Source organism: Cydia strobilella, chromosome Z (assembly GCF_947568885.1).
Source record: "Cydia strobilella chromosome Z, ilCydStro3.1, whole genome shotgun sequence".
In the NCBI taxonomy this organism is placed as follows: Eukaryota; Metazoa; Arthropoda; class Insecta; order Lepidoptera; family Tortricidae; genus Cydia; species Cydia strobilella.
The window spans coordinates 51,379,222-51,480,788 of NC_086068.1; the positions used below are offsets into that span (position 1 = coordinate 51,379,222).

Consider the following 101,567-nt stretch of genomic DNA (forward strand, 5'->3'; position numbering starts at 1 on the left):
CCTTCTAGAAGGCCGACCGGAGGGCCGCAGAGGGAAAGGAAAGCCCAAGCTCAGATGGTTGGACGGCGTATACCAGGACATCAGGACCTTAGGAGTGAAAAGTTGGAGAAGGAAAGCCACAAACAGATCGGACTGGAGAGATTTGCTTGACCAGGCTAAGGCCCACCCGCGGTTGTAGTGCCTCAGATGATGATTTTCACTACACACGCGAAAAGGCTCGTGGAATAATGATGATGATTGACAAAACTATCCTATATAATACCCTCCTCCTCCTCTCCTATATCCGGGCCGTAATCTTGATACCAATTTTCGTGTCTGTGTGTGTTATGGTACTTATGGTTATATACAGGTAGCAAAAAAATAAGTGCATTCCCGTTGCCAGGGAGGTTTTGGGATTATACTGAGCTACTTTTACTATGAGAGGAATCGCGAAAAAAAAATGTACCCTGCCAAAATGTATGAAACAGCCAAATTTTTTTTTCGCGATTTCGGGGTTGGTCCCATCCAATCCATTAGTACAAAGAGAATTAAAAGTCAAGAGTGCTCACTCCATACATCGGTTTTGTTACCAAAATACTTTATTTTCGTACTCAGAGTACCGCTACTTGGCGCTAGATTTAGACTACGAGAATAATAGTCGTTTTGGTAACAAAACTGATGTATGGTGTGAGCACTCTGTCTTCTTAATTATCTTTGGTACAAAGCACGTTCGCTGCAGCACCAGGGCGCGTGCATGAACTATAGGGGGCAGCAGAGGAGGAGTCAGACTTTTGACGCGAAGCGTAAATGTACAGTTCATGCTTCCGATGTAGCCCACAAGATGGCAGAACCTACTATGCACCAGAAAACGTACGAGAACGGTAGATGGCAGCACTTGTTTTCGCAATGTACATGTTTATGTTTCCGATTCAGGCCACAAAATGGCAGACCCTCCAACACGCACGGTCCCTATTACAGACAGACAGTCTTTGACAAAATATAGTTTGTAAGTATAATAAAGGCCCCTCCAGACTATGTGCATGAATCGCGGCGCGTCTTCGCGGAGAGAACATGTCGCGACGTTGACGTATGACCACACTCGCAACCTTCACGGCGATTTCGCAGTTTGGTTCTCGCCAAGATGGCGGAAAAGCATCAGCTGATCGAGTATGGATGGTATAGAAAGGATCGCAATCTCTTATGGCAGAATTGTTATAAAAGTGACCGCGTTAAGCTTTAAATAATAGTTCCCAATCTCTCCGGTGGCGCTAGTTAGGCTCTGGGACATGAGTATAACATGAACCATATAAGGCAACAAATAACCCGACCAAATTACGTAAGTTGTTTTTGGTAGTATTTCTGTGTATGGTGGTGCCGCCTAATTACTGTTTTTTGATGGACACTTTTCATACATAGAGATTTGGCTCCTTTATACAGTCTCCATGTGATCGAGCTTAACTGCTAGTTATCTATGGCTTCATACGTGATTTAGCGATTTTTCCATTTTGTTTTGTTGTAAAACCGTAAAGTGCCCTCCACACTCATGCGCGAAACCGCGAGTGTGGCGCCGATTTCGCAGATTGTTTACCCCTTCGCGCCTTGTTCTCCGTTTTTTGTCGGTTTTCGGCCCTCGTCAAAGGAGGCGCGAAGCGCGAACTTGCAAGATTAACTATTTTAGCGCATCAGTGAAAAGATAAATATTAATGATATTATAATTAGGTATAGATTAAGCAGCTATATTTTACGCTTTTACAACAAAACAAAATGGAAAAACAGCTTATGATGCCGTAGATAACTAAAACGTAACACACCATCGCACCGCACCAAGGTCATCGTGCGACGCAACCATAAGTAAAGGCCGCTCCAGACTACGCGGCGTGAAGCCGCGAACGTGAGTGTGGAGTCGATTTCGCTGATTAGCGAACTAGACTCCACACTCGCGTTCGCGGCTTCGCGCAATGATTCGCGCATGAGTGTGGAGGGCCCTTAAGAGCGAATCAAACCAAATTGACAGTAAATAAGAACAAAAAAAACTATACTCATACTTTTCTTTTGGGTGCTAGTACTAGTGTAAAACAAAGATATGTATGATTCTCTCTGTCTATGTTTGAAATGAGACAGTCCTGACAAACTATAAAAATTGTTTACATCAAGGGCCTGACTATGGATTTCCATAGGCCTGACACTCTTTGATAGAGAGATAGTCTTATTGCGATTCCTATAAGAGGAAAGAGTAAATAGTGCCATGCTTTGTCCTTATCACCGACCGGGTGGCATCATATGTAGGAGGCGATGGCGAAATACCGAAATGTATAAGAGTGAAAGAGAAAAAATCCTATGCTGCCCAAATTTTATATGAATATTTTTTCTCTTACCCCCGGTCGTTCGGTGGCGCGTCTATAACTACTTGTAGGTATATACTATGTCTATGTTTGTATGATAGTATGAGACAGTCCTTTGACAAACTATATGTACCAATACGGGTAGATATGCAGATTTAGAATGACGCTTAGGTACATTGTTGATCAATGGGTAGATAGGACGAACGGTCTGGCCTAGTGGGTAGGTGGGCAGTGACCCTGCCTGTGGAGCCGATGGTCCTGGATTCGAATCCCGGTAAGGGCATTTATTTGTGTGATGAACACAGATATTTGTTCCTGAGTCTTGGGTGTTTTCTATGTATTTGTATATTATATATACATATATCGTTGTCTAAGTACCCATAACACAAGCCTTCTTGGGCTTACTGTGGGACTTAGTCAATCTGTGTAAGAATGTCCTATAATATTTATTTATTTTTATACATTGCAAAGGCAGAAATGCTTAGTATTTATCTAGGTAATTTACCTAGGTATATATATGGTATAATTTAAAATAATATTGCATTAAATAACAGTACAGTAGAATCTGCTAATAGTGACTATACGTTACGTTATACTAAACTAAGCGGATATTGTACAATGTCAATCAACTTCTTGTTTTGGTTACGTGTCCATACAACTCGATTACCACCGGGTTGTTTTATTTTCAGCAGTTGAGTAATTTAATTAAGGCGCATGTTGAAATTAAGCCAAATTAGTTCAGGCTTCCCTGCGAATATTTTTGATTTGCATCAACTGCAATAAATTTTAACGAAATCATTATACAACGGTACAGCCTCGTCCTAGTCGTCCTTAAAGGGGCCCACCGATTACCAGTCCGCCGGACGATATCGACAGTTGTTCGGACATGTCAAATTTTTGTTCTAACTGACAGGCTGATATCGTCCGGCGGACTGATAATTAAAATTAAGAATCACCCCTTACCCCGGGCCCCTTAATAATTTAAAATCACACCAAATATTCATATCATACATTTTCCGAGACAAAGTGGATACCATTGTACCTTAACCTTTCGTATGCTGCTGTCAAAAATTTGCCATTTATGTAGCGATACATGTTTGATACGAGGGCTGATCCGAAAGTTGTTAGCTGCTCCGGCTGTACTCATGCGATCACAATATTATTTATACCATTGTGAGGGATCTTTCAGTACCTACTTATTGAAGTGGTGTGAATACATTTTTAGAAAACGATTAGTTTATTTTTTATTTTGTTTTACTTCGACGCGTCAATCATGAAAACATAGAGTAACTTATACTAGAGCGGTACTGTCATAGTAAATTTTGTAACCCCAGTAAATTCACTGCCATCTGTCGACACACTTTAAAACTAAAAATGAAGATTTATAAAAATACGATAGAATGTATTTAAATATAGATAAATGATTTTTTTTATTTGCATTAATTATTTTTATGATTTTGACCCATGTTGACTGATATGCGTTAAAATTGTTAAATAACAAACGAAACCGTCAACGCCATCTATACGACTGTAGGCCAAAACTAGTAGCGCCCTCTGAACGAGAATCAAATTTTCTTGATTTTTCGAGGCACGTTTTTTCCTTAGACTGTATCCATCTATTACGGAGTTATATCTATCTTTGATGAAAATCAGTAATTGAGAGTCCGTGCTGTCATTTTATAAACAGTATTGTAAAAAAAAAACAATTTTTTAGGCGCTCTTAATTACGAATCGCGACCGTTTTAATTGAGTAAACATTATTATAAGGCACTGGAGGCCTTGGTCATTTTTTCTTAGTATATGACATTTATTTCAGTTTATAATTTATATAGTAGTGTTTCTACTTAAAATAAAAACAAATTAAAGTATTTTCTGTAAATAATTTAATTTGTTCTAATACTTCTAACATTGATTGGCAGCGCCATCTCTCTCGCTAGCTCGAAATCACATGGATGATTCAGTTAGAAGGTCGAACCATACTGTTCACCTTAGGGATGGCCAGGGGGCGCCTTAGCCTTCAGTAACAAGTGCATATACTTGGAAAATTTCGACCAAATTTCGACCTATGCCGCTGTGGCCCAGTGGCCGAATGGCACAGGCACCTGCCGCGATAGCAGAGGACGCTGGTTCGGTTCCAGCCTGGGGCACTGGAGGCCTTGGTCATTTTTTCTTAGTACATGACATTCATTTTAGTTTAACATTATTATGATTTAATAGGTGTCAACAATGAGTCATTTCATTAAAAGTAAAAAATTCTGATATTTTAAAATATATATATATATACGATGTTACTTGAGCTACTGAAAACCTGAGACCCCAAGAGTTTTTTTTTATTATTTTGAACTCATCTTGAGTATTTATTCTTTAATCCGATAAATATTAAAAAAAAAATTAGTTGATTAGTTTTCTTAACAATTCTATTCGACTGGTAATTCTACACAAGATGCTTCGTCGTTTTAGTGACATCAAACAATTGCTAGTTACCATCGAAAACACTGTTAACTGACCATTTGCATACCTTACTGCAACGAGATAAGGTTAACCAATGGCCAGTTAAGGGTGTTGCTCATTGACAAATAACGTGTCAAACGCTAGTTATTGATATTGTTGCATTACAAACCTGTAAAACGGGCATGTAAAAATAATAACAAATAATAAAAAAATTACCCCCATTAAAACATAGCGCGATCGATTCTGAACGAACTGTTTTTAGGTTTTCAGTGGGTCATTAAACACCACACACATATAACATTATTTATCGAATCATACATTAGAAATAGCAGAAGGAACAGAATAGTTAGTCCCGCATACAAAACAGTTAAAAATTTAAGTATTAAAAAAAAACGCATTAATTAAACAAAACCAAAGCCATAATTAGCATTGAAATGTCCCTAATGGCATAAATAATATTGTGATCGCATGAGTAGAGCTGGAGCAGCTAACAACTTTCGGATCCGCCCTCGTATAGAGGTGTGCACTGATCAGTGCCTAATAGGGTTTGCACGACGAATCTGAAATGTTTAGGAAGATCCGCGGATCCGGATAATTTCATACATTTCGGATCCGGATTACAAACTCTAGTGCCTAAGCATACTAAAGGTTAAATGCGTTGTTGTTAATACCGAATACCGAGCACAAAAGCGCCTTTTAAAACCTCTTAGAGAGCACTATGGCACTATTATATAAAATTTATAGCTAAAATGCATTTTGCACCTCGAAATAAATGACATTGTCACTAATAATTTAAAAAATAATATATGCTATATTCTACCACAATGATCGCAAAACTTCTATTTGACAATTAAGGAGCCCACTGACTATCAGTCCGCCGGACGATATCGGCCTGTCAGTTGTTGGGAACTGTCAAATTTTTGTTCTAACTGACAGGCCCATATCGTCCGGCGGACTGATAGTCAGTGGGCCCCTTTATCCTACAATTATGAGTGGATCATAATATAATGTATGCGGAGTGAAATCTGGACAAAATTCAATGTCGTATTTAATAAAAACAACATGGTTATTTTTCATAAATTTTCATGTCTTTTAATAATGTATTTAACAACGTCAAATGAAAGATAAAGTTTACTCAAATGAGAGATTTAGAACGGAAGTTGTAGTACAGGGTGGGCCAGTGATAAATGCATTTAAATTTTTTTATTTTATTTTATAATATTTGTAAAAATGCATTTTTCATTGGCCCACCCTGTATTTTAAAGCTATCGGTGTCGAAAACGAAAATGTTGGCATTTTTGCAAGTTAAATTTTTTTCTTCCTTAGGAAAACTTTTTTAGGAAACTGTATGCCGACATATTTCACATTCTCTCTGTGTTCTCAAAATAATAGTAACCTTGCCATAAATTTACATTTTCAGTGGCATATGATTAGTCCCACAGACCTAAAATTTATGCTTATGTCATCCTAGTTCTGTGATTAGTCCCCCATAAGTCCCATTACGCGAAAAACGGCTGTTTTTGTTGTACATTTTTGTCGGTATGACGTACCCAAATTTTCAGTTATTTCTTTTTTTGTTTTCGGAGACGGTGACCTTAACTTTTCTTGAATGTTTGCCGATGCCCATATCTTCAAGATATTTTTAAACAGTTTTACTGCAACATTTGAATAATCTCATGACCTCTCTGTAAGATTATGTGACTCAGCGGGCCGTCATTTTCTTCAATCGATCTCTCCCAGGAAACTGGCTAATGCTGGAATGTTTACCTGAACCAGGCTTTCTAGCAGTAGCTTTTTTTTAAAGAAAAAGGATGTAAAAATATTATAAACATAACTTCACTTCTAACCCCCTTCCACAAAATGTTCCACTATCTTCGCTTTCGGCCATATAGTACAGCGGCCCGATGGCCTAAAACACCATTCGATGTGACTGTTCAGTATAGTAGTGGTCTCGTAGTGTTCGGTAGAGTCTTCTTCTTCTTCTTTTAAAATTATGGCTTCAGCCCAGTGGGACTATTTCGCCAGTATCAAGGTATTGAGAGGTTTACAAACGACAAAAATTGTACGGTTGTACAAGACAGTGTACGGTGATTTGTTAGCTCTTGTAAATCGATAGCTAGTCTTTACAAGAAGCACGTGGACTACCGGCCGTTGACTCCAAGATGATGGTTAAACGCGCTTCAAAATTAATTCTCCATTTACTGCACACTACCACATTAGTTTACTGTATAATAAGCTATCGATATTACACTTTAAACAATATTAATAAGCAAAAAACAAAGTAATTAATCACGATGCTAACTATCAAGATGGCGCTCGAACCGGAAGTCTCAGGTAGAGTCTACTAAGTACGAAATAAGAACTTGTCACTTTCTGTGGGGGGATAACTGTGACGTCACAAAATCGGCATACCATAAATGAATTCAGCACCCCCGATTTATACGAAAACGTTACCAAACCCGGCCTAGCAGCTTCTCTGATGTAGATAAAAATGAGAGCCCTAAATATACCTTCAAGAGCGGATATCTCAAAAACTATACAAGATATCGAAAATCTTGACTTAATAAACCTTATAACAAATTAAATCACTTTTCATTTTGTATAAGTGGCCATGTCGTTCTAGGGAATGCAAAAACCGGGCAAAATTCAAAACCGGTTATTAACCGAAAAACATGACACAAAACCGGTTAACCGGTTAAAAATCGGTTTTACGAAAAACATTGTAAAAAATTATTGCTGAAAATTTTTTCAGCGCTTTAGGGTTCTAACTAGATGTTCTGCTTTACTTTATGGCTCCTCTACACTATCGGCGACGATAGACGATAACTGGCGGACACGATAGTGTAGAGGTGGCATTAAATATTCAATTGCGATATGTGCATGAAAATAAATGCTGTTTGTTTCATCACGGATATTACGTTTACTTTATGGCCCTCGGAATGAGAGATGCTGGATACTCGAATACACCTTCGTTATGGCGTATTAAAGGTTCTCTTAAAAATCGACGCATAGATCGTGTGCGCGTCAGATGTTATTCAAGGTCAAATGTCATACAAATCGGTTTTTCGCGGATATATAAATTTCTATAGCTCCCATGTTATTTACATGTAGGAAAGAGTTGTAGAGCATAAAATTTGCGTCAATTAGGTACCAAAGATGTTTTCATGCTATTAGCCGTTTTCAAAATATACGACATAGAAGGCGCAGCGGCCAGCCAAACGCACTATGACGCAAGGTTAGCTGGTAATCTCTGTGAATACTACATTCTATAAAGTTTTTAAATCGTTAAAATGACACTTGTTGGTCATACATAGATTTTAAATCAAAAGTTACCCCTCCTGTGGACATTAGTTACCAGCTTGTGTGCATATATGTAATGATTTTATGACCCCCTTTACACAGGTTTAATCAGGAAATTAAGCTTTATAGCCTATAACTTTAGGTATTTCTACAGGAAAGAGGTACATTTTAAGTGATAATAATACAAAAAAAATGCTTTCACAAGCTTTTATTTAACTCCCGATGTTCGTATCTAACTATAAAACTTGACTACAAAATTAGCCCGTTGATGGGAACCTTAGATGGCCATAGGAACTCAGTGTACGATCGATTTCAATAATAACCTGTAAGTACGCCTTACGTATACTTACCTGGACACAAGCGGTTACTTATTTTCTACAGGACAGACAACTTTTAAAAGCTGTATATGATCAATAAAAGATGATTAAATAACTTTATAGAAGGTATTATTAGGTATTATTCGCCGATTGACCTTGCCTCATAGTACCTACGTATGTCTGATCACTACGCTTTCTGTGCCCTATATCTTGAAAACGTCTCATCTCATGAAGAAATATTTGGTACCTAACTTGTCGTACATTTTATGCTCTACAATAACAACTCTTTCCTACATGTAAATAACATCGGAGCTATAGAAATTTTGATATCAGCGAAAAACCGATTTGTATGACATTTGAAGTTGAATAACTTCTGACGCCTTTAATACGTCATAACGAAGGTGTATACGAGTTTCCAGCTTATTATCTCTCATTCCGAGGTTGACCCCTTTTTTAGGCTTAAGATGACTGGCCCATTACAAGTATTCTAACTACTGTCAGGATTACACACAGGACACTTATAAAAAATAAGAAGGATATGGCATTAACAACTTCCAAAAAAAAGTTAAAGTATGGTTTTCACATTGAAATATAATAAATAATACATAACGATTACATTACATTTAAAATAATTTGACTTTAAATCATAGACCTAGCATTACATAGACCAGCTATACGCGTGCGCCCGTAAGGGATAGACATAGATGACGTCATAAACGTGCGGATACCATATTGGTAAAAATTACCCCAATATTTGATATCACGTTGGGGCGATTACCCTGGAGGCAAAGTTAGCTTGTTTGACGGTATTAAAAAATTGTTAAACAAAATGTCAATGGGTCGCTCTTTTTAGGCGTATAAACAATGAAATACCTCTTATAATTCGCGCAGGTGGTACAAAACTAAACATGTTTAGTAAATAAAATGTATTATGGGTTTTAATTTAAAGAAATCACAAATCGCAATCACACCAATTAATGTACACCACATTTAATCTTCACAACATTTGTTTATTTATTTTTTGGAATTAGAAGTACGAAAAAACTTCGAGGTCAAAATTACCCATAAAATTATGATATTTTCATCTGGTATCCCTAACATGATTGTTATGCAGCTAAATTAAGAAGAAGTTTAAAAATGGCTGAACTCCGACTCCTACCTACCTACGTAATTTGGGCGGATAATTTTACAAATAATGTTTTGTTAATTTGCGTAAATAATTGTGATATTTTTATTGAAATAGTTTGATTCTACATTGCTTTGAGTGTAACGTAATTTTACGATGTTATTCTCACATATTGCGTTAAGAGGAAGGTGTAAAATACCGTACTTACGTGTGAAAGGTTATGATCTTATATTTTTGCTCAGAGCGCCTATTACAGCCGATTACAGAACAATTCACCAGTATTTTATCAAAGTTCAAGCATTCAAGACGCTAACCATCACTATATTTCATAAGAGAAAGTACAATTTCATACAAAACAACAACAATTAAACAAGCAACGAACAAACATGACATGTCACGTACTTATTTGTTTGCCACAACCTCGGTTGTGGCAGCGGTGGAAAAGTGAAACTATGACAAGGACAAACAATAACAGCGCTTTCTCTGCTACTCCTACTGAAAGATACATAAGTCTATCCCGTTCGGTCATTTTCCCCCACTCCTCATGACCGATCCAGTTATACTAGATTCATGCTTTAAATAAACGAAAAACCGATAAATGGAACCTTCAAACCCCACTCTCCCCCCCCCAGCACCAAGGTTACGGCCGGGGACTTTTGATATGTTCACCTGCTAACTAGCCCAAACAAGGCTACTTAGTCAAAAATTGTGTTCCTAGCATTTCCCTCTATACCTTCTTATTGCTTAGCCTAATAACCATGACAATATTATGTTCACCTATCCAAATATAAATACCGTATTGTTACTATTATACTATTATATTACTTTGACAATTTTACCAATGCTTTACTAATTTATCTTTACATGGTTTTACCATTATTATCATTATTGTGGTTAAATTCGTACCATAGCTTTCAATTTTTAATTTTTATTATTGTTATTTTGTTTTTGACGAAAATTTTATTTTACCTAAAAATACTAATGAAATTTAGAGGCCGTAGTCGATTTTGGAGCAAAAAATTTAAATTGATAGATTTAGTCGTTGAAATTATACACGTTTTGTTACGTAATATCTAAATAACAAGTATTGGTTTCTATTAGCACGTCTTCTCATCTTGCCTTTTAATAATGAGGTCGCAAGCGTGCGTCTCCGGTAATATATGAACAGAAGGCGCAGTTTTTAAAAATTCATCAAAAATTTATGGTGGTAAATTATACAAATTCACGTATAAGAATAGTTTCAACAAATGTTGTAGATTGTTTAAGTACCAAAATTACGTTGAAATAAAGTCGATTTTCAGAGAAATTGTCACTTGTTTTGAAGTAATTTCTGGAGAAAATTGATTTCGTCTAACTTTCATTTACACTACTTCAAAGTCATAATAATAAAAATGTAGTCTGATAAAAGTCAAGTACAGGATATGTGTAATACAAATTTACCATGTTTAGCCGTCCAAACTTTACGAAATTTACAAATAAGAGCGACAAAATCAGTGCTTTACGCGCGTATACCTAAACGCCCATCAGAAAAGCAAACATTACTAATTTAGTGAGTCTGTTTTCAACAAATTGATCTGATAAAAGGTAAGATAAGAAGATGCGCTAATAGAAACCAGTACTTGTTATTTCAATTGGGTAACAAAAGGTGTACAATTTCACCGACTAAATCTATCAATTTTACATTTTTGCGACTAAAATCGACACCGGCCTCTTAATGAATTATGTACCAATTGGAAGAAAGAATGAATGAAAGCCAAAGATATCTAGATAAAGAATATTTTAAAACCCTACTTTGCTAAGCCCTAACCGGGTCCTAGCAGTTATGTATGTACCTACCTATTTAGCATTAAGTTGCATGTGTATTTGTGTAAATTGTATCTACTTGGTTGCAAATAAAGACTGAAATTGAAATTAGGTAGTTGAATTAGGCTAAGAGCTAGACTCAAATTAGTCCCATTTGTGCAAAAGGAGGGATTTTTACTATAGAGCGAATGTATGAGAATTGTAAGGGGGAAATTCAAAGAGCTAGTGGGGGTAACGGCACCACTTTTCAGCCCGGCAACATCGGGTTTCTAGGAGCGTAGGAACCCCTCATAGGTACTCCCTGCTATATCTATTATCATATTTCTATGAGTTTAATTGCGGCCTAAAGCGAATTGTTTAAATAAAAGCGTAATTATGGAACGTGTATGGACGTATCTTTACTTTTTAAGTTATTACAGCATTGTATGAACATGTTATTTGCTTCAAAGTACTAGGTAAGTAGTTGTCCCTACGCGCAATTTGCTTTAAGTCGGTTGTTATATTAATTTATTATGCAACATGTAAATAATTTGGATCAGTGTTCGCGCTTGTCGTCGTGGCTAGAATTTAGCGCGCATTCGTGCCTTACATTGGCGATAAATTACATCGTATTAGCTTTACTCGTGTGGTGTAGTTTGCCATTAGGATCATACCAGGATTGAATCCTCAGTCACGTGTTCCCCAACGTGCTAGTTATTCCCGTACCAGCCGATGATCAGAGCTGCACCACGGAGGTGACAATTTAAACAACAAATTACAATATGGAATGTATATTTTAGTTCATATCTACAATTGATATGAGTAAACGACAAACTAAATTGCTTATCAATATACAGTGCGTTTTGGGTTGGTATTTATATCATGTTTACTTCTGATACCTTATTTATTTATGAGTAGGTACGCAGAATATTTAATAAGGATATTATTTAGTACAAAAAGTCTAATGGAGAGTCTATCTACAAACATAAAAAGGCATGTCTCAATGTTAAATAAATATATTTCACAAATCAAATGTATGACATTTGATCTGATTTCAAACAATGACAGACTGATAAAAATCTACCAACACTAGGAAATATTTTGTTGAATACCGAATATGTAACAGAAAATGTAATTTACTAATAAATACACAAATTAAACTAAATTTATTCATTACATGTTGATTGAAAGCAATAGAGTTTAGGTATTTAATTAAAGCGGCAACCACTTCATGCAAAGTGGCACAACACCAACACGTTCATGTCAACACATGCAATGAATAAACACGTACAAGATAACACATTGCATAATTCCATTGACTGCTTACATCATTACTTTGATTTCATTCAAATACTACTATATTAGTATCAACTACAAATCTTTAATTATGGAAGTGTCCCGAGCCTCCAGTTCTGGTTTGAAATGAAGAACCGTTTTTTGGGTATCCCGAATTTTAAAGATTGTGTACTGTGTAGGCCACAAGGTTCGTTCTCGGATAACACGGTCTTTTCCCAGCCCAGCACTACTAGTCACTTTATCGCACTAAATTACTTCGCAAAAATTATGCCGCTTATACCTCTAATTTGGTCCGTTACGTGGCTACCCGTCTATTGGTTACATATCAGAATACCGAAAATTGATTTACCTAATGTCGAATGTCCTATGCTTGATTCACCTTTTTTTAAATATCTAATGGTCAATTAACCTAAGCCCATAACACCTAATGAACGAAATACCTAATGCACCTTTCACCTAAAATCGTTTTACCTAAGGTCTGATTACCTATAGTCGGTTTACCTAAAATTGACACACCTAATGCTCGAAATACCTAAAAATCGATTTACCTAATACACGAAATACCTAATATTGATATCCCTAATGCACGAATTACCTAAAGCTGGTATAGCTATTGCTCGAACCACCTAAAGCTGTTATACTTACCTAACGAACCAAACACCTAGTCGATATACCTAATGCAGGGAATACCTAAAGTCGATATACCTAATGAACGATATCCCTAAAGTTGATTTAGCTATTGAACGAAATACCTAAAGTTAATATACCTAAGTGTTGAAACTCTAGGTCCATGGGGTCCCAGCGCGCATGTTTTTTGCAGAAATCGCGAAGCGTCTGGTTGACGTTACTGGTGACCGAATAGCTGGAGGCTTTCTCGCACAACGTATCAGCATCGCGATACGAGGAATTGCCGCCAGCATCCTTGGTACCAGTGTTGGCTGAAACGTTAATGCCGTTAATAAACTTTAAATTGAACCGTAAACTGTAACCGACCAATTTATACTGGTTAATGGTTAATCGCAATTAACGTTGGGCCAACACTGCTTCATACAATGTCTCAAGGGCCGATTTTAGATTTAAGCTAGTTATTAATTTACTTTACTATTTGTATTGATTATACCTTTGTATATTTAATTATGTAAATGAATGGCTTTTTAACCTAAAAAAAATATATACCTAACGCACGTAACACACAAAGTTGACATACCTAATGAACGAAATACATAATCATAATGATTTATTTATAAAACCAACTTACACGTCAATAATTAATAAGTGATACTGATATAGTTATTACAATCAGTTCTGATTTATAATAGTTAACTTAATGATTAAATAATAATTGTTAATATTTTAATAACAAAACTTCCGTGAGACATAGACATATTAAATATACTAATAACGGCCGTGTAATAATGCCGTAAACGAGGGTAGTTTCTCGCCCCCCCTGCCGCCACCGGCGCCCGCGCCGAGTCATCGGGCGCGGAGGGCTGCGGCCCGCAGTCTGCGCCGGTCCGTCACCGTCGACGCAAGCTCCTGATGACGCTCCTCGGTACGGAGTGAAACATGTCGAGCGTTTTCGACTTAAAACACGTGAGTGACCCGTTATTAATATATTTAATTGTTAATATTATAATGTATACTACAAATGGTGGAACATTAACATATAATAACAGTAAGCATTATGCCTTACACGCAATGAATTCGTCGTTCGTTCGTCATACCTAGTCCCCTTCGGCCGTTTTGGCAACCAAGTCTCGCAACCAGTTGCAAAAAGGAATTAATCATCTTGTTACCCAACTAATTGCCAAAAAAGAAAATCTATTCCCGTTTGACATTCAGTTGCCAATGAAGAATAGGTCCCACACACTTAGAACGTAATGTGACTAGTTTGTATATAAAAAAAATATAAAATATATATTGTCAGTCCACTTCATTTTTGCAACTTACCTAGCCTAGACGGAGCCCCGTTTCGCGAACCTAACCTACCTACCTACCTACGCTTTTTTCCACAGTGTAATATTTTCACGAATGTCACACTAAATCAATAGGTAGGTATGTTAGGTTCGTTAGGTAGCTTCAGATTCCCGAAGGGCAAACCGCCCAGAAATAGGAGCCCCGCGAAGCGGGGCACCGTCTAGTTAACTTCCGAAGGATTTTTTTTTTTAAAGAAACAGTACTGGTTGCGAAACTCTACTGTCATCTACGCTAGTTTTGGTTCAGGAATAATTTTCTTTTTGGGCAACTAGTTGCGTAACAGGATTATTACTTCTTTTTCAACAACTGGTTGAGAAACTTGGTTGCCAAAACGGCCGGAGGGCTAAAGCCGTTGTAAAAAATAATTTATTGCAGACAAAGTTGATCCATATAACATTTATAATAAATAAACTAATTAGGTACAGGTACTTCATGATAAATTTAAATAAAATTAAAAATGATTAAAATCTAGATAAAACATAACTGAAACCACTATTGGTCGTTAACGTTTAGCTTTAGGTATTTCGTTCAATAGGTAAATAAAGTTTAGCGATATCGTCCATTAGGTGTATCGACTTTCGGTATTTACATGCATTAGGTACATCGATTTTAGGTATTCCGTGGTTTAGGTATATCGACTTGAGGTATTTCGTTCGTTAGGTATAACAGCTTTAGGTATTTTATCCATTAGGTAAATCAACTTTAGGTATATCTATCATACATTAGGTATATCGGCTTTAGGTGTATCGTCCATTAGGTATATCAGCTTAAGGTGTTTCATGCATTACGTATAATAGCTTTAGGTGAAACGTGCGTTACGTAGAACGAGCATTAGGTATATCGTGCATTGGGTGTTTATTACATTAGGTTAAATGAAATTAGGTATTATGAACTTAGGTCATTTAATGTTTAGGTAAAAAGATCGTTAGGTATTTTAAAAATAGGTGAATCGAGCATAGGTGATTCGACATTAGGTAAATCAATGAGGGCTAACGCGTATGAATTCGCCGCTAGGGGCGCTAATGTAGATGGTGGTCGCAAAGTTCGAAATGTCAAATGTCACTTCATTGACTGACAGCTGTTCTTTAGTCTTTTGGACCACCATCAACAGAGGCGCCAACTGGTGAGCAAAAAAACGATAGCCCTCATTATCGGTATTCTGATATGTAGCCCGTCTATTCGATTCTGGCATTTAGTATTTATGTATGATATACATTTGCTATCGTACTTTATTTTTTAAAATAAATAAATAAAAATATCCATTACCACTGTTAATTTGATTACGTCAATCTATGACCGGGCGGCAACAGTAGGTATTATATACTATATACAAATAAATATTTCCTGGCGGCAACAGTAGGTATTATATTCTATATACAAATAAATATTTCCTATACACATTTATCTCATGAGACATCATACATTATAAGGTATGCAAGCGGCAAACATTAAGCTAAGGGTTACTTCAGGTAGAGTAAATGTTGTGGTCCTAAGAATGAAGGAGAAAGACGATGAAAAAGAAGTGACTAGTGGTCCGAGTGGTGCAGTGGACGGATAGCGAGCTGCTCCTCACACTGCCTCAACTCAACATCAGCAAATGTGGTGGAGATACATCTGTATCGCGCGCATCAGACATCTTCACTTCATAAACAGACTTCCGGGAAGACAACTGCTTTTCATTTCAACCCTTAACCCGAACCCCATAACAATTGGCTTATAAATGTAAAGAGTTTATTTTAAGACCTTACAATTAACTTATATATTACACATAATTTTAAAATGCAACCTCCTAAGAGAGGCCCTTAACTCGCGAAAACGAAATCTAAATTGATGGTACAACAGTTTAATTTAATATAAGTATCCTATTCACAGCTCTTATACACATGTTAGTCAATGGTTTCACGCACAAATCACTATTTCACTCGGAGTCACATTTCACCGCACACACTGATTATGATTAAAAATTGTCAGTACGGGCGTTGCGCAGTCGACGGTACGATTCTATAAATCAAAATCGTTTTAGAAGTACGGGTAATATTGTCAGCATATAAAATTGAATTGACTGACAGGGGTTGGCAATTGATTGGTTTTAGCGTCCCTATACGTAATTAATTATATTTACAAAGTTATGTATAGCGATCAAAATGTCAGCAACCACCATAGCAAGAAGAATAGTTTTAGAGTAGGTACGGTACTGGTTCGTACATGAACGGTGTCGGTACAGTCGATGTCAAAGATATGTTTACATTGTTCGCCTTATTACAAAGGATCAAGGTGCAAATGTGTAAACATATCTTTGCCCTCGACTGTACACGTAACGATTTTGCTTTGTAGAACTAGGGTCATCTAACTATTATTACAAAGATTCTTCAAATGCAGCCATTAGGTCGCTCTGCATGTTCATGTCTATTTGACCAGCCATCTGGAACAACAATTTTTTTTACATTTTCCGATAATAAAAGTAAATAGAATATATCAAAACCACAATACCATACATATAATATTTTTTCCACTTATAAATTTATTCTAAGCATAATAGCATCGTTCGCAGACGTTTTTGCTTGTTAATTAATTTACAATGGGTAGCACATCGTAATTGGTGAATTTCCAATATGACTTGGAACTCCGGTGGCCGTTTAAGAAGTGTAACGCTCTTACGGTAGATGTCGCTAGGGTCCCCTAGACCCATACTGTGGAAAGATTTGCTGACTATGGATGAGGTCTTGGTGGCTCGGTTGGCAGAGCGCTGGAGTATCGATCCAGAGGCCGTGAGTTCAAGTCTCACCCAAGGCAGTAATTTTTTCACTTTTCAATTTATTCTAAGTGTAATTACCTCATATCCTTTGTAAATATCAAGTGTAAACAAACCTGACAAACATGAATCGACTGAACCTTTTAGGAAACTTATCTTGTTTGTTATATTATTTTAGACTGCCACCATATTTTTAATATTATTTATTTATTAGAATAAACTTATATTCTGATATTGAAGTAATAACTGGCATTATTGACTTGTCCAGCATGAATATTAATTTCTAAATCTAAAACAACAAGATAGTTTAATAACAATAAGTATACAATAACAATTAAATATATCTTCAATAGACTATCTAATAATTAATAGTTATTTGTTTTACAAGGGGGGTTGTTGTTGGTGCATTCCACGAAGACTGTTCCGTTACGTAAGTAGCTCTTTCATTATATTTTTGCGAATTTCTTTATTTCAGTAATGCACAATCATAGCCAGATGAATAGCCTTAAAGTATTTATAAACAGTTTTCATAGACAGATACACACTTTAACTGTGTCGTAAAGTGTGGAAATGGTACCGATTTTTATGTTAAATAATAACCCTTCTTTATAATTTATAATATACAATGACAAATGCTGGTTTTAAATTAAAATTGTCCTCTTATTATTGAAACTGACACATGCATAATGTTTTATGTGAACATTTAAATATATTATTTCGAAAAATCTAGTCGCACTCGAAAAGTGTCCCTTACGAAATGCGGAGATACAGTCTGTTCTGTTCTATACACGGTGGCTAAAAAATAAATGCATTCCCGTTGCCAGAGAGGTTTTGGGATTATACTGAGCAACTTTTAGTATGGGAAAAACCCCGAAATCGGTAAAAATATTTGGCTGTTTCATACATTTTGGCTGGTCCATTTTCCATGAAAGGGTCCATTTTCCATGAAAGGGTACATTTTTTTCGCGATTTCGTGGTTGGTCCCATAGTAAATAAAAGTTGCTCAGTATAATCCCAAAACCTTCCAAACAAAATTTCCAAAACGCCATTCTTCATTGAAGCCTTGGGAAAAAGTGGATGCGATTGTTGGTATTTCAAAATTTCATGTATTACACTGAGGGCAATCACACGTGCTAGATACGTATGTATCAATATACCGACCAAAATATGAAAGATTTGTTATTTAAAACCGTACGAGTCGCTTACAAAATATAGGTGTCCTTTACAAAATGCGATGCATATAATTTTTTTTGTAACTATTGGAGTTAAGAAGCTGATTTTTGTTTTCAATAAAAGATTAAGCATTGTTTTTGTGTTTTATTATAAAAATATACACCATTATTTAATAAAATAATCCTGTTAATTACCAACCAGACTAAACAAGGATTTATTTTGGATCTTGAATTTATGATGGACACTTTGACAAATTAATGATTCAGAGGCTATTGCCTTTACTAGGGAAGTGGGAAGTAGTATAAATTCAATATACGCGGTATAATCCGTTTTCATAGTTTTAATTCATGAGTAACTATCGCGGTAATCGAAGACAATATTATTATATAGAGGATATTCACAGTCACTTGGTATGTTGGAATAATTCATTCAGTCATTTTCAATTTAGAGCAGTTCAAAGTCAACTATGGATTGTGAAATTGTTGCACGTTTTCTAATAATTTGTTAGACCAAGTAGTGAAAATGTTACAGTATTATATATATTTGTGATCTACTCACAAAGCCCTTTCTTTTGGTACCCTACATACATTTGTTTAAAAGAAAAAAGTAAAAAACTTTGTTCTAACAACAGGTTGCGTCAATATGTAAAGCTGGGTCCACACTTGTATCATTTTGCCGTAACGTATCTCCGCCGCGTAGCTCCAACGCGTATCATGATCGTTAGTGTGGACGCCAAAAGATCGCGATCATGCAACGCGTCGTATCTGATCGCGTGCATTCGCGATCGGATTCGCGTATCAAGATCGGTAAGTATGGACGTGTTTTGACACTGTATCGGCAAAATGATACAAGTATGGACCCAGCTTTACGAGTTTAGTGACAGGCTGTGGTGCATGAGTCATGTCATGAGTATATACTGACCGCTTCTCGACGACGTCTCTCCTGTTCGCGCTGGCGGAGGCGCTCGCGCTCGGAGGCGGCAGGCTTGTCGCCCGCGGAGGCGGCGGCGCCGCCGGCGGCCGCGGCGGGCGGCGACGCGCGCGCCACCGGCGACACGCTCGGCGACGCCACGTCACCCGTCTCTGTTTTGCGGACTCCGCCAAGTGCCCTGGAGACATTTACGTAGTTAAACTTAGAACATAACATTCTTAGGTTAAAGGGATATAATGAACAACAAACCATTATAGGTGTCACGGCGAACGAAAAGTCTAATGCCCAACTATTTGTAGCTAATATTATAAGTTATAACCGCATTAACAGGAACTCTGTTTTTATGTATATCTAAAAGTAAACGTTTTTTTAATATTTTGAAAATGTATGTTGCTTGGAATTTAACAAGCTAGAAACTCTGCGGTTAAGTGACATAACTGTAGCTAAGAACTATCTTTTTAGCCCTTATCCAAAATTAAATTATTGGTGTTGGTGTAATGTTAAGAAACCCTTTGTTTTATCCCTTTTTGTAAAATACTGTGCCCTTTTCTTTAAGAAATAAATATATCTAACCTAATCTAAATGGTTTCACATTAAAAAACGCATTTAGCCGATTTTAAAGACCGATGTGATTTCATAGGTGCTCCGTAAACAAAGTTTTGTACGGTGCACTAAAAATGACCTAAATGATTGTTTATTAAAAAATAAAGATACAAATAGCTGGCGATTTTTGAATATTGCCCAGTTACCTCATCTTGTCGTCATCGGGATGTCTCCGTTCCGTTTCCTGGCGCTGTCTCTCTCGCTCCGCCTGCTCCTTTCTCCGAAGCTCCTGCTGCTCAATCAGAGCCCTCTGCCGATTAATTTTCTCCCTGGCTTGCTTCTTAAATTCCTATCGATGAAAACCAATTATGTAGATTTCTATATTAACTCAGATTATTAACATTCCAAGCCATTTAGGCCTCGTCAGCACTCGTAGGTGTTTTGTAGTACGGCGGTTTTTGGTCTAGAAGTCTTTTGGAAATCGATTTTCGCTCACGTCGTCGCAGACATGGACATACTTGGTATCATTGTATTCAGTGTGATGTCCTTAACACAAATATATGAGATGACAAGCGCGAAAGTGGTGGGGGTAGTTAGTTGCTGTGACGTCAAAAAGTCGGCAGTACATTTTTTTTTAACTTTTTTTTAATCATACCATGTGGGGTATCAAATGAAAGGGCTTTGTGAGTAAATCACAAATATATAACATACTGTAACATTTTCACTATTTCGTCAAACAAATTATTAGAAAACGATCAAAAATTTCACAATCCACAGTTGACTTTGAACTGTTCTAAATTGAAAATGACTGAATGGATCATTCCAAAATACATACAAAGTGACTGTGAATATATTCTATATAATGTTTTTTTAAATAATTAACCAGATATAACCAAAAATAAGAAAAGTACATCAAGTTGAAAAAAAGTATAATTTTCTGTTACATTAAAGTGCAACTATTATTAAAACAAACAAAAAACCAGACTGTTTACATATATTTTTGAAATGGCTTTCATTTGGTACCCATATTGCTATAGTAAAAAAAAAATCCCCCCCCTTTTTAGGGTTCCGTAGCCAAATCGCAAAAAACGGAACCCTTATGGATTCGTCATGTCTGTCTGTCTGTCTGCCCGTCCGTATGTCACAGCCACTTTTTCCGAAACTATAAGAACTATACCGTTAAAACTTGGTAAGTAGATGTATTCTGTGATCCGCATTAAGATTTTCACTCAAAAATAGGAAAAAAAATATTTTCGGGGTTCCCCATACTTAGAACTGAAAGTCAAAAAATTTATTTTTATCAAACACATACGTGTGGGGAATCTATGGATAGGTCTTCAAAAATGATATTGAGGTTTCTAATATCATTTTTTTCTAAACTGAATAGTTTGCGCGAGAGACACTTCCAAAGTGGTAAAATTATTATTTTTTTCAACTTGATGTAGTTTTCTTATTTTTGGTTATATCTGGTTAATTATTTTTTAACGTTATATAGAGGAGTTTGACAGTCACTTGATACTTATTTTGGAATGATCCATTCAGTCATTTTCAATTTAGAGCAGTTCAAAGTCAACTTTGCATTGTGAAACTTTTGAACGTTTTATAATAATTTGTTAGACGAAGTAGTGACAATGTGACAGTATGTTATATATTTGTGATCTACTCGCAAAGCCCTTCCATTTGATACCCCACATGGTATGATAAAAAAAAAAGTTAAAAACTGTACTGCCGACTTTTTGACGTCACAGCAACTACCCCCACCACTTTCGCGCTTGTCATCTGATATATTTGTGTTCAGGACATCACACTGAATGAACTGATACCAAATATGTCCATGTCTGCGACGACATGAGCGAAAAGTAACCTAAAGCCTGTTCCGCCAAGCCACTATTGTTCAAGACACCTAAGTGCCGGCGTGACCTTACGCTACATAAGCCAACACTTACTTGGAAAGTATCCATTACGGGCTTCTGCTTTATTTGGTTGTTAGAGCTCACATTAGGAACGCTCTGCGGGCTTCCAGCTTGAGCCAAGGAAGACCACGAGCTCGCATTCTTCAGGTTTTGCTCCTGTTTTAACTTAAAAGCTTGAGCAAAGTTGTTTTTAGATTCCTCCATTTTCTTATCCATTTCATATTTGTTTCTATCCATGTTATTAGGGACCATGGGTGAGACCCCGATGAGATCCTCGATGGGTTTGGGCGTGAGCAGTGGCTTCACATCCTCCTTCTTGACGGGCGCGGCGAGCGGCGCGCCGGGCGCCGCGTGGTGCGTCTGCGCAATCACCGACAGCGGTGCGGCCGGCGCCGGGTCGAAGATGGACGGCACCGGCGGCACCCCCGTCATCCCGCCCATGCCCGTGTTCATGTCGGCCCGGAGCATCTCGCGCTCTTGTTGCATGCACTTATCGATGAAGCCGTTGTGCGGTGGATACATTTCCGACTTGATCTGGTCGGGAACGTGCGACATTTCGGCGAGTCCACCGAGGTGCGCCATTAAATTTTGGTGCGTTGAATCGCCCAACATCTGCGGTTTGGGCATGGCGAAGTTCTCAAGACGCATGGATGTTTCGGAAGCGCTGACACTGACGTCCATGGGAACTTCAGCCTTGAGGGTACGCTCGAGATTGGCTAGGGTGCGCTCTATTGGATCAATGTAGTGCGAGGAGTCCGCTTTATCGAGTCCGTTGCGGGACTCTGCTTTGACGGGCGTTTTCTGGTCGACGGCATCGCGCGCGGGCGCCGCGTGTGACGAGTGCGATGTGTGCAACGTGTGCGACGAGTGCGACGAGTGTGGCGCATGTGACGAGTGGGAGGAGTGAGAGGAGTCAGGGGCGGCGGGCGGCGCGGCGGCGGACGGGACGGCGCGCGCGCTCGGCGCCACGGGCGGTTCCTTTGCTTCCGCGACGGGGGCCAGCTTCACCTCCGCGGGAGGCTTCACTTCCACGAGGGGCTTGACCTCGGGGTCGCCCGCGCCCGCGCCTGCCGCCGCCCCGGGCAAACAACTACCGGCCGTCGGCGCTGGTGGAACGATTTTCTGCGGATTTCCAAGCTGACTATAACAAAGTATACTATGATTTTATATAACAAGTAGCGAAACGGACATATAACAGTGACCTTGGTGTTTGTCAAGCCAAGAATAAAAAGGATAATTACGATATTACTGCTGACAAACACCAAGATTCATTGCAGTTTCTGTCACAAGAAACCCAAATAACATGTGGTTACATAATGTATTCCTTATTAGGTATTACGATCGAATACGAATTTTGTTTTAAGGAAGAATAAAGAGTAGGTAGTTGTACAACACAGTCACTGCCACCAGTTTATACCAACTACCTCTGACACATAGCGGAGACGTAGAAACAAGCAAAGTGGTCAGGTACTATTAGTGCAATGCAAAGTATTGGCCAAGAAGCTATACTCAATTCAACATAAATAGGAATAGATCAGTTTCTTTTTACGAATTGCCAAAACGATTAGCCACGATGGAATCTGTATAGTGACGCCAGGGCAAGAAGTTACCTACAGTCATGGCGTTATTCATAAACGAAATTACAAACCTGAATTAGCCATGATAGTGCGGCTTCTTAGCCTCAATTAATATGGTCCCATCCGGCAGAAAGCATGAAATAGCTTTTAGGTTTATAAGAATAAATAGAAGTAGAAACACGCTGAGGAGCTTTTACTGCCCTCACCCCCCCCCCCCCACCACTTTTATATCCCTATTTTTAATTCCTTTAAATTTTCATGAAAGCTGTAAAAGCTACAATAAAAATATCTGGGACAAGTATATTCTCCATAAAATTCTCTACAATATTGTCTTTGGAAGTATATTATTAAGACTTATTTAGTTTTCAAATTATGCTTAATTTCTCCTTATAATATTTTCGTCCGACGACAAACAGATAATGAAAATATATGTAACTTTTGGCCTTTACAATCACAGTGTGGCAATTTGCACTTAATAAAAAGTGAACAATTTAGCCCATATATTCCATATTCTTAAAAGTATCACTTCAAAGTAGTTCATACATTTTTTTGTGAAAAAATAATAATTTGTATCGCATGGCGGTGACGATTTTCATATAATGGCCAGTCAAATATTAAAAATGTTAAAAAAAAACGTTGAATTTGGGTCTTTAAAAGAATGAATACAATTTATACAATGTTTTAATGCTTGGTTCATGCGTTCTTGCCCTTTTTTTGATACAAAATTGTCGTGTTATTTTTTCATACAAACATTCAAAATCGCAAATATTAAAAAGACAAATAATTTTATTAGAAAACTAGAAGTCACAATATACTTCCAAAGACAATATTGTAGATAATTTTATGGAGAATATACTTCTAGACGTTTTTATTATTGTAGCTTTCAATTTCCATAAAAATTAATAAGAACAAAAACGGGGATATAAAAGTGTGGGGGGGGGAAGGAAACAATAACTTCTCGGCGTTTCTACTTCTGTACGTGACGCCCATCCGTCGTGACCGCTACTCACTCAGGCACTGTTAGTGCTTGAAAATGGAGACCTAGAGAGACCTCTCCGAAACATATCGCGCGAGTGACTAAAACACGTGAGTGAAACCGCTATGTTAGTTAACTTTCTACTTCTATTTATTCTTATAAACCTAAAAGCTATATGCATGCCACTGTTCGTGCTTTCTGCCGGATGGGACCATACCATAAGTCCTTACTAAACCGAGCTAAGGAGCCGCACACCGTTTGTCTATATCTGCCATTTTGACTCATGTATTTGTAAGAAAAATATAATTTAGATAATTAAACTAATTCAGGCTCGTAAAGTTTTATGAATAAAGGGATAAGTCTTTATAGTTCTTTCCGATTTATTTAATAGAAATTGTGTCGAAAAATAACTGCAGCCTACTTTTTTCTAGTAATTTTCTGCTGTCTTCTCTGTTTATTTCTTGATAGTATGAAATAATTTATTTTAAACATCCCTACAGAGTCTACATCCCTATTAGGTATGTATATATTGGATGGACTGAAAGTGGTTAAAGCAATTATCATAAAAACTCCATTTTCAACACAGTATTTTTATTGTGTCTGTGTCTTTCTCTCTCTCTCTCTCTCTCTCTCTGTGTGTGTGTGTGTGTGTGTTTTTCCATTGACTCTATTTAGGCAATATTTTTTCAAGTATATAAATAACTAAAATAATTTTAACGCATCTTAGGTTGTCGCCACAGCACAGGAAGCTAATAGTACTCCGACGACGCGTAGATCTAGCAACAAGATACAATCTCCGCTATGTCCCAACTCTCAACTAGTTGGTTCTTAAATGTACTGCCTCTCTATCTCCAGTCGCCGCCATACGCTACGCTACGTACAATCGCCATCAGATATATCGGAGCGGCCAAGGTGCTCACAAACACCTCGGCCGTTCTGATCGGCCGGCCTTCTCGGGCGACTGTACAGCGTCATTGTAGAGGATTGTATGCAGCCTCCGGCGTCAGAGAAGTTGTTACTATCTAAGAAAAATAAACATCTGAATGTTTTCTCTTTTTTAGACACACGTACTGCTCTCTTAGTGAAGGGCTACAAATGCTACAACTCATACTCGTATATGCAGTGGGTATGTACCCGTTAACCACAAGGAATTTTGTACATTCACCCGCCTGTTGCCATCTCTATCGCACGCGCATAATTAGATTGCTGTCCCTCTCGCACAGTGACATTGACAACCGACATCATGGGCGGAACACCAATACAGTGTGTAAATCCAAAACGGGCAATTAATTAAACCAGATATAGAATTTATCCCTCTAATCATTAATTAAGAAGTATTTTTAATTTACCGAGCAGCCATGTTGCAAACATTAAAACCCACTTGCACCATTCCACTATCCCGTTAACGGTATAACCGCTTAACCCCGGGTTAGTGCGATGGTGCAAGTGGGCCTAAGAGACATAAGATGGCATGCCATAACGTTGCCATGCCTGCCAACAAGCGTTGACAGTTACTTTAAAAAGCTCGTATCCTGTAACTTGTGTGTTGTATTTTGCGGGCCGAATTATTTTGTATGGCTATAATTTTCATTGTATTGTGTAATTGTAATTGTATTGTATTATGTAAATACAAACGTCCTGAGGCGCGCAAATGTCGGAGGCATTGAGGTGTATCTGATGTGGCGGCAGCTGCGGTGGTGTGGGCACGCGTCTCGGATGTCAGAAGACAGAGTGGCGAAGCGCATCTTCTTTTCAGAACTCCAGAATGGTAAGCGTAAAAGTGGTGGCCAGCACTTACGATACAAGGATGTTCTGAAAAGACATATGAAGAGATGCAAACTACAGCCCTCGGTCTGGTAGCGGAAGGCAGCGCAGCGGCCCGAGTGGCGGCGCCTCATTCACGATCGAGTCACCGATTTCGAGACTGAACGCCGCAGTGAGCTCGACAGGAAACGAGATGAGCTTAAGGCTCGGCCGCCAACCTCGATTCCCTACAACTATGTAGGTGGTGCGCTGACGTGCCCAAAATGCGCTCGAGTATTTAGCAAGAAGATAGGGTACGTGAGCCACCTAAGGGCGAACCAGAGCACCATTAAAAATTGCCTACTACAGAGCACACAGTCGCTGTGGCCGAAATCGGTCAGGAGAGCATCATCATCATCATCATGTATTACTAAGCATAATCTATCTCAATATACTTCTTAGGTCCTATTCTAACCACCGTTTAAATATTCGCCCGAATTGGATTTACACACTGCATAATCTGTGTACATAATTACGCGGGTGCGATAGAAATAGGAACATGCGGGTCAGTGTATAGTCGACGTCGTAGATATGTTTACACTTTTGCGCCTTACTCCTTTGTAATAAGGCGATAAATGTAAACATATCTTCCACGTCGAATGACCGAATTTCCTTGTGCTCAGCGTCCTTTCTTTATATGATCGCCCAAGAATAGATATTCATTATTCATGCAGTATATGTGGCGGCCGGGCTTTTAGTGAAAATAAAGAAACGAAATCAATATGGCCCTCCAGGAACATTTACCTACACAACACCATTGCAAACGCACGGCATCGGAGCATAGTTAGTCTGATTCTCATTTTCATGGAATTAATGTAAACAAAGGTGTGGCCGCTAAATAAAAACTATTGCAGCGCTCGAGATATTTAAAGTTTCCACAGTTTCTACTTATATAAGTATTTATAAGAAACCTACTCAGGGCCGTAATTCCAAGGGCAAGGTAGGTTGTGACACGTGTTAATCTAGACTATTTGATGAATAAAAAAATACTTTTATACCAAAATATAAATTAATATTTTTAATCTAATAAGTAGGGAATTAAACGCAACCTGTTAGTAAAACGCAACGGATTTTGATGCGATTTTTTTAAATAGATAGAGTGATTCAAGAGGACGGTTTATACGTATAATTTGTGAAGGTTTTGTGTAAATTAGTTGAACTACTCGTGCGAAGCCGGGGCGGGTCGCTAGTTAGGTATAATGAACTCAACTTATAACATGTTAATGTCGTTTTGAACAGTGGCAGTCCAAGAACTAAGACAAATTTCCCTATTTCAACAAACTCAAACAAATTTAATTATTCATTAAGTATCTACTCGTACTAATTATTCAACTTGAGATAAACACTAAGGTTATATTTAACAAGGACAACCTATAGTAGATTGTTAACCAAGGGATGAAAGGCACTCATCTCTGCCGAGGTAGTTTGTCGCTCGAATGCAGTGAGAGCGCCAATAGTTCGAGGCTGAAATGATGCCTCTCACCCGAGTTGGACACTACTTTTCATTTCGAATACGAGGAAAGTAAAATGCATGTTTTAAAAAAAATATAAATATGTATAAATTTTTATAGTATTTCTTTCAATAAAAAATTTTGGCAAAACTCGTTATTATTTATGGAATGGAGAGCTAAATATCAGAGCGAAAATTGTATAAAAATCCCTTTAAACCCAAATTTCAATCGATTATCGTAAAAAATTCAAAAAATCGTACTTTGAACATATAATGCTCTAGTGCAGAAACGTATCATTCTCTGCACACCTTTTAGAACACCGTCTATCAGAGCATGAGAAATGAAATAGCTATTTATGCAACAAGTGCGGAAAGTGTATGATTTCCGACGAGTGGAATTTTATTCACGAGCGAGAGTACTAGGAATACGAGTCGGAAATCATCTTTACGCACGTGTATCATACAATGTTTTACTATGCATTGTGCGAGTAAATAAAAAAACATATGGCAAATAAGTTTAATTATTAAAAGGAGTGTTTTAAATCGACACGAGTTGCGAATTACCTATTCGCACGTGTATCGTACAACGTTTAACAGTACATATGGCCCTTTAAACTTTCGACATATGCACGAAGTGCTCTTTTCCGCACTAGTGCGAGAAAGTAGCACCATATGCGCTGTAAAAAAAAAAAATTGAAAACAAAAAGCACTAGTGCGGAAAAGTAGTAGTTTCCGCATGATATGGCTCCGTAGGAAACGCACTTTTCGAGCACATGCATTGTAAAGTTCTTTCAACTTTAGGGGAGATGTGTATAAAACGATCGCTAGGGGTATAATAATTCCTAGTGTCTTGAGTGTACTAATGCTATCTATCTAAATATGCAATAAACGTCTGCCCTGCGAGTCCCGCGACCCAGCCAGTTACCATTTAAATTGTCATGGTGGTAAGTAAATGAAGGGAAAATGATTAAAAAATGTGTGGTAAGCCTATTTTCTGAATACCATTACTTTTTGCAAGATACGTTTCATTTGACATTGCGTTTAATTGTCGGATTTCATTGATGTTAAGCTATATTTTTTTCATTTCTCATGCTCTGAAAGAGGGTCATTGTTGTTCTAAAAGGTGTGTAGAAAATGATACGTGTCTGCACTAGAGCATTTTACGTTCGAAGTACGATTTTTTTTAATTTTATTACGATAAGCAATTGAAATTTGAGTTTAAATGGGTTTGTTATACAATTTTCATTCTGATATTTGACTCTTCATTCCATAAATAACGATACTATTGTCTTAATTGTTAATTGAAAGTACCCTCTTGAAATACTATAAAAATGTATAGGTACTTAGTCATATTTTAAAAAAACACATGCATTTTACTTTCCTCGTATTCGAAATGAAAAGTAGAGTGTTTAACTCGGGGGAAGGCATCATTTATACCTCGGCAGAAATGAGTGCCTTTCGTCCCTTGGTTAACAATCTACTAAACGATGTATAAACCGACACATGTAATTGGAACGTAAAATTTTGATCGATGTTTTCAAATTCAGTGTTTGAGGTGAAACTATCCCTAATTATGATGTGGAATCCCTAATACTACTTATTAGTCCTAAACATTGTTTAGAATAATGATCGAAAATCCTAATTTTCTTCACGATAACATTGGTTTTCATAAAAAAACTTTTGTTCTGAACTATTTTACCATAACTTCTTTGTCCTAATGTGCCCTAATGCATAATGTATCTAATATGCTGTGTGTGTGCCCTAATGTTCAATAGCAATAATGATTATTTGCCATGTATTAATTTTATTGTCCTAAAACATATTAGACCTAAGTATTTATTTTTGCCATAACAACCAACTAGTCTAAATTTGTGTGTCAAATTAGAATAAAAATCGTTATGCCTAGTGGTATTACAGATTTGAAAAATTAAGACGAATTTCGACGTCCCTCCCTCATTTCCAAAAACGAATAGTTGCTAGAAGAGTAGGTTAGGTTAGAACTGCGACCCCCACGAAAACGAATTGTTGCCAGAAGCGTAGATTGGGTTAGGTTAGAACTGTGACCCCCACGAAAACGAATTGTTGCCAGAAGCGTAGATTGGGTTAGATTAGAATTAGAACTGCGATCCCCACGAAAACGAGTTGTTACTAGATGAGTAGGTTAGGTTAGGTTACATGTTACAACTGCGATCTCCACGAAAACGAATTGTTGCCAGAAGAGTAGGCTAGATTAAAACTGATTAGGATAATCAAAATTAGGGAAACAAATTCTTAGGAGAAACAATACTAGGGAATAAAATATTAGTCCAAACCAGTTTAGGTGCAATAACGAGTAGGAAAAATTTATAAGGCATTTAATAAGTAATAAAAAATTGTTATTTGTTTTACAAGGGGGCAAAGTTGCTGTATAACCGCTCGTGCTAATATTGATAGTATTGATACCCGAGCAAGCGAAAGATTTCAAAATTCGAATCTTGAGAGTTGCGAGGGTTTCAAGGCACGAGAGTTAAACAAATTTTGCCACCGAGTGAAACAGAAAATTTTTCACTACACCAACAATACCAACTGTAAAACATCAAACAAAATTAAACTAAATCAAATCCAAATGAACGTTATTAAATATTTATAACCACTATTTAAAAGTCATCCAAGTCAGCCAACATGAGCAAACAGCTCAAAATTTGCATCAGACTACTTTGCCTCACATGTGGCCAAAATGCAACTTTCTTATCAGTTTTTGAAGTACAAAAACTGACCGCCTTTCGGAGCTGGTGTGGTGAAAAATCTATTTTGGAACACAATATTAGTACATATATTCAATATGTCAATACAAATTAGGAAATACGAGTAACTTGTTAGGGCAAAAAATGCATCCTTTCCAAGTTAGGGCAACTACAATTAAGGTGTATGAGCCAAAAATAGGAGATAAACCAATAGGAATACCGATATAAATCCGCTTCGGGAACCGTAAAAATTTTAGGTCGCAGACGAACAGTCTTTAGTCCAGAACAGGAACGGGAACTTGTTGATAATGTAATAAATATGGAGTCTAGGATGTACGGTACGGGTTTACTACGCGATATATCCTATCCTTGGCGTACCAATTGGCAGAAAAAATATATAGCATCCGTTTTCTGAAAACAAAGAAAAAACTAAAATGATCCCTGGTAAAAATAGTTTTATTCTAGTGAGAGAACCACAACACTAATGAGGTAATGACGTAATGCTTCGTTGGCATTAGACGACGACGAGGTCGTTGAAGATATAGGTTAGTGTAATAATGTTAAGGGTTGAGTTGGGAATATCGTTGCGAGAATACACTGGCTACACGTGTCGCGCGATGTTGCCGGACATGTCGATCGACGTTTGTTTATCGCTGGCTTTAAGGTATAAGTTGGAATCGAACCCGACCGCAGACGACAACTGCAGACGTGTCGCGGCTACACGACTGGTTTCTATGTATTTCTATGAAATACCATTCACAGTCAGCGACACGAAGTGAGCGACCTGTCGCCGAACTTACACTTGTCGCCTCTAACGCGTCTAACGCGTGGACTGCACGTGGACTGGCATTAATGCAACACGTCGTCTGCAGTTGTCGTCTGCGGTCGGGTTCAAACTTGTACCTTCGATTTTAATAGAATTATAAATAAATAAATGTTGAACATCACAGCGAAATTATAACTACCTACACGTTATACTCTTTGCGGGCCCGTACTGAGAGCTCCTGTTGACTGAGAGCATGCATGTGAACATTCCCGAAAATCCCAGTGCCCACGGGATCCTACGGTGCCCATACCTTGAGATCCCCTGGCATGTCACTTTGACAGTGTCGTATGTTTGTTTACATTAATTCCGGGAGATTTAGAATCAGACTATAGTTCAGTTACAATTAAGGAAATTGAAACAAGTTTTCGATTAATATATATAATACTTCCTACTAGGGTTAAAACGCAAAACATAATATTTTACTAACCGGGTTTTTTTTTTCATATTCCAGAAAGTATAAGCAAATCTTTGCAATGCTGGTTTTTGGATTCATAATTATAACTAGAAAAAAAGTTGTATGAAATCGTCAGTTACTTATTTATCTACAATTATTTACATTCGTCGCAAAGTTTGTGTGCAAAATACGCGAAATGCGGGGCATTTCTCCATAAAAACGGAAATATATTGTGCACAAATGGTGAACGATTCCTAACATCACGCTCAATGTTGGCGAATTCTGCAGTAGTTGAAATCGGATTCGTGCATAGGCTATTCGAAAGTATAGTGAGGATTCACCTTTTTCGATGCACCAAGAAGGAATTAGGTCTATGGATCTAAAATTGGACCGTAAGAGTCCTCAAGTGTTCCGCTGAAAAAAAAAACTCGTCTGTTAGGGATGTGGCCAAAAAATTACGAACATCGGCTAGCAATGTCCAACGTGCTAAGGTAAGAATTAGTTTAAAAACCTTTAAAAAGCAGACGAAATCAAGATGGAGCCCTAAACAGGCCGCATGCGTGAAACCACTTACTTACTTACTCAGTTGGCTCAGCGACTCAAAATGAGACTTGGCCTCCAACACAAGTCAGCGCCACTTTTCTCGATCCTGTGCGCCCTCTCGCCAACAAAAGTTAAGGTTAAGGTTTTAAGGTTATACAAGTACTTATAGTTTGAATACCGTCCAACTTGTAAAAAAACACAATGAATTTTAAAAAGTACACCTAGTTGTATCATGTCACACAGGTTTGAAAACTATTAATTTGTTTGTCTGAAAACATATAATGACTCAAATATTTGGCCAGATTTAGCATTTGTACTCCAAGACCTCGTTATCTTATTATAGAGACAACGGAGTTGAATATGACAAAATCCGTTTACATTCTTGTTTTTCTTTAGATTTTTGGTAATATTTAGTTATAAATGTGCTCAATATAAATTAACTGTAAGACATGCGAGCTACAATTTGTATTAATAATACTTGTGTTTTGGAAAAAAATCCATGTCAAATTCTTGGAGAATATTTTTTTTACTTGGCAAAATGCGTCAATAATGTTGAGGTAATGTCAGTGATCAACAACCTTTTTACTACTAGATACGTAGTTTTACCAGTATACTTGATACGTAGTTTTAGCAGCTATTCAAGAAAGTGTCGTCAGTAGAAAAGCTAACGAAGTTAAAATTTCAGCCCTTCGACCATACAAGATTTATTATATCGACTAAAAACTACATCTACATCTGGAAATTAGGTTTGGATAAATGTGTCTACAAATTAGGAACGTATTTACCCAAATTATACGATTTTCTACTTGATGTTGTTAATTATTTTTTTTGGCCCTTTGTATTGACTATACCTGTAATAACTGATGAAAATACTGTATTATGAACACGTTTCATGAGGTTTAAAAAGTCTTATCGTAATTGGTTATAAATTATTTTAAAAAGACGCAATTTGCCCAACTGGGCCAAAGGCGTCTAAATTTCCAACATCACTATATATTTTTATTATAGTGCAACGAAAAAGTTAGTTCACGAATTATCTGGGCAAAGAGTTGTAGAAAGCACACAGAAAAATAATATTTCAATACACTTATTAAAAATATTAAAAAAACAGTAACGCATTTGACCCGGTTGACCTTACCTTAATTTAGAAGCTTTTATTTAATTTGCCCTGTTAGTATGTATGTTAATTTGTTAGTGTGGGTGTGGCCCGGAAGACCTGCTACATCTTACAACCCATGCAGCTGCATGGCTGAAGACACTGAATGTTGACATCTGATTTTATTATTATTTTATTGTTATTTTAATTGTTTGCCTATATATTATGTACCTGCGCCATACGACTAAATAAATAATAAGTGTGGGTCAAATCTTCGAAGCTAAATTTTGACCCAGTTCCCGATTTTCGATAGAGCTGAAATTTTGCATACATATGTATATCGGATGACAATGCAATATTATGATGACTTGGAGCTAATCTGATGATGGAGACAGGAGGTAGACCATTGGAAGTCTGTGACAAAACAACGCAAATTAATTGTGTTTGGGATTGTTAGAATTGTCTCGATGAGTATTAGTTGCATGTGGAATGAAATATTTGCTTAAATGCTTAAATGAAAAACTTATTTTAGGTCTAGAACAATGCAACGAAAGGAAACAAACCCTTAGGTTAAGGCCATTGACGCGACTTTTAAGCTTTATTAGGTACCCATATTATATATGTGTAGAAATTATATTAGCTATTTCGAGAAAAATACTTTTGAACCGTAGTAATTTTCTAGCTGTTATATGAATTTGAACCATGTACTTTACTCGTAGATATGGCGTTGAAATAGTACATTACTACAGAGGCCGGGATGGAAGGGGTTGCCGGCCGATAGTTATGAGGCCGACAACCCCTTTTCACGCCGATGTATGTATAGTGCTTTTCTCAAACGTTTCTTCAATCATACTATCTTTGTCTTACACTAGTACTAACACCCAAAAGAAAAGGATGTATAATTTTTTTTTTTGTTCTTATTTACTGAAACGATTTGCTTGACCAACTATATATATCAATCAAATATCGTTTATTGTTTTTTTTTATAGGCGTATTGGCAGAATGTTATAAACGAACCAAAAAGCAAATATTGCTTATAGTTTTTTTTATGGCTGAATGCCATGATGCTGTGTCACAATTATATGTGAAATAGAAATTAAAAAAGAGCCACTTCCCGACCTAGGCCTGCAACTTTGTATGAAATTTCATTACAGGCCCCTCGTCTAGCCGCGCCGAATAAGTGATACTTCCCAGCCTATTATAAAGAACGTAATATCAATATTACATAGCCTGTTTGAGAAATTGCGATTTAAACGGCATAATTTCTTGTCACTCAGAACGGAAGCCGTCTGTTCCGTAACCAACCGCACTGCATAAAGAGAATATTGTTTACCACATTAGCGAAAAGCTCGAAAAGTCACCCCAGTTTACTTTTACTATAGGTACCAATATGTTTCAATTTCCTTAAGAATCTTCATTTTTATCTTCACTTGTATTATAAACCGGCGCGTTATGCTCTGCGTCCACATCGAACTTTAAGAGCCGCCACAAAACTACTACCTCATCCACCTCACCCAGTAGCTGCCGTTATTTAGCTCAGTGCGGACGTATCGTTCAATACGAGTCTGAGACTCGCTCTTAGGTCAACATGATACTCACCGCAGGTAGCGCAGGATGAGGTTGCTTCTTCATCTTCTTCTTGGGCAGTTTCGTGCCGGCACCTGAAATGTATGGCAAACAATTCGGCCTAATCAACACATGTTCAGCAAAAACTATTCTATGACATCGCTAAGCTGACAAACAGATCCTATAGTTCAAACAAGTTTCTTATGATTTATGAATATGAACATCCACTTTTTTATCTAAAGGCGGAAACTTAAATTCTTGATGGCCTGTTTAGATGGTTACCAAGCCCCGACAAGCTCACCTATATCTACTTACTCCAATCCAACGCATAGCCGGGTCCTGTAGGCTTAGCAACGGCATGGGCAACTTTGTATGGAATCTGGACCATAAAACCAACAGAGTTGAGAGTTAGGTCATTAGATAGGTATTTTTATGTACAGACCACTTGAAGGAACCAGTATAGGCGCGCTTTCCGATATTATGCTCAGTTTATAGACGTCTCGCTCGTATTACGCTGAATAGCTCCATAGCTCGATCCGCCCGCGCTTTGTTGCAAAAATATTAGGATTACTTATTGCAGAAACAAATTTTGGCGAAAGAAAGTGGGTGCGTAAGCGTTAATCGGCAATTGATAAGCAGGCAGACAGAGTTCAATAAATATAGCGCTAGTGCTGGCGAATCGAGTTTCGCGCATCACTGTCCAGCCAGTGTAGTATGAACCGGAGATCTAAGAACAGAGTACCTATAATCGGGAAAGGCGACCATATCGGTCAGTCCAAGCGGTTAACCATACCTACGCTGCGCTCGCCAAGCGGATGGAACGAAAGCCTTGCATATTGCATAACGTTCACCTATAACATGAATATTTCAGTTGAACAATGGAATTCAACTTGGTGTCCCATCCCAATATTTCTCAGCTCTGTTGGTTTTTGGACCATTTTTACGCATGGTCCTTTAGCCATGTAAGCCTTGAAGCTTAAAATCTTTAAAAAACGGTATCCCACGTTTTAGTGAGTCGGTATTTTGTCTAAGTCTTCTAGAAATCGATTTTAGCTCATGTCATCTCGGATATGGGTATATTTGGTATCAATGCATTCAGTATTTAGTATTTATTTCAGTATTTATTTGATTGAAATAAACAATTTATTATTTATATTATTTATTATAGTATGATATCCTGAACACAAATATATGAGATGACATGCGCGAAAATAGTGGGGGTAGTATCTGTGACGTCATAAAGTCGGCGGTACAAACAAAATTTGTTTTTTCATTTAAATATACCATGTAGGGTGTCAAATGAAAGGGCTTTGTGAGTAGATTTCAAATATATAAATACTATAACATTTTCACTACTTGGTCTAACAAATTAGAAGAAAACGTCCAAAACTTTCACAATGCAGTTGATTTTGAACAGCTCTAGATTGAAAACTACCAAATGGATTATTCCAAAATACATACCAAGTGACTGTGAATATCCTCAATATAATGTTCAAAAATAATTAACCAGAAATATTATAAAATAAGAGAAGTACATCAATTTGAATAATAGTATAATTTTCTGTTATAGGAAACTACTAAAACACTTTTTTTTTCACTGAAAACATACCATGTGAGGTATTCAATGAAATAGCTTTGTAAGTACATTACAAATATATAACATACTATACATTTCCACTAGGTACTTGTGCGTTAAACGAAATTGATGTTTTCTAAAAAAAATATAAAAACAAGTATTTGTTATCTACTGACAAAGCCCTTTCTTTTCATACCCCACATGGTAAGTTTTCAGTAAAAAAAATACTGAGAATATAGCTTCACAGGTGCCTCGGTCTGGCCGGAAGCCAAACTGGGTTTCTGGAAGCAGCTTTTCGGATACATCCATAAGGCGGTTTAGCAAAACTCTGGCAAAGACTTTACCGGGGACCGATAACAGCGATATACCACGGTAAGAATTGTAATCAGAACGGTCGCCCTTGTTCTTGTATAACGCCCTGATGCGCGAGACTTTGTAGTCATGAGGGACTTGCTCCTCCTTGAGGGACCTCTAGTATGCGTTTGCTAAACGGCTAACATGTACATCGATTTGCGGTTTTTTTATGCGAACGGTTTACACTATGGAGGATGTTGAAAGTTTTCTTGCCATTTGGAAAATATTAAATTTCAGTGATCTTTTCTATTCACCGGTGTAACGTCGCATGGCGCAAAACCAGAATTATTTATATTGGAATATATAACTTAATAATAAGACTTTTAACTGCGGTTAGAAAGCTGTCGTCATCTTGCTTGAAAATAAAATTACAGTCGTTTGAAATTTACAGTTTTCTTTCGGCACAGGCCTTAGTAGTCTACTGTAACAGAGAATTATACTGTTATTTAACTTCATGTACTTTTCTTATTTTTGTTTTTGGATATATCTGGTTAATTATTTTTAGACATTAAATAGAGGATAATTACAGTAATAATCCATTCAGTCATTTTCAATTTAGAGCAGTTCAATCAAAGTCAACTCTAGATTGTGAAATTATTGAACGTTTTCTAATAATTTGTTAGACCAAATAGTGAAAATGTTATAGTATGTTATATATTCGAGATCTATTCACCAAGCCGTTTCATTTCCACATGGTATGTTTAAAAGAAATAAAAAAACGTTGAACTGCCGACTTTATGACGTCACAGTTCCTACCCTCGACATTTTCGCGCTTTTCATGTCTAAATTTGTGTTCAGGGCATCATACTGAATGCATTGATACCATATTTACCTATATCCAAGATGACATGAACGGAAAGTAACCTAAACCCTGATTTCCCAACCTACTATTTACGAGTAGGAGTAGAGAAGCCAGCTGCAGATCGCCTTCTGATGTTACTTTCTTCAAAAAACTATGTTACATGTGTCTGCATCTGCATGTGTAAGTATAACGCACAAATTATATACGCCTAAACACATGTGTTGAAGGTACAAGCTAATTAATTGCTTTGTCTTTCAATTAGTTTTAGCTAATTAATTTTTTTAGTAACATGTATTCTGGTAAATACTTGACAATGTCGGGTAATGCCGAAGATCGCCTAACATTTCATAATTAAAGTCGATTTAGGGAATTGCCCGGCATTCATAAGTATTTGGAATTATCCGAATACACCTAATAAGTACCTACTGTATTCTAAACGCGTAAAACAGTCCAAAAAGTTGGAGGCAAACTTTTTACCACCCGGTTAACGTACAATCGGTAATACATTACTTACATTACCTGCAATGCTATTTACAATGATAATGATATCCAACGATTATATAAATTATTAATTGAAAAACATGTAACTCATGTAAGCAAATGGAGAAATTATTAGTATTGTCTCAGACCGAACGTTATCTGAACGTTATGCAAAATTTACACTTTCACATTAAAACAATGTAATTAATTTAAGCAAAGAGGATATAATAAGATAGAGCGGTATTGTCATAGTAAATTTTGTAACCCCAGTAAATTCACTGCCATCTATCGACACACCCTAACCCTTAAATGCATGATTTTTTCTTTTTGCCTGAAATTAATATATGTCTTACATAATTGTTTACTGATTCTATGAAAAATAAAAATTAAAATTAAAACATCGATTTTCACTGCTTAACCAGTATTAGAAGTTACATAGGGTAAATAATAATTTATGTAAATTTATACAATTATTGGTAAAAGATATATCAAAAATCTTACTACCATTAGAAATTTATACTATTTGTAATATACCTATAATAAAGATTTTAAATATAAATAATTACAAATCCCGAAAAAACCGCCTAAATTACATATTAAAAATCATTAAATTTTCCCAATTTTCCGCCATTTCGTGTTAAAAGAAATGTAATTTTTTTAAACTTAAATACTGCGCAAATTTGAATAAAACAACGGAAAGCGTATTAATTTACAATCAAAATAATTATACAGGACCAAATAGATTTTACCTAATTATGCATAAAATTATATGTTTTTTGTTGTGTACATACATACATCACTATGCATTCAAGGGTTAAAACTAAAAATGAAGATTTATAAAAATACGATAAAATGTATTTAAATATGGATAAATGATTTTTTTATTTGCATTAATTATTTTTATGATTTTGACCCATGTTCTTTCACTGATATGCGTTAAAATTGTTAAATAACAAACGAAACCGTCAACGCCATCTATACGACAGTAGGCCAAAGCTAGTAGCGCCCTCTGATCAGAATAGAATCAAATTTTCTTGATTTTCGAGGCACGTTTTTCCTTAGACTGTATCCATCTATTACGGAGTTATATCTATCTTCGATCTAAGTCAACGGAATTCAATAAACAATCTGTAGAGTAACTATGTATTGTAAACAGTAGAGATAACTGACCCCCCAGCATAGAAACTTGATTTCATGCTACAAGGAGGGCCATTACATTCCATAACATGGAAGGAGCCCCCGGTTGTATATTTTCGAATGGTGGTTTATATGCAATGAGACTAGTTGTAAGCCCTTCGACCCTAATGATGTAATGATACATTTCGGCCCAGCCGGTCGACGAAAAGCGTACTTACAAGAAGTTATCAATACTATTAAGTTCATCTGCTAAAACACCTTGTATTCAATTCCTGCCAAATGAAACCATATGTTAATACCGAGGTATTCGCATCATACATTATACCATTGACTTATATATTAGGTACTTCGTAAAGACGGGCCTTACGGGCACTACGAAGTGGGCCAGTTCGTTGGTGCGCAAATGGCGTTGGTGCGCATGTTGGCTCGGCACTATATGAACGGGCCTTTATTTGTTTTTGAAATCTTTAAATTATACCTACCGTACCGTTACGTCATGTCCTCGCGACGTTATGGACCAATTTAATAAAATACCCGAGGAGACGTCGTCACATATACTCGATATGCCGACACCCTTTAAAATGTTTTATTTCTAATTGGTTTAACTTCAGATCTCAGGATAGTATAAAAATAAAATGCATCATTAATTACTTAAAAGATTTACTTATATTTTAGTTATATATATTGAAATATATACAATGTTATTCCACTCATTCTTAGTGTCTAGTAAATTTTAGGGTCATTTCGATGGATAAATAAAAACCTTATATCAAATTTAACACAGTGGTCCAGTAAGCACACTGCCGAGTTTCTACATCAATGTTACATCTACGTACTGCGTTCCAGTAACTAATTGTACCACTTACTGAAAACCATATCACTGTCTTAACACAATGCTGGCCCTCTCGACTCGAGAACCTATTGCCGTCAACATTTATAAATGTAGCACACTTTACACTCATCATCATTTAATGGCAAATACTAAACCATACAATGCGCTAGAATTTGTTCAGGCCCTCCCACTGCCGATTCGGCAAGGAAGGAACTTTCAAAGAAAAATATCACTATCATCTAACTTACAGTACGATCTCATAGCAATCAGCTAATTGTACTTGCCCCTAAAAATTCTTACAAAAATGCACAGAGCATTTACAGATTTTACATTTAACAACTCATCGGGAATGTAAAAGAATCTGCCGTGTTTCGATAAGCGATTACTTAATAATTTTTTTTAGCTTAAATCCAATACAGTCGAACAATTTAACTATTTTGATATAAAAATACAAAAGCGAGGCAAGTAACCAAGGCGCTCGCGATGCGAGAAAACCATATCGTGAGCAATACAACTGGATGGATACACAGTAGTGTACAAGCAGCACACATGATTCAATGTCTGAATAATTAGCAACCTAAATTGGACTAGTTTGGCATTGATCATATCCAAAAATGTGCGCAAACCACTCATCCAATTTACGTCATAGCATTTTGGTGTCCCATGACAAAGTGCGCCCGCGATCATACGCGGCCGCCTTGGTTCCTTCGACCCCTAGCAGACGAGAAACAACATTGTAAACACACATCAATACACCAGATACCAGCAGAATAATTGTTCTGTTTCTTATTTCATCATGTTTCCATTTTATCTACAATAATTTAAAAAATCAACTTTTAGGCCATATATATATAAACAATCTTTCTGTTACAACATAAATAATCCATAATTACATAGTTCCAGTGTTATTTCGAATACTGCTTGACAATCTAAAAGACAAATTTAAAGTAACTCAGAATTATTAACTTTAACATTATGCTATAGGTACCTAAATAGTATGTTTCGTATGTTATCGACTGTATTTTCAATAACTCTACTACACATATATTATACTGTAATCACAACTACGAAATAAAACTAGTTCCAAGTCATACTAAAATAATCTGTATCAAAGTTTTATGCTTCGTCGCTGTACCAAAGTTATGGAAAGTAAATACAATAAATAACAAACTAAGTGTGTCTTATTCACAACAATGCATATTTAGAGTTCAGTTAGTCCAGCCGTCTGAAGAAATATACATATTTTATTTATTTTATCAAGTCTGTTTGTAACATTTTATTAATTTATTATAGTCGACATGTAATCAATACTTAAATAATCATACGGCTAAATCTATAATATCCAATAGTTAACATGTATGCAAACAATTTGTGAAGGAAAGAGGCCAGCTTTCGGTGCTAGTCGTTACACTTTGAAGATAGTCAACGAAGCTCACTCGCCAATTCAGAATGTATAAGAGAGCAAGCATCAAATGTATGTATCAAGCACTAAACCAATAAAACATACCTTTTCAGTGATAATTTTTTTAACTAGAACATGTCACAAAGTTGGATCCTCGTCGTCCATAAACATAAATTGAACAAGGCAGGGCAAGGCAAGGCAAGTGATGGCAGGGTGTGTTTGTACTGTTTGTCTGTTTGCTTGCTAGCTGCTTGGTATCCGTCCTTACACAATTGTTTGCATTAGCTACGTAGCTGCGGGATGGCCGCCGCCCGCGCGCCGCGCGCCGCGCGCCGCGTCGGGTCGCTCCTCTTCGCTCGCGGGCTCGCGCTCGCTCGCGCGTGTGTGGACGTACCCGCGCGCTATCAACTAGATCACTATTCCCTCCAACGACTATTATTGCTTAAGTATCCCTCCTAAGAGCGCGTAGCTATTCATTTAGATTTCACACTCGAAAGCAATTAGTACCATGAGATCTGAAGTTTCCAATAAGAATTTATAATAACGATAAATCGATATTTTAAGGATGCAAATGAAAGAACGCCGCATTTGAGGACATGACATAGTTAAAAATATTAAGTGAAAAGGTATTTCCTATTGGTTTATAAAAGCCAACCAAAGAAAAATCGTTTCTTACCGGCACGTGACAAGGTACGAGCGAACACCAAAGCTGGCTTCTCCTCCTCATAACAACTGTTTTGTTCTTTTACAGGGCAGACTTCGGATTGATTGTTCACATTGAATCAAAACTTTAGGTGGTATCCCCTCTACATTATCACAGTAAACAAAGTTATTTACGACACTCTCAGTACTCACACTCTCTCTTTTCCCACAAATTTACGACAGATTTATTAAAGGGCAATCGATCCGATAGATCCACGACAAATATTGCCATAAACCTAACCACATTACTCGTATAATAAACTTTGGCGATATGACTTATTCGCCTCGCCTTGCAGTAAGTAGCCCATGGAATATCATTTGTTCAAATGTATTTTGGCCGCTCATGCTCCATTAGGGTTCGAGTACATTTGTTCACACATTTTAACCAAATGGCATGCATCCCAAAAGTCAGTTGCAAGCCATTATGAAAATTCAACATCAGACGCATAATCAGACAAATTGACCTCATTCATTCAAATCAGTCATTCGATCAGTCGGCGCATAATTAATCTTTCAACTGAATCATACACACACAATTTGATAAAAAATATACCCTCCTTTCTTCGTCAGTCGGGTAAAAAATTTACGATTGCCACAAAAAGGTAAACAATAGTAAATTACGAGATAATCTTACTGTGAAATCTTAAATAAATAAAACTTTTATAAAATGTAAAGGACTTTCTTAAAGAGTGAAATAATAAAGCGCCCTAAAGACTAGTACACCTGGGGCCCGTTTATCAAAAGCTTGTAGCTTGTAATAAGTAAGTGGAATAAGTCCTTTTCTAACAAAAGCTGTCAAAAAGGGACTTCCACTTGTATTACAAGCAACAAGCTTTTGATAAACGGGCCCCCGGCTGCACGTGCACGACCTCCTGTCAGACGATGTAAGGCACCCGTCTCTTTCTATACGACATCGGATATTGGTGCCGCACCCGCGCCGCGGCGGCGGGGCGACCGGTGCGCGCCATTCTATACTAGTCCTTGTTTATATATTATATTTGAATATAATCAATTAATCAATGACAAGTGTGTAATGTATCTCATTTAGACTATGGGCGACACAGTTGTCTCCATGACATTCATTCTGTCACTGACATCAATACAGACTAGAAAACATATTGATTAATAACTGCCACATCTCTCATTAAAAAAATCTATTTTGGATAGACTACAACAGTCGTTCGCACTACTGAATACTGGCATAGGTAAAAACCATGTCACCGAAATGTTTTGTAAACAAAATTTAATGTTAGGCATTCAAAGATGTCGAGCATCACGAAGAATTCTTACGTATTGAAATATCTTTCTTAATTAAATGCAAGTATCATTACAATCTAACAATAAAACTGTAATTTGTAATTTACATTACGCGGTACGAAATAGTACCACTCTATTGCATTGATAAAATTATATGAGTTTTATCATAGACGACGACCGTCATGAACGTCGACGTCGGACAGTGAATTAATAATTAATCGAATGCCGCGACGATGTGACACGCGCCGACGACCACGCTCCGCGCTTCTTACGTAAACGTACTGTACATAACAAGTGCGCAGCTGTGTTGCGTGTGCCGTGTGCCCCTGCCGAGTGCCGCCGCCATCGCCACCACGCCGCAGAGGGGCGCGGCGACTGCTTCAATCGGCGCGTGTCGCATGCGTTTACTTTTATAATCGACGCCGTGCACTGCGGTTATTCCTTTGACCCAATACATCCCAGTTCCATTAACAAAATTTGCGTTATTATTCAAAACAAGATTATAAGGAATTTTTAAAATAAATAGTAGTATTTTGTGCAACAGGTACATAATAAGGTTCTCAAAATTCAAGGGCCGTAGTTACAAAATGAAACGAAGTTGAATTTTGTAATGACAGGCCCTACTAGAATTTTAAGACCTAATTATGTACTGTTGCACACAATATTTTTTTCACCTTAGCAGCTCGAACAAGGGTACTTTGCTACTTAAAAACAGTGAGCAAAATCGCATTTTGCTCACTGAGTGAGACAAAATGACGTTCAAGTTACCTTTATATTCAAATGTCATTTCAACACGGGGCCTAATACAAGTTCGAAATGCTTGAATTCTATTCTCTATCCCTTTCACGTCGTTAGCAAAAAGAAAGAGACAAAAAATTTAAACAACATTCAACGGTATATTGACGGTTTATAATAGACCCCCGAAAAACGTCAGAACGAATCGTTCCAAAACACGTACGAGTCGTACGAGTATGAATTCTTAATAATTATTTTTTGTGTTTGGTGCGGTAATTAAACTTGTTTATTTGAATATCTTAAGAAAACACGAGTAAAGTGATGAAGAAGGATTAAATTTTTTAGGTTGTCTAATATGTTCTCACTGCTGAGGTGAAAAGTTGTATGTACTACAAGAGATCAAAGTTATTTACATATCGTGCGTTTTTGAGTCCTTTACTACGCTCAAGACTCTTAAATTTGATTCAATCGCTACACTTGTGAATCTATTATAGAATCTTTCGCTTGCATGGGACTCAAAATAAGCACTCTAAGAAATATCAAACTTTGCACTCTTGTTGTACAAATAACTAATGAATATCCCTAAGAACACTGCCGTTAGGATCCTAAAGAACACTGCACCGGGGCCCCGCGCGCGGCCCTTCTTATGAAGCTGATTTCGATCTTACTGGCAATCATTTAATCTACAAATTATAAGTGCTGGAGTACAAAAAAAATGATATCGGATGAACAATCGGATTAAAGGGCCAAGATGATGTCGCCATGATTATATATAAAAAGTTAAGAGTATGTATGTAAATACTACACCCTGCAAAGCACATGAATTAACCAAATAACTTGCGCAATTTGACGAGATCCTCCACGAACGTTTCGTATACTGTTTGATGAGTTAGTAAGTTGGAGCGTCTACCTCTAGAACTGGTATACCGGGTCAACGGGGATGTGTAGGCGCGGCGCCGCCACGAAATCTAACCTGCTTCGCTGTCGCTGGTGTCGGAGGAGCTGGTGTCGGTGCTGGACGACGAGTTGGACGAGTCGGACGAGCTGGACGAGGAGGACATGCCGCCGCCGCCTCCGGCCAGTGCTTCCTTTGAGCCTTCTGGACACCAAACAGACAAATGTACACATTAACATAATCAAGACATAATTTGGGATAAATTAACTTTCGATACAAATTTAAATAATATTCAAAAGTTTATTAATATTTGTTCCTAAAGTTTCCACTTCTTATTATAAAGCTAAAGTGGTGACAATCCAGTACCAGCAGTGTTGGCAGGGGTGCATTATGTTGTCTGAAATTTTATTTTGGGTGCACATCGATCTAGTAGTGAACCTTAATGTTTAAGACAAAAAGCCAAAAGGACGAAATCTGTTCTGTGTGGTGTGCGTTTTTTTTAAAGAAGATGACCATTAATAATCATCAAGCATGACACAATGTTCTATAGCTAATTAGAACTACTACCTTTTTTCACTTGTTGCTTCTTAGTAGTTCCTAATTGTCCAGACACATCTTGCAGTCGTTTTTCTAACTCCTGTTTCTTTTCCGCCATTTGTTCATCTTTAGATTTACCGGAGACTTTACGATCTGAAAAAGATGCTCTTTATTTTATCCTCATAGTTATATGAACGACTTACAAAAAGTTTGTTACTATATACTAAATCATGGTACCAACAATCTTACATTTTAAATTACATGAAGATAACTATGCGTTAATAGTAGCCAATGTTATGTGGAGCTGTGCAGTCAGCATCAAATAGATAGTGACGCCAAAGTGGCCAAATATATCGAAATATGTACTTCCTGATTTCTATAGTAACAAGGTGTGATCCGATATATTTGGCCACTTTGACCGTCTTTATATATTTGATGCTGACTGTACAGTGTACCTTGTCATAACATTTGTCTCGCAAGTGCGACAGCACGGGAGTACCCAGTATCTCCACAGACAATATCGTAAATACATTTGGATTCTAATTTGTCTATTCTGTTCCCGAATGTTAAGGACAAAGATGTAATCAAACGCAAAAATATGTGCACAGACCAAAACTAAGTCGAGAGCGGTTACAGCTGCCACAAATATGTGCATAGACCAAAACTAACTCGAGAGCGATTTCTGCTGCCACGAATCAAAAACCAGGATTTATGTTCCTAAGTTTCGGGAGCAGGCGTGACAATTTTTTGCATTCTGTGACTGTATGACAGATATATGCATTTTTCAAGTGCAGGACAAATGGGTGCAACCTCCTATTGTGAGATAGGATATTAAAAAGTTTAGAGGAATTAATAATAAATAAATACCATGCGGTAAGATCCATTGCTAATAAAAACTGTATATGTTACACAAAATAAAACACGTTTATACTAATATGTTATTTTTTCAAATTCTATTGCTACTTTGACCAATTGTAATAATGTAATCAAACTATACTATTTTATTAGCAAGAGATGTTAAATAAAGTTACTAAAAAACGCTATAAACGTGGTTAGCAATCACCAGTAATTAAAAATTAATGAATTATAAACTACAACTAAAATAAAAAGGATTAAATAAAAAAAGTCACACCAACATTATTTTCCTATAGAAACAACTAGATATAAAAATGTAGAAGTTGAAAAATAATAAAAACAACATTTAGACAGAAAACACTGAAATACAACAACAGTAATACGACATGGAATGGTTTCAAGTATATTAATTGACATAGGTAAACAATGTCGGCTTGACTCACAATGCGGCTTACGTGTCTTTTTTCGAAGACAAGAGGCTACATAATTTTCGAGCTCTCGGAGCGTAGATGGCTTGAGGGTCTCGAAATCTATCTCGATCTCGTCTGGGTTAGAGTCACGTAACGACGGCTCCCGGCTCTGTATTATATGCACCACTTTGCCCAGTTTATCGCCTGTGAAAACGTAATACCTATATCAATAATACCGTAATACCTATATAACTTTTGTTTCGGGAGCTTTTAAAAACGGTGAGTGTGATGTGGCGTAAACAAAGAGCAGTAACACTTATTTCCATTACACAAAAATGTCTAGAAATATATGTGATGGATGGTATAGATGGAGGAGGATGTGATCGTATAAATAGGTACGCGTGTTACCGGGCAGCTTGTTGATATCCAGCGACAGCTGCCGCTTCTCGTCGTATGACATGGGCTTGGCGACGTCCTCGTCGTCGGTGTCGGCGTGCGGCGGCGCGTGCGCCGCGGGCGCCGTGCTGGGCGCCGAGTTCTTCTTCTTGCCCGGCGCGGACGCCCGAGAGCCGCCCTTGCCGCCGCCACCTCCGCGCTTGCTACCGCCTTTGCCGCGTGCGCTCCCTGTGCCTGTTACACCAACTGCTTTCCTATACACTGTTTTCTAGGGCAACTACTGATGGCATATTGTTACTTAGCATTTTAAAATGTTCCAAGAATATAATTTTGTATTTACACAGGCATAGTCGTAAGACATGTATTACAAATAATGTTTTACCTATATTCTCTGCAATATTGTTAGCCTTGGCGCCATAGCCCGCTACTGCATTCGCCTTCGGCATTGCACTGTTGACCATTTGCTTCTTTGATGATTTATCTTTAACCTTCTTTTTCGCTTTTTTCTTGGTATTGGACTCTTCCACTAACTTTCTCATTTTCTCCTGCAATGCAAGTAACTCTTTCTCTAGGAGCTTTACTTTATTATTTCTTTCTTCTTCAGAGTCATCTGAATCGGAGTCTGATTCTGAACCCGACTCGGAACTGGATGCAGAACTTCCTTTATCCATGTGAGGAACTCCCACATGTATGGGCTCATCGGGAATTTTAGCATATCTGTAAAAAAAAGTTCCATATCTATCTTGTAATTGATACAAACAAAGAATTTGTAGGCAAAAGACTGCTAGACAACTATAAAAACACAATAATGTCAAGTGTAAAACAGCAAGTAAACACAACATATTCTGATGCTTTTATTTTCTTACACGAGTGGGTCACCTCTATGGATAGGATCGTGCAAACAAGCTCTCCAGAAACAGAATTTGGCAGAGGCTTACCTCATTTCAAAGACATCTTGTAGTTTTCTTGCCATCGCCACAACATCGTGGTCTGGGGGGTTGTACTTGTAGCAGTTTGTGAATATTAAACGGACATCAGCTGCAAATTCTGCAGCAGTTTTATACGCTCTGTTGTCCATTTTCTGTTTCACGGTCCCGAGATCCATAGGCTTCTTAATTATATCAAAATAGTCATGGAGTCCAAGTAATTCGGCATCCACAGGTTTGTAAAATGGCCAGGCATAGCCCTGTAAACAAATGTTCCCATTTAGTCGAGGATAAGTTTACGAAGGCGTAGAGGATGCGGGTATAAACATAATCAGAAACTTACCGAATGCTTTTTAGAAAAGAGCTCTTTTAAAATTTCATTGCAACTTTTGAGAGCATCAGATAGTTTTTCCTTGCCCTTTGCGAGTTGCGGGGTCAGAGCGGCGTGGTGCGAGGCGCCCGGCCCGCCGACGCTGGGCGACAGCGCGCCCATCTTGAATGAGTCTTCACCTGTCCTGCCGGCCTGCGCAACATCCACTTTGTTAACACGAGGAATATTCTACTTAAATAGTGTATCACTAAAAAACACCGGGAGACAAGGAAATGCTGGCCGAGTGTCATATAAAAATTGTATGATCAATTGATCAAAAGGCCGGTAGTTCCTATCTCGGCCGGGGCATGTATATCCTTTTCTCAAAAAATGCGTGGAAATACAACCTAAAAACCAATAATAACTTAAAAATCACTGTTTTACAGGCTATTATGATTATGACGAACGTAATGACAATATTTCTGCGCATATTTGAGAAATAGTACATTGTGCAACATGGGGCGTGAGTTAAAGCAAGCCGTCGCGATTTAACTATACTCTCGTTTGCAATATTATTACGCCCCCAGTTACACACAATGTTTTTCATCACACTTGCGATACAAAAATGAAGTATAATGACATAAAACTGTTAATTATAATACCAGAAACTTCATAACTCCCTAGGGAAAACGCTTTTTCTATAATTCCCGCTAAGCCTGCGTGCAATTCCACATTTACTGAGCGAGTGTGATGAAAATTAAATTACTCATATACGTACAACCAGGCTTTTGCTTTGAAGTATTTAATGATAAAATCCGCAGTGCAGTAATTGAAGTGCAGTAGTATCAACGCAGAGACCGAATAATAGTGTGTTTATGATTTTCAGAGGCTGAAACGACTGGTTAAAATATTAATATCTGAATTATTTGCCCAGTTTACAAAAAGTGCCTTAAAGCATATTTTATTGCAGTCTTTTTTTGTCAGATTTAAGCAAAACATGAAATCCGCGCATTGCAACGCAGTCATTTAATTGTTGTTACAACTATTGCCTTGAAAGGAGATTTGGAGGGGTGATAGCTTTACCCCAGTAATCAACGCTCATCGACAACATTTTAACGAATTGAAAAAAAAAAATGATTTATTCAGTAACAAGCTTTTTTAACAAAATACAGGTTGGTGTCCCTTTTTAAGTATATAAATACTTGTGTTAAGGAACACCGCTCTTCCTTAGTGACCACCTAAACGCTAAAAGCATATCTATGATACTATAAGGTTACGCTAAGGTTAGGTTAAGGCTAAACTAAACAGTTTATAAGTGATGAGTAGGCTATGTTATACCAAAGAGGATATAATATTATAGAGCGGTACTGTCATAGTAAATTTTGTAACCACAGTAAATTCACTGCCATCTATCGACACACTTTAAAACTAAAAATGAAGATTTATAAAAATACGATAAAATGTATTTAAATATGGATAAATGATTTTTTTTATTTGCATTAATTATTTTTATGATGTTGACCCATGTTCTTTCACTAATATGCGTTAAAATTGTTAAATAACAAACGAAACCGTCAACGCCCTCTATACGAGAGTAGGCCAAAGGTAGTAGCGACATCTGATCGAGAATCAAATTTTCGTGATTTTCGAGGCACGTTTTTTCCTTAGACTGTATCCAGATGGATACAGTAATAGATATTACGGAGTTATATCTATCTATCTTTGGTTATACTAAAACTAAGATAACGCTAGCAGAGTAACTAACGTAATTTTAATAGTTTAAGGGCCACTTATGTGATAGTGTTTGTTTGTGTGTGTGTGTGTGTGTGTGTGTGTGTTTGTGTGTTAAGCGAATGGTTTGGTTGCTTGAATTATATTAGATTATGTTTTAAGTAGATTTTCTATATTGACGTAGTTACATACATAATTATGAGAATAAAGATTAACTACTTAGGATGTTTTTGATAAAATATAAATACATACACTACTAAATTATATATAATTTGTATAATGAAGTGAAAATAAATGAAATATATTGATTGTCAGGCAATTATTGCCCTGTAGACAAATACATTAAAACAAGAATACGTATTAAAATTAACTTAAAAACTAACAACACACATTATTATTGTAGCTACAAGCAAATTTACACTAGTAGACTGAATCGACAAGACTCGATAAACTTGCATTCTTATCGTTGCCAACACTGGTTCCGGGCGAGTGCGGGGTGTGATGCGACGTACGGGCGCGGCGCACACCCTCCCACTTCCTCGACCTTCGAATGCACGGAATTGGCGCGCGACCAGTACAAACAGTTGTTGGGATTCGAAATTTGCTAAATTTGTCTATCAAGACTTAACTCATGGTACATACATGTTGAGAAAGTATTGCAATTCAAGCAACCGAGATCTACGACCTAATCGATTAAGATACGCAAAGACCGTCTTACTGCGCTCTGTCTGATACCTCCTCTTTGATAAACCGCTGAATCGATTTAGAGTAAATTTGGTATGGAGTTTGAGGCCCGTATAAGAACAAAGGATAGTTTTTATCAATCATCATCATCATCCCACACAGACGAAGTTTCAGGTAGAAGCTAGTCCACTGTAAGCGCCCTAAAATTTAGGTAATATGCCCGCGAAACAACAATATTGTATAACAGAAGAATACTTAACACGATTTTGGCCTCTTGCAAGTCATTATGGTCTCTCGTAATTATAAACACACTAAGCGTATGTATTCATAGATCTAATTACAAATCCGACACACCATCCGACTATTATTACCACAATTGTTAACAAATAACAGGTAAACGATAGTCTGCGAGTTGTGCAACGTGTTAATTCCATGCAGTGACGGTTTAGGCCAGGTTAAAATCGAAGCGTAGCGCAGACCAGGTGCGGGGTGCGGGCGGACAAATACGGCTGCATGCAAGTATAGTTCGCTTCTGCATAGGATGCCTATAAACCGCTAATTATTGTGAAGGGGCCACACCGCCAAGCGAGAAAGTCCGCGTTTACCCAATACCTAATATCTTTATTTTAGTATAACTTTTTGAGCATCTGATTCGCCAATAAACCGATTTTAGTGAAATAAATAATGCGTCGCAAAAAACTAGAACACGTACATTTTCGTAGGTTCAGATTTATGATCACAAGGTAAATAAATAAAAGTGCAAATTTATGCATATTACAGGTAAATTTATATATTTGGTTTCTCAGGGAATATATTATTGACTTTGGATTAGTTTTAATTAGTATACAAATAAAATAAATTCGCATGCTTTACTAAAATTAGCATAGCACATAGTGATTTAAACTGCATGTCACAATGTATAAAATACATGTAAAAATTATGCAAATCCATTTCGCTTAGCAATGTCAAAGGCAAATGTAGTTCAAGTAATATGTTATGAATACGAAAATAATAGCATACAAAACAATGTTTACACAAGATTTAATTCCACATCGCACAGCAGTCGTAGGTCAACGTTGTAAATATAAATAAATCTCATGCATGAACCTTAAATACACTACAACTACACCTACAATGACTATCAGAATCAACTTTTGTTTTTGCAGAGTAGTCCATTTCTAGTCTATATATTATGTCACGAAGCCACGTTAGTATCTCCATGCACGTTAGGATAATTATGCGGGACTGTCAAGTATAAACAAGAAATAATACATATCATTGTGAAATAGACGAGATTTGGAAACGTCAAATTATCAAATATGCGGCGCTAGTACTACTGACTGCCGTGTCGCACGTCACCACCGTTCTCTCGTACTAAGCAAAATAGTACAGGTTGGTAGTATTTCTCACCTAACAAAGAGTCGCGTGGTCAGTTGTGCAAGCTCCGCTGGGGTTATAAACGAAATATCTACATATAAATCATAAATGTTTATTGCAAACCAAGGTACATATGTAACACAGGTGATAAAGTTTCACATGGACCCTGACAGGGTATAGCACATATATTCTTAAAAATAGTTCTTAAAGCTAGTTCTTAAAACTAATACAATGGCGTGCATACATGCATGACACATTCATTTAAAAGCCGCATTATTCTGCCAGACTACGATGTTCTGTATGTTTTTAATAAACATATATGTACCTTTTTCTGGCGTCCACTCTCTCTTCTGGTAGATATTTTGGCGGGTTTAGCACCACTTTGCTGATCTATGGTTGGAGTAGTGTATCCTCCTTCAAAGGAACTGCCCATAGGTGTAGTGGTGTCAGCCTTTCTCTTAACGCCTTTTTTAACCTGATGAAGTCAGTTTATATTTATGTAAATAAAATAAGTTTTAGCAACTTCAATTTTTCGACAGTATTTCTATTCGTGTCTGAATTTCTCACGGTTGTTTTGCAATACAATCAGATATCGTAATATTTGTAGCAATTTCGGTGCAGCATCGTTGCGCTATATTAAGCATCTGTACATCCAATCCCAGCTGAAATTCATATGTTGGACCGAAATTGCTACAAAATGTAGGATGTCTGGTGAAATTTTATTTTAGAATATACGAAATTATTTTAATCTAAAATAAAACAATATACATACCTTAGCCGGTTGAGTCTGCGAGAGGGCAACCGACGATATAGTCGAAACGGGCGTGGCAGCGGCCTGCGCTACGTGGAAACTTGACTGTTGAGTGGCCACCTGAACGGAAGAGTTGTCATTATTAAAAGACATGTGTCAGGGATATGCCTTACCAAGGTATGTAAGAGTAATATTTAGACAGTAAATGCAAGTCTTCTTTTATAGGTCTAACATTTAGACGATTGGTGAGACGCTATTGCGGTTATTACAGTACAGTTAAAGCTTCGACTGCTTAAATACAAAACGAATAAACTATAACCAGATTTAGTTAAAATTAAACTGCCCTCTTATTATAAAACCACTGCGTAATCTCACTAATCAACCACCGCCACTCGCGCTCGCACTGCCGACGCAGCTGCCATCGAAACCGCCACACTCACCAAGGAGTCCGTTGAAAAACTAAGAGTCGCTCAAAGAGCCATGGAGAGGAGTCATGCTTGGCATTACGCTACTCGACCGTAAGCGGAACGAGTAGATGGCGGAAGACGAAGGTGCCATACGCAGTAACAACCATAGAACGCAGAAAACGGGCAGAGCATGTCGCACGTATGTATGCCGAAAGATGGAACAGGAAAACCTTAAAGTGGAGACCCAGGGATCAGAGGGGCAGGGGTCGCCAACCAGAAAGATGGGTGAACGACTTAAGACTACACGCGGGCCACAACTGGTTCCAAGACAGGAAGTCTTGGGCGGATTTGAAGGAGGCATATGTCCAGAAAGGGACAAACTAAATGCTGATATAGATAGATAAATAGAATATCACTAATCGTCCGAATTAATTATGGATGTAGTCGATATTAGAGTAAAATCAAGAGACGACAAGTACAATATTGGTCGGATCCTGCCTTTTCGCCGAAAATTGTATTGCCGAATTTCACTTGCCAACCAACTTTTCGCATAAGTTTCATTTGGCCGAATAACTTTTACCGAATAATTATTTCGCAACCATTTCATTTCCCAACCCCATAGTTGGGAAATGAAAATGACGTACTAGGTTGGGTTAGGTTAGGTTGGATTATGTAAAGTTGGGAAATGATTAGTTGGGTTTTAAATTTTTGGGAAAGATAGTTTGGGATATGAAAATTTGGCAAAAAACATTCGGTAATTCATCAGTAACCCAATATTGGTGTATTGTTAGTCGTAGAGACGCACGCACCTGTTGCGGGAGACCGGTGTGCGTGGCGGGCGGCGTGACGGAGGGCGTGGCGAGCGTAAGCGCGGGTGTGGTGGTGGTGTTGGTGGAACCCACGAGCGCGGGGTGCGGCGGCGCCGGCATGGTCTTCACGGCGGCCCCGCGCGCCCCGCCGCCGACGCTCGCGCTCGCACTGCCGCCGCTGCTCCCACCGGTCGTTCGCTTCTTCACGGCGCCTTTCCCACCTTTCGAAAGTACTTCCATTTCCTTTTCCTCTTTATCCATTTGAGCTATCTGTATAACAATAATAGTCGTTAACACGTCGTCTATATGGCAAATATCAATTAACACTGATTTAGTAATATAGCTTACTCGATTCAGAAAGAGTTTCTCTAGAGTTTGCGCCATGACCACCACATCCTCGCCAGGTTTGTTGTAGACATAGCAGTTGGTGAACATGGTATTGAAGTCTTGGATGCATTCTTGAGCAGAATAGTAATAATTTGACTCGAGCCGCTTTTTGATGGTGCCCAAGTCCATAGGCTTCTTTATGATTTTGTGGTAATCCTGAAAATTGAGGAAGTTAAATATTTTATCTTGTAATGACATTACTAAAGCATGTAGAACATGAAAATCTCACGGGCTTACCGGAAGGTTTAATTCCTTGGCATCCACCGGCTGATGAAAAGGCCAGGCGAATTGATGTTTCCATACTGCCTTCATAACATTTTTCTGCAGGAATTGTAGTTGGTTAGTTATGCGTCCCTGCCTGCGCGCAGGGTCTTCAGGCGGAGCGCCATTGATTGGTTCCGCAGTCGGCTGCAAGCAATGTTACCATGTCATCACATTGTCTGTACTTTCATTCATATCATCAATAGTACATTACTACAAAGGCTGAGAAGGAACGGGTTGCTGGCCGAATGCATAATAAAATCAAAGTTTTATTTCTAAAGAAATTAAAAGTAAACTAGTCGCAAAATATAACTACCACCTATACCTATCTTTATCACACGTGTCGTATATTTTACACATGTAGTTTGTCAATTTATTACACATATATATATGTATCTTCTATTTTTTCGCCTTGCATCCGGCTGACTGTCGTTTTAGCCACATAACTAAGTTTACATAGTTTTTTAAGTTGATATTATGCTTCACATACATCGTTGCCTTAAGCATGGAGTATATAGGTAATTCCCAGTGTTGACGGTTTTACAGTTACATTGAGTTTTTTAAAATATGCCACAAAACTTTCTGATAAACTGTGAGCATTTTTCTTAGTTTTTCAATTTATAAAATTGCCTTAAGCATCCATATACTTCGCCGTTGATTTTGGCGGCAGCAAGTTATTTTAAGTCAATTCTGCTTCCGCTCTCCATTTCTAGGAGTACAATTAATATTCATTTCATATTTTCGTCGTAACTCATATTAAATAACACAATCAACAACGCAAAATAAATCCAATAAAATAGATATTCGAGAAAAAGTTCAACTTTGCCTCCAAAACGATTAAAAAAAATACCTACGCGTGGTTGAGTAGACATTTTTACCGGTAATATTTATTAAATGAAATATTTTAAATGTGTATTTGTGTAGTGTAATTTGCAATTCACATTTATTTCAATTTGTTAATAATGTGTTATTTATTATGTTCATGTCAATTTTATCTTTTTTAAATAAATCTGCAAAATATAGCAAACATCATTTATTGTTTGTTTTTTTTAATAGCCGTATGGCCAAGATTTTTCCCTTAGAACTTACTTCCAATCGGAGACTGCATGTCTGGTCATAATAATCCATAGTGAAAAACATTAAATTGCAATATTTATGAACAAACACGTATTTTAGGAAACAATAGTAGTTTTAAAATGATTTGTTAATTTAAAAATCAGCGGGATTTCATCTTACTTTTAATTTTTTTACTTTTTTGTTCCAAATCTGCCAGTAGTTGCAGCCGTTGCCATTACTCATTCAGCCAATGAAACTGTTTTAGAGAAATTAAATATGGATAACAACGGAATGACTAAAATAAGCAATTTTTATCCTACATTTGACTTTATTTTTCATAATTTTTGGACCCATGGTTCAAAAGTTAGAGGGGGAGGGGGGGGAGGGGTCGGTCACCATTTTATTGTCTTTCGGAGCGATTATTTCCGAATATATTCACTTTATCAAAAAATGTTTGTTGATGACCCCTATTCGTTTTGAAAGACCTATCCAACGATATCCCAGTAGGGTTGAAGCGAAAAAAATAATTACACCCACACTTTACGGGGGGGGGGGGGGGGGGGTAACCTAAAAAAATAGAAACTAAAGGTCTCCTGGAGCGAATTATATATTGAATATTATATTCTGTGTTATTGTTTGAAGTTTGTATTTCTATAGAATCCATCGTCTAACACTTAACACGCTCAAATACGTTAAAAATGATCAAACGTTTTATACCCTACATTTTGCATACAAATTTCATTTAGCACCACTATTTTGGAGCCAGATAAGCTCTTGCTAGCTCTTAATCTAACTTGACTTCACTTTTGGTGCATACATTTGAGATATTTCTACCTTTTTTGCAACATTAAACATAAGAAAAGATAGGTTTCGTTTTTTATGTAAGAACGCTGTATGTTCCTAGTTTCTTTTTTTTCTCATTTTAATCTCGTGTTTTTCTGCTTTTTGGTTGTCTTTCCATTCATTAACGTCTCCGCAACATTTCAAAAACATAAAAACTAATCGATTCTTGACATACTTAATAATATTTTCACAAGTTTCTTTAGCCTAAATCGAATTTTCCAAGGCTTTTTGTGCAAAATGATTTCGCTCCGTCATTGCTTAAAGCTCGTTATCATGAAAACGAATTATAGAATTGACAACTATTGGGGTATCATATGTTCCTCATGCTATAGCGATTTAAATGTAAGTAAACAAAAAAAAACCACCCGTGACAACAATTATAAGCAAAAATGTGTGCCCACGTTTTGGCGTGTTCAAGCTTTATTCTACGACTGTCGGCATAATTGACTTGTAGTACAGTTATGAAATTTGGTATGTATGTTAATTAAAGGTCTCTTTTTCATGTCCACACTATTTGACATTTAGGGACCTCGAGGAATCGCAGCCATCTTGGAAAATGTGTACCATACTGGAGAAATTTGCGTTTTACTCTAAATCTACGTTTCTCTGTGAAAATATGGTGTAAGGCAACATTAAAGCTAAAGCTAGATATCTTTGCGAAAAAAATACATTTTGTTATAGAAAATAATAGCTGAATCCAGATTTAGCGCTTATACCCTTTCAGGGGATATTCTCTTAATAGGAAACTTGTACGAATATGAATTCCACTTTTGTCTATACATTTGTACACGTTATACCCCAATATCAACATTTTACTCGACTGCGACTTAAACAGAAAGTTGGGTTATAGGTTTAAATACTGATAATCAGTACACCCTGTAGGTTAGGATACTGGACGGATTTTTTTAAATGACGTGTCTCGGTAGATTCCTCTTGCCCTTCAGAACCTTTCACAAGCTTTCGTTTCGCCATACACAGTATTCACATTAAACCCAGATATTCCGAGAAAAAAAAAACCAATAAAGACTTATACTTTTCAAGATGGCGTTTGATCCCCGTGGTCTCCGAAGCTCCAATTTTATGACACGCAAACGGGGATCCCTGAAATTGTAGGTGTCAGAAAAAGAGACCTTTAATTAACATACATACCAAATTTCATAACTTTGGAAGGATTTCGAGGTTAGACCTAATCCGATTGTACTATTGTATGTGTGTGCCAAATTGCTACCACAGCGAACACCTAGCAAAGCCGCGGACGGACAGACAGACGGACATGGCGAAACTAGGGTTCCTAGTTGACTACGGAACCCTAAAAAAGAGCTACTTCCCGGCCTAGCCCTGCAATTTTGTATGAAATTTCATTGAATATCTCTAGTCTAGCTGCGCCCGAAACGAGATACTTCCCAGCCTAATATGTGGAACATATTATCAATATTTCATTGCATGTTTGAGAAAACTGTTTAATAATATATTCTTCATATATGTATTAAATAAGTGTAAGCATATTAATGATTTTTCTTACAGTGCTCGTCGTCGCTAGTGGATCTACAGCCTGCTGCATTGTGCTGGAATCTGCTATCTACCTGCCAACATTACAATTGCTGTAAATCTTTATATTAACAGTTTACATATATTAAATACGGTTGAATTAATGTATATGCACCTACAACAAAAGCTCTCACCTCAATTGCAACTAGAGGCTCCTCCAATCTCTGACTTAGAGGCATTAGCTATTTCCTCCAGTAACGTAAAACCATTCTATCAAAATAAATTAAATGTGGTGCTTCAGCACCAGGAGGCAGGTCATCCCATTAATCAATAAAATTAAATCATACCTGAAAACAAACCATAAATACAACATGTAATATTAAAATTTGAAAGTAGTCTTCTTTTACAAGTAAACATATCTATATTACACATACCTGGCACCAAACAGTAGTGCCTGCTGATGTTCCTCCAACACTAAGATTTCTCCAAATCTGTAACAATAAACAGTTCATAATTAATATTTTGCGATTTCATGGAAAATATTTCAATAAAACAATAATGATAATAATGAATAACATTTTCACCGGTTTCCTACAAGATAGTGAAAATAAAGTACTTATCACTTGAGTAGATGGTTACATTAACAAGCATTACATGACAACTATCATTCTTAACATTCGACAACTTAAGCGTCCTTGGCATTGAAAGGGTTAACAAGTCTTGTAATCAGTCCGCCGGACGATATCGGCCTGTCAGTTAGAACAATAATTTGACAGTTCCGAACAACTGACAGGCCGATATCGTCCGGCGGCCTGATAGTCAGTGGACCCCTTTAGTCATCATACTTAAAACAAAAACGCATTTTTAAAATAAGAATTACGGTTCGAATTCGAATGACTAGAAAATAATGTCTAATGGTATAAGGGTTAACTAAGGCCAGTTCAACTCATTTCCCCAAACATTGTAAACATTATGACAAGATGCCCAAAGAACATGACAAGATGCCCAAAACTAAAGTCAATTACTGGAAAACCTTGTAATCTATGTGTCAAATATTGAACTGAAGTAAATTTTGCTTGTATGGAGACGATGGAGCTCAGGGAATGAGTTAATACTAAAATATGCATAAGCATAATTGTTTTAACTCAGTCATAACTACCTTATTTTATTAATTAACATACATATTTTATATTTTGAATCATCAAAATGCACACATAGGATAGGACACATTACATTTTAGCTGAAATTAGCAGGGTATTGCATGCATATGTTCTTAAATTAGAGTTATTACCTGTTATTTAAAATATGAAATGTTTTATGTGTATAATATAAATAAATCCATAATTTGGTTCTGAAATCTCAGACACAAATTTCTTTTATGTGACTATTTTCAAACTATTACTTATTAGAAAGAGATGTAAAAGTATTATTGTTTGTTATAAGAGTTGTACTGGCACTTTTGCTAGCCCCATTCCATTGCCTAGTAGTACTACCATGGTCTAAAACACTACCAAGGGCCCGTTTATCAAAAGCTTGTAGCTTGTGATACAAGTGGAAGTCCATTTTTGACAGCTTTTGTTAGAAAGGGAATTCCACTTGTATTACAAGCTTTTGATAAACGGGCCCCAAGTGTCTCATATATAGGAGGGCAATAAGAGAAGATACTTAACAGTAGTATATTAAATGGTGTCAGCTCAATCTGAAAATGCCTTTTTCATATTTTATACTCCATTTTCTTGACATCTTAGTGTTCAAAGTGATTTCTTTTCTGGTTTATGGCTTAGACATTACCTATTGAAAAATCAGTTCTTCAAATGCTGTTGATTTCATTTAGTGTATTGAAATTAGAGCTCTCAACTATCTGGATATTTTCAAGATACAAAAAATATTTTTATACACTTAAGTATGTATTTAAATACCTAATTAACTATTTCTATATTACATACTTGTTATTAAAAAAAGAATGAATCGTAACTAGTGTCAGAAAAAGCAGTAGTAGTCTTAGGAAAGACAAGAGTTTGAGTTCAAGTGAAATTTACCTCAAAGCTAATTAAAAGAAACTACTAATAAGAGCTAATAAAAAAACCGGCCAAGTGCGAGTCGGACTCGCGCATCGAGGGTTCCGTACTTTTTAGTATTTGTTGTTATAGCGGCAACAGAAATACATCATCAGTGAAAATTTCAACTGTCTAGCTATCACGGTTCATGAGATACAGCCTGGTGACAGACAGACGGACAGCGGAGTCTTAGTAATAGGGTACCGTTTTTACCCTTTGGGTACGGAACCCTAAAAACAATATATTGAGCTTTCCACTTTAAAAGAACAAGTTAAGTCACTAGTATTCCCGGACTGCACCTGACTTTTTATATGAAACAAGTAAGATAACATTTACAACCAGGGACCGGACAACCCTTTCCGCGATAAAACCCTTTCAATGGGCGACACTTAAACACGGCTAACACATTGAAAGACTTTCCCTTTTGAACTGCAAGCCCATTCATACCCCTACCTTTGACTAACCCTTACCGAAAAGCTAACCAAAAATAAGGCTAGCCCTTAATAAGGGTTACCCTTATCTTTAAGCGCTTTTTATAAAGGTTTCCCTTTGCGTGAAAGAGACAGGATTAGTATATATCTACGGTAGTGTATGAAAAGGAAAGAAAATACGTGCCTAGTCAAAGAACGCCGCCGTCGCCGCCGATGATCGCTCGGATTCGAAGTAATGTGTGCTTTATGAACAAGGTAGACGACTTAAATTAGCACGCTTATATGCTAAAAGGGAAGCCCTTTATAAGGCTAACCCTTATAAGCAATATGCAAGGTGTTGGTGAGCGGATGATAAGGGTTTTGTAAGGGTATTTGGGCTACCGATTACTCAAATGTGGTAGCTTTATATAAGGGTTTTTAAAAGCAAAACAAAGGGTTTCGTCTGGCAAAGGGTATGGTGAGTTAAGCCTTATGCAATACCCTTATAAAACCCCGATAAGGGATAGCGGGCCGGTCCCTGTTTACAACATGACTGAAGACAGTTCTGAAGCATGATGTTGTTGTTGTAAGTGGTGTGTTGAAATAACCCCACAAGTTCAATATTATGTATCGAGTCTTGTTTGTTGTCAATGATATTATGTTAGTGCCATGAAGACACAATTAGGAAAATACATTTATTGGTCTTGATCCCTGTTCCGGATCTTTCCTGGTGCAAAGGTTATCTATTGCGATTCAACACGGAAACGCAGCGAGCGTGTTGGGAACTTTTGCGCCTGGAATGACTCATGGTGGGTTATTTGATTAGTTATTCTTGGTTTGGTTATTTGTGCTTTTTTAAAACATATATTAACATTATGCTGAATCTATAATCTTGTCAAATACTGTCTATTTGTCTATTTTCACTGATAAGCATATTATTATATTATGCATGTAGAAGTTTTACTTCGCTCAAAAGTTACGTTTCTTTATTGTTTTTTTTCTCTCAGTGCACCCACCTTGACGCTTTTCTGTTTAGCCCTATGGTTGACTAGTAGAGAATGCCTATAATGGCATTAAGTCCGCCTGTTGTACACTTTTTATGTGCAATAAAGTTTAAAATAAATAAATATCAAATTTATATTTAGCTAAGCGCCACTTGCACCATCCCACTAACCCAGGGTTAACCGGTTAAACCATTAACTCAGTGTCAAATTGTACTGGTAACCATGTTAACTACAGGTGTAACCGGTTAACCCCGGGTTAGTAGAATGGTGCAAGTGGCCTTAAGAAGTTTAGTTCTAATAATCCTGTTAACTTATAATTATCATGAAGATTAAACATAAATAGTTTAACTTTCAAGTAAATTACCTATAACTTTTGTTTTCATTAACTGTACACAAACACATGCAAGAGGACTTTACCTAAGTTTTTAACTATCAGCCCTTTCAAACAAGACAAACAGATCGAAAGTATGAGTAATCCATGAGTTGAACACACCACACACCACTATGCTGCAGGAAACTTCTAATCTAAACTACGAACCAATTTAACCATAATATAAGTAATCAATATTAACATGATGATTAATAATAAAGCACACTAGAAAAAAAAAGAAAAACCACAAACAAATGTATTCACATAAACAAATACTAAAAAGTACGGAACCCTCGGCCGAAAACCCGACTCACTTGGCCGGTTTTTATAATTCATCGTCAGGAGCAGTCATGACGTCATAATCTCAACGCATTACCAGGCCTATGGAACTCTCCGCGCGAGCTCGGATTTATACCTACGACTAGCTTCCCGCCGGCGGGACTCAAGCTAGCCAGTTGGTTGCCACACGTGCTCACGCACGCACGTCACCGCGCGCTATGCCATAGAAATGTCTTCGTCACGAACAAATAACACAGCTTGTAGTGTGGATGGATACAGACACAACAAAACAAATAAAAAATATAGTGTTTTCCTCTTTCGACGGATGAGGAAAAGTAAGTAGACATTCTCAATATAGGTACTTACACCTACTGTTATAATTTTTACGATAGTTACAAGCTACGTAGGTACTATTAAATTATTTTAAAGATGTAGGTAATGTTTTTTACGACACATTTATAGCTAGATATCTACCTAAGACACCTAAGTATTTGAGAGAAGCGTCGGCAACCCTAGCGTTGTGCTGGCGCGCGCGGTGCGGGGAACGGCGCGCTGAAGGTCTCTCCATTGTATTTTTGTGTAGGTATCAAAACGGTAGGTATTTGCGTTTTCTTTGAGAGATAAGTATCTGTTCGTAAGAACTATTATATAATCTGTGGCATTACGCATATCCGCGTAATTTTTGACTTTTGAAGTGCATACTATAGTCGGAGGAAGCCAATAAGTATATTTTGACCATAGACCTAGCATTACATAGATGCGCTATACGCGTGCGCCCGTAAGGGACAGAACATACGCAATGCGACAATGTAATATACTAGCTTTTGCCCGCGACTTCGTCTGCGTGGACTTATTAACCCCAGCTAGAGTAAGAATAGCGCCTGGAGAAAGTCTTATAGCAATTATTCAATTTGAGCATATTATGCACACAAATTAGCAGACACTTCATTAATTATCTCAATTCCACCCCGCTTTTTACTTTCTTAAGGGATGATTTTCGGGATAAAAACTATCCTATGTCCTTCTCAGGGACTCAACCTATCTCTATGCCAAATTTCATCTAAATCGATTCAGCGGTTTAAGCGTGAAGAGGGAACACACAGACAGACAGACTTTCGCATTTATAATATTAGTATGGATAATAAACCATACTAGAGTTAAACCAAGAAAAGTCTGCAAGATTCTTTATTCTCAAGTTTGACATTTGACAATTCACTTACATGAGAACTTAAAACTATACAAATACATTTATTTTGCATGAAATTAGCGAAAGAACTAATAACATAGAGGGTATTTAAACATACAGTAAAATAAAATCGGCCGATACACTTAAACAAAACAAGGTGATTAGTGGTGCATATGGTTAACATTTCGTCTACTTGAGATGTACACAAAACGTTTTGTAGTTGACAGTAAGCTAAGGCCCAGTTTAACTTATTTCCGAGATTCGTAATAACTGTGCGTCAGCGGGGATCATCCCTGTACTGGTCAGTATAATGGGTAAGTAGACCGTAGGTGTCACGAATGTCGGGACTGGTTTTTAGTTGCTATTTTAATCGTCAAACTTTTATGAAATTATGACTTATAAACAACACTGGCACTACGTGTGATGTCAAAATCGCTGCAGACTTTTCTTGGTCTAACTCTAAATTTACGGTGGGGAATAAAAAAAAATGTGAGACTGACAAGGACAAACAATAATAGCGCTTTCTCTGCCACTCCTACTGAAAGATACATAGGACTATCGGTCATCTCCCCCACCCCTCATGCCTGATCCAGTTACACTAGATTCATGATTTTGACAGTTAGGGTATGCGCGCACGAGCAACTTTTGTCGCCGCGACTATTTTGTCTCTCACATCAAGTCTATGGGTTAGTATGGAAGTGCGCACACGTAGCGACGTGACTCCCGGGTGACTTTTTTGTCCGCGGGTTCGGAGACAAGCCCGCGACGCAACTGTCTCCTTCCCTATGGGTTTTAAAGCTAGTGCGCGCACGGGCGACAAATAAGTCGCCGGTCGGCCAGAGGGCCTACCGCGAACCACGTTCGACGTGTTGCCTCTGTCGCACTTGTAAATTCGTATGTTAGTGTGGCAGGGAGGCAACACGTCGAACGTGGTTCGCGGTAGGCCTTCAGAAAGTCTCCCGCTTGTCGCGTCGCTACATGCGCACACTTTCATACTTACCCATAGGCTTGATGTGAGAGATAAAATAGTTGCGGACACAAAAGTCGTTCTCGTGCGCGCATCACGAGCAACTTAGTCGCAACTCGCAAGGCGATTTATTTGTCGAAGAGAAACTACATTTTGGATCTTCTTTTTTACTGATAAGGTCCCTACGAGCGTGTACACTTGCTTTAGGGCCTGTTTAAATATTGATTCGTGTTTACTGTTTAGTACGAGTTCATACATTTGCTACTAGACTTAAGTACCATCTTGGACGATCGGCGTTCGAAATGACATTGATGTCACAGTTTTCAATTGTTAGGTTGGGTTAAATGTAATGCTCGAGTTAAAAAAACCGGCCAAATGCGAGTCGGACTCGCGCACCGAGGGTTCCGTACTTTTTAGTATTTGTTGTTATACTTGTTATAGCAGCAACAGAAATACATCATCTGTGAAAATTTCAACTGCCTAGCTATCACGGTTCATGAAATACAGCCTGGTGACAGACAGACGAAAAGACGGCCAGACGGACAGCGGAGTCTTAGTAATAGGGTCCCGTTTTACCCTTTGGGTACGGAACCCTAAAAACAACAACGCTATATGCAACATTTAATTATTACTTTTTATAAAAACAATATACACCGTTTTTTTTTATTTCCGTTAATTTTAAGGGGAGATTCTACAGGTTAAATAAAGTTAATTTCTCTAAGAAACTAGTGTTTTAACTCTTACGGTTTTTGAGATATTCAATAAATAAATTTAATTGCTGAAGCTGTGTAAAAGATTCTTCATTGCCTCTAAAATTTTTTTTTTTAAGTTTCGTCAGTAAAAGAGTTTTCCATTGATAGCATGATTCACTACAAGAAGGTTACTGAGGTGAGTTAGTTTGACAATTCCGACATTACCTACTTTTCTTTCATTATGTGTCACACTAACTTTTACGTAACTCTAAAGGACCTGTTACAATGCAATATTTATTTATTTTGTATGAAAAAGGAAAAAAAATATTTTTTTTCGAATTTTACAAAAAGCGATATACCAGGTAGCTTCTATTAATGTACCAAGCAACGTGTCGAATTTAACGGAAATCAAAAACAACACGGTATATATATATTTTCTTAAATTAACTATGGCATTTCTTCTCGTTTTCCTCGCGTTATCCCGGCATATTTGCCACGGCTCATGGAAACCTGGGGTCCGCACAACTAATCCCAAGAATTGGCTTAGGCACTAGTTTTCACGGAAGCGTCTACCATCTGACCTTCCAACCCAGAGGGTAAACTAGGCCTAATCGGGATTAGTCCGGTTTCCTCACGATGTTTCCTTCACCGAAAGGCGAATGGTAAATATCAAAAGATATTTCGTACATAAGTTTCGAAAAACTCATTGGTATTAGCTGGGGTTTGAACCCACGGCCTTCGGATTGAAAGTCACAGGCTCTTACCGCTAGGCCACCACTGCTCATAAAATTAACTATGCCATTTAGTTTTCTTAAACGTACTTGGACATATTCCGAAGTTAACGGAATTCAATAAAAACACGGTGTCTTTGCTTCGTAAATATAAGGGTCAATTCATAATTGTCAAAATTTACTTCTTAACTTACGCCGACTATAGTTGATAAAACACCGGAGGGGGTGAGGTCAATCAATAATGCACCTTATCGACAGTTACATTGCGACAGTGGCGCCAACAACATAGACGTATACACGGGACATTGCCGCGCTAAGGATAAGACCACAAACTCATTTTGAAATGTCATTCAATGGAGTTGGCAACTGTCAAAGGTTTGCATAGATGGCGCCATCATAGCTTGCCTCTTTTTCTATGAGATTTAGCTTAAAGGGCTGCATCAAGGACATACAATTCCATTATAAGAACTAAAATTTCACAATTCTAGAGATTGACAGGGCAAGCTATGCTGGCGCCATCTGCTAAATACTTGGACCGGCCAACCCTATTGTATACCTTGTACTTGTACGATATGGGGATACAATGAGGGCTACCGCGTTTAATTTCGCCGCTAGGGGCGCTTGTGTAGATGGAGGTCTTTCAAAATGTCAAATGCATAGAAGTTTTGGGGGTTTCAAGCTTTTTTTATCGGGGATTTTCACTACTTAATTATAATTGTGGTAAATCTTTGTCCATCTTTGCTTAATCATGGTAAACAATAGATATAGCTCAATAAATGTTAGTGGTTTAAGAAAGTGCCAACTAAAATATATGCAAAATTAAACACAGGTTGATGGCACATTTAGACGTTAAAATACCTTTGTGTACTGATTTTATAAAAATAAGCATAGAAGAATTTTGAGATCTGTTTTTGTGGACCTACATCTACAGTGGCGCCAACTGGTGAGCACAAACACGGTAGCCCTCATTGAAAGAGATTTCAAAATGAGTTAAGGCTCTTATGCTTAGTCGGTGTGAGAGCGGGAAACCGCTATTATACGTGTATGGCGCTGTCTCAATCACACACCGAAGCGGCGTGCGGACCCGCATCAGTGTGATAACCGCATATGATCAGAAGTAATCAAAGCTATCATAACGTTGCATTGTCGCCAACTCGTACGTGTATCCGGAATTACTAATGACGTTTTGGGTTGAAGATCTTTACTTACGCTTTTATCAATAAAGTTACTTTTATTTACATTGAATCTATGCCTTCTCATTTATATTTTATGAATCAATCATAAAAAATCTGGATACGAAAGCAGGGAGGTATATTAAAAATTACAAGTTAATATAGGAAATGTGCCTAAATTCATGTTTCAGAATGCCAAAACTTGTATAATTAAATGAAATAGCACAACAATTGAGAATTCTCGGCGCCATGACAAAGAGGGTTTTGTAATATTATGTATACAAGTAAGTTCAATACAGTTAAGTGTGGCTGTGGCGCACTTATCCTGCAGCCACACTTACCCGTATTGACCATATATACGAGTATAGGACTGATTATATTATACACCAGGTTTTTTTAAACTCCGTTAACTTCGGGGTATTAAAGTGCATATTTGGCATAAAACACGGTGTATAGATTGTTCTTTGGTGTGTTAGTAGGGCCACTCGAGTTTTTTTTTTTAATTTAGTAAGGGCTGATATTGGAAAATATATTGGGTGGTATATTTAAGTTTTATTTTGGTCAGATATTTAATACATGGCACCTTACAGTGAATGTTATTAGTTATTAAGTTATTATAATGTACTTACATATACCTCTTGTAATCAGGGTTAGACCAAGCTAACTGCACAGAATGCAATGGCAACGTGTAATATTGCCACCATAATTGTCAGATTCCTATGTGTGTTTATGGAGAACTCTTACACTTTGTTCTGTTAAAGTGTAAAAGTGCCAGTTAGTTGTGTTTTTACTTTTGTAAGCATGAAGTAAGCATTATTCTACAAGGAAGTTTCCATCTTTTCAGGCTTGTTTTTAAAATAAATAGTGGTAGATTGAACATTAAAGATATAAAATTCATGTGGTACTTAGGTCAATATGGGTAATGACCAGAGGTCGGCGAGGGTGAGTTATTTGCCTTATAATATGACGTAAGGTAAGGCATGTCAAATTACAAGTGGTAATTATTTTTTGTAGTATCATTTTTTTCCGAGTTGTTACCAGTAATATAATATATTGGTGAGAATAGAGTATGCAACCACTCATTTTTGGGGTTCCATACCCAAAGGGTAAAAACTGGACTCTATTAGTAAGTTCTTGGAAGATAAAAATGTTCACGAATGTTATTAGTTTTAATTGAATTTAATGTTAAGGTTAATGATCACTAATGTTTTTATTTTTAATCGAATTTAATGTTAATTATTAGTTTTAATTATTACTCACATTATTATTTTTATTCCATTTATTTTTTACCAATTCTTATTAAACATTGCGTGACATACAAATTCTTAATCTTGACATTCTTGACATAACTATTAAATAAACTAATATTATATACCCTACATTTTCAATGTTAAATTTAATTGTCAATAATATCTCCAAGACATTAATAAATCTGTTGCAATATAATTTTAAATTACAATTTCTTAACCATTGTCATAAGACCTAGTTTATATAATGATTAAATTAGTACTAATACCTAGCATACTTTAGATTTAAGACTATTTCTGTGCCCTACCAAGGTCCATGTGAAACCCACTCTGTATGTACCACCAAATGTAAACCATGGATGCAATAAATAAATTATGAATTAAGACTCCTCTGTCTGTCTGTCCGTCTGTCACCAGGCTGTATCTTGTGAACCATGATAGCTAAACAGTTGAAATTTTCACAGATGATGTATTCTGTTGCCGCTATAACAACAAATACTAAAAACAGAATAAAATAGATATTTAAGTGGGGCTCCCATACACTAAAACGTCATTTTTTTTGGCCGTTTTCTTCGTAATGGTACGGAACCCTTCGTGCGCGAGTCCAACTCGCACTTGGCCGGTTTTTTATTCCAAATACTGAAATGACAGTTCAATTGCCCAATCTGTCCCCTTTAAACCCCTTTTTTAGCATTAAGAATTAGCAAAAAAAAGTGCAAGATTTTGATGTGTCTTTATTGAAAAATACTTTTGAAAAATAAGGTACAGCAAATATGTAATAATTATATAGCATATATGTTTATTTACATTCTTTTGGTTATAAGTAATAGTGACTTTTTTTTTTTACTTTTTTAACAAAGTGACATTTCAATATCCGTGCTGGTGCCTCTTTTTAAGTATTTAGGATACCTGTCAACCCAAAAAACACCTCAAGATAAAAAGACATGTCAAGATCGTGTAGTTTTTTCTAACCTTTAGAAACCTCTTTTTTTTGATTACCTAATCAAACTATCATTATATTATCTGTGATATATAAACAAGTTAGGCTTAGAAATAAGATTGTCCTAACCTAAATAGTCAAATCAACAACTCTGTATGAAAAAGCTAAATAATTAGTTATTAAGTTAGTATGAGAAACCTGACCTGTGACAATCATAACAAATCTAATAGCTCTATACAAGTTTCAGCTGATTGTAAATCATTGAAAGAACATAAATAGGTTATGTTCGATATGCTTATTGAGATTTTTTTATTAAACTTCTCTTCATAATCATTTTATTCATAAAACCAATTAACATGTCAAAAATCGAAAATATAAATTGAGATAAAACTTAAAATTAAAATGTAATAAAAATAAATATACAATTAGGTATAATTAAAGCAAACGCTTATTCACATGGCCAAAAAATTTGAATTACAGTTAAATTAAAAAATAACATTGAGATTAACTTCTTATTAAAAAGACGGTAAATTCCGTGTTTTTGCCCAGGGCGTATGTTTCGGTTTGTATGTAACCCTCTATTATGCGTAGTTCGACACGCACTTGGCTGGTTTTTTTTTTCAGAAATTTATGAGGTAAATTTATTTTTCTAAAGGAAACGTGCCTATTACTTTTCGTGAAATTATCAGCTAATTAATATTGTCTTTGGTTACCGCAATAGTTACTCATGAAATAAAACTATGAAAACGGAGTGTATATTAGTTGTATTGTAAAACTAGCCTTATTAACCGATTTTGCATGAACAACCAGCCTTAAAGTTTATATTTATTGATTATTTTTGTATGTGGGTATATTTGCACATTGTAGCTTTTCTTCTGTCACCCGTTGACCATGAATGCTGTAAAGGGTTTGAAACGGGATGTAATAAATTCAATATACACGATATAATCCGTTTTCGTAGTTTTATTTAGTATCAGTTAATTGTTTTTAACAGTGTACCTAATATTATATTACTAGACATAGATATTTTTCTAGCTTCAGGCAACACTAGTGACTTCCTTGAGAGATTTAGTTCATCAATATGTTATATTATTGATATCTTATAACTGTTATAAACAAATGGGGCATGTTTGGAAATAAATGAACAAGAATATTATTACTTTACCTACATAGTTCATAATATAAAAAAAAACTCCATGACACACATACACAAAGATTGGTTCTCGAAGTAAACTATCAATTTTTTTCCCATATTTTGGAGTGTAAAACTTCTTCACCTTTTAAAAAAAAAAACGCATAAATTGAATAAAAGAATTTCAACTTCCACTGATGATGTAATATGGGTGCATAGCAGAAATGTAATATGAAAAATGATTAACGTTGAAGGGGTGCTTACCGATTACTGTTTTTATTTTGTCAAGCACTAAAAATATTTTGCGCCTATTTTGCGTGACATGGGGGTGGGCTAGTCCTGCCAGCCTGTGCAAGTGTTATTTTAGACTTCATTAAGTTTTACGTTTATAACACTTGCACAGTTTGCTATCATAATCGCTGCAGAGTTAGCTTGGTCTGACTACTAATTGTATTACACAAACACAAAGGAATGAATGAAATAAAATAATTGGAAATATGAAATAATTTTTAGGGTTCCGTACCTCAAAAGGAAAAAAACGGAACCCTTAGGATCACTCGTGCGTCTGTCCGTCTGTCACAGCCTATTTTCTCTGAAACTACTGGTCCAATTAAGTTAAAATTTGGTACACATATGTAAGTTTGTGACCCAAAGACGAACATGTAACGTAAACAAGTTAATTTAAACATGGGGGCCACTTTTGGGGGGTAAATGAGAAAATTAAAAAACAAAGTTTTTCAAACTATATCGTGTTACATATCAAATGAAACAGCTCATTATGGGAATCTCAAATATATATTTTTTATAATTTTAGGATAAACAGTTTAGAAGTTATTCAAGAAAATAGGCAAAAAATTACCATTCCCCCCCCCCCTTTATCTCCGAAACTACTGGGTCTAAAATTTTGAAAAAGATACACAAAATAGGTTTCTACCTATAGATTACAGGAAAACCTATTAGAAATTGCAGTCAAGCGTAAGTCGGACTTAATGACTTAGTTTTTGATCCGACCCCTATGAGTTTTTAGGGTTCCGTACCTCAAAAGGAAAAAACGGAACCCTTATAGGATCACTCGTGCGTCTGTCTGTCTGTCCATCTGTCACAGCCTATTTTCTCTGAAACTACTGGACCAATTAAGTTGAAATTTGGTATACATATGTAAGTTTGTAACCCAAAGACGGACATGTAACGTAAACAAATGAATTTTAAACACGGGGGCCACTTTTGAGGGGTAAATGTTAAAATTAAAAAATAAAGTTTTTCAAACGTTTCATACAGGGTGGGCACAGGGATTCCGACAGACTTTAACCGTGGATTCCTGGCAGTGTTACGAAAGAAAAATGTTATATCAACATGGGTCCAAAATTGCCTAATTAATTTACTTAATTTCTGGAACAAAATAAATCAATTAACGATAGTACTAACTTGTGAACGTATCTTTAGTTTGAAAGAGTGAAAAAGACAACATGCGACACCAATATGACACTTTATGTCTAGTTTATAGCAGGTGACAGGTAAGTTTACTATTTTTAACACTTCTGCTTTGCATGTGTGATTGTTTGTGTCTTGGTATGTATGATTACGTCACATAAGGGCGTGTTAGCCTTGAGTTTTTTTAACTTCGAAATTACTTAAATAATTGAATATCTCGTAAATTAGGCTTTCTATGGCATTGTTATATTACTTTTTTTTTATCCAAATAGGCACTAGAATTCATGGTTAAAGTGTGTCGGAATCCCTGTGCCCACCCTGTATAAAAAATACATTGTTTAAATTGTGTAATGTACGGAACCCTTGGAACGCGAGTCCGACTCGCACTTGGCCGGTTTTTTTAAAGACATTTCACTCACGTTTCACATAAAAAATATATTGTTTAAATTGTGTAACACACAGAACCCTTGGAACGCGAGTCAGACTCGCACTTGGCCAGTTTTTTTAAAATAACAATTTAAATAGGGATAGCAAAAGCTTAATATAGGACTTTTACTAGGAGAATGGAGTTTAATCACACAATCCTAAAAAAGTGCATTGTTGCTAATAAGGTCTTTTAGAAAAAAAACTGACTAAGTCCTTTAGTATGCTGGAAACATGAAATAATACATTACAATCATGTATTTCTCAATCCCCATTTAGACAGTTCAAGAAGTTGCATGCAATATTCTATACATTGCCAAGTACAGAGTATAATGAATTCAGTCAATCAACCAAATACCACAATGAAACAATAATCACATACAAGTTCTAGAACCACCAAAATGGGGCTTTAGCATCTAACCTGAATGTTATTGGCCTGTAATATCTAAAAGTTGTCTGTTACAAGTAAACATTAGAATAATCTTGTCTGTTTTCATTTAAAAGATGTACTTCTTGGGAGGTTTTAAAAAATATAGTTTAGAAAAATGTCTTTTACTTTTTAGTTCCTTTGACCAAGTGTCTCCTTATTTGCATATAAAAAATAAGTGATTGTTAAGAAAGCATTTGAATAATTACAGTCTTAATTAATTCTTATTATCCAATGATTTACCGCCATTTTCATGTGTCAGTGATTACACAAAAAACAAACCCGCAAAAAGTATATCACAAAATCTCCCACCAACATGAGATGTATCAAAGATGAAGAGATATTTAAGTGGTTATTTTTGCAACATTGCATGTGTGAAAATTTTAGTAACTCTACTATCACACATCATGCATATTAAGCCATGCTACTACTAAGTTATGCTACAAAATCCACACCACACATCCTAACCTAACCTAACATTAAAGTATGGTAGTAATTTCCTTCTAAGCTACTTTCATACTGAGAAGCACAGAATGGACCATAGGCTTGGCTTGGAGGAAAACAGTGTTCCAAGTTAGAATAAAATGACCACAATGAGTTTTGTCATAACTTCAATAACTGAAATATTTAGCAAAGCAACCTTGTAATATGACTTGAAACAAGAATAAATGCATAGAGAGAGGATCTAGAACATTCTTCAGCCCCACTTTATAAATGGCTGAACCAAGTTGATTGGAGAGAAAACATAACGGAAAAACAACAAATTTATTAGAGAGTTCACAAAATTGTAACGTAATTTGGTTAAATTCGAGATTCAAGTTTGGTAATTTATGCGAAAATAGAGCAAATTCGTAGAAATGGAAGGAATGTAAGTAACATGTATCGTTTAACATTGTACTAGCATTTAACAAAGAAATAAATAAAGCTTAACATTCTCAAATTAAATAACGTAAAACGGCAACTAGAGAGTGTTATGATGCTCCACAAATTTCTTCAAGCTTGTGTAAAAACGGGTGAAATTTCCTCGAAAGAGGCCATGGATAAAATGACGAAATAATGCTTAATACCTGCACCATGCAATCTACATTTATGTGTAAGAGAGTCCCATCAATAGGTAAACAGATTTAGCATAATATTACAATTCTATTCTAGGAATAAAGCTAAAAAATTATCAAAAAAGACTTACGAAGAGATATTAACGCCAATATGGCGGATGAACTAAAAATACGATGGTGAAGACTTCTGCAAAAGCAAATTATATCGATTTGCTCTAATTCCAGACACACTCCACACACATTCCGAGTATATAGTTTTACGATATTCCTATATATCTGCTGCTTTATCACAACGAAATTCACTGTCTTTTATTCCCAACAAGATATAGCACAACACGAACTCAATAAACTAAGCTTCAGAAGAATATCAGACATGGCGGCCAAACAAGAGTGACGAGCGTCTTTAGTCATAAACTTCATATGGCACATAATTAGCTCTGGAAAAGAAAATATTGTAAAATCGTCATAGAAATATGGGAAAAACGCATGTATTTCATTATTTCATGTACTGATGACTAATGCTATCATAGCTATTGTGAGATTTATTTCACACAAGACTAGTAGGACAGTTTAAACGCGAAGACTCCGACGGAGACTGAAACCACAGACAATAGTTTACCATAAACATACGCTTAACTCTATAGTCTATTACACAGGTTCTATAGCGTGGGCAACATTCCAAGTTTATTGATCGGTGGAGTTTGAATTTCCACTGGGTATGCACGAACGAGCAACTAAATCGCCTTGCGACTAAATTGCTCGTGATGCGCGCACGAGAGCGACTTTTGTAGCCGCAACTATTTTATCTCTCACATCAAGCCTATGGGTAAGTATGAAAGTGCGCGCATGTAGCGACGCGACAAGCGGGAGACTTTCTGAGGGCCTACCGCCAACCACTTTCGACGCGTTGCCTCCCTGTCACACTTACATTTGCGAATTTACAATTGCGACAGAGGGGCAACACGTCGAACATGGTTCGCGGTAGACCCTCTGTCCGACCGGCAACTTTTTTGTCGCCGTGCGCGCACTTGCATTGAAACCGATAGGGAAGGAGACAGTTGCGTCGCGGACTAGTCTCCGAACCCGCGGACAGGGCAGGTTTTATTGAAATATATAAAGAAATTCGCTGTGTATGTGATCAAAAATCACCAAAATAGTTTTTTTTTTTAGAAATAGCACAACGGTATTGCATGAGCACCGACACGAGGGTCTACCGCGAAAAACGAAAAGCCTATTTTTTCTATCTGAAATTATTACTAGATATTCTAGTTTATCGCAAGAGCGATAGGGAGGCAGATACCGAAATTTCGATTTTCGTCTTTCGTGGTAGGTCCTCTGCACGTCCTCTGGTAGGTAGGACTGCAATGTAGAGCCGCCAGACTACGCGGCGCGAAGCCGCGAACGCGAGTGTGGAGTCGACTTCGCTGATTAGCGAACTAGACTCCACACCGTGGAGTGGAGGGCCCTTAGGAAGTGTGTGAGCTATACTCCGCAGTCCTGCGAGGCGGACTGCATTGTAGGAGTGTGAATGGGGGGCAAGGCTTATTGACTTCCTTAGAAATAAGACCCGCCAAAAGCTTCTATGTGTTGTCCGTTCTCTAGAAAAAGTTGCCAGTAATTAACATAAAAATATTTTACAACAGCAACTTTGGCCTTCGTCTATACAAGTCCGCGAACAAATCAAATTATTTTAACAAAGATTTTGATTTGTATTTATAAAATAGGCGCACGACTACCTATATGTAAATTATTATTTATTTTTGATATAAATTATTATCTATTTCAGTTTGTATTTGTCTATGTTTATAAAATCTACAGAGGGTTGACGTGCCTCTTGTGGACCCTCCACACCCATGCGCGAACGCTAGTGTGGAGTCTAGTTCGCTAATCTGCGAAATCGACTCCACACTCGCGTTTGCGGCTTCGCGCCGCGTAGTCTGGAGCGAGCTTTGCACTTGGGTCTGGCTGGGGTAAGAACTAAGAACATAGATAAAATCTTTAATGTCAATGCTGTCATTAAAGTCATTGAACGCAAAAAATCAAAGTTTTCATATAAAACGTCTAACTAACGATTTATTTGCTTAAAATATTTTTATTTAGTAGTTTTAAAAATTAAAACTAATCATATGCGCGAGCAACGTATGCTAAATGTGTCCTCGCACAGACTCGGTTAAATTTAAACCGTTGTAGTAATAAACCAGAAACAATAGTTATTTCAAGGTAAGAAATATATAAATCTAAAAAAAATAAGCGTACTAATTATGGCCAAATTCAAATATAATAATTTAATCTTACTATCACTTTAAGTCTCGCGGACGCTATATTGCGTCCGAAATTACAATCATAGTTCATCATAGATGATAGATGCAAAACCTCTCATTGTTAAGCACAACGCTGGCAATTTTAGACCCCTGGTAGCAATTTTAAGCGAGGTTAGTTATAAGGAAGTTAGGTAATATTGTTTAATTTGCGACTGTTTTGTTTTAGAGAGTAAATCAACAGATGGCTTGAGCGTGAGATGATGGTATAACCCTGGACCGTCTTATATAATATCTTTGAAAAAGCTCAAAGGGCAAGGATCTGCCGCATATCCAGACTAGTTTCCCGGTGACCAAGACCGCTGCGCTGAGCCGTGGAGTAAAAAATGTCCCATAACCGGATAGATGTAATAACAACTTTAGTTGCCATTTGCCATAATCAATGTATTTATTTTATTTTGTACTGATAGATGTGATATGATCACAATTCACATGAACTGCAATTGGGTGTGTGAAATATACTCAATACTTTTATTCGGACATAAAATGGCAATGTAGGTACCAAATAATAATATTTTTAGGTAAATATATAAAAAGCCATATTAAAAGCATTATTGTATTTGACAAACTCACCATTTCAGTGTCAATAAGTTTTTAAATAAATATTATAAACAAGTTCCACAGTAAGTTCAACAAGCTCCTTCCGATGCATAATTTTGTATATAATACTACTTTTTTTCTGCCCATTGTATTTTTTCGAATTAAGCTCTTTTGATCCTACGTAATAGGAATGAAAATATTTATTTATATCATAATTAATAACTGTTTGTCTTTTTGTATTGTAAGAATTTCTAAATATAATTAAAATAATTATCTCTTCACATATTTATTTATTTATTTGAGAAATAAATTAACCCCAACAAAAACAAAAAAGAAAAATACAAAAAGAAATACCCTCGCTGGGATTGAACCCAGGACCATCAGCTACCTGAATTTGATTACTGCTAATACCCGCTAGGATAAACGGGTTGTCAATTTTAGTTAATGCTATACAACCAGAGCGCTACTAGTATAAACAAACTTTTGAAAGGATTTTTTTTTTGTATGGAGTTATCGTTCTTCCCCTAGTTCTTCTTTGATGGGGGCTTAAGTTCGTCGAGCTAATCGATAATAAACACAAACGGCACGGTATAAGGTTTGTAACCGAATGACAGCCGAACGCGAATCCCAAAAACCGCTCCGCCACGCGAGCCAGGCGAGTGAGAGCCGAGCCTTGGCCGAACCGCGAGACGAGCCCACCGATTACACTCGCGTCTCATGGCTCGGCTCGTGGTACGCACGCGAATGTAAATCAGCTTTATGGGCTTATATGGCTCCGTGATGGCTCCTCTACACGATGGCCCAGCGTAGGCCCGTCCAAGGGACACATTTATTCGTTAGAGGGAGCAAGTGATATTGCTATCTTATTCCACCGCATTACTGCGTCCCTTAGGCCCCATACGCACGAAAGCTTAAAAAGCGTTGCGTGTATGACGCGCCAATAAGTAAGAGCGAGAAAGAGATATCGCTTTCTCGCTTTTACTTATGGTTGCGACCACTGCGACACACACGCAACGCGTTTTGAGCTCTCGTCCAAATGGGGCCTTAGACGCTTAGACTGGCCTACGCTGGGCCATCTTGTAGAGGAGCCCTTTCATCCATCCTGCCGCCGGGCCTTGCGATCACAGCCCTTCCCCATATATTATACTACTCTTTGCCCTCCCCCATCTCTACATTATTAGCAGTCTATCGCGAAACAAGAAAATCGAAATTTCGTTATCTAACATCTCTGTCACTCTTGCATATTCTAGCGATAAAGATAAAGAGGCAGGCCCATCCTCCTTTGCCGTTTTTTTCTACTGACGTAATTGACTTGACAGACTATAAGTAGCGTACCATAAATGTGTAGAGCCCATTATTATGCCATGCCATCTGTTAACTGTCATGCATGTTAAACGTCAACGCCAACCTACGAATTATGAATGCTTTAGTGGTGAAAGGCATCAGGAACGAAAGATCGACTGTGTTAAGTTAAATCAGTGTCCTGGATGCGATTATATAAATTTATATTTACTATAACTATACTATAATTATTAATTTTATTTGTTCGTTCAAGTCTAACATTTTATTAGGTAAGTTTATGAGTTGTGTTATAATGATTAGTATTCTTCATTATTAACTCTAATTGACTATTTAATTAGAAGGTAATAACAATTTATACAATAATAATTTAAGGACCTCTTGGTTTAGCGTTTGAATTTGAATGTACTACTGCAATTGTGTAATGCATTGCATACTAGACAATAGCTCTATAGTAAGAGGTACTTGACTGGTTAGTTAGATCATGTAAGTGAAAGGACTCGTGCAGTTCGCGTATTACCATTGCGCTCGCCGGTCGTTTTTTTTTTTCATGTGACTTATATTTCAAAAAACTTAGTTACAGTTTCATGAATTAATTTTTATTTTATTGTGCTGTTTATTTACTACAAATTAGAGTAACTATAATTTATGTGTTGTATATAAATAACTTAATATAGCTAATGATATTTTATTTCATGAAGTTTTTAATAGGATATTATATACTTTGAAATTGTTATCAATGCTTAACCTGATACTGGTGTGTGAACTGACAACAAATCATTATTTAATTAATTATTTATAAATAGTAGAGGTTATAGTATTGCAGTTGTGAAATAAACGTATACATATTAGAATTTGTAACAATATGTTAAAAGTATTGCACAAAAAATATTACACAGAGCTTATACTATGCAGTGTTACTTAGTGGTAGTAAAAATCTTAATCTGGATGTTACAGGTGTCAATATTAAATTACCGTTTGACCTTTATTAATATAATATGGGTTATAAATATTGAATAACCAATTAATTTCTATCTTTGTTGCATGGCTTAATGACACTGATCATTGAGACACTGGTCTTACGTGGCTTAGTTACATGTCACACTGGTCTTATGTATACATACAGACCTATTTAACATTTTTAACAATAGTTTGATTTATAAACTTCATTTGATTTAATAACAGTTTTGAAGCAATGAAGTTATCAAACTTCCATGTTTGTTATAACAAATGAGCTGTTATGTGTGCAATGGTTCAGCTCATATGTTTTGCAGATATAAAAAATGGCATCTGGTTTTCATGAGACTGTATTTCAGACGTTAGGCATGGATCACAGCCAGCATGAGCACCATCACTCGGGTCATGAACACATGGAACACCATGACATTAATCAAGCAGATTATATGAGTATTAATGTAATCCTATATAGTAGAAACTATATTATTTTATTTTATTTTATTTATCTAACAAGTCTTTAATAATAATAACTTATAAGTACAATTGAGATGACTTATACAAGTTATACATATGTGAGGTTTCAACCAAAATGTACCTTATTGTCGCTTGTTGATAAGGTTGATTTCTAATTGAAGCTATATGGAAATAACGCCTCACTGACAAGCGACAATAAGTACCCTTTTGGTTGAAAATGGCACATATACACAAACTAAGGATCCTGATCCTGATTGTCCAGCCAGCGTAATATGGTTGAATACTTTTTGTGGTTTCAATAAAATGGCACAGATTTATGTTAGATACGTGCTAATCAATCAATAATCATGATGAGTGCTTGTAAAAATAATTCTTACCATTTTTATTTAATGAGACCATGTTTTTTCTTAATTACAGAAAATTATGAATGAAGGTATAAATTCAACGTTAAGACAAGCCCACGGAGATCATCAAGGTCACGATCATGCTTCCCATGGTTCAATGATGGCTATGACTGTAAGTATTATGAAATCTAGTACTTTTCTCCTGTTACTTAGTGGAATAAATCGGAAAAATTTCAGTCCTTTTTTATATGATGTAAGTTCTCGGCCTTTTCAAGAGGAAAATCCTAAATGTGTTAAAAAGCGTATCTGTACCTTCTCAATTTCACCTCGTAATATTAGGTGTCCAAACTTGAGAGCAACACTCAAGGTTGCTTCTGACTAATGTAACAACAATACTTATAAGTTTAAAATCAATAAGGATTTAATTGTTATTACTTGTTGTATATACTAATATAGACTTAGGCATTGTTACTAACAACATTTTTATGGGCCCCTGGCCTGAAATAAACGAATATTTAATTTATTTTAATTTAAAATAAGCTGTCAATAAATAAAAAATAAAAATAATGTTACCTACTACATTTTTACTACAAAATATTGTTTTGTACATTCACAGTTTTCAAGTTTTAAGTTCATAGTTGTGTCACAGTTGTATTCATAGTTGTGTGTTGTGTTGATATAGTCGATATAGATTATGTCACCTTGTAGTTGAGTGTAAGTCTGATGCTTTGAGGGAAACCTCATTACCATTTGTCCATTGAGTTGAGAACCCATTCTTAACGCCAAACAATGAGCTGTTTACCGAATAGTTTCTAAACAATGTACTAGCAAAGGTAAACACTTAGTAACTCTGAACAATGACTCGTCATTGTTGCCGAAAAATAGGCTACAAAATTCTGGACTATCCTACTCGTAACTAAGCAAAAACATGCGTCTTTAACACGAAAAATACTATTGTCCACGGTAGTGGACGACCGGTTCTCTATACAAACGTAGTCCCCATTTACCTCCCTGGACATTGACATTATGGAAAATATTATTACACAATTTATTGTATATTAACCATAGCCTATACTTTTCCTTTTCTTTTTTAGATTATTTGATTATTATTAAAGTTAGGAGCGAAAAACAAATTCCATACTTTTTAAAAGCTTCTAAGAGTTCCAACTCTTTTAGTAATTGAACAATAAAAAAATAATTAACGAAGGGGCATAGCTGGGCTTTAATATACATCAAATTGCGTAATTTTGTTTTTATAGTTTAAAAAAAAAAACATTTAATTTTCTTTAAAAACTTCAAAGAAAATTATTTAACCCTAAAAACCATTTACTTACTAATGGTTTTCATAAAAATGAACGATTTATGTATATATGTACATAATATAACTTTATTGAAAGTAATGAAATAATCAGTATATGTGGTATTTTCTATAAAAAGGGACCTTATTTTCGATGGCGCTTACGCCATTATTAACGATGCTCCGATATAAATACAATGCCGCGCGACGCTATGCGGCGTAAGCGCCATCGACAATAAGGTCCCTTTTCATAGAACATGCCCCATACATGTTAATCAGTTTATATTACTCTTCTGCTTGTTATTTTCGCACTTCATTTCGAAGGCGCTCTTAGTTTCGTGAGTCAAAATCTGCGCGCGTTATTAAGGTAGTGCGCCCGCGCCGAGACCGTCCGGATTACAGCGATCACCGGATTAAGAGGCTCTATATGCAGTATAGGATACCTGACCTGTGGATGCAATCAGGCGTCAACAATTGCAAGTAGTATACGCTTGCTCACAACTAATTTCCTCATACAAAAGAAAATTATAAGGAAAATGGCTCGGGTGGCCCCTGACGCGCCAGCTCGTCAGTTATTTATGGACTTACATATTCTAACGTTACCTTCTTTGTTAATTCTAGAGGTAGTTAAATATGTTTGGCTAAATTTAGAAAAGTTTTCAAAGAAAATATGAACCAGCAATCGCTTCCAGGACCAGAGGCGACACGACCTAGAGTTGCCGAAACATAGATTAAGAAAATCTGCTCTCTGCTTACACATATTTGGACCTAAACTTTACAATAAGATCCCAACGAACATAAAAAACGCTCGCACCTACTTAGGATTTATACTAAAACTGAAGTCGTTCCTAATCCAAAAGGCCTTTTAAGTTTTATTCCGTAGCTGAATTCTTGGATGAATAGCTCGACGATTAACTTTTAATTTTGTTTAATGACATTCTTAAAAATTTATTCTTGTATTTTTCTTTGTAATAATGTATTTATGTTTTGACATCCATCTTGTATACCTATGTACCTAATTGTAACACTGACAATGTATGATTAATACAAATAAATAAATATGAAATAAAAAAAATAATGCCGTATAGTGCCCTGTAGTCCTGAAGGGAATCGACCGTGAAAACTTGACGTTCTTGCAACACTTCCACTCTGACTTGACGACCGGTCTGGCCTAGTGGGTAGTGACCCTGCCTGTGAAGCCGATGGTCCTGGGTTCGAATCACGGTATGGGCATTTATTTGTGTGATGAACACAAATATTTGTTCCTGAGTCATGGGTGTTTTATATGTACATAAGTATGTATTTATCTATATAAGTATGTATGTCGTCGCCTAGCACACATAGTACAAGCTTTGCTTAGTTTATATAAATATAGTCCCCTAATATATATATATATCGGACTTTACCAACGTTTAACATTTCTTTTCTAGTTCCATGGCGGATATGCGGAGACAATCCTCTTCTCCTGGTGGGACGTAAAAGAGGTCGGACCATTCATTGGCTCATTCATAGCAATCTTTATCATGGCTTTGCTTTACGAAGGGTAATATTTATAATAAACTTTAATTTAAATTATCTTATCATGGTTGGTGGTTGCATAATGATGTTGTTTTGTTTCAGGCTTAAATATTACAGAAAGCATCTGCTGTGGAAATCATATGCGGGTCTCCAGTACTGCGCGGTGTCGCCACCTGACAAGGGAGTCCAAAACATATGCAGCCCTGATGAACCTCAAGTTATACAGTTGAGTATATATGTACATTATGTTATCTGTACTTTCGTAACTATAATACTAGGTACCTACTACTGCTACCTTTCACATCTCACCACTACTCGCGTGACTTTAGACTGTTCAAAATCTGCCGTAGTTACAGTCACGTCTGAAAATATTGATACGGACTATCGATTTGTTCGCATTCCGTATCGATATTTTAAGTTTCTATCCGTATATCCGTATACATTTTCCGTATCGATATTTTCAGACGTGACTGTACAATGGGTCCCCAAGCCTAATGATATAAAACCGAAATAAATACTCCTTATTCATAAAACTTTACGAGTATGAATTACTTAAATTCTTGTTTTATCCCTTTCTTCCAAATACATAAGTCTAAATAACAGATAAAGACAAACGATTAATAACTAACTGACGCTTGTAGCTCGTTTATGAATAACGCCATTAACCTAAATTTAACATCGCAATTGTATGAACTAATGTCGGGGTAAACTCTAGTCCTATAGTTAACGTCTTTTTTGCGATATTAAACCAATGTTAGCAACTAGATATTACGGTATTTGGTTATTAATTATTATGTAGCATACTTTCCATATGGTTTGCAAGAAATAAGTACTGATACTATTAGTCTATCATGATATGCATCGCACTTACCTACATAGGTACTTCTTAGAATGTGTCGATCACGACACCTGATAAAAGTGCGACCATCATATTCATTTTTAATTACCGCTGTCACAGTCATTTCCATTTCCGTTTCATATAAATTGCCTATAACTTTGTTACATAATCAAAAACAAGTTTGTATCGTGGAGTCAATATACTGTGTCGCTGTAAGTATTTGCATAGGTTTTAGTACCAATTACTAATGAGTATACCCAGAAGTTATTCTAGCAAATACGAGGGATTGACAAAATGAAACATCGATAAACCTGTTATCGATAGGCAAAGCAAGTCAAAGATATACAGAAAATAAAATTGTACTGAGTCTTAACTCACCGAAATGTTACAAGAATATAACAAATGGAAATGGACAGATACTATTCCTCTATATTGACCTTATTACCTAAACGGAAAAATGTGGCCACCATTTGCCGTTTAGTTGATAATGATAAATCAAAAAATAAGCAAAATAAAACTATGTAACAAAGACCGAAAGTTGAGGAATTGATCAGTAGGACAATTGGTTTATTAGAAAACAATTCCGCTAACGAGGGTGCCTCTGGATGATCGACGCAGTCTTGGGTTTTTTATATGTGGTATTTTCTATAAAAAAAAAACCGGCCAAGTGCGAGTCGGACTCGCGCACCGAGGGTTCCGTACTTTTTAGTATTTGTTGTTATAGCGGCAACAGAAACGCATCATCTGTGAAAATTTCAACTGTCTAGCTAACACGGATCATGAGATACAGCCTGGTGACAGACAGACGGACAGCGGAGTCTTAGTAATAGGGTCCCGTTTTTACCCTTTGGGTACGGAACCCTAAAAAGGGACCTTATTGACGATGGCGCTTACGCCATTTTTAACGATGCTCCGATATAAATACAATGCCGCGCGACGCTGTGCGGCGTAAGAGCCATCGACAATAAGGTCCCTTTTCATAGAAAATCTGTTGTAGACTTGTACTAGTAGACATTAGACAACAACCGGAATGAAAGCCTTTGCCTCTAGTGCTTATTGAGCACTCAGTAGAGCCAGTAGGGCTAGGGACTGTTGGTAATCAGAATCACCGAAAGCGTTTACCCTTCCACAATATGGGTGACTTTTAGGCTTTTATTAATTGTGAAATTGCAATTCATTAATAAAAAAGTAAGTAATTGTTGAATCTTTAGAGGATAGTGAACTACCACTTCTTCATACAAACGTAGTCCCCATTTTTCTCTCTGGATTCTGGATATTGGCATTATGGGAAATATTTTTATACAGTTTGATGTATATTGACCAAAGCTTTAGAGCTAAACGAAGGGATCGTTTGACTTTTTCCGATTCTTTGATTATTATAAGAAAAGATATTATAAAAGTTAGGAGCAAAACACAAATTCCACACAAATTTTTAAAATCTGCTAACTCTGATAAAAGAAAAATCGAACGTAGGGGCATAGCTAATGGTTATATTAGGGCTCTTACAGACGAGCGACAGTACGCGACTCACTGTGGCGAGTGGCGACCGCCTGCGACAGCTATATGCGACGGCCGGCGACGGTCGCCGACAGTGTGTCGCGTACTGTCGCTCGTCTGTAAGAGCCCTTAATATACATCAAATCGTGTAAACATATTTCTATAATGTTAATATCCATAGAGAAAAATGGGGTCTACGTTTGTATGGAGAAGCGGTTGTTAACCTTTTCGCCGCCACTGACTTGATATAAAATCAATACCTACATTTCGTGCCCCACACACTACGACTTGATATGTTATACGGGTTATATACGTGCAATTGTTGACATGGCGTTGATGACACTTTATTAAGTAGTTTATTGACGTGGCGGCGAATAGGTTAAGGGCCGGTACAGACTAGGGATGAAAATTCCGGAAAAAATCAAATGTTTTTTTCGGAAATTTTACAAAATTTTGTTTTTTTCGGTTTTTACCAGTTCTATTCAGAAAAATTAAATACGTCACACACAATGCCACTGATGAGTGATGACAGTGTCAATGCCATAAACAAACACATTAGACATGCAACCTTAACCTACCTGTTTAAATTCCTAATTAAGTATATTGAAACGAAAGAAACTTGAAAAAAACGAGCCGTTTTGAAATTTTCGCGCAATTTTCCCGGTTTTTTCAACTCTAGTACAGACGGAACGGACGGAACCCGACTGCAACTTGTATAAATTAACAAATTTCATTCGGGTTGCGGTATGTCTTTTTTTTTATGAAATAGGAGGCAAACGAGCAGACGGATCACCTGATGGTAAGCGATTACCGCCGCCCATGGACACCCACAACACCAGAGGGGTTGTAAGTGCGTTGCCGGCCTTTAAGATGGGAGTACGCTCTTTTCTTGAAGGTTTTAGGTCATATCGGACCGGAAATACCGCAGGCGACAGTTCATTCCACAGTTTAGCTGTGCGAGGCAGGATGTTTCTGTATCGGCCCTGTCGATCATTCGGCGCTTACTCCTTGTGAATCAATTGCATCTGTATATCAGAGTTTAACGTACCCAACATATACCTGATATACCTATTACAAATATATATCCAACTAATTGATATCTTATCTTGCTGATATCCAGTTAGCAGCCATTCGTAAACAACGCGTTTTCTAACAACTGTTTTTAAGAGGAAAGTGGACGAACGTTTCTATGTATATACCCCTTTTTCCACTCTGGATATTATGGAAATAAAATGTACATGGTAATTTTTGTAACACAATGGAATCAATTAACTTAAGACTAATTACAGGTCCTTAAATACATAAAATAATTATATTCTAGACAAAAAAAATACTTTTATATCCATCCTACACATCGGTTTTAAACTGTTGTAAATTATGTTTTTTATTAACAATCCATGCTTTCCATACTAATATTATAAATGCGAAAGTGTGTATGTCTGTTTGTCTGTTACCTACTGTTGAAATTTGGTATAGAGATAGTTTGTGTCCCGGGGAAGGACATAGGGTAGTTTTTATCCCAGAAATCACCCTTAAGGGGGTGAAAAGGGGGGTGGAAGTTTGTATGGGAAATCGATAAAAAGCAGATTGGATAAAAAATAAGCTACAGTCTGGCAAAAAAGAGTAGAAATTAAAAAATGGCAACACTTTAGTGTCGTCCCGTTTTTCTTAGAATGATTTGAAAGGGTTGCCACTTTTTAATTTCTACTCTTTTTTGCCAGACTGTACCTACCCAAATTACTAACTCTACGTAGACGAAGTCGCGAGCAAAAGCTAGTAATAAATATTATTGACTCACATTATCACATAGGCAGTGAGTTTTTTCAAATAAAAATGCCTAGAGCTTTGATCTAAAATTGCACACGTACTTATTCGTCTACTTTTTAGGGTTCCGTAGTTCCGTACCCAAAGGGTAAAAACGGGACCCTATTACTAAGACTCCGCTCTCTGTCTGTCCGTCTGTCACCAGACTACGAACCGTGATAGCTAGACAGTTCACAGATGATGTAAGTATTTCTGTTGCCGCTATAACAACAAATACTAAAAAGAGAATAAAATAAATATTTAAGTGGGGCTCCCATACAACAAACATGATTTTTTCCTGTTTTTTGCGTAATGGTACGGAACCCTTCGTGCGCGAGTCCGACTCGCACTTGGCCGGTTTTATAAATAACTAGCTTCTGCCCGCGACTTCGTCTGCCTGGAATGATGATGATGATGATTGATAAGAACTATCATATGTCCTTCCTCGGGCCTCAAACTATCTCCATACCAAATTTCATGGAAACCGGTTCAGTGGTTTGAGCGTGAAGAGGTTACAGACAGACGGACAGAGTTACTATGGCGCTTAAGAGTCTTAAGACCATTGTGAGTTCACTTTCACTTCACTGTGATAACGACTTAACGAACTGAGTATTTTTAATTTTTACATTTCCTAAGCTTATCGCGCGAGGTCTACAGTTCACAGAGCCACTGGTATTATTAGTAGGAATTATGGACAGTAAACGTTGATCTAACTATACTAGAACATCTTCCTATTTGGAAGTTGGTTAAATATGTTGGAAAACCATGTCACTCAAATCGATTGTTACTTTATTCGTCAGAATCGACTCAGTATAGTGTTGAAGTTATGGTGAATCGAATACTCGACATAAAATGTGAGCTTTCTTGCCAATTAAAGTCGAAGTGATGTTGTAAAATTTTAACGAGTACGAGAGTATCGAGTCAAAATTTTAAAACGCTTTCATCGTAACATTTGGTTGGACATGTAAATGTAGGTGTATAAAATGTAGGTTAATAGGTCCTTGTATATTATATTATCCTAATATGTTGGCAGTTAGTCACGAGGCAATTACCTACCTGAAAATCATATAATATACCTATATTGGGATACCTATACCTATAGGTACCTACTTTTTCCAACTATGACGAGTCCCACAGGTTTAAAATTAAAAAACCGGCTAAGTTCGAGTCAGACTCGCCCACTGAGGGTTCCGTACAAATTTAACTTTTTAGGGTTATCTACCGGTATCTATCTCACATAAACGACCGACACTTCCACTCTGACTTGACGACCGGTTTGGCCTAGTGGGTAGTGACCCTGCCTGTGAAGCCGATGGTCCTGGGTTCGAATCCCGGTAAGGGCATTTATTTGTGTGATGAGCACAGATATTTGTTCCTGAGTCATGGGTGTTTTCTATGTATTTAAGTATTTATATATATCGTTGTCTGAGTACCCATAACACAAGCCTCCTTAGGCTTACCGTGGGACTTAGTCAATCTGTGTAAGAATGTTTCTATAATATTTATTTATTTATATTATTATTTATTTATATTAATAAAATGTTTTCGCCCGCTAATGACACCGTTTCGAGCATAGGTTTCTCATTAGTCCATTTTATATTAAAAAGATCGAAACTACCTGTGATGGTGTCGTCGTCATCCGCAGTCAGGAAATGGCTGTTCCTGTATTTCGCCTTACCCGTACACATACGCTTCAAATGACCTTTGACCTTGCATTTAGTGCACGTAAAATTTATAAAACTACACTGATCTTTCGAATGACTTTTATAACCACACACTTCACAACGAGAGTCCAGCATCACCGCAGGTCGCGCCGCTCCGCTGCCGGTCCCGCCGGTCCGCACGGCGTACACGGGCGCCGGCGCCGGCGCGGCGGGCGCGGGCGCGGCCCCGGTGGCGCGCACATCGGACGCTTTGCGCCAGTTCCAGCGCCTTGTTGAGCGTCAAAGTCTCCAAGTTCTGAGCGAATAACTTCTCCTTCTCCTTAACATCCTCCAATCCGAGGACGAACCGATCACGAAGCATCGTATCGAGTTCCGTTTTAAACCCACAATGCTCTGCTAAATTACGTACTCGCGTTGCCCATTCGGCTAAATCTTCCCCGGTGTGCTGTTCCGCCTTATAAAACTTATAACGCTCCGCAAACGAACTTTTCTTTGATTCGAAATGAGTGTCAAAATGCTTTATAAGCGTCTTATACTCGACTGTATCGAGCTCCGTCGGGAACAACAAACTCCTTGCAACACGATACGTGTCTTCCGCCAACGACGTCAACAGGATTGCCTTTCGTTTGGCACCAGCTTTATCCGAGGCTTCGGTTATATCGTTTGCCGTGCAAAACTGGCCCAAACGACTTTTAAATATCGCCCATTCCTGTGTTCGATGATCGAAAGTGAGACTGCCGCCAAACATGTTGCCGTGACTCGCCATATTTGTTTCTTATCGCTGGATTTTTTTTACCTATATCCACTAAACACTAAACACACGCGTGAATTACTAAATCGTCGCCAAACTGTGGTATTTAGGCTAGGAATTGATATTGAAACACGGAGCTCACGTTAACAGTTTAATCTATAATTACAGAATAACTTAGGGTAGGTGGTAAAAATCCCAACTACCGACAACATCTACCATAGTAACACAAAACTTTTCACCTCACTATAGCGAGGAAAGTGCAACATCCAGAGATGGGCAAAATGTAATCGACTAACGATTAACGATTAAGATTACAAGAATTAATTGCGACTGAAGAATTAATTGAAAACGACGATTGATCAATCTTAGTTGTATAGAGTGCAACTAAATTAGTTGCCGATTGATTTCGGACAACTAAATTTTGTAATCGACTAATTAGTTAGACTATTTTCTCGCGACTAATGTTAGAAGCAAATTGAATAGAATACCTCGGTATGGATATGTTGACAGACTGATTAGGACATCTTAACGGATGTTTAAAAATAAAATAGTCATGTATTACTTACGATATTTTGACCGTTTCTAAGGAGTGAGATCTGTTCTCACTATTATTTTGCTACTAAAGTAGTGCATCTCTCTGAAATTGGATTAAATTTCTCTTATTTTTTTTTTAATTTATTGAATAAGGAAACAAATTACAGTTTTTTAGATTATTACAAGACCCATCGTAGGCAAAACCCTATGGAGGTTTGTGTGCCGATGGGGAGTTCGAGAATAACATAAAGAAAAACAATATTATATCCTATATCTTATCATAAATATGATTCTTAGTATACATAGCTTGTGTCGTTAGTTTTTAATAAGTGCATTTTAACGACTTTTTTTATATGTTTACCATTTAAATATTTAGCACAAACAACTGGCAGATCATTCAATATTTTAGGTAATATATATGTGTACAGCCTAGTGCCATATATGTTGTTATATTTGGGTATACAATATTTGTTTTGGTTCTGTAGACTTCTTAGTTTTGTACATCTTTTGTGTTCTTTTAGTTTAGTAACATGGTGATATTCTTCTGTTAGTATGGCTAGTTTACACATATTTTGAATTTATCTAAGGGTTTAAATAAGCACTGGGTACTCTGTGCATTAGTAAAATAGCACTTAAAAAAACACAATTATATAAATCAAACTTTGTATATTAAATATAAAAGCAACCATGATATGTATTTAGTTAAACTATATGAGGTTAGGCTTGCAATCGTAAAAATTCGTCGCAAAATTCTACCCAAACTAACATAGTTACAACATACGAGTACCTCCGTATGTTACATACATACGTACTTGTAGTTACATATTGCAAGATAAAAAATGCAAAAACGGGCGACTACGTAGTTTTAACATAGATTTAATCGTGAAATTTAGTCGATTGAAACTAAAACTAATTTAGTTGTTAGTCGAACATTCTCACAACTAATTTAATCGCAACTAAATTAATCGCGATTAATAAATGACGATTGATATTTTTAATCGATTGATTAGTTAACTAAAAGATTAATCGATTAATGCCCATCTCTGGGCCAACATCCACAGGCGTTAGATCAGCTTCATCACTGGAATCACTCATTTCTTTACGATATTATAACAGAAAACTCTGGAAGTTGTGTATTTTTACGCGAGTCGGTGAGAAAAGGTTTTAAGTAAAAAAATTGTTGACAATGTTGACATTTCTGATGTATGAAATGTCAACGATGCGTTTTGAAATTGCATCGACTCAACTTGTGCGTTCAGAATTATATATTTAACATCATTATTTAAAAAAAACGTTTCTTATGGAATTTTAAGGTTTATGACTTAAAATCATTAAATAAAGCTAAATTTGGTATTTTTTATTATATTCTCAAACCATTTATTTAATGATAATTAATATCGAACGAACCATTATCATGAGCGTTTTACGTTTTGTTATCTGTCAAGCTACTTAAACACGCTCCATCCAAGGTCAAATTACTTTCCCCACTAGTGGATAAAACGCGTTTTTCCCCGCTTTTATTGAAGGATAAACGACAACTTTCCGAGCTAGTGAGGGGAAAATAACTATTCCCGTTGGTTCGTCTATCGGACTGCATGAAATCGCAATTCCATTTCGTCCGAGTGATCGGTCTACCTGGCCTTTTTAATTCCTGTTAGATCGACTAATCGGATGGCATGGAAACGGACTTTTGGTCAGATTCCGCTTACGTCAGAATAAAACCGCACTGTTTCTTCGCCTATCAGTCTATAATGAAATAAAAAATTGAACATGAGCGTTTATCAAAGATAGATATAACTCCGTAATAGATGGATACAGTGGTATGGATGGATACTCCGTAATAGGTGGAAAAAACGTGCCTCGAAAATCAAGAAAATTTGATTCTCGATCAGAAGGCGCCACTACCTTTGGCCTACTCTCGAATAGATGGCGTTGACGGTTTCATTTGTTATTTAACAATTTTAACGCATATCAGTAAAAAAACATGGGTCAAACTCATATAAAAATAATTAATGCAAATATATAAAAAAAAAACATTTAAATATACTAAATACATTTTTTGATATTTTTATTTTTAGTTTTAGTCGTGCAATATTGATAATAATCTTAAACAAGTAAATTTTGAGTTATTTTACAAGAAATTGGCCTATTTTAGGGTTCCGTATTCAACTAGGAACCCTTATAGTTTCGCCATGTCCATTTGTCTGTCTGTTCGAGGCTTTGCTCCGTGATCGTTAGTACTAGAAAGCTGAAATTTGGCATGGATATATAAATCAACCAATCCAAAAAAAAGTAAAATAAAATCTAAAAAAAAATTTTTTGAGGGTAACACCCGATACAAAATGTATTTAAAAAAAATTTTTTCGCTTTAACTCAATAGTGTGGGATATCGTTAGATGTCACAAACTGAATACCGGTCTCCAAAAACCATTTTTTTGATAAAGGGATTATTTTCGGAAAGAATCGCTCCAAAAGAAAAAAAATATTCTAACTTTTGAACCATGACTCCAAAAATATGAAACAAAAAACGTAAAACAAAAGCTTAATAAATACTTTTAAAGGAAACTGTTGTAGCGAATATAATCGGTCCAGCCGTTTTGAGTTATTGCAATAAGTCTTCTCTCTTTAATAAAGACGTACAAATCGCTCCAAAAGTATACTCCATTTTGCTCGTTATGTACATGATAGCCCCCGTTTAGCCTGTTCTGACAGACTGGTAACTACGGAACCCTTCACTAAGCATGGCCCGACATGCTCTTAGCCATTTTTTTATTATAATCCTGTAACTTGTACACGGAAGATGTGACATCAGATGAAACATCAGTTGCAGCACCATCCAAGTGTAACTGCCCGTTTATTAAATTCTCTTGAGTCGCCTGGATGATCCACAGCATCTTAGTGGTCTTAGCGGTCGCTCGACGTCGGCGATTCACACCCACTGCCCATCTCGTGTCATTCACATTTATTCCGTCCACATCCCGATCTCCCAGACGTTCAATTAAAACAAAAAACAAAGAACAAAACAAAACGATTTCAATCTCTTTTAAAGAATGGTGGTAGTTAATTTCGTAAATTATGAAATATTCACGCATGACATGTCTGCGATTGGTCACATCATTCATTTTATAGGTATATCGCATAGATGTAACTTACATCAATGGTATATCGACTGTTCTTTGCAATTTGCAAACGTGATTCGTTTCACGTTCACTGTTTACTTTTAATCTCTTTTGTCTTGTATGTGAATGTAAACGTTGATTCTTGACGACGTAATCCCACTTTCATAACCAAACAGTTCGGAAATATGCCTATTGATATGTAGTTAAATTTAATCAATAATCAATATAACACGTTTTTCTTTCTTTTAAGGCCGATGCCGCATGCTCTGGAAAGGAATGTGTAAGTAACCTTATTTAGTCATTCATAGCGACGTACAGTTAGCAGCAGATGTAGTGTAGCTATGCGGGCGAAGTTTCCAAAATTATCTGAACACAACTTGAATAAGTATTACGAGAGTAAGAGCGTCTGCAGATAATTTAGAAGGTTGGAATACCTTTGCTGTTGACTACGTAAATTTTTAATTAGCTGAGTAAGCTGGTGACGTTGATATAGGCGTGAAGTTAACCTTTTTACAAATGGCGCCTGCGGCGCCTTTTATATTGAAAAGATTACATACAGGGCGCCATTACACTGTAAGGTCGGGCGACGACATTCAAGCGTGCGAAGCGCGATTTTACACACAGGCTTTACAAGTACACTGTAGGGTCGGGCGATGTTGATAAAACTTATCATTAACCATAAAATATAACCGTATTTCCCCCGAAAGGCATAAAAACAAATATTTCGAGTCCAGCCGAAGCTTGACCCACCTTGAGATTACGATCGGCTTTTCCCCAAGTAAATCGTCCTACAAGCTCCCTATAACCTTTGCTTTCTCCCTATACTTTCGGCTGCCTTGAGTGGCAACAATGGCATGACGTCACTGCCGGAACAGGCACCAACGCGCGCCGGCTAGCTCACTGTTCAGTACCTTTATATGCCGGCAAGGCATTAAAAACTTGGGTGAGTCAAGCTTCGGCTAGACTCGAAATACTTGTTTTTATCCCTTTCGGGGGGAAAACGTTTATATTTAGAGGTCCGAGCCTCCGCTTGATCCATCTTGTAAATACCTAACTGACATGAAGATAAAATGACAAGGATTAATCTGCTGACCTTACGTAGGGACAGATATATATACCAGTGCGAGTCTGACTCGCGTTCCAAGGGTTCCGTACATTACACAATTTAAACAATGTATTTTTTATGTGAAACTTGAGTGAAATGTCTTAAATAAACCCGTAGGGGTCGGATCAAAAACTAAGTAATTAAGTCCGACTCACGCTTGACTGCACATTTTTAATAGGTTTTCCAGTAGTCTATAGGTAAAGATCTATTTTGTGTATTTTTTTCAAAATTTTAGACCCAGTAGTTTCGGAGATAAAGGGGGGGGGGGGAATGGTAATTTTTTGCCTATTTTCTTGAATAACTTCTAAACTGTTTATCCTAAAATTATAAAAAATATATATTTGAGATTCCCATAATGAGCTGTTTCATTTGATATGTAACACGATATAGTTTGAAAAACTTTGTTTTTTAATTTTCTCATTTACCCCCCAAATGTGGCCCCCGTGTTTAAAATGCATTTGTTTACGTTACATGTCCGGCTTTGGGTCACAAACTTACATATGTATACCAAATTTCAACTTAATGGCACCTAAATGGTCGCTTACTGTGCGGTTTAAGAGGAATTTCCTCCCGCGTACGCTTCGGCTGTGGAATGAGCTCCCTGCCGAGGTTTTCCCGAGGGGCTACAGTATATAGGGTTCTTCAAAAAAGGAGTGTACAGGTTTTTAAAGGGTCGGCAACGCGCGTGTAATATCTCCAGTGTTGCAGGCGTCCATAGGCTACGGTAACTGCTTACCATCAGGCGGGCCGTATGCTTGATTGCCACCGACGTGGTATAAAAAAAAATGGCCCAGTAGTTTCGAAGAAAATAGGCTGTAACAGACGGACAGACAAACAGACAGACAGACGCACGAGTGATCCTATTAGGGGTTCCGTTTTTTCCTTTTGAGGTACGGAACCCTAAAAAAAGTGCATGACCCATGTCACATAATTTTTTCTATCATTCTAGCATATATGTGAAAGTGTAGGTGTAGTTAATAAGTACGTTAATTCCGTGTATAGTAGGTGGACTTAGGTCAGTCCATCGTTCAAAATCAAAAGCAGTGATCGATCACACGTCTGCAGGCTTATGTAACTGCGATATTGTCTCTGTGCCCGTTATTTTTGTTAGATTGATATACCGACAAGCGAATAGGCCTAATGTTCGATAGTTTCAATTGTACCTGCTTAGCGTATATTCTTGAGCAGAGGCTGCAGAGGTTAAGTACCTACCTAATAACATTAAATATTAATCGTTTCAGAATAGTTATGCAACACAAGAGACTATGGTCTACTCGAATAATTTAGAAAATGAACTCTAATGTAACGGATTTATGGGTGATCTTCGGAATTACTCGGCATTCTGATGTATTTGGAATTACTGAAATACAGCTTGTTGTTTTTGCTGCTTGTGCTGGTTTCAAATCAGAGTTGCTACTGATGCCTCTAATTTTTTTTATATACTCCTAAGGTATACTTGTATATACCTATTTCCGGATTTACCGGATGAAATGTCGTTCGAACTTCGAGTCGTCTTAGGTTGTGGGTGTGACATACTTACACCTTGGTTACCTACGTCAAGCTTTTGATTAACAGGTGGCTTGTGGCCTTATACATTTGATTTTGTACCTTATCTTATCGGTGAGTAATCATAAAGTATAAGAATTACAAAAGAAGAAGAATACGGCGTGTTTATTCTGTTTGAGTTAAGGTAGAACATCCAATGGAATGGTTGGCAATGGTTTTAACCATCTGTCAATCAAAAACAACATACACTGCAATAATACAGCATTAAATCGGTCGCTTTTAAAAGTTTCGTACCTCAAAAGGAAAAATGGAACCCTTGAAGAATCACTCGTGTGCGTCTCGTCGGTCACAGCCAATTTGCTCCGTAACTACTGGACTGATTGAGTTTAAAATTGTTATAAACAGTCCTGGTCCTGTACAGATAGTATTGTTGCACTTTTATGAGTTTTATGGTATATCCTGTTATGCATCCCGCTTTCACTTAGGTATACCTAGGTGTAGAACGCCAGTTTTTATGACAGACTATGTATAAAAGTGCGACGATCATTATCCGTAAAATTGCAACGCAATTAAGTGATAAGACTAGACTAGACTTGTTTTCTCAACAGACCGACGATGCTAAGCAGCGCGCACGCCTACCAAACCGTGCTCCACGGTCTCCAGGTGTTCATCAGCTACATGCTCATGCTCGTGTTCATGACGTACAACACGTGGCTCTGCGTGGCCGTCGTGATGGGCTCGGCCACGGGCTACTTCCTCTTCGGCTGGCGCGAGTCCGTCGTCGTAGACTTCACCGAACACTGTCACTGACACAAACTCAAATAACGAGGTCGGGTGACGCAAAACACGTTAGGCATACTGAATGTGATCCGGATTGGCTATTGACGAACAGTATAAAGCAGTGTTTATTTTTAAGCATAAACGTCCTCTGTTTAGATGATTCCAAGATACCTAAAGTGTAATTTTTTAGTTAAAATTTAAAGTTTTTTTTAAGTGACTTGAAAAATTGAGCTTGGCCTAAAGATGTCAACACACACAGTACATTAGGTACATAATAATAATATTCTTTATTGTGCACAATGAAACATATACATATACATATTTAGGAATGAAGCATTGTTTAATGTCCTTGTTATTACAGAATAGATATGGCTAAGCTATTCTGTAAAATTATTCCATGAATTACATTCCTCTTATTGTTAAAATAAATTCCTTAGCTAAGTGAAAATACCAAGTAAAATACAAGGTATTTATTTTGGTGGTGTTGTAATATGCTATATGCAAAAGAACAAGTAGAGATACATAAAAATGATTTATTTGCTATTACTTGGTATTTACACTACGAATTAGGGTATGTAATTTGGCGGTAAGGAAAATGTATTTATGCGATAAAGTTTTAGTAATTATTATATATACCAAATAAACCACCTAGTGTACAATCCAAATATTTGCAAAATTTTTTTGCATCACGTACTCAATGACGCGCCACCAAAATTCCTTGCAGTGTATGACTAATTTTGTGTATTAACCTACCCTCCGGGATAACGCATTATATTGTTCGTCATTAGCTGAATTGGAGATGATCATTTTGCATACGCCTTTTGTGTCAGCTGTGTAATGACACAGGAGTACAGAAACTGAAGAGAGATATTTTCCGTACTGTGAAATACATTACTATACAATCGCGCGGCTTGCGCTTCTCTCTGGCTGTGCGTGCGGCAGTAGTGTACACAGCATGGTTTTACGACGCTGTTACTTTACTCCTCTCCTGTGGTTATGGTGATTTAGCACCGGCAAGGAGACGCGAGGCATAACGTTAAATTTCACGCTTATGTAATTTGTTTATTGGAAATTTGCCGCTGCGCCTAGTCTCACTCACCGGTAAAGCACCCCGAGGTACCTACAGCACATCATGCCTGTGACTACTACAATACAAACTAGTATTAAAATATGTTAAATAATATCCTCGCTTTTTTGTTGCGTAGTTCAAATTAATATATAAATATCGTGTGTAAAATAATTCACGTTTTAAGAGGACACATGTTGTTTAAGTACTTTTTGGGCGACTATTTTGATGTTTATTTTAGTACCAGTTATACCTTTATAGAATATTGTATATTTAGAATAACGATATGAATATAAACGCTTTGATCTGTAAAAACTTGTCTTTTATTTTTCAGGGAATAAAATAATTGTAATTTATATACAGGATGTTCTTAGCCATTGGAGAAAGCCGAAATGTACATATGCATTAGGGTATTTAGAATCAGTATAGCAAGTATCATAACAACCGGTGTAGCGGTTACGAAGAAATTAATAAATTACGATTTTTTTACTTTGGAGCAGCCTGTATGTGTTAATAGTTCCTGAGGTAATAAATAATATGAAACCTTCTTCGAGCTTATTGATTATCCTTTTTATTTATGACATTAATAAAATTCTGACTTATGACAAATGTCATCAACTCATCATTGCCGCATATTTTCGAACAAGTTGTCAAAAACATTGCCAACGATTAATACAGCATGTTTCTTTTTGTTGTCGATCATTAGAATTAATTTTTTTTGAATTTTTTTTTGTCTTTAGTTCTAATTAAAAAAATATTAACGTTAGAGCATTCCTGAGAAGTAACCCTACGTGGGATTTCAGGGTTTGTCCAATGGCTAAGGTCAACCTGTATACATATACAACAGTGGTAGGTATATGTATAATTATTATTTTTATCTTTATATCCTACTGTAGTGCTGAGCATACATAATAGGCTAGAATTCCATACAGAACTACATAATGACATTATATATTTGTTTACCATTACAATGCTAAGGGTGGTTGCACCAAACCGCCTGTCACTGTTAAAGCATTTTCTAAATTTTATTGTATGGGAATTTTCATAGTTGTCTGCCGAGTGATGTTGATTAGTCTGTCAAATGTGGTTGGTGCAACTGGCCCTTAGTGTTTAGAATTCAAGAAATAATTATCAATATCAAGACTAGGAACTTTCACTCCAACTTCATTTAGTTTCTTTTACAGTTAGTGATTGTGTCTTATTATTATTGATCATATCTCAGATTTCACTTTGCATACCACAGTTGACTAAATGATTCTCCTAAGAAATGTTGCGATGTCTGTGGCGACAGTGCTTCTTGAGACTAGAGCTGCTGTTGCACCTGTAGCTACAGACTCTACAGAGTTCTCAGCCGTATGGTCTTTCTGATGTGTGAATTCTTTTGTTCAGTTTCAGTGAATTGGCAAAGTTTGATCTGAATGTGCACTGATCACAAAGAAATGTTGCGATGTCTGTGGCGACAGTGCTTCTTGAGATTAGAGCTGCTGTTGCAACTGTAGCTACAGAGCTGGCAGCCGTATGGTCTTTCTGATGTGTGAATTCTTTTGTGCACTTTCAGTGAATTGGCAAAGTTTGATCTGAATGTGCACTGATCACAAAGAAATGTTGCGATGTCTGTGGCGACAGTGCTTCTTTAGATTAGAGCTGCTGTTGCACCTGTAGCTACAGAGCTGGCAGCCGTATGGTCTTTCTGATGTGTGAATTCTTTTGTGCACTTTCAGTGAATTGGCAAAGTTTGATCTGAATGTGCACTGATCACAAAGAAATGGTTTATCCGATGTGTGTATCCTTTTGTGCTTGATGAGATTACAGGACAACTTGCAGGTATACTTGCAATCGGGAAAGTTGCAGGCGTAGGGCTGATTTCTGTGAATACTTAAATGCTTTCTGTGTGCTTGTTGGCTGCTGCTTCTGAAATAAAGAATGTCTTAAAAACAGCATACAAAGGATGACAATGTTCTTAAAAATACTGAGTATAAATTAACTACTTAGGTCAATGTTTATTAACAGCTTCAGTGGGTTTAGTATTATTTTAACAAGAAATTGTATTGCAAAAAAAGTTACCTATGTGAGCATACATAACAAGTGATTTCAAGTGGCGTTGGTCCTTCACACTTCTTATCCCAAAGTGTTGTTGTATTATTCTGTAAACAATACAAATAATACCTTCAATCCACTAATTCTAATTACTTGTGAGTCTCATGACCTTAATCAGATAACATTTTCACTAGCGGCAAGCTTGCAGACCCCTTTTTTTAATACTACGTCATTGGCAAACAAGCATACAGCCTGCGTGATGTTAAGCAGTCTCCGTAGCCTATGTATGCCTGCAACTCCAGAGGAGTTCCATGCGCGTTACCGACCCTAACACTCCGCACCCTCGTTGAGCTGACTAATAGTCTCCCCTGTCCACCAAAAGTAATCCCAGCTGCACAACAATATAATTTGAAAAATTTGTACCAGAAAGCAAGGGCATTTTAGTTTCATGAAGATAAAATTACTAAATTTATATTTTCCAATCGTATTTATCTTAAGAGTTAAGGTGCAGGTGATTAAAATTTAATAATTTGTTGCATGAATTGGACAACTTGATGCATTTCCACACTGCCATTTACTGTAAACTCTAAGCTACTGTACAAGGTTACATAAAAAAATACATATCTATGTATGAAACATTAGTTACCTGAACCTGAACATCGTTTTGTTCTTTGGCATTTAAACTATTCTTATAAATATCACAATTATCATCCACATCAACAGCGTAAGTTCCTTGAACACTCTGATACGTGTTTGATAACTGGGGTTCTTCCAGGACCCAATCGGTTTTAGAATTAACAACATCTTCCGTACTTAAGTTAATGTTAGAAACGTGAATGCCCGAGTGGCATCTTTTGTTAATATTATCACATTTCTGTTTCCTTACTCGTCTCAATAAGCGCGATATTATAGATTTCGGCTGTGGAGTAAACTTTATAGATTTCTCGCTTGTCGGCCTACCCCTTGCATTACTTCGAAGACTCTTTTTCGGTAGAGTAACTGGAGTCGGTTCCAAAGGATTATTTTCTTCCATTTTGAGACTTGTGTTCTATTGTCAATTTATGTGATGCTCTATGTAAACGTAAGCAATAAAGATATTGAATGATTGCAATTGCATCAATAACATTTTTGTCCGGCTTGAATGAAGGAATAAATATGTTATATATAAGTTACTGTATGATAAATATGAGAACCATGGAGACTATATAATGCCAGCACCACACTTCGCTGTATTTGGCAAATATTCGTGTTGCATCCCTTTTGTTTCGTATGCCAAAGGAAAGAGATGCAACACGAATATTTGCCAAATAAGGCGAAGTGTGGTACCAGCATAAAAAAGCCAAATCTCTATGAATGAAAAGTGTCCATCAAAAAACAGTAATTAGGCGGCGCCACCATACACCGAAATACTACCAAAAACAACCTACGTAATTTGGTCGGGTTATTTGTTGCCTTATATGGTTCATGTTATACTCATGTCCAACTCATGTCCCAGAGCCTAACCGAGGGGTGTCACTGCGCAGTTTAGGTATATTTGGCCGGCGCACCGCCCGGGAAGGTGTATGGCAGTGGGCTCGTGGGCTGCCGCTCGGCTCGCACGATAGTCGTGTCACGTGGCGCTCGCGCAAAATTGAAAATACGCAATGGCTTCGAAACCTAAATTGCGATCTAATCTGTATAAAAGATAATGTTCTGTTTACGGATGTCTGAATAAACACAGAACAAAGAAGCAGAAAAAACATATTTTTTAAATCCCGGACTATATTGACCGACATATTTTCAAAAGAATAAGTACTTCTGTGGCATACCTACTTCCGTGAGAATCAGACATACTATCTCCGGCTAAAAAAATTATGTTTACAGAATCAACGTTTGTAATTCCTACATATTTATCTTAAAAATAATAAATCTGTAGGTATAGGTACAAAAACTTGTCAAGTGACAACCCCGTGCCGACACTCGCAGCTCGGTCATAAAACTGCGGCGCGCAAAGAAGATTCACGGTTCGTGTGCGGTTATAAGTTTCAATTTTGCTTGCAGGCGGCGAGTGTAGGTATAATTTTATACCTAAATCTGGCTTTTGTGAAGGAGTGAATTTTCTGTACGGTAGAACTATAGGCTATTTGACTAATTTTTGAAAATGGTTTTAATTGATTGTTTATGACTTAATAATTACACTACATTGATATTTCCGTGAAATTTACTGTATTAAATATAAAAAAACAATGTTAAAGTTTATTTATTTTAAACGCGCCTTAAACGCTGTTTTTGCAAAGGGGCTAATCACGTGACACGTGTGACGTCACACGCGAGTAGACTCAGTCAATGACCTTAGTAAATCTTATGGTTTATGTGCATTGAA

General features: G+C 36.9%; 3 protein-coding genes across 12 annotated transcripts; 1 reads left to right on the forward strand and 2 right to left on the reverse strand.

Annotated features, from left to right (window-relative positions):
• Positions 1–12,072: 12,072 nt before the first annotated feature.
• Positions 12,073–74,357, reverse strand: LOC134753942 (bromodomain-containing protein 3-like). 6 transcript variants are annotated; one of them, XM_063689938.1, is made up of 21 exons: positions 73,890–74,357; positions 58,670–58,726; positions 58,430–58,582; positions 58,270–58,326; positions 54,825–54,995; positions 54,549–54,743; positions 54,201–54,470; positions 53,006–53,104; positions 52,559–52,708; positions 48,475–48,654; positions 48,144–48,391; positions 47,588–47,922; positions 47,218–47,439; positions 46,843–47,013; positions 45,575–45,697; positions 45,086–45,211; positions 34,869–34,930; positions 21,915–23,003; positions 20,175–20,317; positions 19,417–19,603; positions 12,073–16,992 (listed from the first exon to the last, which is right to left on the reverse strand). In XM_063689938.1, the coding sequence occupies exons 3-21, from the start codon at positions 58,472–58,474 to the stop codon at positions 16,927–16,929; spliced, it is 3,939 nt and encodes a 1,312-aa protein (XP_063546008.1). In that variant the 5' UTR covers positions 58,475–58,582; positions 58,670–58,726; positions 73,890–74,357; the 3' UTR covers positions 12,073–16,926. The 6 variants fall into 6 exon arrangements, with proteins under 6 accessions (XP_063546008.1, XP_063546006.1, XP_063546010.1 ...); XM_063689936.1 differs by having other exon boundaries at positions 47,218–47,451; XM_063689940.1 differs by having other exon boundaries at positions 47,218–47,451; positions 58,270–58,330.
• A 3,679-nt stretch (positions 74,358–78,036) lies between these two features.
• On the forward strand, positions 78,037–97,483 carry LOC134753976 (high affinity copper uptake protein 1-like). 4 transcript variants are annotated; one of them, XM_063690017.1, is made up of 7 exons: positions 78,459–78,550; positions 79,232–79,330; positions 79,764–79,862; positions 82,418–82,530; positions 82,608–82,730; positions 92,962–92,991; positions 95,931–97,483. In XM_063690017.1, exons 2-7 carry the CDS (start codon positions 79,241–79,243, stop codon positions 96,130–96,132), a joined length of 657 nt encoding a protein of 218 aa, XP_063546087.1. In that variant the 5' UTR covers positions 78,459–78,550; positions 79,232–79,240; the 3' UTR covers positions 96,133–97,483. The 4 variants fall into 4 exon arrangements, with proteins under 4 accessions (XP_063546090.1, XP_063546087.1, XP_063546088.1 ...); XM_063690018.1 differs by having other exon boundaries at positions 79,232–79,318; XM_063690020.1 differs by lacking the exons at positions 78,459–78,550; positions 79,232–79,330 and adding an exon at positions 78,037–78,187.
• A 771-nt stretch (positions 97,484–98,254) lies between these two features.
• Positions 98,255–100,278, reverse strand: LOC134753974 (zinc finger protein 37-like). 2 transcript variants are annotated; one of them, XM_063690014.1, is made up of 3 exons: positions 99,852–100,278; positions 99,233–99,312; positions 98,255–99,079 (listed from the first exon to the last, which is right to left on the reverse strand). In XM_063690014.1, the coding sequence occupies exons 1-3, from the start codon at positions 100,236–100,238 to the stop codon at positions 98,761–98,763; spliced, it is 786 nt and encodes a 261-aa protein (XP_063546084.1). In that variant the 5' UTR covers positions 100,239–100,278; the 3' UTR covers positions 98,255–98,760. The 2 variants fall into 2 exon arrangements, with proteins under 2 accessions (XP_063546084.1, XP_063546085.1); XM_063690015.1 differs by having other exon boundaries at positions 98,550–99,079; positions 99,858–100,272.
• Between the last annotated feature and the right edge of the window lie 1,289 nt (positions 100,279–101,567).

Excerpts from the sequence above, each read along its gene's own strand:
- LOC134753942 (XM_063689936.1), bottom strand. The coding sequence starts at position 58,474 with ATGCCTCTAAGTCAGAGATTGGAGGAGCCTCTAGTTGCAATTGAG. Across the intron at positions 54,471-54,548 it reads AGAAACTCTTTCTGAATCGA|ATAGCTCAAATGGATAAAGA; the intron begins GTAAGCTATATT and ends ATTGTTATACAG. Across the intron at positions 23,004-34,868 it reads CTCATCCTGCGCTACCTGCG|AAAATCGTTCCACCAGCGCC; the intron begins GTGAGTATCATG and ends GGAAATCCGCAG.
- LOC134753976 (XM_063690017.1), top strand. The coding sequence starts at position 79,241 with ATGGATCACAGCCAGCATGAGCACCATCACTCGGGTCATGAACACATG. Across the intron at positions 79,863-82,417 it reads GTTCAATGATGGCTATGACT|TTCCATGGCGGATATGCGGA; the intron begins GTAAGTATTATG and ends TTTCTTTTCTAG. Across the intron at positions 82,731-92,961 it reads GATGAACCTCAAGTTATACA|GCCGATGCCGCATGCTCTGG; the intron begins GTTGAGTATATA and ends CTTTCTTTTAAG.
- LOC134753974 (XM_063690014.1), bottom strand. The coding sequence starts at position 100,238 with ATGGAAGAAAATAATCCTTTGGAACCGACTCCAGTTACTCTACCGAAA. Across the intron at positions 99,313-99,851 it reads AAAACGATGTTCAGGTTCAG|AATAATACAACAACACTTTG; the intron begins GTAACTAATGTT and ends TATTGTTTACAG. Across the intron at positions 99,080-99,232 it reads TGTTATGTATGCTCACATAG|AAGCAGCAGCCAACAAGCAC; the intron begins GTAACTTTTTTT and ends TCTTTATTTCAG.